The sequence below is a fragment of the Mustela nigripes genome, chromosome 12, assembly GCF_022355385.1.
Source record: "Mustela nigripes isolate SB6536 chromosome 12, MUSNIG.SB6536, whole genome shotgun sequence".
Taxonomy (NCBI): Eukaryota; Metazoa; Chordata; class Mammalia; order Carnivora; family Mustelidae; genus Mustela; species Mustela nigripes.
The window spans coordinates 43,401,526-43,545,704 of record NC_081568.1 but is presented as its reverse complement, the minus strand read 5'-3'; positions in this window follow the sequence as shown (position 1 = coordinate 43,545,704).

Here is a 144,179-nt window from a genome sequence, read left to right as displayed (position 1 = left end):
CTCTCTGCCTGCCTCTCTGTCTACTTGTAATCTCTCTCTCTGTCAAATAAATAAATAAAATCTTTAAAAAAATTTTTTAAATAAATGTGCCAAAGAAATAAAAGTAGTTCTGAAGTTTCTCAGTCAATTCCATTAATTAGTCACCTACCAATAGGGCTTTTCAAGATCAGATTATGTGGTTGAAACATTTAAAGCAATTCTAATGACAGAAGGGTCCTATGGAGGCCTTTTAGCAGTTTCTCCTTAGGAAATAAATTTTGAGTATTATTTTTAGTAACCTTAAGCACCTTCTAACAAGTACTTTCTCTTTTTCTCTCTCCCTGAAAGAAAGTAAAGATATTCTCAGATGAAAGAAAACTAAGAAAAACTATTACTTTAAAACAGTTGCTAATGCAAGATTTCAGGCAGAAGGAAAATTACACAAAAAGAAAACTTAGAATATTAAGAATAAATAAAGAGCAACAAAAATAGTAAATTAATATGTGATAAATATCTAATACCATGTCTCTATTCTTTAAATATATATTTGACTGTTAAAAATTAAAAATTGGGGGCACCTGGGTAGCTCAGTGGGTTAAAGTCTCTGTCTTTGGCTCAGGTCATGATGCCAGGGTCCTGGGATGGAGCTCTGCATTGGGCTCTCTGCTCAGCGGGGAGCCTGTTTCCCCCTCTCTTTTTCTGCCTGCCTCTCTGCCTACTTGTGATGTGTCTGTCAAATAAATAAATAAAATATTTTTTAAAAAAGTTAAAAATTTAACATTGGCTAGAGGGGTTTTCAAGATATATCTATGTGTAAGAAAACTGTGACATAAAGAGGGTGGGAAGAGAATTCTACATGGGTGGAAAGGTATCAACATTTTGCTTATGTAATGTAAAATATTGATTCTACAGAAAAGTTGATTATTTGTATTGTAATCCCCAAAGAAACCACTACCAAAATATAGGATGAGATAAAGTTAAAAAACATGGTAAATAATTTAAAATAGTAACCATCTTTACTCTGGTTTAAATAACACTGGGGGTTGGGGGGGAGGGACAGAGAAGACAGAAGAGAGAAACCAGAATACAGAAGAGAGAAAGAACAGAAAACAAACAGTGAAATCTTAAACCTAAATCTAAAAATGTCAATATTATAGTAAATTTAAATGGTCTAAGCACAACAGCTGAAAGTCAAAGATTGTCAGAATGTATATAAAAGAATCAGTTTTCTCTATGAGAAACTTATTTCAAATATAATGAAGGAGATAGGTTAAAAATCAAAAGAATAAAAAGAAAGATGCCATATAAAAATTAACTAAAAGCAGATTAGAATAGCTACATTAATATAAGACTAAAATAAAATAAAGATTAATAGAGAAAACAAAATTAATAGAGAAAAGGGGCATTACACAGTAACAGCATCAAATCATCAAAAAGAAATAACAATCCTATGGTCAACAGGCACATGAAATGATGTACAACATCACTGATCCTCAGGGAAATGCAAATCAAAACTACAATAAGATATCACCTCATACCTGTCAGAATGGCTAAAATAAAAAACACAAGAAATGACAAGTTGGCAAGGATGTAGATAAAGAGAAACAGTACCGCACTGTTGGTGGAAATGCAAACTGGTGCAGCCACTCTTAAAAACAGTATGGAGGTTCCTCAAAGAGTTAAAAATAAAACTATCCTATGATCCAGCAATTGCACAACTAGATATTTACTCAAAGAATATAAAAATACCAATTCAGAGGGATACATGAACCTCAATGCTTATAGCAGCATTATCTATAATAGCCAAACTATAAATATAGCATGTGTGTCCACTGACTGATAAATGGATAGAGATGTGGTATATATGTATATACATACACACACACACACACACACACAAACACACACACACACACACTGGAATATTATTCAATCATAAGAAAAAGAATGCAATCTTGCCATTTGCAATGATATGGATGGAGGTAGAAGGTATTATGGTAAGTGAAATAGATCAGAGAAAGACAAATATCATATGGCTTCACTCTTATGTGGAATTTAAGAAACAACAACAACAAAACTCAAGTTAAAAAAAGAGAGAAAAGAGAGACAAGTCAAGAAACAGACTCTTAACCACAGAGAATGAACTGATGGTTACCAGAAGGTATTTGGGTAGGGGAATGGTTTAAATAGGTGATAGGGACTAAGGAGTGCACTTGCTGGGATGAGCATTAGGTGTTGTATGGAATTATTGAATCACTATATTGTACATCTGAAACTAATATTACACTGTATGTTAACTAACTGGAATTTAAATAAAAACTTTTGAAAAATAATCCTAATTATGTATACACCTAATAAATAGAACTTCAAAAAAAAAATGAAGCAAAAACTAACAGAACTAGAGGGATAAACAAATCTACAATTACAGCTAGAGACTTCAATACTCCCACTCCCCTTTGAGTAATAAACAAAACCAACAAACAATAAATCAGTTAGGATATAGAAGAACTAAGCTACACATCATCAACCAATTAACTCTAATTGACATTTTTACACTTGACCCAACAACAGAACATATACCCTTTTCAAGCACACAAGAATGCTCACCAAGATAGACCATATCTCAGGTTATTATAGAACAAACTTTAGCATTTTTAAAGAACTGAAATTGTACAAAGCATTTTCTGTGACTTTAATGGAAGTAAACGAGAACTGAATTACAGAAGGATAGTAATAAAATCTCCACAAATACCTAAAAATTAAACAATACACTTCTAATAATCCATGGATCAAATAGTTAGACTCCAAGGAAATTAAAAAATACCATGAGCAAAACAAAAATGAAAATACAATATTCCAAAGTGTGTAGTACTCAACCAAAGCAGGGCTGATTTAAATCAACAGTATTAAATGCTTACACTTAAAAAAGAAAAAAGGCCCCAAATCAATAAACCCAACTTTCATTTTTAAAAATTTTTTAAATTTATTTTCAGCGTAACAGTATTCATTGTTTTTGCACCACACCCAGTGCTCCATGCAATCCGTGGCCTCTCCAATACCCACCACCTGGTACCCCAACCTCCCACCCCCCCGCCCCTTCAAAACCCTCAGATTGTCTTTCAGAGTCCATAGTCTCTCATGATTCACCTCCCCTTCCAATTTCCCTCAACTCCCTCCTCCTCTCTAACTCCCCTTGTCCTCCATGCTATTTGTTATACTCCACAAATAAGTGAAAACATATGATAATTGACTCTCTCTGCTTGACTTATTTCACTCAGCATAATCTCTTCCAGTCCCGTCCATGTTGCTACAGAAGTTGGGTATTCATCCTTTCTGATGGAGGCATAATGCTCCATAGTGTATCTGGACCACATCTTCCTTATCCATTCGTCCATCCATCTGTACCCCAATGTTTATAGCAGCAATGGCCACGGTCGCCAAACTGTGGAAAGAACCAAGATGCCCTTCAATGGACGAATAGATAAGGAAGAAAGGAAGATGTGGTCCAACTTTCATTTTAAGAAAAATGGGGCACCTGGGTGACTCAGGAAGTTGAACATCTGATTCTTGGTTTCACTGAGGTCATGATCTCATAGGTCTTGTGATGGAGCCCCCAACCTCCGCACTCAGCAGAGTCAGCCTGAGAATTCTCTGTCTGCCCCTTCCCCCATTCATGTGTATGTGTATTCACTTTCACGCTCTAAAATAAATAAATCTTTTAAGAAAAAAAAAAAAACTAGAAAAATAAGAGTAAGCATAAGGAGGAAAATAACAAAGATAAGAGAAGTTCATTGAATATAAAAGTAAACTAATAAAGAAAACCAATGACACTAATAGCTAGTTCTTTGGAAAGATATTTAAAACAGATAAACCTCTGACAAAACAGAAAAAGGAGAGAGAGAAAGAGAGACAAAGCATATTAAAAAAAAAATCAGCATTCACTCATAACTGTCTAAGTAGGAATATATGGAACAACCTAATAGAGGGTAAGGGAGAGTCTTTACATATGTGTATGTAGGCTTACAGCTAATATCATATTTTGTGTTTTTTTAAATTTAATTTATTTATTTAACAGAGAGAGAGAGAGATTACAAGTAGGCAGAGCAGCAGGCAGAGAGAGGAGGAAACAGGCTCCCTGCCGAGCAGAGAGCCCAACGCGGGGCTCGATCCCAGGACCCTGAGATCATGACCTGAGCCGAAGGCAAAGGCTTAACCCACTGAGCCACCCAGGTGCCCCCAGCTAATATCATATTTAATACTAAATTGCCATAGCAAGAATGAAGGAGGACATTCTAGTACAAATTCTGTAGGTGTTAAAATAAGGCAACATGCTATGTATATCGATTTAACAACTGGAAAAAACTAGCTAATTCCTCAAAAAACAGTACCAAACAGATGCAACAGGTAAACTGAATAGATTTAGACAATTAAAGGAATTTAATTCCTATTTAAAAGTCTTCAGAAAGAGAAATTACCAAGCCTAATGGTTTCTTTGGTGAATTCTACTAAATATTTAAAGAACAGGTAATATCAATTCTACAGAATATAGAAATACAGAAATATACAGAAAATTGTTCCCTCCAGAAAACTGAAGGAAACAACTTTCTCCTTATTATATAAGATCTGCATTATCCTTATATCAAAACTAGGCAATGACACTGATCACCTCCCGCCATCAACTCTATAACATTCAGGGTCTATACCATTCAAAACAATAGAGATCATATTTTATGCCTAATTTATATTAATAAATTTATTAATAAACACGGTCATTTTAAAAACTGGTTGTCACAGTGCAAGAAAACTACAAACTAATATCCATCATAAATAGAAACATAAAAATCCTTTACCAAATATTAGCAAATCTAATTCAACACTATATAAAAAGAATAATACACCACAATTAAGTGGAGTTTATGACAAGAATGCACTGTTGTTTCAATATTTGAAAATCAATCAATGTAATCCACCATGTTAACAGTCTAAAGAATGAATGCTACAGGATGATATAAATTCACATAGACGAAGCATATTTTAAAAATCAACATCATTAATGGTAACTCTCTCAGAAAAGTAGGAATACAAAAGAACTTAATCTAATAGAGAGTGTGTGTGTGTGTGTTCCTACAGCTAATATCACATTTAATAGTACATGATAGAACGCTTTTTCTCTACAATAGGGAATATGGCATGGATATCAATTCTCACCACTCCTAGTCAACATAATAGAACAGTGAAATGAACTTAGAACCAGAAATAAAAGTCATAAAGATCTGAAAGGAAGATGATTGTAAATAATCCCAAGAGTCCACAGAAACTTAGAAATAAGCATTGATTTTAGGTCATAGGATACAACATCAATACACAAAAGTCAATTGTATTTCCACAGATTAACTTTGAACAATTGGAAATAGATTTAATTGTACAAGAGTTCCAAAATAATGAAATACTTAAGCATAAATCTAGCAAAACATATACATTATCTGTATGATGAACACAACATAATGTTGGTAAAATTTAAAAACCTAACTAAATGGGGAGATATAGGATGTTCATGGAGTGAAACATTTATCTTATAAAGATGTCAATTCACCCCAAATTGATCTATAAATTTAACACAATTCCGAACAAAATCCCACCAGAATTTTCTACAGATATGGACAACTTTATTCTAACTTTACATGAAGAGGCATTAAGAATAGCCAAAAGAGGGGTGCCTGGGTATCTCAGTGGGTTAAGCCTCTGCCTTCAGCTCAGGTCATGATCTCAGAGTCTGGGGATCAAGCCCTGCATTGGCCTCTCTGCTCAGCAGGGAGCCCACTTCCTCTACTCTCTCTGCCTGCCTCTCTGCCTACTTGTGAACTCTGTCTGTCAAACAAATAAAGTCTTAAAAAAAAAAAATAACCAAAAGAAATGTGAATCAGAAAAATAAAGTTGGAGAAATAACAATACTAAATTTTAAGCTTACTATTGAGCTACAGTAATCAAGAGAGTGTGGAACTGACAATAGTATAAACCAATAGAAAAGAGTCCAGAAATGCACCAGCACAGATGTGGCTAAGAGATTCTTGACAAAAGTGCAGGGGCAAATCAATGCAGGAAGGATAGTGTTTTCAACAAATGGTGCTACAACAACTAGACAGCCATCTAGTAACAACATAAAAATTACCTCAACTTAAATCTCACATTTTATATAGAAATTAACCCAAAATATGTTATAGATCTAAAAGTATAATAGAAAACTATGCATTTTTCAGAAGAAAACCTAAGATAGAATCCTCATGACCTAGGCAAAGAATTACTTTTAAAATAGTGTTATTTGAACCAATTTAATGAATCAATTTATTTTAATTAATCGAATCAAGTATAGCTTATTACTGGTATGATTATTATAAATTAATGTAATTGATATAGTGTTTTTGAGATATATGATAAGACATAAATTTATAATGTATAATTTACCTAACATAAAATTCACCCTAAGTATACAAATGCAATGGCTTTTAGTATATTCACCGAGTTGTGAGATAACCTAATTTTAGGACTTACTCATCACTCTAAAAAGAAATCTTGTACCTATTCATAGTCTCTCCCCATTCCTACCCATTTCCTAGCCTTAAGCATTCACCAGTCATTCTTAGAATTCTCACACAACTCTGAAAACACAGCCCATGACAGAAAACACGGACAAACTGGACTTCCTCAAAATTAAAAACTGATGCTTTACATAGGACAGATCCTATGCAAAAGATGAAAAGATTGGGAGAAAACAGTTGTAAATTATAGTTCTAAAAACGATCTTGAATACAGAATACACAGAGACTCTTCTACATTCAACAGTAACAACCCAATTTAAAAAATGGGCAAAAGATTTGAACAGATACTTCATCAAAGATGTATAGTGGCAAATACTCAAAAGGCTTGTTAGCCATCACAGAAACACAAATCCAGCTTGCAGCTTATTAAATTAATCATATACTTACCATATGCCCCAGAAATCCAAGTTCTGAATATGTACCTTAAAGACATGAAAATTGGCACTCATATAAAAACTTATACACTGATGTTTGTAGGAAATCTATTCACAATCACAGAATGTCCTTCGGTAATTGAATAGAGGGCTACTACTATTTAACCCAAAAGAAATGGATATACTTAGCAATGTGGGTGAATTTCAAAGGCATTATGCTGAATAAAAGAGGCCAGTCTCAAAAATTTACATTCCACCTGATTCCATTTGTGTATCATTCTCATAATGGCAAAACTATAATGACAGAGACCAGATCAATGGTTGCTAGGGATTAAGGGTGTGTGAAAAGTATGAATACCAAAGAATAATATGAGGGAGTTTTATGAGGTAATATAATTTTTCTATACCCCAATTTTGGCAGTGGCTACATGAATCTATACATCGATTTATAGAACTACTTACAGAAAAAAGTCAATTTTACTGTAAATTAATTTAAAAATTAAACTGAAACACAAAGAATAGAAAACAAAAGACAAGCAAAAGCATATCAAATATGGAAACCTCCCACTAGCTTCTCCCACTTACCTGATTTCCTCCCTACACATTCTTTCCTTCACAGTGCTGGGCTTTTGTTCATTTATGTTTGTGTATGTCCGTTTATGATTGTGTGAACACTCATGTAAGACTTGCAGTGTGAAGAGGAAAGAGCATTCATTCTGGCTGGAGAAAAGCTAGAAAGAACGTGTAAAGTTCTATCGAAAAGGTGACCTCCTCACTAAATACTGAGAAATAGAATTTTAGTAAGAAGAGATGAAGGTCAAAAAATTTGACATATCCTTGTTTGAAGGCAGAAGATTACCTGCCTCATTGAGGAGGTTTCAATGTGTTTGGAACTCGGAATAAAGTTAATTTAGAGATTACCTAGAGAGTTAATCTAGCAAAGTTAGACTGAGGACGGTCATGAAAAACTCGATGGCCAGACAAAGGACTTTGTATTTAATTTATATCCTTTCTACCTGGTAATAAAAAGCATCTATATCCTACTCCTTGACCTTATTATATGGATCTTATTTAAAACAAATTTTACACCATTAAGGCCAATAGTTAATGTTAGAACATGGATTCCAATATTCACTTTATCACTGATATATTGTGTGGTATTTGGTGGCAAATTAACTTCAGCATCATACCATACCATACATAACATATACAAATTATGCTAGCCTTTCTTATTTTGCCAAGTTTATCTGACAAGTAATCTGATAATAATGAAAAAGGAATTTTTTAAAGTGTAATGTAAAGCACTTTCTCAAAGTATGGTCCTTGGGTCAGCAACATTAGCAAAACCTGGGAACTTATTAGAAATGCAAATTCTCACACCCTACACCAGACTTACTGAATCAGAAAGGTTGAGGCTGATGGCCAGCAGTGTGCATTAACAAACCCTCTTTGTTATTTTTATGCATGCTAAAGCTTGAGAATTGTTGACATAAAATATTATACTAATATACTCAAGTGCTATTAAAGTCAAACTGCAAGCCTCAGTCCACTCTCAACATTACAATCTCATAGGAAAGGACAATGTCTTATTGGTAGCCAGAAAATCAGATATTCTTCATTGGCATTTTGGTTTGGGGTTTTGTTGTTGTTGTTGTTGTTTGTTTTGGTTTTGTTTGGGGGGGGGGCAACTCATGAAGTTATCAAAAGCTGATCTTCCTAGAAGAATAACTACTTTCAGAAATATTCAGCATTCTATATGAGAAGGATCAGGAATGATCTCTTCCAGAGAAAAAAAAAATAGGGAATTTTTCTTCACTGATTTGTATTTTGATGAAGCAATTTTGCTTTCGAGAATTGATGTCAGCACACCGACCTACCGTCACAATAAATTTGTGTCAGTTTACTCAATGAATCATCTCTAATGTCAACATTTTCCCCTATACCCAAATGCTCTTCAGCATTTTAAATTCCTGCTGTGAGAAGGATAAACAATGAAGACATTGCTAGCCAGAGGACAAAGCGCAATCGACAAGGAGGTGGTGAGAACGCTTTTCTCCCTCAGTACAAAATAATGCACAAAGATAATGCACAAAAATTACACAAAAGTGTAATATATTTCAACATGAGATACCATCCAAATAAATAATTGAAATAGATTTCCCAGTCCTTGTCATCATCTTAATCAGTCTTCTTTCACGGATTCAGAACGTATTTTTCTGAAATACTGTTTGCTTGGTTCAAGTTATCACCATCATCGTCACCAAGAAATACCAGCTCTGTCCCTGAATCTGAAACTTCCTGTACACCAATGTTGTCAGGATTAATTCTAGGAAACATTTAAATTTAGAAGGCACTTGTCTTTGAACTCTGCTTCTATCAGGATATAAGAAACAACAGATCGAGAGTCTATTGATCAAGCACCAAGTTTAGCTATGAGTTGACTATATGACTATAATTAGACATAGGTCTCAGTTTTCTCTCTATAAAATAAAGGAGGAGCTAAGAACTTCTATAGAAAGGGGATTTACAATTTTTTCTGCAACCATGTGCTTTCTTTTAATGCTCCCTCCCTGTTTTCCACAAAGCATTCAATTTCCCCATTCTGCCTATATCAACCATATCTCCAGAAAAAATAAGTTGAATAAACTCATTACTATTTAGGCTAGAAGTCACAAATTCAAATGTCTGCAGGTTAAAAAAAGTCATCAAAGTGCTTGCTGGGTATACAAAATTGTGTACTAAGCAGCTTGTCCTGCAACCAAGCAAAACACTATTTAGTTACATTATCTTTAAAAACTTATATAAGGGTATATGTAATAAAATGCTCAGATAAAAATACTTGTACTAATTGTAAAACATTGAAGCCATCAGTTTACATTCCTTGGTTAATTATTTTTTTTTATTTTAATTTATTTTTTTAATTTCTTTTCAGTGTTCCAGAATTCATTGTTTATGCACCACACCCAGTGCTCCATGCAATATGTGCCCTCCACAATACCCACCACCAGACTCACGCAACCTCCCATCCCTCTCCCCTCCAAAACCCTCAGTTTGTTTCTCAGAGTCCAGTCTCTCATGATTCGTCTCCCCCCATCCAATTTCCCCCAACTCCCTTCTCCTTTCCATTTCCCCATGTCCTCCATGTTATTCCTTATGCTCCACAAATAAGCAAAACCATATGATAATTGACTCTCTTTGCTTGACTTATTTCACTCCGCATAATATCTTGCAGTCCCTTGGTTTAATTCTTGAGTATTTTATATCATAGTCAAGTTAAGCCCCTATCTTCTCTTTCATAATTAAAATAGAAGATTAATACATAAGTTAAGTGATGCTTCAACATGATTCATTACGATATTTAAGTATTGTCTACTGCCAAAGATCCTCTCAAACTGCCATTTTCTTACATTTAATCTTGTTTTTCTTATCAAAATACAAAATCTCTCTCTTTGGTTTATATTCCTATTGCATTTCTTTACCTCTGAGTAAAAGGATTAACTTATTCCACCTGTACTAAAGATGTATTAGGTAATATGGCACTTGTTAAATTTATAATTATTTTATAATCTGACACCAGGGATTGTGGATTTTTGCTCTTTAACATAATTTAGAACTGTGTCTGAAATATCTCTAAATCAACCCCAAAGAAGAGACTGCTAAAATGGACTTTTTTATTTATTGAAATAAAATAACCATGCATAAGTGACTATCTATTCTTACCAATATAAGCACTAACCACATTCTCCATCACTATTACAGATTCCCACTCACGCGTTTCCATGAGGTAAACATCTCTGTGTCTTACAGATTTTACTATTCTTTATCCATAAGATTTTACTATGAAGAAAAGGCGGATGTTGGATAGAAAAAAAGACTGCCTGCACTGGAAGATTAAGGAGGAATCAAGACACAGAACTTTTGAAACACCATAGAAAACCAATTCATTTCTAAAATGTTTTTCCTTTCTTAAGTCCTTATTTACTAAGAGCTGTTGTCAGCCTGTGATTAAACACATTGATCACTAACTCCTCCCTGTTAACAAGACTAGCAATCAGTTCTCTTAAAGGAAGTCTGATTGCCCCCATTGTGAAGGCCTAAATATTCCAGATGGCTTTACAGAGATTTTGGGTTTTGTCCAGTCCCGCGGACAGCTCCACTTATTCATCTGCAATGGCCTGTGTACAAGTCCTTCCCACAAGTGTCATTATGCATTCTTTGTCTAGTGTTTTTTTCACAATACCAAGTACGTGTTTTTCTCTTTTACTAAGAGATACAGTGACATTTTCAGATGCTGCGTCCACATTTCATGGGCATGAGACTTCTCTCTGAGTGATCACCGAGCTCTTACAGCAAGTTCTCCGATGAAGCATGTTAATCAATGACAAAAAAAATCCTTTCTGACAAATCAAGAAGATCTCAGACCTGGCATCTTTTTTTGTCTAATGTTTTTATGAGTCATTATAACTGTCTTTTTTATTTATTTTTTTTTAAAGAAGCATCATCATTATCATTAGGGTGTCTTCTGACAGAGGCAAAGAAAAAGAAAAAAAAAATAGACCTCAAAACTACCCTTGGCAAGCCTTAAGATTTTAGATGAGAAAGGAACTGCTGTTAAGATTTTAGTGAAAATAAGTGTTCTGCTGATGACTGACTTGAGGAGAAAAACAATCCCAGAAACCATAGTTACAGATACAAAGTTGGCATCTCATTGTCAGATCACAAAAGCTTAGGTTCTAAGTCACTCCCAAGAAAGTAGGACCCAACAGGTCAATGAGACTCTGTCCCCCTCTAGTGTCTCTAGTTTAAGAAGAGAATCAATCTTCCTTCAGGCCCTGAATGAATATATATATTCTGGGCATTTTCTTCTGCTATAAATCATCTTCTACACCATCCTACATTTTGTGTATGTCCATTATATGCGTGTCCCACTTTTTGGTGGGCACCCTCACCAACGTGCTTTAAGATAACTACTATGTTTATAGCTAGTTATTTCCTCAGGTTCAATCCCAAGAAATGGAATTTCTGTGTGAAAACATATTTTTAAGGCAAAGACGCGATTTTAAAGTAACCATGGTAGCACACTGTTCTACGCAAACTGATCCAATGTTGGAATATCCTGGGAGAAATGCTGAAGCTTTATAAAACTGATGACTGTCATCACAAAACTAACTAACTAAATATATATGCATATATATATATATATATATATATATATATATATAAAGATATAAATACTGTGTGTGTATATGTATATATATCCTTTCAAAGTGATCCATTTGTAGTGTACTTCTCATTCAAAGTGTTCATGAAGAATCTCTGTAAATCCTCAAAGATCTTCCTTTAATTCAATCTATAATTCCCCACAGTGGGAATAGCAGCATGGATTTCTTCCACTAACTGACCTACCATTATATTTGCATATAATCAAGAAGTTAAGGTAGTCTTGAAGTTCTACTAGCCATTCTAAAATTGTGCACATAATTTAATATCGCCCAATATATAACTATAACTATAACTATAACATGAACAAAGTGATACCTGGTCACTTTGTTCATGAATGTGATTAGAAGAGAATATTCTTTATTATTATCTTCAGTTTATTTTTAGCCTGGATGCTATTATTAGATCAATATATAACACTGAATAAATGGTGTCTTCTCCCTGCAAAAATCTTCTCCTTAAAATGACAGGTTTCAACAAATGTACACCATGAATTTCAGAATTGTACAAAATAGCACACAGTTCTTTGATCAAGTCATTTTAAGCCTCTAAACCCCAGTTTCCTTTTTTATGAAGATAATACGTTTTCTCAACCTCACATATGTAAGGCAGATTATTAACATAAAATTCCAGAATGATTTCAGCTAAAGAACTCCATTATATTTTCTTTTGTCAGAGTTACATGTCATCAAAAACCAGTATTTCATTGCCAAGAACTATAGTAGCTCTGGAGTTAGACTGTCTAAGTTCCAAATTCAGCTCCATTACTTATAAAGCTGTTACTTCAAGCAGGTTACTTATAACCTCTATTACTATAAATTTACTCATTTGTAAAATGATGCTGATAATGATGATTATGACAGTCATAATAATAGGAGAAAAAGAAGAACAAGGAAAGTGTTAATTAATAAGATCATCTGCATGGTAAGCGTAATAATAATAATCTTAATATAATCTTAATAATAAGATCATCTGCATGGTAAGTGTAAAGGTAAGAAATCAGGCAACAGTAACCAAAACAGTAATACCAACAACTACTTCAGCTGTACTGAGCATTTGCCACACACTGCATGGAGATTGTGCTAAGTGTTTTGTATGTAGCATGTCCTCCATATCTTTGCCTGTGCTCCCTCTCCTCCATTTTTTTCCACTTATAATCATCTTGCAAAGAGATCATGTCGGAATTTTTTTGTGAAAAAATATGATTAGAGAATACTTTCTGTGCCTTTTTATTTGATTCCAGAAACGACCTAGGGGTTAATTATTGAAGTTATTATTCCCATTTTGCGGAGGTAGATCTATTCTAAGAGGTTGCAAAGTTCATAAATATGAGACCAGATCTCCCGATTGTTAAGCTGGTATTCTCATTGTCTTACTTCACTGCCTCCCATTGCAAAGACCCACCAGGTGAGAAAATGGCACAGGGCTAATTACTGATGGGCACTGAAATGGAATGGTTTCCCACCGAGGAAATCTTAGTACAGGGACAGCTGGATATCTTTTGAGTCCTCCCTCTGCCAAAAGTAGATCCTGGCCAAGGAGTTATTTTATTCATCAAATGCCAGAGGGTTGAATTTTTATGTAAGCTCAAGACTGAGTTGGCTGGCCAAAAGAAGGCAAATAAAAATTGCATGAAGTTTGGAGTAGGCTGGGGGTGGGTAGCAAGTCTCCCTGCTGACTTGGCCTTTACTGCATGAAAGAGAAAGCTGAACCTCAGCAAGCCTTGGGTGCATCCTAGAGAAATGCATTTGACAAAAAATAAACCTTCTGTATGAAGGGAAATTCATGAGGCTGTAAAGGCCAGAGGAGCTGACCATCTATTTTTTTTTTTTAGAAGGAAATGTGGAAAATAGAAACTCTCTTTTTTCCCTTTGTTCATTCAAGATATATTTAATGCCCACTTTGTATTCAGACATGATAGGCACTGGAAATCACATATAAGAAACAGATCATATTCTTATGTTCAAAGACATACATCAAGTACCCAGGCTGGGCTCTGAAGAACAGAAAAAGATGGTCCCAGCCTCAAGCAGCTCATATCTAATAGGAAAGAAAACACTTATAACAAACTATGATGCCATAGTACTATACTACTACTACTATCCGAGGCAGACCCTGATTGTGCTATCACAGAAATGGTTAAGTACTATAAAAGGAAAGAGGAAGGAGAGAGAAATTCTGACTGGGTAGTCATGGAAGCCTTCACAAAGGAAGAAATTATTTTAGGTAGGCCAGTGATAGTAGTTGAGTACCAGGACTGCAGAAAAAAATAAGACTCCTAATCCCATCTTGTTTCATTTATTCTTCTCCTACCCACTTAAGCCCCCATGTTGCATCACCACTTCCTCATATCAGGGAGATCATATGATAGTTGTCTTTCTCTGCTTGACTTATTTCACTAAGCATGATACGCTCTAGTTCCATCTATGTTGTCGCAAATGGCAAGATTTCATTTCTTTTGATGGCTGCATAGTATTCCATTGTGTATATATACCACATCTTCTTGATCCATTCATCTGTTGATGGGCATCTAGGTTCTTTCCATAGTTGGTGAATGCTGAGAAGTGTGTAAACCTGGTGATTCACAGACCTGTACCCCTGGGGATAAAAATATATGTCTATAAAAAATAAAAAATTAAAAAAAAAATAAGACTCCTGAGGCATTCAAGGAAGGCTGAATAGTGGAGGCAGTTCTCCCACTCTAGAAATGTCAAGAATTAATTTTATAAGATAACATCTTAATGGAAACAGTAAAACGGGAAGAAAGTGATTATTGCTAATGTGATATAGCAAAAGCAGAAAAGTGAAGCTTTTAAGAGCTGGCAATTGAAGTCAGGCGTTACCAGCTTCAAATCTCAGCATCATCAGTTTTGAGATTTGTGAGCTCAATTTAATTCAGTTAAGGTCTCTAAAACTTCAGTTTTCTCAGTTGTGAAAGGGGTAATACAACCAACTTAGGGTTAATGGGAACATATTAGTAAGCTTGTTAGTAATATCTGAAGTGTGAAAGTACATAGTATTTAAATTAAGAGAAAGAGGGCAGAGTCCTAAATGATGTCCAGGAATTGTGCCAAAAAATAGTGGATTAGGGTTATGGGAGTAAAAAGTCTACAAGAAAGAGGGAAATAACTCATTCTGAGTTGAATTATTTTACTTGATATTCAACCTTTTCGGGAAATGTCTCTCCCTGTGGGCACAGGTTGTAGATCATCACAGCTAAAGACCAAGTAGAGAACAATGGTCAAAAGGGAGTATTTATACTCTGCTTATTTTGAGCTCTTCACTTGATTATTTTCTCAGTGCAACAAAAGTGATCAGTTACTGTCCAAAGTTGTATGCATTTCCATAAGAAGTTTTGAATTTTAAGTGGTCTTTGACACCTAGGCAAGTAAATTATGTCAGGGTGCCTGATGGAAGAAGTCCCTCGTGTAGGAAAAGTATGAAAGACTTAGCAAAGATGAAAATTCTCAGTAAATTAGTATTTTATTACTCTGGATGCTCTTCCCCTTCCTGAAATCCTTGACGCTTTATTTTCTCCTATCCTACATCCCCTTCACCAGAAAGTACCATCAGCTCCACTTTAAAAATGTGTCTAGAATCTGATCACTTTTTTCTTTTTTTAAATTCCAATGCTCTCACTTCAGTCCAAGCCACTGTAATCTCTCATTGGGCTATGACAATGGTCTGACTTTGTCTCCCCTTTTCACCCCTACAGTCTCTTTTCCACACAATAACTAGACAGATGGTTCAAAATGTATCAGGTCATGTCGCTCCTCTACTCAGATCCCCCAAAATCTTCCCACTTGCTCAGTTTTTTTTTTTTTAAGCTTATTTAAAGTTTTTTTTTTTAAGCCCATTACATAAACCCTCTTCTTGCTCAGTCTTTTCTAGGTATCCTGGGTTCTTTGCTTTTCCACAAACATACGAAGAACCCTCCTCAAGACCTTTCCATCGCTCTCTTCTGCTGAACCACTCTTCTTCCAGGTAATATCATGGCTTACTAACTTCCCTTATTCAGGCATAGTAAGAGTCCCTCCCAGATTAATACCTCTGAAAGAGTAACAAGTCCTTATTTTAATTTTTTCTTCCCAACCTGCTTTTTATTTCATAGCATTTATTACCATCTGATAGAATAAACACATTGTTTTCAATTATCTGTTTCCACCTATCAGACTAAATCTTCATAAGGACTAACACTTCACTTTGTTGTCTGCTGGAATCCAGTGCCCATTATATATGTTGAATAAATACCACCAGAGTAAGCCATAGGAATTAAAATGTAGTAACTACTTCCCTTCACTGTTTAACTTCAACCTCAGAATCTTAAAGACCTACCAACCGTGTAATATAAAAATCCATTTTAAGATATTGCTGTTCATTGACTTAACACTAAAATGAAATGCTGAAAACTCGAAATGTTTATTAACGTACAAATCAATATTGAATGAAAGCCATAATATTAAATACTTCCTAGGTTATTGGATCTTACAGACCCTATATTGCATTTTACTAAAGGTAGAAGAGGAATTACAAACCCCAAGTTGAAGATGAAAAAAGTAAGTAGAATCAAGAGCTCATAGTTTAAGTAGCTACTTCATAAATATATAATTTATTTTTACCTCTTTAAAAATAATGGTCAATATTTATTGTGGAATTACTGCTGGAGCCATTATACTCACTCATCTGCTATTTTCACTAATTTTACAAATGCGTTGGTCTTATGAGGATTGTGGAAGGGTAAAGCTGTATATAGCCTAAATATCATGATTGTTTCATATTTAGTTAATGATATGATTGGGGGGAATGTGGCTTGAACTCATGTTCATGAGTTCATGGCTTTGACAGCCATGTAGATACTTGAGATTTTTTTTAAAAGTAAGTAAAAAAAAATACTAAGTAATTAACAGTAGAGGTGTTACTTAGGTGTAGCCAAAATTATGAAGGTTGTGAGTTACTCAAGTTGGAAAAATGCTGACATACATTATTTCATTTTACCTTTGAAAAAATCTTGTTAGGGCACTATTAATCCTATTTCTTCTTTCAGAGAAAAAAAATTGATAGATGGAAGTGGACTACTCAAGATCTCATAGCTAATGTTCTAGAGAACTGAAGTTAAAACCATGTCCCCTGAATATAGTTTGTATCCTCCTTTCGACTCCTCTAACATAATCGAGTGACTCCTTCACCTTAAAACCTACAATGGCTGTCAAAGATTAGACCAGGATTGCAGGCTGGCAACCCATTATCTGAATCTGGCCCATGGATGGATTTTGACTGCACCACAATGTACATTTATGTGTATAAATTTATACGTAAATTTGTAAATTTGAACTTGTAGCCAGTATTTTTTAAAACCCAGGAAATTTCACATTAAAAATATATTTTTCTGGCTTCCTTTGAAAATTCCAAATAGACAGCAATCCTATAAGCCAAAAGTTAGCTGGAGATGAGTACCACACATGCATATATGTTCTCTAGAGAGTGACAGCATCCCCAGATGGCCAGCTACAGTTCTGGTACCTGACTGTTAGTACAGGCATTTTGAGCTTTGAGACCACCGGATTATGAAAGAGTTATGTTTTAGTCAATGGGGTTCTGGTTCTTTTCCTTAAAGCTGAATAGAGAAACACTGGATAAAATTCAATCAAATTAAATTACAGGCCCACAGATGCTTAGCTCAACACCTGAGGCTGAATTGGTACTACATAATTACTAGTGTCTTCTGTTCAGTTTCCTATTTCCATTCCCCTGTCTTATTGAAAGGGATGTTCTGGAAAAGACAGTATTTTCCAAAAAGTGGTTCATTGATTCCTTGCACTGGAATGATCAGGAAAGCTTGTAATAATGAACATTTTTCCAGGCCCCAGTTTGAGATGCACGTGGCTAGGTCTTACAAGGTAACACCTGAACAAGGGCCTCATCTTTGGACCATCTCTGGAGTCCGGCTCCCTCTACTTGGAGCTGCGCTTCAAGGGACAGCATTTACATTGAAGCCCATGTGAAGGCTATTCCTGGAATTGTACAATCTGACAATCCTAACTGACTCCCATATATTTTGGTTCAGGACACCAGAACAAGACTGGAACAAAAGTAAAAATATTTATAGGAAAATAAGAAAAAAAATCAGAAACACACAAAGATTTCTTTGGGCTCAAGCAGCCAAAGAAAGCAATTTGTCACAAGCAGCAGCACCTGTAAGCAAAGTCTTGGCCCACCAGGCCTAATGATCTCATTCCAAGTTTAATACTGAGCATCACTGTAAAATCCTTCCTGTGAGAGTAAATTCCCCCAAACACCTTGGTCACAGTAGTGAAAATTTTTTTTTCCTAAAATAAATTGGAAGTAACTGCAGGGTGACTGCATGTAAATTCTACACCCTTTCCCAGCAAGGAAGGAGGCTCTTCAATCTGTTACGACTCAAAAGCCATGAGGTAAGTCATGGAAGGGCACAGAACCTACCGCTAAACTTTCTGAGAACCGCTGGTAGAAGAGCTGCCACAGGGCCAGGACAGCGCACACTACTGTTCCTTCATACCCTGCTATTCTACCCTTCTGTTTTGCATTTGAAAAACAATGAAAATTGTGTGCTACTGGTGTGTTAGCCATAGACTAAGCTTCTGAGCCAGCTTCTCATGTGCAGACGGGTTTCATCCCAGTTAAAACTAAAAGTTGTAACATTGGTAAGACATGTCATTTACCACCTTCCTACCCCCAGGGTATTAGGTCTGTGTCAGCCCTACAAAAGCACCGAACCTGCTTACCCTTGCTATTTAAATATTAAACAACAACAACACAATTTGTTTGAGGTGCTACGAGTTAGAAAGCTATCTTGTCTCATATTTGTAAACACCATGAAGACATCACCAAGGAATAAAAGCCCACCAAAACGGTCAGAGAGAATTGTTCAAAACGAATTCAGCTTCCTGCTTGAGTGAACATGCACTGCCCCCTCGTGGTCACAAGAAGCTGGCTGGAATACACAGCAGGAGCAATGCTCAGGGAGCCTTAAGAAATGGGGTCCAAAACAAGCCATTGGGCATGACTGATGGTGCCGATTTATAAAGCTGCTTTTGTCCCTGCTCATGTGGCAACTGCAGTAACTTGCAGCAATAAGCTTCACAAAGAGACAATCTTAAAAGTGTGTATGGCTCATTTTAGACATAGACAATCTCCCATGTTACTAAATCTTCCACTGGTTCATTATAGATTTTTTCAACAAATATTGATTGATTGCCTATGAAGAGCAAAGAATTTTTTTCTGGTTATTAGGTATATCTATGAGGAAACAGATATAATCTTTGCTCTTCTAGTGCCCGTTATTTTTTGAGTGCTAGGGATATATACATTAACAACGATCATGGCCTAATTGTATTGAATGCAAAGAGAAGTGCCAGGTTCATATTGAATCGTCCCTCCAGATGTAGAAAAGAAGGCAGAAGGCATCGTCTTACCACTACATCATCCTGCCATTCTGAAACAGATGGTCTTAGTTGGAAGGATTCCAAAAGACCATAAAGTAAACTCCTGCATTTGAGGTTGTGGCACAACAGAGTTGTGATCAAGAGCACGGACTTTGGGTTCTAAGGTCGGTATCCACCTTTCAGAATCTCCATACCTCCCTGTTTTTATAGAGATGACAAAATTAAGTTGTAGCATTGTAGTAAAATTATAAGAATGAAAATGTCAAGTGTCCAGTCAAGCAAAGGGAAGGGGTATTTCAGGTAGGTGCGGGGAGAGGGCTGGCAATCATTCGGAGGGGGTAATGGAGAGTTGTTCCATAAACTACTGCTCCTTATACTTGTGTTTTCCATTTTTTGTTTAGAGAAAAAAATCTGATTTTCACACTTTTGCAGAACAAACAGAACCATGACTTTTGTTTCACATTGTACTTTCGTGTTCTTTCAGAAGGTTTGGCGCATTCCAAATGATCACCTTTTTCTACTCCTTTCCCACATCATGGAAGCATGTTACACCCGGTCATTAGGGAAGAGCACTCAAGGATGCCTGCCGTTTCGGTGCTGATGCTGTTCTTAAGGTGACTCATAATTGGATACAATAAATGTTCAAAAAAATCATGCCTTAAGAATATTATAGACCATAATTGTCATTAATAATTAATGATACTAATAGTTAGTACTATGTTGCTACTACTTTGAGTAGATCTGCCTAAAATGCCCCTTGGGCAAGAAACAGTAGCCCCATACAAAGCATCATAAGAGCATCATACAAAGCATGTCATGTCCAGATCATTTTGAACACTGCCTCCTGAGAAACCGATGCCGTGTGGAAGATGCAAAAGAAGTAAAACCTGCCAGGTCACAATGAATAGCAGAATCAGAGCCACCGCAGGTGTGCAGTTGTCTCATACTTCTTCTTGGCCTTTAGGATGGGAACTTTTCTGGTGATGAAGAGGCAAGTCACCAAACCATAGAACCAGAGTTGAAAGGAGCTTGAGGTCACCTAGTCCAAGGGCCATTCTTTTAGGGGTCAAGCACAGGGCACACATAAGCAAACTGGCGTGGTGGTGAGGACCTTGATCAAGGAAAAATGAATGTTCTGTCTTGACAGCCCAGCCGCAACTCAGAAGCAGCCAAGTGTTTTAACGAAAGACTGTGGGCCACTCTTGTCAGATCTGCAGATATTCCAAGCAAAGGCAGAACTTGAGAGTTTATATATCGTTTCCCAGTTTTTCAAAACAAAGTAGGACAAAGTAGGTTGAAAAGGAGTGTGTAGCCCACAGACCTCCCATTTGCCACTCCGACTTTTTAAAGAGAACATTTTAAAGATTTTTTTAATTTATTATTTATTTGACAGAGATCACAGGTAGACAGAGAGGCAGGCAGAGAGAGAGAGGAGGAAGCAGACTCCCTGCTGAGCAGAGAGCCCGATGTGGGACTCTATCCCAGGACCCTGGGATCATGACCTGAGCCGAAGGCAGAGGCTTTAACCCACTGAGCCACCCAGGTGCCCTAAAGAGAACATTTTAAAGTGAGAAACCTGAAGTCTAGAATGGGGAAGGGATTCTTCGAAGGCCACATGGTTAGTTAACAGTCAAGAAGAGACACACAACAGCATAATCTGTATAAATCTCAAATTGTAAGGGTACTGATGATTTATGTTCATGCATTATCTTTCTCTCATACACATCTTGCTACATCTGGCATTTGGCTAAAGTCTCAACTACAATGGCACAAGCAGAGGACTTCTTATCCATGATTGGACCTAGAAAACAAACATAAAAACGAAAAACAGCATGCTGGTTTGGGTAAGAAATGTAGCCCAGATGGATTGAAAGTACTTGGAGGAAAAAAAGGATGTATTTAAGCTGAATTATTATTATTTTTGTGCTTCTACAAGCAGTTTACATCTGGAATGAGTTATCCAGTTAACGTAATGAGATTTGGGGCCATAATCATCCTTAAATAGGAGAAAGGAATTATGGAGGAACTTAATTACCAATCTAAAATTCCTACTGGGACTTACAAAGTTTTTGTTACAGCCCCATTTTGAGATATAAGTACCCAGTGACTTGGAAAAGTCATTTTACCTCTACAGCTCCCCTGGGGTGATTAATCTCCCTCAATTCCAGAACTGCTCAGCTTTTTTTTTTTAAATGATCAAAACAAATATCTAGAAATCTGGCACCTTGGACAAACAAGAGAGAGATCAGTGCCACCCTGGAGGGATTAATGAAGGAGGTAACACTGGGCCTGTCGCCCTTGACCTTGGGTATTGCAAGTTCTCTCTTCACTGCCCTCAAGAACCTAGACCTGAGGCTGAAGCTGAGCCTACCATTGCTATAGGGAGATGTGAAACCAAGGGGACAATTTGCCAAGAGAGAACATTGTATACAACTTAACTCCTGACTTAAATATATTTATATAAATATTTATATTAAAAAGTCTGAATCCTCTAGATTTCTGGGTCCCAGCTCTTCAAGTCTGGTTCATGGCTTTACTGAAAGGAAGATCTTTTTCAGGTATTGCAGACTGAATTATGTTCCCCCGAAATTCATATATTGAAGTCTTAACCCCAAGTGTGGTTGTATTTGGAAATAAAGCTTTCAGGAAGTAATTAAGGTTAAATGAGATTATAACAGTGGGGTCCTAATCCATTAGAGAGGTTTCATAGCCTTCTATGAAGGGAGAGAAATCTGTCTCTTCCCTATCATATGTATACCCAGAGAAAAGGCCATGTGTAGTCATAGGGAGAAAGTAGCTGACACCTTGATCTTAGACTTCCCAGCCTTTGGAACGGAGATAAATACATGTTTATTGCTTTAGCTCCCCATCTGTGGCATTTTTTAGTGGCAGCAAGCTGCCAAAGACCTCACATCTCCATCTCATATACTGGAGGGAGGCTGTTACTATTAGATGCATATTTGCTTTCATTTTATGCTCTTTTACATACTGAGAAATAGAGAAGTTGGGAGTTCTTGACATCCTGGTATGGAGACATACACAGAGATATCAAGTGGCTTGCTCAAATCATGGGCGGCAGGGCAGAGACAGCCACAAACCTTGGGGCCACATCCACACCCAGCCCTTCTTCCTTGCTCCAGAAGCAGATGCTCCCATGTTGGAGATCAGCCTCCTCCAACTGTAAACTTTGCTATCAAAGGGACTTTGGTGACACTGTCCTTGCTTCCCACTGGTCACCTTTCACCCTACAGCATGTTTCTAATTAGTATGAGAGGGAAGGGGGGGTAACACTTTGAAGCTGGGGCAGAGGAAGGAGGAGTGAGCAAAGGATTAATTGCCTCCCAGCTGTCAGGATAGTAATTAAATTCAGGTTGTTGACTCCAGCCTTGTTTTGATTATGTGAAAGGAATCTCCAAATGCAGCCACAATTTCTGCTGTCTTCTGCTTTTTTGCAGAAGGCAGAGTGACCCAAACATGCAAACATAGAGAATGACATATCCTTGGCCAGGATCCAGCTCAACCAAACTCTTGGTGCTGAGCAGATTTAGGGACTCTCTAACTTTCAGTGTTCTTTATAAAACAAAACCATTCACCTTGTGTGCACACTCAGGATGACCTCTGGAGAAAATGATACCTAAGTATTAGGAAGTTGTTTTAAAAGATGAGGCCAGCATGGTATTCACAGGCTCAGGGAATTTCAATCATTCCCAAGAGAAGTTGGGGTCTTTAAGCAGTGATGTTGAATTGCAGGTCCAGAATCCCTGATTCCTGGGCTAGGAATTCTGGATCCTAGGGAACCTTCTACATTCAGTCTTTGTGATTTTGAGCACAGTGTGTTTTAGTCTGAACCTCACATTAAATTCCCACCCCATCTCTTCTGAGAGAATGAGAAGATTAAAACAAAGTGGTTCCCTTCCAGCACTAATAATCCTTGACTGTGACATTTCCACTTTCCATGAAAATCTATGCATGTCTAAATATTTCAGGCTTCTTCCCTAAAAAAATTGTAGCTACTGAGTGGCCAGAATTTTCCTGTGGCCTCCAGCTACCTTAGAAAAGGAACATCAGTCTTTGGAGGTAGAACATATTAGCTGCTTCCATGTTGTGAAATTTAATGATGCTGAAGTCTCCTTGTACTGCTCCTTGATGACCAGAATTTATTTTGGTGAGAAAAGCCCTAATGTCCTTCAGACTCAACCTTAAAAGATAAACCCCCCAAGGAAGGGATCATCCTCCAAAGTGCAGATGACCAATGTTGGAGTCTTTCCTTTAGCATGTGAAAATGCTAAGAAATGCTGTGTAATTATTTGACACCTAGAGGTAGGGTAGGACATGCACTTTTTTGTCCAAGACCAGTTCTGCCTAGCAAGAATTTCTACCAAGATAAAATTGTAATTTTTGCTTGCAGAACAAAGAGAATTCACACAGAGACACTAGCACAGAGCTTGGGTCTTGTTCTTCTCATTAGAAGGCTAAGAAAAACAATCATTCCTACACAGAACTACTGAAAAGATCCAAAGAGATAAGCATGCAAAATACTTTCTTCAATACTTTCTTCAGTGGAAAGATAAGGTTGAGCCATTGTAGGATTGAATTTAAAAAATGAAAAACTTTTACAGAAGACTGAATACAAACCAGGTAATCTGATTAAGTCCTTTCCTTGCATTACCTCATTTAACCCTCATATTCACCTTGTGATGCAAATACTATCCCTCTCTCCCACATTCAGCATTTTCAGCCTGAGGTTTATAGCTGTTAAGTCACTTTCTCAAGTAAGCACTTGATAAATTATAAATCCAGGATTCAGGTAAGCCTTTCTAATTTCAGAAACTGCATTTTTAACTAACAAAATCCTATAATAGAAGAATGAGTTGGGCACCTGGGTGGCTCAGTGAGTTGAGTCTCTGCCTTTGGCTCAGGTCATGGTCCCCGGGTCCTGGGATCAAGCCCCACATAGGGCTCTCTGCTCGGCAGGGAGTCTGCTTCCTCCACCTCCACCTTGTCTCTCTGCCTGCATTTCTGCCTACTTGTGATCTCTTTCACAGTCCAATAAAAAAAAAAAAAAATTTTTTTTTTTTTTAAAGAATGAGTTTCCTTTCCCTGGACATGTCCAAGCAGAGGCTGGAAAAATGAGTGTCATGAACAATCAGTGTGAAATTTTTATATGTTGTTGGAGCCAGACTATGGAGACTTCTAAGGCTCATTCTTTGAGAATGTAGATTCTACAGACACAGTCAGGGGTTTAATGCCAGCTCAACCTTAGTTCTGGGTATTCCTTTAATGGCTGAGCAAAGCAGCAGGCAGAGTTGAGTTGGGTTCTAAAATATGAAGACAGTCTTTCTTCCTTGGAGAATTTACTTTCTGTCTCCTTTACTGGGAATTGCTCAGTTACCCGTTGATTTTTCAGAATATGCATTTTGTTCCTCTTCTTCCTATTACTCTATCTAATCCTCTTTATGTGCTCCACCATGGGCTATGGTGCTCAATCCCCATGCCCTCTCATTAACCCAATTTTCTTTCCCATGATCTGCAACAAAACCATGACTAATATCTCTTTCCTGGCCCTATGCTATGGGCCTTGCATATTTGCCACAAGTTAATGGGAACAAAAAGATAATTAATCCACCTAGGTACCATTACAACTGTGGAAAATCTATTGTTCATATTTTTAGAAGCTGTAAGGAATCTTTATTCAATAAGAAATTTGCCTTTGGATAGAACAGTAACATCCACATCCCTCTAGGCTCTGCTTGTGGTCTGATTTTAATCTCAGCAATATTTACCAAGTACCGACTATATGTGCTGGACTGGGTTTGAATAATTAACTTTAAAAATTACAGAGAAGACTCTTTTTTTCCTGATGTAGATAGAAAATAAGAGTATTATCCATAAGTAAATTTCACTTAATTAAAATTTATCTTTTTTAAGTCCTAAAACTTAGAGTAGTTCTTTTCACTATAAAATTTCTATAATAAATTAAATATTTCCTCATTTGCTTGAACAGAATATACATGTATATGTATATATACATACACATATGTATATATGTGTGTATATAAGTGTGTATATATGTATGTGTATGTATATGTATATGTATATCTATATAACTCAGAACAGGTACATCAATGACTATGCAATGCCATGACACATTAATTTTCTTGGGGATCCCCCAGGTTTTTTGCTTTCACTTTAAATATACCACTAAGTGCTATAATTTGGGAAATCTTGAAGCTTTTGTATATTTACATGTTTTCCACTACCACCACCCACCTACACACATTCTCAAATCAACACATACACCAATTGGGCAAAATCTCTGCAACTTTTTGAGTATCTGCCTTTAGCCCCACATTCTGAATTGTACTTATATATCATCTAAGTTCTGAGAAAACGGTATGGCAGTTTATCTACATCTATGGCTATATACAATTCCTCCCATCAATAAGCATATCTATTGTACCTGAGTCAGCCTATGACTTGCTTGAATTCTCCAGAGGTTATGTTGTGTTAGTTCTGGATCTAAATCTTAGCAGGCCTGACAGCTTCATTTTTGTCCTAGGAAGACAGCCTCCATGCTCTAAAGAAACTGAGAACAGACTGTGGAATAATGAGAGCCTACAAGGAGAGAGAGACCCTGCAGGTCTCTCTGGGTACTCCAGTCACCTTCCAGATCCCAAGAGAAAGTGATCTCCTTTGAAATTTCCTTTGGCTTTGAAAGTGAGGGGGTAGAATTTCCAGAGCTTTTACAATCAGTGGGACTAAAAGCCTGGAATCTTAAAACTCAGAAGACTTACTTCTGGGAGAGCCCTGAGGGCAACAGGAAGCTGAATGCCTTCTCTTAAAGAGCACAACAAACAACCTGTGGAGTTACACCATAGAAACAACAGCTTGAAAAACACCAGGGGCATATAGGAAGTAGAGTAGTTTCCTAATTTTGGTGTGTCCTGGTTGAGTACATTCACAGGGAGAGTTGTCTAGGAACAAAGAAGTTGGCAGATGCCACCTCCTTCTTCCACCCTCCAGACACCTGCAGGAACCAGCATAATGCCAGCATTCACTACTTTACTTGCTTATACTGTACCCTGCCCCCTCTCCCACATTTCAGTGACCCAGACCTTCCCAGTCATGTTTGCCTCAGTCCCAGCACTGCAAGTCCCCTCCTCTGGAAGACCAGGACAAACCTTGAACACTGGGTCTCCCCACCGTGGAGGTTTGTGGGGCCTCAATCACAGGGGCAGTGACAGCAGCTCTCATTTTGCAAGCCAACCTGCACAAACTTCACTAAAACTGCATGCCTCACCACTATCAGAGACCAAACACTGCCTATAACAGACTAAGAGAGCCTTGGGAGACAGCTGGACTAAAGGTAAAAGCAGCATGACACAATAGCAGGGCAAATGCAATACACATAGAGGAGACACTTCCTTAAGTGCAAGGTTCTGGTGAACAGAGGACACCTCACTGCAGGGAACTACAGGACCTCGCCATTGTAAGGCCACTATTTTTAAGTAGGAGACATAGTTAAATGTCCTAACACAGAAATAGACACAGAGAGTTAGACAAAATGAGGAGAAAGAAGAATATGTCCAAAGAAAAGAAAAGGACAAAACTGCAGTAGGAGATCTAAGCAAAATGTTTATAAGTAATATACTTGAAAGAGAATTTAAATTAATGAATGAAGATATTCACTGGACTTGAAAAAGCATGGAGGACAAGAATAAAACCCTTAACAAAGAGATAAGAATGAACCAATAAGAAATGAAGAACACAATAAATGAAAGTAAAGATGCACTAGATGGAATAAATAGCAGGCTAGAAGTAGGGAAGCAAATTGGTGACCTGGAAGAGAGTAATGGAAAGTAATCAAGTTGAGCAAGTGAGAGGGGGGAAAAAAATGATGCAAAATAAGGACAGACTTAAGGAATTCAGTGACACCACCAGGTGTAATAACATTCACATTGCAATGATACAAGAAAAATGAGAGAGAGAAAAGAGGGCAGAAAGTTTATATGAAAAATAGTTGAAAACTTCCAAAATCTGAGGAAGGAAACAGATATCCAGATCTGGAAGGCACAGAAATCTTTCAACAAAATCAACCCAAGGAGATCTACACCAAGACACATAGTAACAAAGATGGTTAAAGGTAGGGATAAAGAGAGAATTTTAAAGATAAAAAAAGCAGTTACACACAAGGGAAACCCCATAAGTCTACCAGATAATCTTTCCAGCAAAAACTTCGCAGGCCAGAAGGGAGTGACAGGATTCATTCAAACCACTGAAAGAAAACAACAACAGCAAAATTCACCCAAGAATACTCTATCCAGCAAGGATATCATTCAGGATAAAAGAAAAAGAAAGTCTTTCTCAGAAGAATGAAAACTAAAAGATTTCATGACCACTGAACTAGCCCTACAAGAAACATTAACAGGAACTATTTGAATGGGAAAAGAAAGACCGTAAGTAGGAAAAGTAGGATATACAAAAGCAGTAAAAGTATGTATATCTGTAAAAATCAGTCAAGGGATTCACAAAATACAAGGATGTAAAATAGGATACTTTATTCCTAAAATGTAGGGTACAGAGAAGTAAAGAATGAATTAAAACTTAAATAACCATCAACTTAATATAGACAACTATATCCAGATATTATATACAAGCATAATGGTAACCACTAACCAAAGACCAGTCATAGTAATAAATATTCAATGAATAAAGAAAAAAGAATCCAAGTATATCAGTAAAGGAAGTCAGCAAATTATGAGAGAGCAAGAGAAGAAAGAATCAGAGAACTACAAAAACAACCACAAAATAAGCAGCAAAGTGACAATAAATACAAATATCCAATAATTATTCTGAAAAAAATAATTACTTTGAGTGTAAATGGACTAAAGGCTCCAATAAAAAGAAATAAGGGACAAAATGGATTAAAAACAAACAAATAAACAGGACCCATCTACATGCTGCCTAAGAGATTTATTTCAGACCTAAAGACTCATACAGATTCAAAGTGAGGGAATGGAGAAACATTCATCGTGCAAGTAGATGTCAAAAGAAAGCTGGGATAGCAATACTTACTTTAGAAAAAATAGACTTTGAAACAAGGACTGTAACAGGACACAAAAAAGGCACTAGATGATAATAAAGGGAGAAACCCAACAAGAAGATATAACCAGTATAAATATTTAAAAATTTATATAACTCCCAACATGGGAGCTCCCAATGTGGGAGCACTCAAATACATAAAACAGTTAATAACAAACAAAGGAACTAATTGATAGTAATATACCAATAGCAGGAAACTTTAACCCCCACTTACATCAATGGATAAATCATCCAAGCTTAAAAATCAACAAGGAAACAATGACTTTGAGTGACATATTCAACTAAATGGATTTAACAGATATATTCAGAACATTCCATCCTAAAACAGAATACACATTATTTTCAAGTGTACACAGAAAATGCTGCAGAACAGATCACATACAAGACCACAAAGCAAGTCTCAACAAATTCAAAAAGATTAAAGTCATACCATGCATCTTTTCTGACCATAATACCATGAAACTAGAAGTCAACCACAAGAAAAAAAAAATCTAGAAAGAGCACAGATACACATAAGGTAAATAATATGTTACTAAACAATGAATGAATCAATCCAGAAATCAAAGATTAAACAAAAATTACACAGAGAGAAATGAAACAGAAAGCACAATGATCCAAAATTTGGGGGGTACAGCAAAAAGTGGTTCTAAGGGAAAATTTATAGTAATACAAGCCTACCTCGAGAAGGAAAATCTCAAGTAAATAACCTTACACCTAAAGTAGCTAGAAGAAGAAGAACAAATCAAACCCAAACCAACAGAGGGAAGGAAATAATAAGGATTAGAGCAGAAATAAATGATAAAGAAACCCCCCCAAAAAAGAGAGAAAAATAAAACCAGAGGATGGTTCTCTGAAAAGATCCACAAAATTGATAAACCTCTAGCTAGACTTATCAAAAAATAAGCAAAGAGGACTTAAACAACATCACAAATGAAAGAGGAAAAATAACAACTAACACCACACGTAACAAATGATTTTAAGAAAATATTATGAAAAATTACATGCCAACAAGCTGGACGACCTAGAAGAAATGAATAAATTTTTAGAAATAGAAAATTTGAAGACCAATTACCAGCAATGATATTGAATCAGTAATCAAAAATTTCCCAACAAACAGAAGTCCAGGACCAGATGGCTTCACAGGGGAATTCTCTGAAACATTTAAAGAAGAATTTGATACCTATTCTTAAACTTTTCCAAAAAAACAGAGGAGGAAGGAAAACTCCCAAGTGGATTCTATCAGGCCAGCATTACCCTGATACCAAAACTGGATAAAGATACCACAAGAGAAAGAGAGAACACACTTTGTCAAATGAACATAGATGCAAAAACCCTCAACAAAATACTAGCAAACTGAATCCAACAATACATTTAAAAAGTTATTAACCATGACTTTCTGGCCTGGGGATAAAAATATAGGTTTATAAAAAATTAAAAATTAAAAAAAATTATTAACCATGATTAAGTCGAATTTATTCCTAGAATGCCATAATGGTTCAATATTTTCAAATCTATAAACATGATACATAACATCAGTAAGAGAAAGGATAAAAACCATATGATCATTTCAATAGATGCAGAAAAAAGCATTTGACAAAATACATCCATTCATGGTATAAACACTCAACAAAGTAAGTTTAGAGATAATATATCTCAACATACTAAAAGGCTTATATAAAAAGCTCAGAGCTAACATCATAGTCAATGGAGAAATACTGAGAGCTTTTCCTCTATAGTCAGAAATAAGACAGGGATGTCTACTGTCACCACTTTTATTTAACATAGTACTGCAAGTCCTAGCCATAGCAAATAGACAACCTAAAGAAATAAAAGCATTCATATTGGTAAGAAAGAAGTAAAACTTTCATTATTTGCAGATGACATGATGCTATTTGCAGAAAGCCCTAAAGACTCCATTAAAAAAAAACTACTAGAACTGATAAATGAATTCAGTAAAGTCACAGGATACAAAATGAAAGAAATCCATTGCATTTCTATATACAAATAATGAAGCATAAAGAGAAATTAAGAAAACAATCTCATTTGCAATTGCACCAAAAAATAATAAAATACCTAGAAATAAGCTTAACTAAAGAGATGAAAGACCTATACTCTGAAAACGATAAACACTGATGAAGGAAATTCAAGATAACACAAAGAAATGGAGAGATGTTCCATGTCCTCCATGGATTCCATGGATTGGAAAAACAAATATTGTTAAAATGTCTATATTGCCCAAAGCAATATACAGATCTAATGAAATTCCTACCAAATAACAAAAGCATTTTTCACAGAACTAGAACAATCTTAAAATTTGCATGAAACCACAGAAAACCCTGAATAGCGAAAGCAAACTTGAAAAAGAAAAACAGGGACACCTGGGTGGCTCAGTCGGTTAAGCCGCTGCCTTCAGCTCGGGTCATGATCCCGGAGTCCTGGGATCCAGTCCCGTATCAGGACAAGGATGTCCAGCAGGGAGCCTGCTTCTCTCTCTGCCTCTGCCTGCCACTCTGCCTGCTTGTGATCTCTCTCTGACAAATATATAAATAAAATCTTAAAAAAACAAACAAACCAAAAACTTAAAAATAAATAAAGAAAAAAGAAAAAAAGAAAAACAAAAGAGAAGGCATCAGAACTCTAGATTTCAGGTTACTTTACAAAGCTATAGTAATCAAAACAGTATGTCTATTTTTGTGATAATACCAAACAGATTAACAGAACAGAATAGAAAGCCCAGAAACAAACCCACAATTATATGGTCAGTTAATCTTCAACAAAGGAGACAAGAATGTATAACGGGAAGAAGACAGCCTCTTCAACAAATAGCATTGGGAAAACTGGACAGCTACATGGAAAAGAATAAAACTGGATCACTTTCTTACACCTTAGACAAAAATAACTTAAATGGATTAAAGACCTAAATGTGTAACCTGAAATCATATATATCCTAGACGAGAGCACAGGCAGTAATTTCTTTGACACTGACTTTAGCGACGTATTTCTAGAAAGGTCTCTGAAGGTAAGGAAAATAGAAGTAAAAAAAAACAACAAAAAACTATTGGGACTATATCAAAATACAAACCTTCTGCACAGCAAAGGAAAAAATCAATAGGACTATTAAGACAACCTACTGAATGAGAGAAGATATTTGCGAATGATATATCCCATAAGAGGTTAATATCCAAAATACATAAAGAAATTACACAATTCAACATCCTAAAAAAATCCAATTAAAAAATGAGAAGATATGAACAGACATTTCTTCAAAGAAGACATATACAGATGGCCGACACATATATGAAAAGATGCTCAACGTCACTCATCATCAGGGAAATTCAAATCAAAACTGTAATAAGATAGTACCTCAAACTTGTCAGAATGGCTAAAACCAAAAACTCAAAAAACAACCAATGTTATCAAGAATGTGGAGATAAAGGAACCCTCATCCACTATTGATAGGAATGCCAACTGGGGCAATCACTGGGGAAAACAGTACAGAGTTTACTCAAAAAGTTAAAAATAGAACTACCCTACAGTTCAGTAATCACGCTACGGGGTATTTACCAAAAAAAAAAAAAAAAAAAAAAAAAAAAAAAACCATGAAAACACTGTGTTTATTACAGCATTATGTACCATAGCCAAATTATGCAAGCAGCCTGTGTCCATAAACAGATGACCAGATAAATAAGATACTATATATTTATACAATGGAACATTACTCAGTCATAAACAAGAATGGAATCTTGCTATTTGCAACAACATGGTTGGATCCAGAGAGTATAAAGCTAGGCAAAATAAGTCAGTCAGAGAATACCATATGATTTCATTCTTATTTGGAATTTAAGAAACAAAACAAGTGAAGAAAGGAGGAAAAAAAGAGACAAAACCAAAAACAAACAAACAAAAAAAACAGACTCAACTATACAGAACAGATGGTTACTATAAGGGAAGTGAATGAGGATGGGTGAAAAAAGTGAAGGGGATTAAGAAAAAAAATATATTCATATCATACCTAGTAATATACTGTGATATCTAGTTAGAATGTCAGAAAATTAGTTTTCTCATCTTTCTACTTATGGCTATGTTCCAAAGTCGATGTTGCTAGGTAAATAGAGAACTATGAGAAACCAGAGAGACGTCTATTCTTAAATGTGTCTAAGGAAAACTGCAAGGGCAGGCCTGAACATGATGTAGGGCTAGATAGGAACATGAGACTGGTCAATGAAATTAAAAAAATAAAAGTTTACATTGGGAACCAAGAATATAAAGGGGAGATGGAATGGGTAGTAGGATGGCAAATAAAGATTCACAAGAAGATTTACTAGGTAGCTGAGACCTTTCTCTGAGATGTTTTTGAAACAATAGAATGTCAATTGTAAACATGAATTAATACAGCAATAGCTGTGGCAACCTCAGCTGTAACTAAGGGTAAATTGACAGTTTGGTTTAAAAGGTTTTATAGTCACAAAGTTATAGTCACAAAGTATAAACTTGGCTATAATATTCAGTTAATTTTTTCAACAAATACATTTTGAGTACCTGTACTTGATGATAGATAAACATCTGAGAAAAACGTAGCCAAACAACACTGCCTTCTTTTTTTTTTTTTTCCAAAGATTTTATTTATTTATTTGACAGAGAGAGATCACCAGTAGGCAGAGAGGCAAGCAGAGAGAGAGGAAGAAGCAGGCTCTCCACGGAGCAGAAAGCCGATGCGGGGCTCAATCCCAGGACCCTGGGATCATGACCCAAGCCGAAGGCAGAGGCTTTAACCCACTGAGCCACCCAGGCGCCCCCAACCCTGCCTTCCTGCAAATTATATTCTCTTGGGGGGAGAGACATAACAAGCCTAATAAGTATTAATTATTAAGATTATAATAAGTAATAATTAATAAAATTAATAAAGAGTTCTGAGAAAACAAACCAAAGTTAAGATATTAGATCAGAGAGGCATTATGAGTAGTACTTTAAATAGGGTGATGAAGGTTGGTGCCACTGAGAAAGGGTCACCTGAGCACGGACCTGAAGGGGAAGAAGGAGTGAACGATGTGGAAATTGGGGGAGAGAAGGTATTGTGGCCGGCTGAGGCAGAGCCGCTGAAAAGTAGGAGCAGACCTGGCATGTGTGAGGAACACAGAGGACAATGTGGCTGGAGTGGAACTGGTGAGAGGCTCACAGTAGCAAGAAAGGTGTGGACAGTCACAGGTGACAGATCCTGGAGTCCTTGACACCATTTGTAAGGAAGCTTTAGGAGGTGTGAACAGAAGAGTGATAGGATTTATTTTTAAAGTATCGTTCCAGGTACTATGTTGAGAATCAACTACAGAAGAACAAAGGTTAACGTAGCAAATATATTTAGGAGATTATTTACTTGATCCAGTAGAGAATTAACAGTGACTTACACCTGGACAACTCATGCACATATGCACACAAATGACTGGAATTAAAAAAAACAAAAATAAAAACAAAACTTTTGAAGAAGAACCAGTCACAGGATCATAAAGAGGACCTCAAAGTTTCTTTCTAAGCCTGAGGCTCTCGGACCTTGGGTGGACACTTACAAGGGGAGATTCTGCTCACTTCAACATTCGAGTCGTGCTGAAGAGGCTCCTTTAAATTTTACTACTAGAAAGTAGTTTTTTGTTTTTTTGTTTTTTTTTAAGAATTCAGTTCTGATTTAGGTATGAGTTACTCCTGGGACCCAGAATCTACAAATAACTGTCACTTACATATCTCTGAATGAAGAAACTAAGAAAACTAAGTGTTGTCATAGATAAAGATGGGGTGGAGAGTTGGGCATGCTCTACACATGTCCCAAGAAAATCACTTTCTTTTTAGGTGGAAGCTAAGGAAAAATTGATTATAAAAAAAAAAAAAAAAAAAGATGTGAGGAATTTGAGAGGCAGGGCAGAGGTTCATGGGAGGAAGGGAGGGAAAAGTGAAACAAGATGGGACTGGGGAGGGAGACAAACCATAAGAGACTCTTCATCTCAGGAAACAAACTGAGGGATGCTGTGGGGAGGGGGGAGGTAGAGGGTGGCTGGGTGACGAACATTGGGGAGGGTATATGCTATGGTGAGTGCTGTGAATTGTGTAAGACTGACGATTCACAGACCTGTACCCCTGAAACAAAGAATACATTATATGTTAATAAAAAATAATTATATATATATATATTTTATATATATTTTATATATATATATATATAAAACCATTGGCAATGGATGCCAATAGCAAATAACAGAGATAGCTATGCCAACAGAGAGCTGGGGAAAATGTTGCCAGAGAATGAGTAGACCATAACTCCAAATCAAGGGAGTAGGGATAGGAAGGAGAAGAATGTTCCAAGGAAGGGCAATACCATATGCCAAGGTCTTGTGGTGAAAAAGAAAAAGAGTTGGCTCTAAGAAATAAGCAAGGTCACTGTGCTGTCACGGAGGACAGGCGTGGGACTGGGCAAGAAAAATAGTGGAGGGAACCTCATTAGAGAATTAAAGTTGAAGCAAAGACACTTGTGGGAGCCATGGAGAAGTTTTACATAGGGGACTGCTAGGATGACCTTCATATTTTAGACAATGTCCTCTGTCTGCCATGAGCAGAGAATCTACTTAAGATATTATACACTAGTCTAAGAGAAAGAGGACAGTGGCCTAGATAGTGGAGATCAAAAGGTAAAAATATTCTGAAGCACTGAATGGATAAAATAAGTAGATTTACTGATTGGCCATAGATGGTAGAAAAGTGGGAAGGAAGATATATATATATGGCCAACTTTCTTTTCAAAACAAATGCATATCCTTTACTCAATTCGTATTTTACAAAGAGCACTTCATATTTTAGAAGCTAAGTAGTATAGTAGAAACAATATAATATTACCAGGTAGAACATTTGGATTCTAGGCTCATTTTTGCCATTGGCAACGTAACCTTCCCTGGCTAAAGGAGTTAAGAGGCTTTACTCCATATGGGGTAGGAAATCCACTGATCTCTAAAAAACAGGAGGCTTCAGCTTGCTGGTGAGAGCCATGCTGGTGCTGCAAACAAGAGGAACATCTCTCTCTCTCTGACTTTCTGGCAGGGGGCCACATAATACACTGATTTCATTTGGCAGCAGCAAAGTAGTTAATGAAAACTCCTCTTTCAAGATGTGACATGTTCCGCGTGAGCTGTCAGAAGGAAAGTTTACATAATGAAGAGTACTGGCATGGATCAAAGCCATCTGGAATAGCCCAATTCCCCTCTGGGCATCTTGTGACTGGGGACTCCTTATGAGAGCAAGGCAGAGAGATGTATTCTGGTTCCATGAGCAGTTAGCCAAAGGGATTGGCTCTTGATACTGAGAAAGTTGAGATCAGAGGTTTGATTTTTAGAGAATCAGTGCACGTAATGTTTGGATAAAAGACCACCCCAAATATGTTCACCATAATTCTAACAATGAACAGTCCCCTATTTCAAGTTGTCCCCTTCTCCACTCACTCCATGGTTTAAGTGGCTCAGACACATGGGTGGATCTCCACTGCTCAAGGCCCAACACGTGAGTCTAGGGTGGGCGCATGAAATATGTGAGTCTGAATAGAGAAAATCTCTTTTCTGGAAATGCAGGGGCCAAGGAACTCTCCCTCCCAGCTGCACGCCCTAGGAAAATCCCCTGCACACACAAACACCCACCACACACACACACCATACTCTTGATTTCTACTACAAAGATGTAGTTAGCTTGCACTTCTCTCACCACTCTGATAGGGGAAGTTCACACAGACAGTGGTAGAATTGAGACTAGAGTCCAGATTTCCTGACTGCCACACGTATGCCCTTTTCTGCTGTGTGCTTCTTAATCTTTAAAACGTGGAACGCTCTTTCGAAAACATGAGTTGAGTGACTAAGTGAAGAGATGGCTTATCTGACAATGGAAACAATCCAGAGAACAAGGAGATGAGTGATGGGTCATTATTTCATTGTTTAAGTCCTGAAGCCAGCCCTGTCTCTGGACTTCTAAGTTATGAGAGTCTATACATCCCCTTGATTTTTAAGCCATGAGGAGTTACATTTTGGTTATTTATAGCACAAAGATTCCTAATTGATATACAGACTTTTCTTTCTCCAAATCCAAAGTATTGTCACACCTAATTCATGGTTTTGCCAGCATAGGACATTAAATATTGAAGAAGGTATAGAGGAGAATCTGTACTCTTCTTCCCTCCATCAGGAAGGAGGAAGGGGGAGAAAGAAGTGGGGGGAGGGGAAGAAGAAGAGGAAAAAGAAGGCAGCAAATGGCCTGTCTTCTCACTTCAAGTTCTGTCCATATTTCATTCAATCTCCCAGGACGTGACAGAGGGTCCCACAGGGCCCATGTAAGAAGAGGTGGATTATGCCTTGTGCCCGACCTTCATTCTAATAAGGCTGTTTAGAGTCTGAAATGACAAGATTCATGTGAAAGAATTGTGGCAAGTCTACAGCCAGATAGCTCCGGTACAATGATTAGCTCAAAATATATGCTTTTATTTATAGGCTCAATTTAGTATCACATTCTTTTATGAAAACAACCTGTCAATGCACAATACATGTACATGCTTGGCATTGGACCAGGAAAGATGAGAACTTTAAATAGTCATTCAAGTCAGTATTAGTCATTAGAGATTAATAATTAGCACATCTGAAATACATACTGCTCTTTAGATGAAAGGTCTGTTTCTAGAGAACAAAGCACATAATGACATTTTACATTTTTTCTCCCAGTTAAGGGGAATTTCCTGGGCTCTAGAACCCAAACTATTGTACCATGGTTCTACAGAGAAAGTATATAAATATTTCCCCAGAATTTACGTTCTAATATTCAAGGTCTCGACAATTTTTAAATTCAGTGACACCCATGAAAGTGACAGCTGGAAAACATAGCTATATGTCAGCACCCCTACCCCCTAAGCATTTCATCCACATTTTTACTATTTCCAGGCATAGATCACTAATCTCCACAGTCTGAATATCTACACATTTAGAGAAGAAACTCCAAATCAAGGATTGACAGCTTTCAAAGTTAACTTATCTTCAGTCAACTTTCTATTCTTTACCTCCCCTGTGTTTTCTCTCAAAGGCTTTCGGGAAATCAGTGTTCTCAGACCTCATAAGCTACCTTCCTTCCAGCAATGTTAAAAAAAATAAAATAAAAGGGAAAAAATAGTTCTTTTACTTTTAGTCACTTATAATTGATTATGCTTATTAAAACAACATTTTTAAATTAGGATTTTGTCTGCTTTGCTTCTTGAAAACATGGACATTTCTAATTTAAGTTTTTGTTTCATGGCAGATGATGTCATTTTCATAGTGAATCACATAGCAGAGCAGGCAGTTGGTCGAATGTGATAGGTAGATGCTGCAAGAGCTCTAGCACATGGGCCATATGGAAAATCATCAGTTAGGAGGGGGCCAGAGCACTCAGGAGATAACATGGTACCCTTTATCAGCATACACACTGCGCAGTTTTTTCCATGATGTGGCTCCTGCCTCCCTTCCAAATTTTTCTTAAAGACACTACTTCTTAGCATCCTCCAGCCATTCTTTTCAGTTCCTCAAACATGCAAAGCTATTTCCCTATTAGTGGGTTCTTCCTGTGTTCCTTGAGAATCTTTCTCTAACTCCTTCTGTGATGATAGACAATAAAACTATGCTGTGCAATTCAGCTACCAGTTAGTCCATGTGGCTAAATAGACCATGTGGCTATTCGTATTTAAATTAAAATTACAGTTGGCCCTTGAATCAGGGGGCTAGAGGCTCTAACTCCCTATAATTAAAAATCTGTGTATTACTTCTGATTCCTCCCAAATTTAATTACTAATAGATTGCTGTTGACTGGGAGCTTTCCAGATAAGATAAGTAGTTGATGAACACTTATTTTGTATGTTTTGTGTATTATATATAGTATTCTTAAAATAAAGTAAGCTAGAGAAAAGAAAGTATCAAAAAAATCATAAGGAAGAGAAAACCCATTTATAGTGCCATACTGTAAAAAATCAACATATAAGTGGACTGGTATCATTTGAATCTGTGTTGTTCAAGGATCAACTGTACATAAAATTATAAATTCAGTTTCTTGGTCACATTAGCTATCCTTCGATGCTCACACTAGCTAGTGGGTACCATACTGGACAGTGCAAATATAGATCACCTCCACCAAGGCAGAGGTTCTATTAGGTAACATTGTTCTAGAAAATAAATTTCTTTAGGGCAGGACTCACTGTCCATCTTGTTCCCTGCTGTATTCTAAGTGCCCATCACGAAGCCTGGACTGTCGTAGGTGCTCAAATATTTGCTGAATCAATGTATAAATGAATGGACTAAATGATAAAAGGATTGCTGAATAACTACTAATAAGGAAAATCTTAAATTAAGACTAAGAACTAGAATGGATAGTTGGGGTAGGTTATTTGGAAAGGATTCAAACTCCAGCCCTGAGGCAGAAGTTGCCATCAAACACACTCCATATGGAATTGCTGATTGTTCCCTCATCCCTTCCCTCTCACCCCTCACTAAAATATAGGCTCCGAGAGGCACTTCTCTTGTTCGTTGCTATATCCTCAACACCCAGAATGAAGCCTACCTTTGGTGAAGAAACAAACCAATTGGTCCCTTGGTGCATCCTAGTTTTCATCTATGAAAAAGAAATGACAATTTTACTTTTAGGAAAGGGTACATCCATTTCCCAAGTATCTCACTTGTATCATTATTGCCCTTCTATTGACTTCCCAGTTTTGTCTTTTTTAAAAAAATGTTTTAATGTATAGGTCTCTCCTTGTCCTTAGTGACTGTCCAACACAGGATGTGCTCTCCAACTCCCATCGTCCTTTCGACACTCCTCAGCCAGGAGCCGTGCTTGGCATTTCTTCTTTCAGTCCACATCTGTATTGGGGTGTCTACTTTTCTCACTCTGACAATTAGCTGTCACCCACCCCTAAGCTAAGGATCTAATGGCTGCACATGGGTTAAATTGTTCCTTCTCCGGGAGAAGAGGAGTCCTCAGCAAGATTTCCTGGAAGCGTCTTAATTCTGAATCTTAGTCACCTCTGCAGGACTCAGCTTCAACCTCTCCTCCTTCGTGAAGCCTTTCCTTTCTCCTGGAATTAAATGTGAACATGCTTTTGACTTGAGCCTAAGAGCATGTGAAGTAAGTCATTTACTCGTAGATGCCCAAGCACAGCACCCCTGAGTCCGTCTAGACCACAGTAACTTCTTTATCCTCTTACCTCACAGCAACTCATCTATTCCTCGCCCATGACACATATTACCATCTGTCTTGCACTGTAATGATTTATGCCTGGGTCTTATCTCTATAAGACAGCAATTCATCTTTATATACCACCCAGACTTACACAGAATAAGCATTCAATAAGTGATTTTCACATGAATGAGATGGAGTGCCTTGCATTGGGCCCCTGCTTTGGATTTCAGATTCTTAGCTGACAATAGCTATGTGAAACCTTTGCAAGATGGGGAGAGAAAGTCTTTTAGCCTTGTGAATTGAAAATATCAACAAATGAACTTTCTGTGGAATACATAGGACTCAATAGAGTAGGATTTCAAAGTGATCAGAAGTTCCTCCCCAGTCTAAATTTTCCCTCATGTTAAACTAACATTGTGAAGACAATGGCTAGGGAGGTAGCAGAGCCCGTGTTCTAAAAAAGTGGCTCATTTTTATTATTTAAATACTAAGTTAGAATGAAGATCTTAGTAAGTATGGGGTGAAGCGGCCATTCATGAAATGATGCCAAAACACAGGAGGGTGGCCAGACAGATAGAAAGGTAGTCGAGGCATACAGGGGCTTTTTAAACCAATTACTCCCTCAAGTGATGGCACAGAACCTGTCCTTACTTCAGTGTTTGTTCTTGAAGTTATGGTCTCCCTACTTACTTCTGGTAATAGTTCCTAAAATTCCAGCATTTGAAATACACACCTTTGAGTTATAGCTTTTTATTTCTAAAGATACTTTCATCATTGTAAAATCCTTTTAAAGGCTTAATATGCCAAGGGTAAGACATGAATATTTTAGCATAGTCCAGTAAAAAAAAATAAAAAGCTGTCCACTAGGAAACACAGAACTGGCTCTGTCACATTTGTTAGTGGGACTCCTATGACTTCTCTTGGTCTCAGTTACTACCTTATATGCAAAGTGAGCAATATATGCACACATGACATATGCATATACATATATATTTTGAGATAGGTATGTTTAATAGAAAATATTTAATAGGTCCTAGAAAAGGATACAAAGTATAGCTCCTTTTTACAGAAAATTAAAATAATTAGGCAGCTTATAAGATCGAATGATTTATGTTTTCTATTTTACATGCAGGGAACTGTAGCCTAAAGCCATGATGTCATCTTCTAGAAAATGATCATTCCTTTCTTTTTCTTCTGGTGTATCTTTTCTATGGGGAACCAATCACTTCACTAATTCCAGATTATGAGGTTCAAGAGAAAGCACACCCATTCTCAACTCTAATAATGAGCCTGTAATCCAAGAACAGGGAAAATATATAAAATATTTAACATCTAAAACAGCATAAAATAGATAACAGCCACAGACAACAACAACAACAGTAAAGGTAAGTACAAGGCCTTAACTTCTCTGCCTGGAAGTAAGCAAATTCGGTTGTTCCATGCCCACTGGGTATAGTGACTGCTTCAGAAATGGGCCCAAGGGACAAGTCAAACCAAAAGGGGGGATTTGACTTGGAAAATATACTGGGGAAAGACATTTTCTCCCTTTTTGGAGGTTCATTGAATTATCAGAGTGAAGTAAACCCAAAGTGATTGAGGGTTACCACATAGAATCTAAGAACAGAAGAAAGAGGAGCCAAAGTGAGGGAGAAATATATGGCCCTTATGATATTGTTTAGAGTTGCAATTCAGCTCTACCGGAAGCCAGCCAGAATCAACCCAGAATATTTTAAGCATGTCAGCTAGAAACTTCTTGTCAAAAGCCGTTTGACTTGGGCTTCTGTCATTTACAACCAAAGAAGATCTGAGGAATAACCAAGTTTCCTTAGGAAAAGGGGTAGGACCAAGAATCAAATCTAACAATGACTCTCCACTTAAAACTTAGGTGATTTTTTCACTACATCAGTTCTTTTTTTTTTTTTAATACTTTTTTTTTTTAAGATTTTATTTATTTATTTGACAGAGAGACCCATAAGTAGGCATAGAGGTAGGCAGAGAGAGAGGGAGAGGGAAGCAGGCTCCCCACTGAGCAGAGAGTTTGATGCGGGGTTCGATCTCAGGACCCTTAGATCAGGACCTGAGCTTAAGGCAGAGGCCTACCCACTTAGCCACCCAGGGTCCCTACACCAGAAGTTCTTATTTGGGGTGGGGAAGGGGGTGAGATTTCAGAATCACTTGGAAGAACTTTTCTAATAGAGACATTTACCCTCAACAATCCCCTGACCCCACAGAAATGATAATAAATGAAAACTGGGAATTGGGAGGTAAAAAGGGAAATAGAGGTGAAGATATAAGCAAATATACTTTGAGAAAACGAAGTGACTGATATATCTTTAACTGCGAAGCAATTCTATGCTCTTATATTGCTTTGTTACACAGAGTGTCATGGGCTCAATTATGGTACGGAAGTGAGGCTCCGGTTTAAAGCACTGTCTTACACCTTATGAATCAAAGAACTGGTTTCTGAACTAGTAGCAATGAATGATGCATTGGAGAGATCTTCCTAAAGGAAAGGATTAACTTCTCTGGGACTCTGGAAAAAAATTAAACTCAGGAAACTGCAGGAGGTAAGTGTACAACAATAATGTTTTTGAAGAGGGAAATTCACCAATGACTACTGGAAGGCCACTTGGTCTTCCCACCAAACAGAAATGACAATATCCTCAAAGATGTAGAACAAAGTACCAGTTGACAGTTCCTGTACAGATTTCTTGTTCTTTGGAATGTTTACCTAATTTTGCACAGATTGGAATAATGCAGGCTATCCTGTTCATAGATCTCAGCCATATAAAGGGAATGAAAAGCTATTTTTGGATATTACTTAGAAAAGACAACAAGGTTTTACCTATGGCTCTGGACCAAAAAGCTAAGGCAAACGGTTGGGCAATTCTGTGCCTAAAGCACAAATGGAAAATAAGCCAATTCTGAACAATTAACAGTGCCTGCCAGGAATACCAAATTGAGAACCGTGAAGTATCCGATGGATCAGTGGGAAAGGATATTATGATCAATTATTGATGTCTAGCACGGTCATGGAAATGGAAGTGGTAGCTGGAGTGCGACCTACTTATCCTCTCTGGCCTAAACTATCCAGCCTGAATAAAAGCCTGCTGTTTTATTTTTCAAGTTGTACAGCTTTGTATAAATACTCTCAAATATATTATTGTACTAGCACTGGGCCATTATTTTAGAGCTAAATTGCAACAAATAGGCTTATTGTGAGAAACAACCCTTCAGCATCCACAGCTACACCCTTACTGAACTTTCCAGGGAAACTTCTCTCCCATGATTTTCTTCCAGTTCATACACTGAACAGGATGGATAGAAATTGATAACTTTCGCTTTCAGGGAAAGATACTGTATTATCCTGGGAAATGCTAAGTTTCATAATTTAAAATTTTTTATGCCAGGGGTGCCTGGGTGGCTCAGTGGGTTAAAGCCTCTGCCTTCAGCTCAGGTCATGATCCCAGGGTTCTGAGATTGAGCCCTGCATCAGGCTCCCTGCTCAGGGGGAACCTTCTTCTCTCTCTCTCTCTCTCTGCCTGCATCTCTGTCTGTGATCTCCGTCTGTCAGGTAAATAAATAAAATCTTTTAAAAAAATTTTTTTATGCCAATCTTCCTTCTTCCAAGTATCAGCTGTGTATCCTTATGCTAATCATCCAGCTTCTCTGAGACCTATTAGCTTTGGGAATGCCCCACTGTAATAATGCATGTAAATGTCCTTTGGATATTGAGAAGTGTTACATAAGTATGACTTTTTAGTCCAAAGAAATCACTATATAACATTCAGAGATCTTTTGTTAATTGTAGGCCCCTAAAGTTCTATCTGTTTCACTTAGGATTAAGGGAACTCAAATTCACCATTCGGGGGGACAGGTCTGGTGAGAAGTATTATACTGACTCACCTGAGGCCTTTAGCCTTGTTACCCTGATGAGCATTATTCCAACCTCCTTCCAGGCCAATAGAGCTCTCATAATGAGTCCCCACTCTGATCTGTCTTGATCCCCTACTAGGGTAGAACATGTTCATGTTGCCATTTTCAATCCTATAAAGCTGACGTTCCCCTTAATCCTACCCAGACAACACTGCTGACTCTATCCTGGGCCTAAACACACAGGTTCCCAACTTCTCAAACCTCTAGCTTTGTTCATTGTCTATTGAATTATCTGAGCAAGGCTGGTGGGCTCTCTCTTTGCATTGAAACCAGTACTTGGGAAGTTGTCTTTTTATGATATTCACTTATCTCTCCTTAAACCCTTCTTCTGTTCTAATTTTATAGTCCTTTTCTCACTCATAGCTTTCCTTATAAAAAAAAAAAAAAAAGCAAAACAAAACAAAAACCTACGAAACGAATAGCTACTTTAGGATTTTAGGTAAGAAAATGAATGTCCTTTTGTCCATAAAGGCTAATGACAGTATCCAAATTCACAGAGACTGTGTATAATGGGATATATATAAATATATTTATATCCCATTATATATTTTATATATACATACACACACACACACACACACACACACAACACACACACACACATATATAATGTATATAATGGGAATAGAATTTAAACTCACGCATGACTCAAAACTGCACGGTCCTTCCGGGATACCATGCTGCTTTTCAAATCTTCATCAGTCTTCCAGCTATGCTCATTCTGTACTTCACATCATAACTCTGCCAAGAAAGTCAGACAAAATCTGTTCATCATTTGAGAATAGATATACCATTATTTCAATCACAATTCAAATACTAGGCATTATTGCTGAACTTGATGATCTCTCTGTATCTTTCATGAATATCTAGGGACTTTGAACAAGAACAATAGAGGAAGAACTATAGGTCAGTATTACTGGTCATTCATTTAGGACAGAATAAGAATTTTAAACATCTCCATTTTGCTAGTTGGAAATGAATACGCAGGTCAAATCATTATGGTTCTCATAGGTTATATCAGGGGTTTAGAACAGAAGTACTCAAATTCATGCCAAAACTCGGGGCTTGGGAAAATCACCAGGTTTAAAATGAGAGGACACAGAGTTTATTTTCCAAGTCAATAATTCGAGAGTAAGTGAAATTAAGATCAAGGGGGTCATGGGATTTATCTACATTCGCCCCAGAGACTCTAAGTGTCAGATTTATAATTGACTGTGAAATCACACATATGGGTTCTTTATTTGACCCAACAGTGCTTGGTGACGTAGTTGACTGATATTCAGTATGAGCCCCTTATGTAGTACAGTCAGTCTAGTAGGAAGTGACTTGGGAAACTGCTGTCCAGGCCTGGGTCATAGCTCAAACAGTACTGACTGCAGCTAGATAGCTTTTCCGCATATCCAAACCTATGCTCTTTTGATGAAACTACATTTTCCAGTGTTCCTTAGAGCAGTATTCCTGCAAGAGTTTAGGTAGTAGGTGCCCTCCACTTTCAGGAAGTTTGGAAAATATGGTTCAAGCATATTTAATTTGTTCTGTTTTGTACTTCTGAATTTCTTGGTGCCTTTGTTGTGTGAATGAGCTCCCTGACACTAAGAAATGACTGCAGATGGGATACCTGAATAGCTCAGTCTGTTAAGTGTCTGCCTTTGGCTCAAGTCGTGATGTCAGAGTCCTGGGATCAAGTCCCACATTGGTCTTCTGCTCAGCAAGGAGTCTGCTTCTCCCTCTACCTGCCACTCCTTCTGCTTGTGTGCTCTCTCTCTCTCTCTCTCTAATAAATAAATAAATAAATAAATAAATAAATAAATCTTTATTTAAAAAAAAAAAAAGAAATGACTATATATTACTCTCAAACCTCAGTGCAAAGTTACTCGCATAACTGAACAAGTAACCCAAGGAATACAGTTGGGGAACCTGTGACCGCTCCCCATCCCACATTTTGGATTAAATAACTACACTCCCCAGGCAGGTTTCTGCTCTACCTTTTGCTCCTGTTCTTTAAAAAAAGCACTAAAAAAACAGCTATCTCTGTAATATAACCAGAGTTTACACAAACCCAGGAGCAAAATAAAAATGCCAACAAGAAAAACAGACAAATAAAACAATGACAAACAACCTTAGGTCGATATTTTAGTCCTTTCATGTAGCAAAGGATTGCTTCTCGGGGAGTGCATGGAGAGTCTCTCCACAACAAACACTTTGGTAGGAACAGATATGAACCAGAAGATCCTGTCACAAGCCTCATAGGGCTGTCAATGGCAGCTACAGAATGTCTATACATAAGAAATCAGGGCCAATTAGGGTGACAGGATGAATGGGGATTTGGAGAGAGTTCAGTGATGTACCTTAATTTTGAGTGTGCATAACAAAATCACTGCTAGATTGAATAATTTGTTGGAGGGCAAAATTTGGCAGGGTTAAAAGAAATTGTGGAAGGATGACATCCCTGATCCTCCCCTTGATTCTGCCATTAGCAACAGGCCTTGTAACTGGGGAGACACATGACAAAACAGATTATCATACAAAGAGGAGTGCTCTAAACAAGGAATAGCTTATTGTGCTCAGGGAGACCAGGACTGCAAATTGACTCTAGGCACAGTTTAATCTACATCTGTAACAGAAAAAAATATTTCAAGTTGCGGTTAGATGGCCATCTTGCAAAAAGAAAACACAGTATTCTCATCTGTGTCCTACAGAAGGAGATGTTGTGTAACAATCTCTCTGAATAAAAATAAAAATCATGTCCTGGATTGATGCTTTGTCTAGGTACTTTCAAAACCTCTTATTATCGGAACTGAACTGAGAAAAGAAAATGTCAGTTCTTATACTGTCAGTCCTCAACCAAATGATTTTAAACAAATCTCTTAATATTTAGGGGACTCCGTTTCCTCATCCATACATTGGGAGAGTTGAATTACAGGGTCAGGAAAGTCCATCTTGGCCCTAAAATGGCATGATTTGGGGGTGCCTGGGTGGCTCAGCCATTAAGCAGCTGCCTTTGGCTCATGATCATGATCCCAGGGTTCTGGGGTCGACTGCTTCAGGCTCCCTGCTCGGCGGGGAGCCTGTTTCTCTCTCTCCCACTTCCCTTGCTCATGTTACTTCTCTCACTGTGTCTCTCTCTGCCAAATAAATAAATAAAATCTTTAAATAAAATAAAATATAACATAAAATAAAATAGCATGATTTGATAATATCCTTCAATGCCTCTTAGGTATTCAGAGTAGCAGTTAAATGATCAGGCTCTGGGCTTAAATCCCAGGTTTGACATTTACTGTTTCTGGACCTTGAACATTAATTATTACATCTTGGTCTTATTTCTAATAATACCTGCTTCATAAATTTGGGGGAAGATTAAACCAAGAAATGCACGTCGAGTACTTAAGTTAGTTGCTAGCACCTAGTTACAGCTCAATACATAGAACTTATTATCAATACTATCACAGCTTGAAGTTTTAAGCAGAGCCCATCCCAATGACTGGTATGCAGTGATCAATGAACAGGTGCCGAACTGGGCACATCCCAGGCCTGTGTTCAATTACTAACTTTATTTTCACTTTTTTCACTTAGTTCTATGCAGAACCCTATTTACGTAATGTGTATTTTGTGTAGCGTGTATCACATGCTGGATACTTTTTCAACACTTGAAAAATACTCAGTCATCTAATCTTTCCATGATCTTATGAGTGAGGCATTCTGTTACCTCCTCACTTTATAAACAAGGAAATTGAGGCACAGTATGGGTAAATAGCATGGCCTAAAGTGCTACCAGCAACTAGTGCATGCCAGAGCAAGGATATGGACCCAGGCAGCCTGGCTCTGGAGCCTGGGCTCCTGAACACCGGCGACCCTACGAGCCTTGTATCCCCCTCTCCTCCCACTTACCCCTCCCGGGTGGCTCACTGTTTTCTCAGTCCTCCCCACAGGCCAAGCCACCTGGCTCCTTCACACGACTATGCTTTTAAGCCCACCTTCCCTCCCAGGACTTCATAACTCACCAGGTGGCCTCTCCCAGGTCCTATACTTTATTGACCTTAATCAAAGATATCCTTCGAGACTTGTAACTCTCTCCCCTACCAAGCTGTCAGTTTGTCCTTCACTTACTCTGTCTTCTCCTGTAGGGGTCAACATCATTTGCACACAGACGGGTCAGGGTAACAGATCTTTATTTCTCGCGTGTCTGACTCTGCTTACCCCACTAAACTCTAGGAGAATACAATCCAATAGAATCCTTCTGCATAGGAGTCTCGTGATTGGCTCTAAGTCTTCAGATAACCCTAGAAAATTCTTTCTGACTTGCAACATTAGGATGCATGCCATTTATTTGATCTCGTTTTTTCCCCTTAAGCAAATTTGAGAACAATGGGTAACAGTAGTCTCATATGACAAAAGATAGTCTAGAGTGACATCTGGTGGCTATTCTTTTTTTAAAGGTTCACAAATATTTACTGCTCCTTACAGGCCAGGTTCATTCCTTAATGGAAAATTGCATTATCCATCAAAGTATCTGTCACAACTGGGCTACCTACCGAGACAACAGGAAGAATCAGGTGAGACCAGATGAGCAGAAATCCTTCCATATTCATTAAGTCATAAATATGTGGAGCACCCTCCCCCAGGAGGAGAGACCGCTGCTACCAAGGCCCAAGTTCAGAGAGGGAAGTTGAAATCTCATATCCCAGTCCTTGCTGTTAGCTCTTAGGGACTAGGCAAGCCCCATCCCCTGCTTTGATCCTCAGTTACTATATGTGTTTTTACATATTTTTATATGTATATTTTGATACTGGGATTAAATTCAAGCTATACTTTTCTTTCTATAAAAAGAGAATCATCTGCAATATATAAAATTTCCCCCAAATTTTAAGTGCCAAGTTGGTAGTTACAATCTACCATTCAAATACCACCTCTTTTACACAATATGAAACAAAAATGAGTCCACATTAAAAGGTTAAAATATTCTCCTAAAAAGTGGCAACAGTAGTACCACCCATACTTGCAAGGGCAGTAATCATAGCTAACATATGACATGCCAAGTATTTTTGTACATGCATTGCCTCATCCTGCTGGATGCAGAAGCTGAGAAGGCATCAGCATCAGAGAGTCACAAACCGTTCGTTCTGTCCCAGGATGCCACATGGAAAGAAGTGGGGACACACGAAAAGCCCCCCATTGGATCATCCACCATAGCTGAGGACATCGACACTGGACTAGGAGCCTTGCCTGCCCTGACTTTATGTCTTTTTCCAACTGCTCTGTCTGTGGTCAGATGGGAGCCTAAGCAATAACTAGGAGGATGAATTGTGAAATCCAATTAAGTAACAGGCCAAGCCAACCTGCCATTCCCGACTTTACCACTGGGGGCATCCTAGACCAAGTCAGGCTCAAACTGGGGTGGGGGAAGGGAGTGGTGTGTGTTAAGTCTAAAACTGGAAGGGATATTGAGGCTGTGATATTAGACGGAACAGATATTTTTGTGCCTGTTTATTGTTAGGAATGAGACTATTATTATTTAACGTGAGGCGCTTTTATTATTATTAAATGACTTTATTATTATTGAGACTGTTTTTTATTATTATTAAACTTGATAGCTAAAGCTAAGAAACCCAAAGTCCTGTCAGGGCTATAGAAAAGAGGTTCAATGTTGTACAGAGTGACAGAGACAGTCAGAAAGAATCAAATTGCTTCTGTTTAAGCCTTACCCCATTCAGTTCATTTGATAAACTGAATTTACGGTCTTGGACTTGAACAGAATTTTCTCTTTGGAAAGAGGAGTAAGCAAAGAAACAGCCCAGCACAAAACCTCTGAAAACAATGGGAGGGACATGGGACACAAGAGATAGTGAAGAAAATAGCCTATTACAGTTGTTTTTCCCCGTCACAAAAATTAAACAAAACATGAATGCTGTAAAACAGGAAATAAATCTGTAAACACACAACAGAAAGGCAACTAGTGGAGCAAAGGAATGCTAGCTTTATGAACTCTACAAAGGAAAAAGCACAATAATAGGTCAGTGGCTTGAGGGTTAGGCTTGAGGGGAAAAAAAAATCACAATGCTTAAGTTAAAAAAAAAATTGACTGAGATGAAAACAGTTAAAGTATAGTAAGTACCTGGAGAGAGACCATAGAGGACCACTGTATTAATCACTGCTGTCCTGAAGAGAAAACAATAATTGCAATAGAAAAAAAGATTATTCAAATACACACCAAAAGTAAGTAATTCAGAAATGAAGCAGGAGTTTATCTGAAGGTCCATTGAGTTTCTAGTTTTCTGGGAAGATTTAATAAATATAGTCATATGTCTATTTGGAGTTATTATATTTCAAAATGATAGCATCTCTTTTCTAGCCAGCACCGAGTGATGGGTGTCTGCCATGACAACTGGCACAAGTGCCAGCCCCTGCCTGAGAAGAGGGACTAGGGGCTGGGGTGTCCCACTGCCAACACTGAATTAGCCCCTGTCACATACACACTGTCCATGTCGGTGTGGGATGGTGGGCAATGAGAAGGAGCAGAACTTGAGGCTGGACACAGAAATTTTATCCAGGGGCTCCAAGTGTTGTACGCACAAAATAAGTATTAGTAATGTGGTCTACAGCACATCCAATCCCAACCGGTCCCACCCAGATCCTGGTAGAGAATGGAGTCATTCTCAGTAACAGCACACTGTCCCAACAGTGGTTTGAGTCCCACTATGCACTGTCCTTGGGCTGCAAGAAGGGGGCCAAATTCACTCCTGAAGATGAAGAGATTTTCAACGCAAAAGTGATTCAAGACAATTAATAAGAAATAGGATAAAAAAGACAAAGAATGCCATATTCAGCATCTTCTGGAGGAGGAGTTTCAGCCGAGTGGGCTTCTTGCATGCATAGCTTCAAGGCCAGACAAGCGTGGTCGAGCTCTGTGCCAGAGGGCAGAGAGCAGGAGTTCTAGCTGAGGACAATCAGGCCAGGAAAGGCAAATAAATCCTCCTTCCTCCTATTGTCCCTCCTATAATAAAACAAGTACCAAAAAAAACCAAAACAACCCACAAAAAATAGAATACAGAAGTGGTTACTGGAAGAAAGATGAACTATATTAAGCCCAGACTTCTCAGTTTGCACAAACAGTTGGCAGAGCTCTGCTGTATTGTTTGGACAGGGAACTGTGTATTTGTAGAGGATTGTCCCCGACATGTAGAGAATACACGTTTGTACATTTACCCTGCCCTTCTCCCTTCAACTCCAAACTCGTTCAAGTGCTTGCTTTACATCTCCATGGGATTATCTAACAGACCACTCGAAAGTAGAATTTCCAAAGCCAAACTGCCATCTTCTTCTAAAAACTAGATCCCAGTTTCTCCACCTAAGTTAATGAAACTGTATTTCCTAATTACTTGGGCAAAAAACACAGTAGAGCTATCTTTGACTCCATTCCCCGATCCCCTACCGCCCTCTCTACCATGCGCCACATCTGACTATCTGGAAATCCACTGGCTCTGTTCACTACTTTCTACTGTCATCACTTCCATCCTTGCTCCCCAGTAGTCTGCTGTAAGGGTGATCCTGCGTTTCATCATCTATCAGGACATTTTGAATGGGAAAGGCACCAGGACAATAGGCATAAACTAAGACTGTCTTGCACAAGCCAGGTCGTATGGTCACCCTATTTATCCTCAACACAACAGCCAAGCCATCTCTTTAAAACCTAAGTCAGAGCCTGCACTCCTCTTTCTCAGCTTACTTGATTCAGAAGCCAAGGTCCTTCTGATGTCAAGCAAAGCTTTCCATGCTCTGCCCTACCCCACACTGAGGCCACTGACCTATCTCCTCTTCTTTTCCTCTATTTGTTCACCCCCAAGTTTCTACTGGGATTCGTTTTGTTTTGTTTTTTGTTTCCTGCCATGATACTCTTGCCTCAGAGCCTTTGCTTTGAAATTCCTTCTGCCTGGAAGGCTTTCTCCTTGGCATTACACCTATATGATTTACTCCTTCAGTATCTTCTAGTCTTTGCCCAAATGTTACCTTCTCAATAGAGCCTTCCCTGACTCCATTTGAAATTGCAAATTCTGCCCCCAAACCCTGATGTCCCTTCCTCTGCACTATAACCTTTACATATTCTATATAACTTAAACCATGTTTTACTGTGTCTTCCCATTGCTGTCCCACTAGAACACAAGTTCCAGGAAGCAGCATTTTTTCTTTTTCTTTGATCTCGTACTCCTCGTATAACAGTAAATAGAAATACAGAAGACCAGCCAAATGAGAACAAGCAAAGGCTATCTATTCTGAGCTTGCTATAACAAGGGAGTCAGCCACCATTGCTGCATTTTCACAGAGACTGAAAGGCAGACAGAGCTGTGGAAAAGCTTTATAATGGAAAAAGGAAAGATTTCAGGTGTGTCCTAAATGGACACTCTTGTCAATGGGGAGCTAAAGGTGGGTTTATGAGAATTACAGCATGTACGTGATTGGTCAGGAGAGCATTTTGGGCTTTCTCTAGTTGGTTCTGAGTTGAAAGAGGAGATGTATATTAGGGGAGATGGTCAGTTATTAATCAAGTCCTGGCCATTCTGGACTAATGGTATAGTAGATGGAAGTCTGATTTCCTCCAAGTCTGACGCAGAGGAGGTTGGCTGCCTGGATGTTTAATGTAGACAAGATGACTGATTTTCTGGGCAGACAGCTATAGGTTGTGCATCAGAATTCTGTATTTATATATGGTCTAGCCATTGTCCACTTGTATACTCAGTCTCTTAAGTACCTGGCATAGAGAAGATATTTAATACTTGTTGAACAAGTGAATATCATTCAATTTCTATATGATCCCAAAATGTGTAAAACTAAATGTATTGCCTAAAGGTAAAAACCTACATAATGGAAATTATTTTAGAAAAAAATATATGGTCATTATAAGCTATAACATTTAAATAAAGTCTGAAGTTAAAAAGCTAAACCAAAATACAGCAAACATTTGAGATTAAAGTGGTGAACATGCTATTTACATCATTCAAGTGTAGTATAGATTACAATGTACAAAAAATGTTCTCAGGACGCCTGGGTGGCTCAGTTGGTTAAGCAGCTGCCTTTGGCTCAGGTCATGATCCCAGCATCCTGGGATCGAGTCCCACATCGGGCTCCTTGCTCAGCAGGGAGCCTGCTTCTCCCTCTGCCTCTGCTGCCACTCTGTCTGCCTGTGCTCGCTCTCTCTCCCCCTCTCTCTGATAAATAAATAAAATCTTTAAAAAAAAAAAAAAGGTGGTTCTCAGTCAACCTTTTAGCAGTGAAAAATAAAACACTTACACACATAGAGTAACATCTGAAGACAAGAAAGAGAAATTTATAAAAAGTGGTAAGAGAGTAACAATCTCTTACAAAAGCTGACATTTCAGCTGGGTAAAAATAATTGTTATTGTTATTTAGGGGACCTTAACAGTAAATATTGCAGAGAGAACACACTCCATTCAATTTAACTTAAAAAAAAAAAAACTGCCTAATATGGCACAAAGAAAAATTTTTTAAATAAGTATAAAGCAGGAAGAATATGGATTTACTTTCTCATCTTTGCAATAAAATTAGCAATAAATAACAATCAAAAGCCAAACAGGAAAAACAGCAGCAGTAGTAATACTGACAACTAAAATGTAATTGAACGGCAGAGAAATTCAAGTTTTTCTCCTAACAGTATTTATACTATAAAACTTCAAGTACAGGATATCTCAGAGATGCTTCAGGTTTGTTTCCACACCCCTGCCAGGAAGTGAGCATCACAATAAAGTGAGTTAAGTGAACTGTTTGGTTTCCCCGTGCATTAAAGAGTTACATTTACACTACAGTCTATTAAGTGTGCAATAGCATTATATCTGAAAAAGAATGTGTATATCTTAAATACTTTTTGCTAGAATTGCTAACCATCACCTGAACTTTCAGTGAGTCTTAACTTTTTGCTGGTAGAGGGCTTGCCTCGACATGGTGGCTGCTGACTGATGAGGGGATGGATTGCTAAGGACTGGGGTGGCTGTGCCAATGTGTTAAAATAAGACAATCATGAAGTTTGCCACATGAATCAAGTCTTCCTTTCATGAATCACTTCTCCATAGTGTGTGAGGTTTTTGAGAGCATTTTACTCACAGAACTTCTTTCAAAATTGGAGTCAATCCCTGCGGCTGCTTTATCAACTCCATTTAGGTGAAATTCCAAAGCCTTTGTGGTCATTTCAACAATATTCATGGCATCTTTACCAAGAGTAGATTCCATCTCAAGAAAAAACTTTTACTCACCCATTAGAAGAAATTCCTCATCCATTCAAGTTTTATCATGAGCTTGCAACAATTCCATCACACCCCCAAGGCTCCACTTCTCATTCTGGTTTTCTTAATACTTCCACCACTTTTCCACCACCTTTCTCCACTGAACTCTTCAACCCCTCAAAATCATCCATGAGGGTTGGACTCAACCAACCAAGGAGTTCCAAACTCTTGTTTGATGTAGATATTGTTACTCTTCCCATGTATCAAGAATGTTCAATTGACTTGGCCCAGATCCATCAGAGGCATCACTATCTACAGTAGCTATTGCCTTATGAAAAGTATTTTTTAAATAATAATACTTGAAAATCAAAATGACTCCTTTATCCATGGGCTGCAGAATGGATGTTGTGTTAGCAGGCATGAAAAAAAGAAACATTCATCTTGTTGTACATCTGCATCAGAGCTCTTGGGTGACCAGGTGCATTGTCGGTGAGCAGTAATATTTTGAATCTTTTTTCTGAACATAGGTCTCAACAGTGGGCTTAAAATAGTCTGTAAGGCATGTTGTAAACAGATGTGCTGTTATCAGGTTTTGTTTCATTTATGGAGCACAGGCAGAGGAGATTTAGCATAACTCTTAAGGGTTCCAGGATTTTCAGAGTGTGACTGAGTGTAATGCCTTCAACTTAAAGTCACCAGCTGCATAAGCCCCTGACAAGAGAGTCAGCTCAACCTTTGAAATTCTGAGACCAGACATTGATTTCTTTTATGAAAATCCTAGATGGCATCTTTGTCCGATACGAGGCTGTTTCAGCTACATTGACGATCTGGTGTTGAGTGTCACCACCTCTGTTCATGATCTTGGCTAGATCTTCTGGAGGACTTGCTGCTTCACCTTGCACTTGGATGCAATGGAGACAGCTTCTTCCCTTAAACCTCATGAACTAACGTCTGCTGGCTTCGAACTCTACTGCTGCAACTTCTTCACCTTTGTCAGTCTTCACAGAATTAAAGAGATTCAGGGCCTTTCTCTGGGATGAGGCTATGGCTTCAGGAAATGCTGTAACTGGTTTGATCTACATAGACCACCCAAACTTTTTCCTTATCAGCAATAAGTCTGTCTTGTTTTCTTATAATCGGTGTGCTCACTGGAGAAAGGGGAAGTGGGAAACTCTAGGCCCTTGTAAAGTACTAGGGAGCTGATCTCGAGCTCCCACATTAAACCAGGAATCTCGAGGATGGACTACATGCTGGAGAACTCTACCCACTAGTGAAGAGAACTTTCCAGAAATCCTGGCTACAAATGTCTCCACATATAGTATTCCTTGAGAAGTTTAAATCTAAGCGTGCTCTCACCTGCTTCTAGAGTTGAAACCGATCACACCTGTCTGGTCAGAGAAAACTTAATAAGGGAATCTGCTTGGCAGCCCCCCTTGGGGTCCAGCAGAATTAAACACAAGCACAGTATGGTGCAAAGCATCCCTAACTGGGGTCCTGCAGGATTTCAAGATCAAATTTAATCCTAAATGAGATCATTAAAGGAGAACAAACAAAAACAGAAATAAACACAAGAGGAAGCAGAAAGCCACAGATGAGAGTCAGCAGATATTGACCCCAAAGGACTTCAAATAATGGAATTATCAATAGCAAGAAAAAGTAAATCCTAATAGACTTACTTTTCAAAGTCAGAGTAAAATAAAAATGAGCAAGGAAACCCAAGTTTAGGAGGAAGTTTCTCTGAACAGAGTGTGAAGAAGATGCCAAGGGATCCCACACAGAAAGATGAGCTCAAAGGAAATTGTTCCATTTCTTAGGTTGGAGGTAAGATCACAGATGTTTAGTTATTATTATGCACCATAATGCCCATTAAAAATTACATTAAATAAAATCCTAATTCTACATAAAATACGATTGAAATGTTAAGAAAAAAAATTAGAAACTTCTGTGAACAAAGACATTTCATTTTGTTTTCTCCTGAAGCCTTGTTAAGATGATATTTACAATATATTTAACGGAGAGAATCAGTCAGAAAAACAAAGTGGATGGGGGATCACAAAAACACAGTTGAGGGTGGGGAGGAGGCTTCCTGGGGATTTCCAGGGTCTCCTCAGGGAGGGGTGCGGCTCCCAGCCCCTTTTCAGCTTCCACTGTGAGAAATACGTCCCACAGCCTCTCAGTGCTGGGCTTCCTTGTGCTGCCAGGCTATCCTCTTGGGCAGCATCCTTTTTAAAAGGACTCCAAACTTAAATGTCTACTAAGGGCTTTGAATTTACACCCAAGTATCCATGCTTTTGTAAACGGTTATCAAAGGGGACTTTGGTTATACCTGGACCTTGTTACTTCTCTCGGGCAGGATGCAAGCCCCAGTGCTTGCTTCCTGCGGCCGCTAAATCCCTTTCCTTATTCCACAGATTCAGGCAAGTGTTCATCCCCTCCTCCTATTATGACAGAGAATTAAAGGCTTATTCTCTCAAAGAGTAAACAGAAGTTTCATAAACACCAGGCACAGTGAAATGCAGCGCTACCACAATGCGAACGGAAAGATGAAGCACCCCCCAAAGAAGAAATAGAGATGGCCAACAGACACAGGGAAAGGTGTTCAGTGTAGCTAACCACCAGGGAAATGTAACTCAAAACCACAGTGAGGTATCCCCTCAGACCTCTAAAAGTGGCCAGTATAAAAAGACAAAAGATAGCAAGTGTTGATGAGGATGTGAAGAGAAGGGCCTCTTTGAGCACTGTGGTTGGGAACGCAAATGTGAGCAGCCACCATGGAAAGCATGGAGCTTCTTCACAAAATTAAAAATAGAACTACCATATGACCCAGCAATTCCATTTCTGGGTATCTACCCAAAGGAGTGGAAAATGCTAAGTCAAAAATATATACACACTACCATATCCGTTGCAGCATTATCTATAAGAGCCAAAATATGAAAGCAACCTAAGTGTATCTATCAATGGAAGAATGGATAAAAAAAAAAAAGGTGACATACACACATAGAGACAAGTGTTATTTGGCCACAAAAAAGAAGGAAATCTTTCTATTTTCAACAAGGATGGACATTGATGGCATTATGTTAAGTGAAATATATCACACAGGAAAAAAAAAAAACAATACCATACAATTGTTCTTAAATGCAGAATTTAAAACAAAACTGCACTTATAGATACAGCAAACTGATTGGTGGTTGCCAGAGGCAGGGGGTTAGAGGATGTGTGAAATAAGTGAAGGGGGCCAAAGGTACAAACTTCCAGTTATAAATAAGTCATGAGGATGTGGAGAAAGGGGAACCCTCCTACATTGTTGGTGGGAATGCAAGCTGATGCAGCCAGTCTGGAAAACAATATGGAGGTTCCTCAAGAAGTTGAAAATAAAGCTACCCTATGACCCAGGAATCGCACTACTGAGTATTTACCCCAAAGATACAAAAGTAGTGATCTGAAAGAGCATGTGTACCCCAATGTTTATAGCAGCAATGTCCACAATAGCCAAACTATGCAAAGAGCCCAGATATCCATCAACAGATGAATGGATAAAGAAGATGTGGTATAGTTTTTCTCCATTGAGAATGATATTTGCGGTGGGTTTTTCATAGATGGCTTTTTTTCATAGATATTGATGATGGCTTTGATGATATTTAAGATGGCTTAAATGATATTGAGGTATGTGCCCTCTATCCCTACACTTTGAAGAGTTTTGATCAGGAAGGGATGCTGTACTTTGTCAAATGCTTTTTCAGCATCTATTGAGAGTATCATATGGTTCTTGTTCTTTCTTTTATTGATGTGTTGTATCACATTGACTGATTTGCGGATGTTAAACCAACCTTGCAGCCCTGGAATAAATCCCACTTGGTCGTGGTGAATAATCTTTTTAATGTACTGTTGAATCCTATTGGCTAGTATTTTGTTGAGTATTTTCGCATCTGTGTTCATCAAGGATATTGGTCTATAGCTCTCTTTTTTGGTGGGATCCTTGTCTGGTTTGGGGATCAAGGTGATGCTGGCCTCATAAAATGAGTTTGGAAGTTTTCCTTCCATTTCTATTTTTTGGAACAGTTTCAGGAGAATAGGAATTAGTTCTTCTTTAAATGTTTGGTAGAATTCCCCCGGGAAGCTGTCTGGCCCTGGGCTTTTGTTTGTTTGGAGATTTTTAATGACTGTTTCAATCTCCTTACTGGTTATGGGTCTGTTCAGGCTTTCTATTTCTTCCTGGTTCAGTTGTGGTAGTTTATATGTTTCTAGGAATGCATCCATTTCTTCCAGATTGTCAAATTTATTGGCGTAGAGTTGCTCATAGTATGTTCTTATAATAGTTTGTATTTCTTTGGTGTTAGTTGTGATCTCTCCTCTTTCATTCATGATTTTATTTATTTGGGTCCTTTCTCTTTTCTTTTTGATAAGTCGGGCCAGGGGTTTATCAATTTTATTAATTCTTTCAAAGAACCAGCTCCTACTTTCGTTGATTTGTTCTATTGTTTTTTTGGTTTCTATTTCATTGATTTCTGCTCTGATCTTTATGATTTCTCTTCTCCTGCTAGGCTTAGGGTTTCTTTCTTGTTCTTTCTCCAGCTCCTTTAGGTATAGGGTTAGATTGTGTACCTGAGACCTTTCTTGTTTCTTGAGAAAGGCTTGTACCGCTATATATTTTCCTCTCAGGACTGCCTTTGTTGTGTCCCACAGATTTTGAACCGTTGTATTTTCATTATCATTTGTTTCCATGATTTTTTTCAATTCTTCTTTAATTTCCCGGTTGACCCATTCATTCTTTAGAAGGATGCTGTTTAGTCTCCATGTATTTTGGTTCTTTTCAAACCTCCTTTTGTGGTTGAGTTCTAGCTTTAGAGCATTGTGGTCTGAAAATATGCAGGGAATGATCCCAATCTTTTGATACCGGTTGAGTCCTGATTTAGGACTGAGGATGTGATCTATTCTGGAGAATGTTCCATGAGCACTAGAGAAGAATGTGTATTCTGTTGCTTTGGGATGAAATGTTCTGAATATATCTGTGATGTCCATCTGGCCCAGTGTGTCGTTTAAGGCCTTTATTTCCTTGCTGATCTTTTGCTTGGATGATCTGTCCATTTCAGTGAGGAGAGTGTTAAAGTCCCCTACTATTATTGTATTATTGTTGATGTGTTTCTTTGATTTTGTTATTAATTGGTTTATATAGTTGGCTGCTCCCACGTTGGGGGCATAGATATTTAAAATTGTTAAATCTTCTTGTTGGACAGACCCTTTGAGTAAGATATAGTGTCCTTCCTCATCTCTTATTATAGCTTTTCCGCTAAGGTCAGGAACACGGCAGGGATGTCCATTATCACCACTGCTATTCAACATAGTACTAGAGGTCCTAGCCTCAGCAATCAGACAACAAAAGGAAATTAAAGGCATCCAAATTGGCAAAGAAGAAGTCAAATTATCACTCTTCGCAGATGATATGATACTATATGTGGAAAACCCAAAAGACTCCACTCCAAAACTGCTAGAACTTATACAGGAATTCAGTAAAGTGTCAGGATATAAAATCAATGCACAGAAATCAGTTGCATTTCTTTACACCAACAGCAAGACAGAAGAAAGGGAAATTAAGGAGTCAATCCCATTTACAATTGCACCCAAAACCATAAGATACCTAGGAATAAACCTAACCAAAGAGACACAGAATCTATACTCAGAAAACTATAAAGTACTCATGAAAGAAATTGAGGAAGACACAAAGAAATGGAAAAATGTTCCATGCTCCTGGATTGGAAGAATAAATATTGTGAAAATGTCTATGCTACCTAAAGCAATCTACACATTTAATGCAATTCCTATCAAAGTACCATCCATCTTTTTCAAAGAGATGGAACAAATAATTCTAAAATTTATATGGAACCAGAAAAGACCTCGAATAGCTAAAGGGATATTGAAAAAGAAAGCCAACGTTGGTGGCATCACAATCCCGGACTTCAAGCTCTATTACAAAGCTGTCATCATCAAGACAGCATGGTACTGGCACAAAAACAGACCCATAGATCAATGGAACAGAATAGAGAGCCCAGAAATAGACTCTCAACTCTATGGTCAACTAATCTTCGACAAAGCAGGAAAGAATGTCCAATGGAAAAAAGACAGCCTCTTCAATAAATGGTGCTGGGAAAATTGGACAGCCACATGCAGAAAAATGAAATTGGACCATTTCCTTATACCACACACGAAAATAGACTCAAAATGGATGAAGGACCTCAATGTGCGAAAGGAATCCATCAAAATCCTTGAGGAGAACACAGGCAGCAACCTCTTCGACCTCAGCCGCAGCAACATCTTCCTAGGAACAACGCCAAAGGCAAGGGAAGCAAGGGCAAAAATGAACTATTGGGATTTCATCAAGATCAAAAGCTTTTGCACAGCAAAGGAAACAGTTAACAAAATCAAAAGACAACTGACAGAATGGGAGAAGATATTTGCAAACGACATATCAGATAAAGGACTAGTGTCCAGAATCTATAAAGAACTTAGCAAACTCAACACCCAAAGAACAAATAATCCAATCAAGAAATGGGCAGAGGACATGAACAGACATTTCTGCAAAGAAGACATCCAGATGGCCAACAGACACATGAAAAAGTGCTCCATATCACTCGGCATCAGGGAAATACAAATCAAAACCACAATGAGATATCACCTCACACCAGTCAGAATGGCTAAAATCAACAAGTCAGGAAATGACAGATGCTGGCGAGGATGCGGAGAAAGGGGAACCCTCCTACACTGTTGGTGGGAATGCAAGCTGGTGCAACCTCTCTGGAAAACAGCATGGAGGTTCCTCAAAATGTTGAAAATAGAACTGCCCTATGACCCAGCAATTGCACTATTGGGTATTTACCCTAAAGATACAAACGTAGTGATCCAAAGGGGCACGTGCACCCGAATGTTTATAGCAGCAATGTCCACAATAGCCAAACTATGGAAAGAACCTAGATGTCCATCAACAGATGAATGGATCAAGAAGATGTGGTATATATACACAATGGAATACTATGCAGCCATCAAAAGAAATGAAATCTTGCCATTTGCGACAACATGGATGGAACTAGAGCGTATCATGCTTAGCGAAATAAGTCAAGCGGAGAAAGACAACTATCATATGATCTCCCTGATATGAGGAAGTGGTGATGCAACATGGGGGCTTAAGTGGGTACGAGAAGAATAAATGAAAGAAGATGGGATTGGGAGGGAGACAAACCATAAGTGACTCTTAATCTCACAAAACAAACTGAGGGTTGCTGGGGGGAGGGGGTTTGGGAGAAGGGGGTGGTATTATGGACATTGGGGAGGGTATGTGTTTTGGTGAGTGCTGTGAAGTGTGTAAACCTGGTGATTCACAGACCTGTACCCCTGGGGATAAAAATATATGTTTATAAAAAATAAAAAATTGTATTAAAAAAAAAAGAAGAAGATGTGGTATATACATACAATGGAATATAAGGCAGCCATCACAAAAAATTGAAATTGAAATTTTGTGTGAAAACACAAAAAAATGTTGTTGCCAATTGCAACAACCTAGATGGAACTAGAGGGTACTATTGACTTATTTCTTAAGAGAAATAAGTCAATCAGAGAAAGACAATTATCATATGATCTCTCTGATATGAGGAATTTGAGAGGCAGGGCAGAGGTGGGGGGAAGGGAGGGAAAAATGAAACAAGATGGAACTGGGGAGGGAGACAAACCATAAGAAACTCTTAATCTCAGGAAACAAACTGAGAATTGCTGGGGCGTTGTGGGGGTAAGGATAGGGTGGCTGGGTGATGGACATTGGGGAGGGTATGTGCTATATGGTGAGTGCTGTGAATTGTGTAAGACTCATGATTCACAGACCTGTACCCTTGGGGCAAATAATACATTATATGTTAATTTAAAAAATAAAGATAAATAAGCCAGTCAGTCAGTCAGTCACGGGATGTAACGTATAGCACAGTGACTACAGTTAATGACACTGTTGCATATCTGAAAGTTGCTAATAGACATCTTAAAAGTCCTCATCACAAGAAAAAGATCATAACTACGTGTGGTGACAGATGTTGAACAGACTTATCAGGGTGATCATTTTGCAATATATACAAATAGTGAGTCATTAGATCATACACCAGAAATTAATATAATGTCATATGTCAATTGTATCTTGAAACCAGGAAGATTACACACTAGTGTATTTTGGCTATGAAAGACAACAAGAAATGCACACCTAGCCATATGGTAGTATAACTGTGAAACAGTAAATCAAGGAGAAGGATTTAAAGGCAGCCTGAGAGAAGAGACAGACTCCTGGTGGTGAGTAGTGAACTGAAAGCAGGGTTCTTGATAGCAGAAATCAAAGTCAGAGAGTGAATGTTAATCTCAAAATATCAAATACCCAATAAAACTACTTAAACATGTTTCATGTTCCAAATACTTTTTAAGAGCTTGCCACCAGCAAAACCTTAAAAAAGAAATTTTTAAAGGATTTCGTGATTATGTAAAATTGCAAGATGACCTAGAAAGAAGCTCTGAGATTTAAAAAGAAAAAAAAATGGCAAGAATTTGGCAAATGTAAAATTAATACCAAATCCTAGGCTTTAAAAGTTGAGTATAGGCATACCTCAGAGATATTCAGGCTCAGTTCCAGACTACTGCAATAAAGTGAGTCAAATGAATTTTTTGGTTTCCCAATGCATATAAAACTTATGCTAATACTGTATTGTAGTCTATTCAGTGTGCAATGGCATTGTGTCTTAAGAAATGTACAGACCATAATGTAAAACACATTAAAAAATTTTAACTGTCTGCATTTTCAGCGAACTGTAATCACTGCTCACAGATTGCCATAACAAATATAATAATGACAAAGTTTGAAATATTCCAAGAATTACAGTATGTAACCCAGAGACATGAAGTGAGCAAATGCTCATTCACATGAAGTGAAAAAATGGTACCTAGAGATTTCCCAACACAGGGTTGCCACAAACCTTCCCACAGTATCTGGGAAGCACAATAAAATGAAGAACACCTATAAATACTACCCAAAAATTACATGTGAATTGGAAGGGCATCAGAGACAGAATACTCTAAGGTCCTTGTAATTTTAATAGAGACATTTAATATGCTGATTAACCTTAGATTGGTCATCAGATATGTAATTACTATATATTGAAGTCAGGGGGAAACCATGAAGAGTTATCACAAAAGATGCAATTTCCTCTTTTATCCTGCTTAACTGGGACCCTTCTCTGTCCCTTAATGAAAATTCTTATAGACTCCAAGACTATTCCTGTCACCTTTAGGTAAAGTATCAGTCAATCTTTAAGACACAAGACTTTGTCTCAACTCCATAGCAAGCAATTTCAACTCCATAGCAAGCAATTTTAATCCTTATGGCAAAGTGAGTTTTAGTTCCCTTTCTGGAACCAAATTAGATCTAGTTGTCAGCAGACCAACTGTGAATGGTGAATTGGCTGTGAATGAGGGGCACTAGGTTCTTTTTCTCCCTCCTTTTCAGATGTTTCTTCTTCTCTAGATTGTGAAGTTACTACTGACTGTTGAGCCACGGCTTCCCCTACCCCTTCTTTGGCGCTCAGAAAACTGGCAGTCAGTGCCCTCCCTGAAATGGCAGGGAATCTGAATCTCTGAGTCTCCTCTGAGGAATATCATTAGAGGAAAGACCTAAAGATACTCACATTTCAGGGAATCCTCCTACCCCAGAAAAAGGGTTCTTTCAGATTACCCCCAGGTAAAGCTCACTGTTGACGAGCACCAACGTCATGCTGAATGCGTTTACTGGATTTCAAGTGCCTCAATCTTTTTTTTTTTTTTTTAAGATTTTATTTATTTATTTGACAGAGATCACAAGTAGGCAGAGAGGCAGGCAGGTGGGGGGGAGAAGCAGGCCCCCCACTGAGCAGAGAGCCTGATGTGGGGCTCCATCCCAGGACCCTGAGATCACAACCTGAGCCACCCAGGCTCCCCAAGTGCCTCAATCTTAAATAAGAGGAAACAAAGCTCCCAAACATCTGAGAAAATCATTTTTGAAAATACCAAGCCCCAGGTGTAAAATATAGCTGACAGCTAAGTTTAAATAACATCTTAATGATATCCCAACATAACTTCAGAAACTACAGCAAATATTTCAAAATATTTTATCAACAAAGCATATATAGGATGCAAAAAGGGGTATATTTCTGAAAAGCCAAACAGAGCTCTTACATATTAAAAATGTACCAGTGGGTACCTGGCTGGCTCAGTCAGTAGAGCATGCAACTCTTGATCTCACGGTCATGAGTTTGAGGCCCACATTGGGTGTGAGGCCTACTTAAGAGAGAAAAAAAAAAAAAAAAGTTGAGCAGATATTTAAGTCTCACAAAAGGGTTAGAAAATAAAGTTGGGAAACTAGAAAGTAGAGCAAAAAGACAAAGATAGATAGATTTAAAATTAGATCAACAGTCCGTGCATTCCATCATCCAAATAATAGAAATTCTAGAAAGAACAAACATGGTACATATAGAGAAGTAAGACATTAAAATTTTTCAAAGAAAGTCTTGGACTCAAGGGGCATGTTGCTACCCATCAAGGGCACCCATCAAATTCCCAGAACAAAAAATGAAAATGGACTCATTCCAAGGCATAACATGATGACATCTTAGGACACTGCTGGTATAAAGTAGATCCTACAAGATTCCAAAAACAGGGAAGGGGGAAAAAAATCACTATTCATTTTCTAAGGTTACTACATCAATAATTGAGCTTTTCATTTACTTCCCCTTCAATCCACAAATCTGTTCCTCCCCCATCCTATGCATCTTTATAAATGGCCTGGCATCCACCTAGTTGCTCAAATACTTATTTTTGATTCCTTATTTTCCCACTTCTAACCCATCAGGGAGTATATTCACACTCTACCTGCAACACGCATTTGCTTTCATTCCCTTCTCTCCATTTCCACTACCGCTACCCTAATTCTATCCCCCTCTTTTCTCACCTAGATTAAAACAACAGCATCTTCACTGGTGTTGTTCCCTTCTTAGCCCTCTCCAACTGTTGAATCTTCTGCAATGTTAGCTCATGTCACCCCTGTCTACTTCCCATCACCCTTAAGATAAAACCCAACATCATTCAAATGATGGTCAAGCGTTCAAGGGATTTCGCAGCTGATCAAGGAAAGAGATGGCCACGAGACGGCAGTAGCACACAAGGCTGAATAAGGCTTTGACAAGACTGCATGGAAAGGGGCAGGGATGGGAGTGGGGAGGAGTCCCTCAAAGCAGGACACCCTCCAGGGGCTACCACACAGGTGACCACAGACCAGAGGGAATGGCAGCAAGGAAACTTCAGAGTCGGGGGGACAGAAGGGGCTCATGCGTCTAGGAGAGTCTCTGGGTCAGAGAGCTCAGTAGAACAGCAAAGACAGAGGCCTTTTACACCTCTGGGGTTTCTCTCACCTAAGACTGGCACACAAAAGCATGGTATACATGGTACACAAAAGCAGGCAGGCTCTACATGGGAGTTAGGTTATGTGATCTTCAGTCCCCTTTAACCCTGGCCTTCAGGAAATCTCCTAAGTATTTAAATGTTGATTTTTCAGTGTGTTTTTCATTCGTGTATTCATTCATTCACCAGGCATTTGCTCTTTTAATATAAGCACTGCACTCAAATGGGAAATAGGAGCATGAGCAGGCAGATAGGATTCTTGCCTTCATGGTCCTTACAGTCCTATAAGCAATAAAGGTGACAGCATCATGATACAGTAAGTCCCAGGTTAACATACTACAGAATGTCAAGACAGCCTATACCGTAAGGACAAAAGTCAAGGGTGCTTTTCAATGACAGTGAAGTCTAAGCTTTAAAAAGTCAAGATAGGGAGCAATGTGGCCTAGGGGCTGGACAGTATGCAGTATCTTATTAAACAGGAAATACCTCCTAAACCATGGGAATGAAGTGAGAATTCTGGGAAGACATCCCAAGTACACAGAAAAGCTACTGGATGGGTGTCAGCAGACTTCCATGAGAAGGCTGACCCAACCCACAGTGTGAAAAATGGATTGGAAGGAGGCCATACCGGAGGCAGGGAGACTTGTAACCTAGTCATTATAGTAGTTTTCAGGAACAAGGATGAGGTCCTGGGTTAGGATAACAGTGGCAGGAATGAGTGCTCTGAAAAGATTCAAAGCAACTTTGTGTAAATTCAGTGGAGCTTCAGACAGACTGCAGAGAGATTTCGAAGTTCTATTAATAGGACTTAACAGATGTTAGTTGGGGGTGCCGGGGTTGAGTCAAGGATGACTAGCCTGCCGCTGCTTCTTTTCCCACTGAGCTAATTCTCCTACAGTATTTTAATCCAGAGTAGGTTTTATTTCCCTCATGCTGACAATAGTAATAGAGTTGTCCACATAGGACAATCTTAACACCTACCTTACAGAATAGGCTATTTATTGGGGGGGGGGGGGGTTGAAAAAGAGGGGAGGAGAAGGAGAAAGAGAATCTTAAGCAGGCTCCACACCCAGTGCAGAGCCCAGAGGTTTAACCAACTGAGCCACCCAGGCACTCCCAGAATAGGCCCTTTAAGTCAGAAAAGAAGTGTGGCTAGAAAAAGAAAAACAACACCGAGACCAGAAGAAAAATAGAAATGATGAAGATTGGAGCAGAAACACATGATATGGAAACTAAAAAAACATACAAAATAAAAACAATATAATAGATCAATGAAACAAGGTGCTGTTTCTTTGAAAAAGAAAGAAAGAAAGAAAGAAAGAAAGAAAGAAAGAAAGAAAGAAAGACACCATAAAATTGATAAGCCTCTAGCCAGACTCATCAAGAAAAAAAGAAAAAAAAAAACTCAAAATCACGAATGAGGGAGGAGAGATAACACCCAACACTACAGAAAAAAGTGTGATCAATTAGGAGTATATCACATTGCCCTTGTATTTTAACATAAACTCTCAGCAGAATTCTGTAACTTCAGATGTTTTAGTATTATTCAATCACCAGAACAAAGTATTGAGCACCCTAAATATAACCAAGATATTTTAGAACCCAGAGATACTGTAGAGGTAATATGATGTGACAGTCTCACTGAGCAGGTGAAAAAACTTATGCCCAGGAACAGAATGGGATTTACCCAAGGTACGTCAAGGAGAGAACAGGTCCATAATTCAGGTTCCTCAATCTGTTTATGCCATTTGTTTCACTCAATCTAGCAGAATTCAAGAGAGCACATGCAGGCTCTGAAATCTTACTTCTGGGCTTGAATCCAGGCTCCTTCACTTTCTAGCTCTGTAATTTAGTCAAAGTTATAAAAATATGTTTTTGAGGTCTGAGTTTCCTCAAATTAAAACAAGGATGATTGTAATACCTAGATCTCATCAGATTCTTATGAAGTCTGAACGAGATAATATATGCAGAAGTAATTAGGACAGTGACTCCACATGAGACATCAGCAAGGGTTAGCTCTTCCAACCATCAATTTTAGTGCGAGCGTTACCCTTTATTATCTCCATTACTCTTCATTAGAGTCTCCTAGAGATAGTTCAATTATATCACTTACCCCCTGCCTCCTCTCTAAGTCCCAATGAATTAGAATAAATATAGATAATCTATGTGGATCTCTGTAATTCAAAACTTTTTTTCTATTGCCTGAATTTATCTTTTTTTTCATGATGCTCCCGTTACTGAGCCACACCTTCTTGTATATCAAGACTTGTGACCATGCAAAGTTTTTCAGTCACATTTACAGTGAGCAGTCTGCCCTCTGGGTTTCCCTTTCCTCTCATGTGCAATTCACAGTTTAATAGTGAATCATAACTGGCACGTTTCTAACTATTCCTATCCTACAAAAAGATTAGGAGACCTACAGACAATGACCATTTTTTTATCCTTTAATTCTGTCCTCCATTTCAACTCCCTCTCTCCAAAAGCTCTGTATATGTATGAAGATCTGAAGTCAATTTAGTGAATAAATTTGGAAATTCAGGGTATTAACTGGCTGCCTAATTCTGCTAATTTCCTACCGTGCTTCTCCAAATTTAGGACTCCATTGTAGTCCAAACACTTGGTCCAGGTCCAAAACATTGAAATGTTTTTATAAAGAAGGGATTTTGTGATTGATCTATTTTACATGTAATTTTTTTGTGGTGGTGGTTGTTCTATGAAAACAGATTTTCTCTATGTCCACCAGATGGCACCCATATCGTTGTACTGATCTTGGAGAAATGGGTGGGAAAATTTGTAAGGCAATACAAAGACATAGAAGTTAACAATAGCACCCAAACTATTAGCTGTGGTACCATATACAGGACACAGAGGAGGCAATTGTGAGGATATATGTATGTAATTTATTAAATGCTCTACCGTTTTTATTAAAATTAAACGTACTCATACCATAAAATTCAGCAACCATCCCACTTGGTTCTCACACAAATGAGTTGAAAATTTATATGTACACAAAAAACTGTACATGAATGTTTATAGCAGCTTGAAAGCCACCAAGATGTCCTTTGGTAAGTGATAAACTGTGATAACAATACAGCATGGAATATAATTTGGTACTAACAAGAAATAATCAAGCCATGAAAAAACATGGAGGAAGCTTAAATGCATATTATTGAAAGAAGTCAATCTGAAAAGGCTACATACTGGATGATTGCCAATATAGGGCATTCCCCCCAAAAAAACCAAAATTACAGAGATTAAAAAATATGGTCGTGGTTGCCAGGGATTAAGGAAGAAGGAAGGATGACCGGGCAGAGCACAGATTTTTAGGGCCATGAAACTATTCTGTATACTACAGTGGTAAATACATGTCATATACTTGTCAAAGCCCACAGAATGTGTAACACCATGAGTGAACTGTTGGGTGAACAAATGTGTCAATCATAACGTGTTACAATGTAACAAATGTACCACTAAGGGGGCAGATGTTGCAAGCAGGCATGGGGAGGCTGTCTGTGTTTCATGTTTGTGCTGAAGGGTATCTGGGAACTCTCAGATATCCCTTTCAGACAAGATATACTTTGAATATTTGTACATGTGCTGAGTGTTAAGAAAGTTTAGTGCTCCAGAGGCAGATATGTTAGGGGAAAATGATCCTAATCCTGAGGGACCTCAAACTTTATGTTTTTCTCAGAAATTATGAGAAGTTAAAGTTGAAGGAGGATTTACCCAGGCAGAAGGGTCATTTGACAAAATATGCAAAGTCAGCTGCATTTTTCTCTAATCTTATTTTTACTCTACCACCAGGATTTTAAAAATATTTGTATAGTGCTTCATCTAGTATTCAGATCTCTGTTTCTAAGTATCATTCTTCATTCCTTTAAGTGCTGATTCCTAATTCTGGGATGGGCTAGGAAAAGTACAAGAGGAACCTCCAACAGCTTGTGCCAGAAAGGAAACAGTCAAACACATGAAATAACAGAGAATCTGGCCCCAACAAACTATCATACAACAAATTTGCAACAACTTAAACTTTAAGGAAAATGATGGCAACAGAGTTAAAAAAAAAAAATGGATCTATAATAGCACCTGAGAGAAAGAAGAGGGCGAAAAAAAGAAAGTTCTTTTTCAAAGACTGCCAAATTATCACTGTAGCAAAAAAATAGGAGGAAAATTACCATTTTTCAACTTTCAATCTAGTAACATTTCAGCTACAGTTCCTTAATGGATGCATAAAACTTTTGTGTCAAAATTTATTTGGGGAAAGAATGTTCATATAGCCCCAAAGAATTATCCTCCAAATACTTCCTAAAATCAGAAAAATATACCTTTAGAGCAGAGATACCTAGCAGTTACCATCTTAATCAAGTGATCACAGTTGGTATCACTAAGAGTTATAATCTGCTTCCTAAGATCTTCAAAAAAGTCAACATCTTGACAAAACATTTAGTTTTAGGGATAAGGTTTCAGAGGACAAGAAACTAAAGTAACAATCAAAAGTAACCTTGGCTGGATCCTGGATTGAAAATAATGTAAAACCATGCATAGGACAATTAAAGAAATTTGAGTGTAAAGCATATTAGACAACACCACAGAATTATTAACTTCCTTAGTGGCGTTCACGGTAGTGCAGTTATACTAGAAAATGTTGTTTTTAGGTGATGCATTTGGAAGAGTTGAGGAGCGGAGGACATAATGGATACAACTTTCAAATATTAACAACTGGTTGAAATTAACAGCTGGTTAAGTAGACCAGAAGGGTGTTTGGATATCCAGTGAACTAGTCTTTCAGGATTTCTGCAGGTTTGGTTTGGAGTTTGAGAAGAAAAGGCTAGGAAAACTGAATAAAAATATGACAACTTTCCCCAGAGGAAGGAGGAAGGAGAGAGAGGGAGAAGGAGGTGGAAATCCCTATGGAGTATCTTATTACGGTTCTTCTCTCTTAGATCTCACAAGGACCCCAAGCTGAGGGGTGTCCATTATCACAATCTCTACTCCAGAGAAGAACAAAGAAAAACTCCAGATAACACAGGCTAGACAGAGCATTGCCATGACTCAGAATAGGAGTTATTCCCTCCTTGCTCTGAAACATCTCAACTGACATTTACGAGCAGTAAAACTCTTGGTACTTCCTTTACCCTTAATTTCTATGGGAAACATGGGCACAAAAGTCAAAAGTTGATAGCTGAATAGAGACAGAATTAAAGTCTACAGGGTTTTATCATAGCATGGTCCCCTAACCTACTCTTCAGTTACGTGTATTTAACAAATCCCTAAATCATGGACACAGAGAAATGCTTTTAAACCGGGAGTAAAATACTGTTATTTTCCATCACTGTGACGTAAGTAGGGCTTCCATGGTATGCAGAGACGTTTCCAAAAAGAGTTCAAACAATTTCCTGCTTATAACACCCGTCTTCTTTTGTTAATATGAATCTATAATGGCTAGCTTGATTTATTCAATTTGGGATAAATTCATGTTTTGTTTATATTATGAAGGACAGTGCCCTGCTCTATACACAGTATTAAAGTCCAAGCCCAACACATGGATTTACCAAGCCTTAAGTACACGTCCTCGTGTCATATGACCTTAAGCAAGTTACTGACCTCCCTTGGGCTGCAAAAAGAAGAGGTTGAGGGGGCGCCTGGATGGCTCAGTGGGTTAAGCCTCTGCCTTTGGCTCAGGTTATGATCTCAGGGTCCTGGAATCAAGCCCTGCATTGGACTCTCTGCTCAGCAGGGAGCCTGCTTACCCCTCTCCCTCTGCCTGCCACTCCCTCTGCTTGTGCTTTCTCTGTCAAATAAATAAATAAATAAAATCTTTAATAAAAAAAAGAAGAAGAGGTTGAAGATGTTAACCTTAGGTTCTCTTTAGCGTTAATAACCTATGCATCTGAACATCTAAAATGCATTTTGGGCTTCTATTGATCCACTCAGAATTCAGCTTGAATATTAGCCTGATTCAGTTTACATTTCTCCATTACATATTTAATCCAAGTACCCATTCATGTTACTTATTTTAGATCAGTCTCACTAAACACAGCTTTTTTTTTTTTTTTAGCTGAAGTTAGCTCAGAGTCCACTAGATGGCAATCTTGCCCATTTTTCTTCCAAGATGTGCAAGGCCCGGTCTTCAACATTTCCAGAACCAGGGCTATAGGTCCAACCCAACACAGAGGGCTCCGCTCCTGCCTTTGAAGATTCACTGTGTGTAACTCCTCTGAGAACCCAGTGCCATCCACTTTTTTTTTTTTTTTCCAATCAATGATCAGCATTTAAAAATTCTTTTATATCCCAGGAGGAAAATCTAAGTGCCTCCAGTTCTTATCCCATCTGTACTTCTTTAATTTCCACTCATAGGGACTTGCTGATGAACTCTGAAAGAAAGAATCACACATTTTTCTCCTTTTAAAACCCTTATAGAGCTAGAGAACAGAGAGGCAAACAGCACCAAGGGGCAGGTGAAAAGGACATTCAACTTGGGAGAGAAATTAGGTTGAAATCCTCCAGCAGCTCTGAAGTGCCTGCCTGGCTCAGTCAGCATGAGACTCTCGATCTTGGGGTTGGGAGTTTGAGCCCCACATGGGGTGTGAAAATAACTTGGGAAAAAAAAAAAGTCCTCAGACACTGGATGGAGTGCATAGCTCTGCTACTTACAGATTACAAGACTGAACCATAGTATTCTTCTCCATAAAAACAGGTATAATTAGATAACTAACTGCTATTTCTCACAAAAATCCTCTATGTTCTTAGAATACTGCCTGGCCAAAACCCCAGTGCTCAATCAACAACAGTTATTACTGCTATTCCTGCTACTATTACTACCTTTTTCCCCCCAAAAAATATGTTTTATCATCATTGTTACTGCTAATGATAGTACTGTTTCTCATTAGGATTGGACTAGTAATGATTGAAGTAGTTCTATGATAACAATTACCTTTTCCAGACTGGCTACCTCATCTATGCCTAACAACCCCGTGAGATAAATATACTATTAATTATACCTAAGGATAAACTAAAGCTCAGGCAAATTTAGTAACTTGGCCGAGTCACACAACTTTAGGAGGCTGAACTGTAATTCTAATATAAACTCTCTGACCATAGAGTCAGAACTTCACCCTCTGGACCACAACTGACGGATAGGTTGTAACCCTATTGTGTAGAGAAGACAAAGAATGTGACCTCCATCCTCTACAACTGCAGAGTTTCAGTGGCTTGTCAAGGTAACCAAAATGTTAAGTGCACGCGTAATACTAGTAGCATTTAACCAATAGCTTTTATCTTAAACCAGCAGTACTGGAAGTCTGCAAACTGATTTGACTGTGAAACTCTTTTGCCAAACAGTATCTTGCATGCTCCCTGTTCCTCGGAACACACTTGTATGATTCCTTATGCCAATGCTTTTCTCAATACTGAACTTTGTCAGCATAACTGGTACCTCGACCACCGCAGAATCCTGGGGGTGATTATTGCTGGCACTGCAAAACCCTGCTGAACATCTACATGAATAGAAATAGGATGGTGATTTCATTCCACCTAGCCTCTTTGAATGCAGCCTCAGAAATAAGACAGAAAGCAACGTAAGGAATATTGATAGCAAACAAATCTCAAGAGGGCAAAGCCAGTGGAAAGAGTGTGTTGGGGCAAGCATTCAGAATTGATGTTGACTATTTTAAAATTTGTTTCAGAGGTACTGAATCATTAAATCACAAATGCTCAGACCAGGAAATCGGTTCAATGTATTCTTCTCCCACAAAAGAAGTGTTCTCTCCGTAAGCCAGAAAGATGCCACAGTCAACATTTTCTTAACAATGCCAGGAATCAGATTTGTCAAGTTAGGTGAATATCAAAAAAAATTTCCTAGTACACTTGTACAACCAAGAAGTGCATTGCAATTTAAATTTTCTGGCTTAGAATTTTGAGCCTTTGTTGGAAACAGGGAACATTTCCCTTCCTTTCCTATGTACTTACTTCTGTGTATAGATCACCCCACTCAGCCTTCCCAGCTCTTCCCTCCTTTTCATCCTTCCTAAGGCTGCATGTCATCCAGTCCTTGATCTGTGTCATAAGCAGCAGACAGGAGTCAGAGGCTTACGAGTGATCGCCATCTTTACAGGTTTTACTTCGATAACATCATACAAGAAGCTCCAATTTGCATTCTATGGAAATCTTCTCTCCTTCCTCACACACTGTTTTTCCTATACCCATACTTGCTCCAAAGCCTCTTTTGTGCCCCAATTCACTCTCAACCCCATTCAAACTCTCGCCAAATTAAGCTCCTTCCCGGGCATATTTTTCTGCCCCCAACCTTGCATATCCAACAAATTCGTTTCTTCTATCCCTGGTTAGGTTTCTCTCCCCGATTCATTCTTTATTATGCTCAGTGTGCTTCTCTTGCCACATCTACCTCCTCTCCCTAAACAGATTACTGGGATCTGAGGAAAAGCTCAGCCACGGAGCAGCCAAAGACAAAACTCTGTTTCTGGCAAAGAGCTTCTAAACAACAATTACCATATGATCTCACTCATATGTGGAATTCAAGAAACAAAAACAGAGGATCATAGGGGAAGCAAGGAAAAAATAAAATGAGATAAAATCAGAGAGGGAGACAAACAATAAGAGACTCTTAATCATAGGAAACAAACAGGGCTGTTGGAGGGGAGCGGATTGGGGGATGGGGAAACTGGGTGATGGACATTAAGGAGGACACATGATGTAATGAGCACAGGGTGGTATAAAGACTGATAAATCACTGATCTGAACCTCTGAAACCAACAATACATTATATGTTAACTGAATTTGAATTTTTTTAATTGAGAAAAAAAATAAAACCTTGCAATTTCCTGTGATAGGAAAGATAAAGGTGTTATTTTTTCTGTTAAGGAAGGACTTGGAAAGCCCTAAGATAACTAAGGTAGGAGCTGGCTGCCAGGAGAACTGACCCTGTGATCACAGAGCCGGAAATTTTCATATCCACCCCAATTTCCCAGAGGGGGGCAAGGATAGAGGGTGAATCAATCACCAACAGTCAATGGTTTAATCGATTATGATTATGTAATGAAGTCTCCATAAAAAATACAAAAGCACAGGGAGAGCCTCTGGGTTGGTGACTGGGGTGGTGGTGTGCCTAGAAAGAGTGTGGAAGCTCAGAGCCCTTTCTTCATGCCCTGCCTTATCCCTCTCTTTCCTCTTGCTGTTTCAGAGGGATCGCCTTTTATAACCAACTGGGGATCTTGTAACTAAAATGTCTGAGTTCTGTGAGTAGCTGTAGCAAATTAATTGAACCTGAGAAAGGGGTCTTGGAAACCTCATTTATAGTCAGTTGGACATACAGGTAACAACCACAACTTCTGATTGGCAGCTGAAGTCCAAGGAGGAGATCATGGGAACCTCTAATGTGTAGCAGGTTAGTCAGAAGCACAGGAAACAGCCTGGGCTGGCAATCAGCATCTGAGGGTTTGGCGGGGGCTTGGGGGGAGTGTGTGTGGGAGGTTGGTAGGGGGCATCTTGTGGGATTGATTCTTCAACCTGTGAAATCTGATGCTCTCTGTGTAGTGTTAGAATTGAGTTGAATTGGACGACAGGCTGGTAGTGTCCCAAAAACTGCTTGTTGGTATAGGGAACCTTACCCTACACACACGCATACACATTGGAATCAACACCAAAACCTATTTAGGAATAGATTAATACATTCTATTCTATTGCTACCATAACAAAGAAAGGGATAGAGATGCCAATGGACTTGGCTTAGCTGCCCTTCTGTGTCTTTGAACCAAAAGAGTAACAGCATTTTGGAAATGCTTCCTCTATCATTCCCTCTCCAAACCAAGTGTTCTTCTCCATCAACTTTTCTTACCCTTTCTCATTCTCTTCTCTCCGGCCTCCACGATTCCATGGCTTTGGAACCCCATTCCCTCCACCGACCTCCTGATAGTCTTCCTCTGTTCTGTCTGCCTGTTCCACAGGCTTGCTTACAGTTCCCAAAGGCATCGCTAAGGATGCTCAGGGTCCCAAGAAATAGGCTGATGGTTCATCCTCTAAATGTGAAAGAAAGAAAAACACATGAAGGAAGGACAGAAGACAGGATGGATCTCTTGGTCGAAGAGCTAATGCAGCCTTAAACATGCAAAAACGTGCCTTAATTTTTCATTGTTTTCAGAGTACAGAAAATTCTTTGAACAAAAGAATGTTCTCTCAATACTCTGCTCTTTTTGCTAAGAAACGCATCCCTTGAGATTTGAAGCAAATGGGCTTACAAAACACAGACTGAGTATCAATATCTGTTCCATCCCGTGCTGCACAGTTGCCTAGTAACCTCTAAGTGAGTATCGCCAGCTGTACTGTAAATCCAATCGGTCTGACCCAGCTCCACCGTGTTGTAACTCTTCTCCTAGGAGATTCAGACCTCGGGCCAGCAGCACTTCTGATCCAGTGGTTAAATGCCTTCTTTCAAGGGAAAAGGGTTTTTAAAAAATACCCAACACAGTATAAAGAAAGCCAGCCATGATCAGCTCAGGGAGAGCAGAGTGGGTGGAAGCGGTACCACCAAACTATCATTTAAACTGAGTTGGCAGCTTTATCCCAAGCAACTACCCTTTGAGGATTTGTAGAAAAACAACTTTACCCAAAATTGCTGGATAAAACAAAGTGAGGTTAATGACCTGTGATTCTGACCTTAACATTTGTACTGATGAGGACACGGAGGTTCCAGTAGGAAAAGTGGTGTGTCCAAGCGCACACAATGTGAAGTCTGTATGCCAACAGAGCACAATGTCTCTCTTCCCCTGCATCAGCTGACTCAAAACCGCGCCCCTCACCCTACTAGTGAGTGTTCTGGGAGGAAGGCAGAAAAGGAAACAAATCCTTTTTGCCAACAAATCCTTTTGATGAAAGCATTTTAGGAAGTGTGGGAAAGACGGAGTTAAGTGCCTTTACTGCTAGACCTCTCAGAATAAGTTAATGTGCGCTGTGATTCTCTAAGAGGGAATCTGCTGGGTCTGTTCCCCACATTTGTGTGGCCACAGAATAATCCATTCTGCATCTTTTTTTTTTTTTTTTTTTTAAGATTTTATTTATGGGATGTCTGGGTGGCTCCGTTGGTTAAGCAACTGCCTTAGGCTCAGGTCATGATCCCAGCATCCTGAGATTGAGTCCCACATGGGGCTTCTTGCTCAGCAGGAAGCCTGCTTCTCCCTCTGCCTCTGTCTGCCTGTGCTCGCTCTCTCGCTCTCTCTCTCTCTCTCTCTCTGACAAATGAATAAATAAAATCTTTTTTAAGAAAAAAATGATTTTATTTATTTGGGTACCTGGGTGTCTCAGTGGGTTAAGCCTCTGCCTTTAGCTCAGGTCATGATCTCAGGGTCCTGGGATCAAAGACCATATCGGACTCTCTGCTCAGCAGGGATCTTGCTTCCCCTCCTCTCTCTGCCTGCCTTTCTGCCTACTTGTGACCTCTCTCTCTGTCACATAAATAAATAAAAAGATCTTTAAAAAAAATTTTTTTAGGGGGCGCCTGGGTGGCTCAGTGGTTCAAGGCCTCTGCCTTCAGCTCGGGTCATGATCCCGGGGTCCTGGGATTGAGCCCCACATCGGGCTCTCTGCTCAGTGGGGAGCCTGCTTCCTCCTCTCTCTTTGCCTGCCTCTCTGCCTACTTGTGATCTCTGTCAAATAAATAAATAAAATATTTTTTTTAAAAATTTACTTATTTATTTGACAGTCAGAGATCACAAGTAGGCAGAGGGGTGGGGGAAGCAGGCTCCCTGCTGAACAGAAAGCCTGATGCGGAGCTTGATCCCAGGACCCTGAGATCATGACCTGAGCTGAAGGCAGAGGCTTAACCCACTGAGCCACCCAGGTGCCCCTGCATCTTTTTTTTAAAAAATAGTATCATCTTGAACCAGTGATCCGTGAAGTGTGCCTTCAAACCATCTGCAACCATGTATCCTCTTTTGATGGAATTGACCAAACCTATCCAGTATGTCGGAGTTGTACATATCCAGAGAGTTTACGAGATCTGTTTGCTTAAGCAGTGGTTAGTGTGGTACCCATACCACACGATGGGATCCCTCCCCTCTGTCTCCACGGAAACCTCCTTTCTCCAAGCCACTATCTTCTCTGGAATTTTTCCCCCTATAATCTGACTGGTTCTACTTCTGCTCCTCTGAAACACATTCTCTACTCATTAACCATTGTGAGATTTTCAAAATCTCATCCAGAGCTCTGACTCCCCACTTAAAACCACTTCCCTCTATGGTTGCCCAAGATCTTCCCCGGGACTATGAGTTTTGGTGATCAAACTCCTGCTCCTTTTCTGACCATCATCCTCTACCAACCTTCCTTTTGTTTGCAATGCCACAATCAGCTTATCCTTTCTTTTCTTCCTGGATCATGATAAGCCTAGTCCATCCTAAAACCTCTGTTCTTGTAAGTCTGCAGCCCTCCATCCCCATATCATCAAACGGTTGACTGGTTCTTCTCATTCAAGGGTCTGTTCAGCCATCACCTTCTCAGAATTTTTTTTTTTCCTGATCCCATCTCTACTGCATGTCTGTTTTGTTTCCCTCAAAGCACATACTGCTACCTGAAATTATTTTTGTTATCATCACTTTGTCGTCCATGTCCTCTACAAGGGCCTTCACTGTGTTGTCACTGGACTCTCGTTGTCCAGGATAATTTCTTGCACATACTGGAATTCAATTAGTATTTATTTAAGTAACTGAATACATACAATGACAACTCTGACCCTTCAGGGTTCACAGAACATGGGCACCCTGTCAAAACTGCACATAGTTCATCATGTTTATATGTAGTAAAAAAATGCATATTAATATGCAGGAATATTTTAAGAATCACTTACTGGGAATGAAACGATTATGTAGGAGAAGCTGAGCTAGGTTTTGCTAAAACCCAAACTGTTTTTCTTCAAGAATAACAACTGTTGTTTATTTAAGAACATTTCAGTTCCAAAGTTATCAGAAAACGTTCGCTTGTCAACAAGACCAAGAAAGGCAGAATATTGTACTGCTGCTGAGGAGGCAGAATCCTACCTTGGCACGGCCACTCACTTCACAGACCTTAGGCAACTCCGTTTTTGCTCTCAGCCTCATTTCCCTTATTTGCAAAATACAAGACTGGCCTAAATGTTACTCAAGACTCCCTGAAGACTTCATATTCTGATCCCTGAAGGCAGAGGTTCAGGACATGCATGAGCTTGATTAGAATATCCAGTGTTCTCTAATTCTCAGAGATCCATCCTTTTTTGAGCTCTGAGGATTAGAGTTCCACTTGATCACATTCACAGTATAGAAGAAATTCCTCAGCTAAAATGGAAAATTAACCAATAGTTATACAAGAGATCTCCTTTCACTAATGCAAGTTATTCTTGAGCACCTAGAACTAGGCACTGTTCTGTCTGGACAGAGCTTTCGTTACCCTGGCTGATGAGACAGACAGTAAGGTACGTAAAATATAACACATCATAAAGAGATCATGTTAGGTGCTAAACGTGTAACATAGAAACATGGCAAAATAGTAATGTGTCCTGGGCAGGATTAAAGTTTTAAATAGGATGGCCGAGGCAGGCTTCTCTGGGATGATGATGGTTAGGCGAAGACCTGGAAGGACTGAGAGAGTGGGCCAGGCACATGTGTGGGGAAAAACACTCCAGACGGAGGAAGCAGCAGGTGTCAATATCCTGAGGCAGTTCAACCAACAGAAAGCTCATCACTGTAGCTAAAGCAGGATGCGGAAGGGAAAGAGTAGGAGGGGTGAGCTAGGGGGGTATCAGAGCGACCTTGTAGTCATGATAAAGAGGCTTTTACTGTGAAGTTGATGCATAGGTACTAGAGGATTTCTAGAAGAGACTGAATTTTTCAGTCCATTAGTGTATTGTAATGCAAACAGAACGTATGCATGCATGTTTAATAGGTGACAAGGGCTGGAGAGGGTCCAGTTACAGGTTATTATGGTAATTCAAAAGAAACAATGGAGGTGTGGTCCACAGTGGTTACAAGGCTGGGGGAGGGGGAGAAAGGTGGAAAATCATCCAATTCTGGGAGTAATTTAAAGGTAGAGCTTTGAAGATTTGCTGAGAAATCTGACATGGGCTAAAAAGAGTTAGATTTTCCTATAGGGACCCCTGACTCATTTCCAGAAAGCAAGGGCGAAGATGTTAATATTTGACCTATGTTATGATCAACTAGCCCCTTCCATTCTAAATAAGCACATTACTTAATCAGAGTTTTGAGATTCTGAAGCCAGAATCATACAAGATGGTATGGACACATTTGTGGAAATTCTACAGAAGTGACAACTTTTCTGGAAATCCCAAGGATTCCCATTCTATGTTTCCAATACGCTATGAACTTCAGCTTCTTTACCTCTGGGTTATATCATGTTCCCAAGTCATCCTTGCCTGCCTTAGGTTTATGATGACTAATTCCCCACACTTAAGTGTTACAGCTCCAATTAGAGGGCAAAGGCAATAATACTTTTTCCAATTCAGAAGAAAGATACACATCTTTACACACAAGAGTATGAAATAACCAAAGTGCTGGGCTAAAAAACATATATATCTAATTCTTTCCTGACCACAAATGTGTTTCCTAGAAAAAAAATATTCGAATACTACTAAAAAAGCAAACTTACACACTATCCAGAATAATAGCTCCCAAATCTGGTGAGTTATGAGAATTATCAAGGTATCATGCTTAAAAAGTAAATCTGTAACCCCTGACCTGGCAAATTACAATCTCTGGCAACAGGGCCCAAAATATGCATTCATGATCTATTTTCTTGGTGATTCTGAGGTTTCTCCCAATTCAGGAACCACTAGCTGAGCAGCTCTGTGGGTCACTGCTAAAACTGTTGCTCCAAAGAGAGCAATGACCTAGATTACCCATTTCCTGGCAGGTTTGGTCAAAAAGGTACTCCGGGGAGGCAGGGGCTGGGTGCACCTGGGTGACTCAGTCTTAGCATCTGCCTTCAGTTTGGGTCAGGATCCATCCCCGCTCACTACTCAGCAGGAAGCCTGCGTCTCCCTCTCCCACTCCCCCTGCTTGTGTTTCCTCTCTCACCAGATCTCCCTCTCTCTGTCAAATAAATAAATGAAATCTTAAAAAAAAAAAATAGAAAAAAAAAGGTATTCCAGTACTTTCCCTATTCATAGACCCCTTTACTGCTCCATTCACCCCAATCTGGTTCTGGAACCACATTTAATTGGAAGAACATTTGTTCTCCAGAGTGTTAGAGAAAAGACCACAATAGGCACAGAACATTTTAAAGAGAACTTCTCTTTTCATTAACAGTCAGTAGACATGTGGGATCTTATTGGGGTGATGATGTTCTAAAATTGATTTATGATTATGTGAATTTACTAGTCAGTAAATTTACTTAAAAAATCATTACATTGTGTAAATGTGAATTAAAATGAGTGAATTATAGGCTATGCAAACCATGCCTTAATAACATTATATATCAGAAAAGAGTCCCATACCCTGTAGCAAAAGAGTACACAAAACTGAATTATTAGGTGCAGGAATTGATGTAAAAATGGCAGAATTTCAGAAAAAAAATGGAATTCTTATCATCAGTTCCCTGTTAAAGAAAGATACCCTTCCCACTTAGGATATGAATATCTACATAGACATCCTCCAACATTTTCAACCCCCAGATAACCCTGTATTTTCTGGGCTCATAGAAATGGCAAGTATTCCCTTGCTAGGTGACTTTGAAGAAACTCTTAATGGGGCAGGTGCTTTAGAAGACAACGTTGGTCTTTCCCAGAATCTGTTCTCACCCACTTTCTAGGCACTAGACCAAGAGCAAAAGTCACATGTTATTGTGATTCAACTGACAGAGCTACAGATGTTCTAAAAGAGAAGAGGGATTCTAAGTCCATGAAGCTATAAAGGGGGTTTACATATCCTGCAGGTATCTAGAAACTCTGTTTGGGAATGGATCAACTGCTGGATCAAGGTAGGTAAGGGTGGAATATATGGTCGGGTAAGGGAGAATTTCTGGGTATGGGGCAATATTCTCTAACGAGATTTAACAATGATTTATCACTCACTGCTCACTGATGATTGGCTTCTGTAGGCTGACACAGTAGGAAATACTGCAACAGAACTGGGCTTTCTAGTAGCAAAGGGAGATGGCAGAACACCAGCTCTCAAGGCTAGGTGGCAGCACTGGAACATCAAAAGCGGAGTGGGCATTAAGGACTGTAATCAACAGCAAGCTAAAACTGGCAGCCACGGAGGTGGGACATGGCCTCACCTGCCAGGTTTGATGGAGATAGCTAATAGAACATGGCACTCCTGGGTTAATTGGGAACCCCAATGGAAAGTCATGACCCTGCCCAGTTCCCAGACCCATGTCTTCTCAGGCCCAGGACCCACAAAGAAAAGGCCAGATCCTCAGGAGCAACAGACCATGAAGCACCATGGCAAGTGGATATACTGATTTCAACCAGTCCTTCCCCAGAAAGACCTCTAGCCATTTTCCTGAGTAATATACTGGAGAAGACAGATTATTCAGTTCTTTCAAGGTCTATTAGATATAGGGCCAAAGTAAATTAATGATGCTATTCAAGAACAAAAGCACCATTATGGCCCTATGGAGTTCTAGCCCAGTCTCTTTCATAGGACCTCCCCTGCAGACCAGCTGGAGGCCATTTCCCCAGATCCCCAACATATTATCAGAATGAACATAACGAGCAGTTGGTAGAAGCTTTACATTGATTCCTTTACCTTCAGGATAAGAACAATGCTAGTAGGAAGACCAAGTAGCAGCCCCAAGATTTACTCTCCATGCCGAACTAAGATGGTATGTTAAAAGCAGTGTTGCACCTAGGTAGAATGGTTTGAGATGAGGGCCACCCTCAAAGACATAAAGGATGCAGGAATAAAACTCCTTATCATAATCTCATATAATTAATCAGTCTGGCACCTGAAAAGAAATGGGTGGACCATGAAAAAACAGCAGTAGATAAAACAGCAATAGTAACTAAGAAGAAGCCCCAACTGGAACTTTTGTTCTGAATGCACTAATATAGATAAGCACAGCTTTGTATATGTGCTAGGCAGCGAATGAATTCCTCCCTGTGTTTGGTAGGAGGGCCATGCAGCTTATAGCCTTGGGCTCCTTGAATCCTACCATATACTTCCAGAAGCTGCCATCTCAAAAGAATGATGAAATGACTTATTAAACACACAACTAACCGTGCCATTTAGAAATGCCACCCTGTGAAGATGGAGGGCCATCCTTCAGGATTCATCCTACTCTTAAACCAAAAGGCATTCTATGTAGACTTCTTCCAAACTGATCACTTAAGGAATAACAACATTAGCTAAATTAACATTAGAACACCATTCTGTTCAACAGGTGAAAATTACTTTTATAGCTACAACATTATTCTGAATCACAGTATTTCTATGGGGGAAAAAAAAAAAGGAATCCAATGACTATTCTAGAAACCAAGGAGTGAAAGAAGGAATGAGACTTCTCACCATCATTCTCAATTACCAGCTGGACAGTGTGTGCTTCCTATATCCACAAATTTAGGCTCTGTGGTTCTAGGGGATGCTGGTTCCCAGAGGGGAACACGTGTGGCAGCAGACACAGTAAAGAACCATTAAATTAAAGCTGAAGTGTTACTGTTTACTGTTAGTACCTCAACAACCACAGAACAGAGTTTTCCTACTATCATTAACCCTGACCATTATGAGAGGTAGGACTTCTGGCACTTAAGGGGAGCAGAAAGGCATAGGTTTGACACCCAGATTATCTGCCAGGTCATCTCTGTTACTTCCAAGCCACTTTAACTCTAAATGGAGAAGTAGAGCACTCACAGCCTGGTAAGGGAATGATAACCAGGGAGCTCATACCTCTTAGGGTCTGAATCATCCTAAGGCAACCCACCTATACCTTGGAAGTCCTGTTGGAGAGTGAAAATCATCTCAAATGAGGTGGTAGAGAAGGGGAATGAAGAGTATCTGTCACAGCCTCAGCATCAACTGTAGTAGCACTGGAGTTCATTCCACTAATCCTCCTCTTAAATATTTCCCCAGGAATCTTGAATCCAGAATCCTGGAGAATCTGTCTGGGTAAAATCAATTTAATGTCTACAGTGGATGTGAGCAATGCAAGAGGTGGGCTGTTGAAAGACACTGCAGTGCCCTGCCTTGCTCATTTTACTGGGCTGGCACACCCCAACCCCAGACCATAAAGCATCGGTTGATTGCTCTCTCTGTCACTTCTCTCTGGAGAACTGTTCTCAGTTGACAAAAGCAGTTTCACCCAGAATATTATGTCCATACCCCTGTCTGGGGGTAGCCCACAGCCAATGCCTGCCTTAATGTGATCTAAGAGGCTAGCCCTTTTGCTTGATGTGGGACAACTCTGCAGAGCAGCTTGTGTTCCAGAGATCCCCCAGGTTCCCATAGATGGGAACATGATTAGACTCTGCCCAAGACCACATTCTTGCTCTCCGACTTCCCCTTTCCTTGACATGCATGGTCTCTCCTTCATGTTTATGTCTGAATCCCTACCTGAGGCTATGTTTCTATACAACACATGTAAAGGCACTCTAAAAACAAGGTGTAGATCTTACTTGACCCTCATTTAGAAGAAATCTGGGACTAGGCAGTCTCAGACTGCAAGTATGGTAGGTGCGAATCGTCAGAGACCCGGGCTGCTTCTGCCCCTCTCACCCTTCTTTCTTGGGTCATGGCTGCTGCCACTACGTTGCCATCACATCCATATTTCAGGATGAAGGAAGGAGGGAGGGAGACAAGCTCAAGAGTACACCTCACTCTGCTTAATCATGCTAAACAGCTTTCAGGGAGGCACTCACTAGCCGAGGACTTTTCTTCCAGTGGAGTGCCACCCTTCACCTGACCTGTGAAAGACACGGGAGAATGTAGACTGATTTCCACATATTGGTAGTTCTAATAAGTATGTTAGAAAGGAAGAAGGAAAGATGGTTTCTAACAGTCTCCTTAATAGATCGCAACTGTGATAATGGAGCTCGGAAAGGGGATCCAAGCCTTCTCAAAGGGTACTTCCTTATAGATCACCTCGCCAGAGGCAAATGATCCAGAAGCATGGGGTTAAGAGTACTTATGCCTAGCAGAAGTGAGGCAGTAATAAGTGCGAATGCAGGCAGGGACAATCTAGGACCTTTTCATGCATTCACATAGCCTTATCTCTAGGAAAGTCTGGCAGATGGAAAGTGGGTGCATTTTTTAAGTCACATTTTGTCCCCCTCTAACCATGTGCTCTAGGCTGTGAGTAGAAGTCACAATATTAAGCTTTAACAAAAATGCCCAGGGCTCCACAGAGCTTATGGTTTATTTATTATTCAACTTCTAAATGCTGAGAATTATCAGTACAACCAGTGATTGTATTAATGAAATCTCTGTTGAAGAATTAGCAGAACCAGCTTATATCTTCCAAAAATGTCAGTGAGGACAGGGGGAAATAATCACATCAAATTTCTGCTGGACAATATAAAACAAAAATGTAAACCCTAAACTGCCCCCCCCAAAGTTACATAACACCTCAAGGACAGGAACTGAAGAGACTTAACATATAGAAATGTTTCTCATAGGGTTCCTGGGTGACTCAGTGGGTTAAAGCCTCTGCCTTCAATTCAGGTCATGATCTCAGGGTCCTGGGATTGAGCCCTGCATCAGGCTCTCTACTGAGCAAGGAGCATGCTTCCCCCTCTCTCTCTGCCTGCCTCTTTGCCTCCTTGTGATCTCTCTTTCTCTGGCAAATAAACAAATAAAATCTTTAAAAAGAAAAAAAGAACAAACAAAGAAAGAAAGAAAATGTTTCTCTCAGTAATTTCACAAACATTTCTTGAATTGGAGAATCTTCGGTCTTCTATAATTCTACCTCTTTGGGCCTGAATAATCAGTTCCTTCCAAACATATCACTTAAGGAATAATCACATTGGCTATAATTCCATTATAAAGTCATTTAATTCAACATGTAAAATCACTTTTACAATGGTAGTGCAATAGCTTTGTGAGATAGAAAACAAAAAGAATGCAATTCATGTTATTTTTAGAACTAAAAGTAAAGTTATAAGTGACTGGCTAGAGGACAGATAAATGGGATAATAAAACCTCCTGGTGCCTAGTTCCATGCTCAGGTCAACAGATACATTCCCTTGCCCTTTCCTTTTTCTTACAGCTTACTTGAGGTGGCAGAATCTACAATTGCCTCCAGCATTCATTTTCTCTTTTAGGAGTAGAATCTCTTGAGTTTTCATTAGGAATATGGCAGCCCAGGTTGAGGCACTCTCTCCCATCTCCCTTACAGCTAGATGCGATTACCCAAACAAGTCTGGATGCAAAGCAACACCTCCAATCACCTCCTTAAAGATGGAGCTCCGTGGGATGCCTGGGTGGCTCAGTGGGTTAAGCCTCTGCCTTCCGCTCAGGTCATGATCTCGGGGTCCTGGAATCGAGCCCTGCATCAGGCTCTCTGCTTGGCAGGGAGCCTGCTTACCCCTCTCTCTGCATACTTGTGATCTCTCTCCGTTAAATAAATATATAAAATCTTAAAAAAAAAAAAAAAAAAAAAGATGGAGCGCCTTTCTTTACATGTTCTTTGTCCTCCATACCGCTGGCTGGGAAATGAAGATTTCTGAAACTCTGGAAGCCTGAGTTGAGGATCATTGAGCAACATTACTAACCTCAGACCACTCACTCTGAACTTTATGTGCAACAGAAAACAAAACAAAACAGAACTTCCATATAAGATCATCTCTTTCCCCCTAGTTAATGCCACCTGGCCCCAGATTTTAATCAATCAGGAGGTCTGTTCTAAGGCTCATTTAAATTAAAAGGAGTTCAGAGATGAAGAGCTGGAAAGGAAGGTGACTGGAAATTATGTGCCAGGAGGGGCCATTTAAATGACATGGGGATACCTAACTGTAAGAAGAAAAGAAACAGGTACCAGAGGGAGTGCACTTCATATTATTTAAGAATCATCATATATGAGGGGCACTTGGGTGGCTCAGTCAGTTAAGCATCCAACTCTTGACTGGCTCAGGTCAGGATCTCAGGGTCATGAGATCAAGCCCCACTTCAGGCCATGCTCAGGGAGAAGTCAGCTTGAGATTCTCTCTCTCCCTCTTGCTCTGCCCCTCGCCCTCTAAAAAAAAAAAAAAAAACATCATACATAAGAAGATAATTGCACTTGTGCCCTGCCATATCAAAAGAAATAAAGTAAGATTAACTGGCAAAAGCCCAACAGAACACATTTCAGCCTCATAAGCCTTGTCACAATCACAACCACCCAAAGATATGCAGAAATGCCCCAGGTACCAATGAGTCCCCTGTCACTGAAGGTAGGCAAGCAAATTTTGACGTGACAATGTAGAATACAAGTTCAGGATTCTGACTGAGCTAAGTCCTAATTCTTGCTCTGACAGTTACAAATTGTTGTTTCTTAATATTTTTTTTGAGCCATCGTTTGTAAAATGGTGTTAGTTTTATTATTTATCTAATGAAGTTGTACATAACAAAAGAGAAAATACACATATAAGACTTTCCAGTGGAGATGCTAGGTGACCCTATTTTCTGGGGATATTAAAGCAGGGTTTAATCATTAGGTGGTGAAAGAGGAAAAGATGGTCATGATAAACAGTCTATGATTCTGCGATTACAAAGTATTTATTTCTCTTATAGCATGGATAAGCATAATGCTTAATGGAAAAGCCTGGCTAACAAACCAAGTAAGTAAATTATTCCTCCCTTTGTGAATACAGCATGTTTTAGCAATAATTGAGTGACCCTCACTCACTCCTACTTCCCCGCCCACACCCAGAGGAATGCTCCAAAAACTTCAGCATCTTTGTGGTATGGAAGAATTAGAACTCCTAGAACACTCCAGAAATTCTTCCAAGATTATTTTCCAGTTTAGACTCCAAATTTCAGAGAAAGGGATTCTAACAGGCAAAAGTTATCTGTAATACATAGGAAACAATACCTGGACAACAATATAATGGTGTTTGGGTCTAATGACTAACACTAACTTTCAGATCTTGAACAAGTCGCCCCTCTTAGAATTGGTATTCAAGTCTAAAATACAAGGGGACCAGAAAATATCATCTGTGTCTTTTTAGGTTCAGAGACCTATTGTTTGAATTCAAAAAAGTAAAATGACTTGCTTCTTGAAAGCCTGGATCCCTCCTAAAAGGTCAGAAGTTCCTAAAGCCCAGGGTATAGGATCTGTTAACAACAACTTGGGGAATTACACTGTTGGGTCATGTAATGAACTGTTGTGAGCAGAGAGAAATAATCCATTTTCACAAGAGCAGCACAATCATGAGTAAGGATATTGGGGTCTTCTAAATTTCAAGAGTTACATCCTAGGTGGGGCCAAGAGGATGCTCACAAAGAACCAAAAGACACCAGAGCAGAGATGATCTCTTTTGGGGACTATGGATGGTGGTTATGAATATGGCACATGGAGCGATCAAACCTGAGTTTAAATCCATAGCCCTACCACATGCATATTTGTTGATCTTGAAGTGATTTTCCAGGCCTCCTTTTCTTTCCCTAAAAAGAGCCACCCAGTTGTTTCTGTTTTGTTTTTAATGACAAATGAGGTACTGATTTTAAAATTCTTAGCACTTTGCCTACAAATTTATCCACTGGATTCTTACCTATTTGAGAGTAGGCACTAGGAGTATCCTATTCAACAGTATTCCCCAAAGATAGTCCTTACATGGTACATAACAAGTACTCAAGAAACCTTTTTGTCTTTAATATTTTATTAGAGAGAGAGACAGAAAGAGCACATGAACAGTGGAGAGGGGCAGAGGGCAAGGGAGAAGTAGACTCCCTGCTGAGCAGGGAGCCTGATCAGGGCTTGATCCAAGGACCTTGAGATCCTGACCGGAGCTAAAGACAGACTGAGCCACCCAGGTGCCCCAAGAAATTTCAAATAAATGATTCCATGTGCCCCAAGGTCAACCGAGCTGCCCACAGTGAGGAAGGCTTCTTCTCTAACTTCTCTAACTGCCTGGTCCCCCTTTGACCAGGAGATTTAAAAAAAGAAAAAAAAAAAGAAAAAGAGAGAGAGAGATAATATCACTTTTCTTACCATGCTCCTTTTCTTCTACATCTGCTTTTATGTAGTTTAAACATGTTTATTGCATATGCATGACCACTGGGTCCTGATGCAGAAGGTGCAAGCTGACCTCACTGTTCTTGGTCATATTCAAAGTTTCCTGCCTTATGATCCTGAAATTTTAGGACTTTGATCTGAGAGAGGTTAAGTAGATTCTTGTTTTATTTGGATGTTGATGGAATTCAGCACAGGCAGAATCAACCAGCTATGGTAGTAAAACCTATAAGCAATTTGATGAGTCATCATAGTTATAACAGGCTCTCACTGCCCTACCACTCCCAGATAGGGCACTAACAATACTCAGTTTCTACATACATTTTTTACCAAGTCGATCATCATTGATGAGATTTTTATACTTGTTTACACAGCTGGAATTTTACATAAGCTAATTTAGACATACTTCTGCCTTGGGAATCAAGGCAATTATAACAATAATACCAAAAGACTACTTTTTAAATAATCAACATCATTATTATAATTATTTAGCCAACAAAAAGGAACACTTTAAAAGTAGCAGGTTTTTATAGCCAGGATATATTAAATAGGAATCCCGAAAGGATACATTCATAGGAGAATGAACAATGTGTTCTATTAAAAAATAGTAATTTGTTGACAATCTCTGCACATAAATGATGTGCTTTATGCAAACCAATTTGGATTTCCTGTTACCAAATTCTTTTTGCAAAAAGTTTAGGAATTTGTCTTTTCCTACCTCTGTAAATATTGAAAGGCAAAACCTATTTTTAAAAATTTTTCCAAAATAGAGTTAATTGTATATGAATTACTTGAAGTTCCTATAAAATTGTACTTATTCCTTATAAGGCCACTTCCCTTAGTGAAAATGCAGAAATCCTTTACTATTAGCTAGAGCTCTATATATTGCCCAGTATGGTAGTCAATGGCCCCATGTTACCCACTAGGCACTTCAATTCATGTGGCTAGTGATACAGAGGAAATTGATTTTTAGTGTTACTTTATTTTTAATTATTTAAATTTACAAACCAAAACAATGTGAGACACTTTTCCATTAAGCATAACTTCATGATTTCCGTAATATCATTCTTCTTTCACTGTTGAAAATTTAGCAACCAAATAGAGCTATACAGTATAATACACACATCAGAGTCCAAAGAGTAAACAAAAATGGAAAATAGTTTACTAATAATTTTATGTTAATTATTTGTTGAATTGATATTTTTTAAACATGTTGTATTAAAATGTATCACTACAATAACTTTTTTTACTTTAATGTAGATACTAGAAATTTTGTATTATGCACGTAGTCTTTGTTTCCACTAAACAGTACTGTTCAATTAATCTAGAACTAGCCATTTATTCTAGTTCTGCTTCCTGTAATGCACTGAAGCTTATATTTATAAACACTGGAAAAAAATAGAAAAAGAAACAACAAAAAAAGAACCTTGTTTTTTTCTTTTTTCTTTCTTTCTTTTTTTTTTTAATAGAAAGCAATCAAAAAGCAGGAAGGAACTGGGGGAACTTGGCCTTTGAAAGAAGGGAACTGCCTTGGAAAAGATTCACATTTACTGAACTTTGCACCTATGGGCCTTCCCCAATCTTCAGGGAATTGGGTAGGGAGAATTCATGCAAGAGGTACTAGTCATAATGAATTGAAAAGTCAGAGGATGGAGTTTAGAACTGCCAGAGCAACTAGAAAATGAAGGGAAAAATCCAGGAAAGGGGTGGAGGGAAAGCCTCTGAATCTGCATATGAATTCCACTCAAATCCTTGGCTCCCCTGTAAATGCTTGTGAAATGCCAAGTTTTACAGTCTAAAACAATAGCCATAAAACTAGAAGGAACTTAACAGACAGCTCAACTGTGACCCACTGCAAGGGAAACAGTTTGATACTAAAGTGGACTGTCTGTCTACTACAATAAAAATGAACAGTCTTTCGAAGAAAACAGAATCAGAGTCTCTGGGATGTTTCATGCAGAGTATGCAATATAATTAGTAGGCTCCAAAGAGACAGGAAAATGGAATCCATACTCAAGAGAAAAAGAAGTCAATAGCTCCCAAACCTAAAATGTTCAAGACGTTGGAATTAGCAGACAAGGTCTGCAAGGATCTATTAAATCTAGGTTTTCAAATGTAAAGTAAAATATGTTGTAATAAAGAGATAGGCAAACTAGGCTGAAAAGTTAAGTTTAATGTGAGAATAAAATGAAACTGAAAATTGAAATATCTGAAATGATCTTTCCTTGGAAAGTCTTAAAGAGCAAACTGGAGAGAGCAGAAAAAATGGCTGAGTGAAACCAAAGGCAGATTATGGTCAGAAGATAACCTATCTGCAGATAAATAACCTGTCAATATAAATTATCCACTCTGAAGATTAAAGACAAGATTAAAACAACAACAACATAACCTCAGAGGCTCCTGGGACAACATCCAAAGATAAAATATACATGAGGGCATCCATCCAATGCCTGCAAATAATGTGAACATTCCTAAAACCCACTGGACCTTCTGTAAGAAGTGTGCCAAGTACCAATCCCACAAAATGGCACATATAAGCAGGGCAAGGATTCTCTGGATGCCTAAGAAATGTGACATTATGACACCAAGTACAGTGGTTACAGTGGGCAGGGTGGATTTTCTGGAAAAAGACTTAAACTACAAAGAAGATTGTGCTGAGGCCTGAGGGTGTCTGAACTCAGTGTAGATCTAAGAGCAGGCTGTTTATTAAAAGACTCAAACATTTGAGCTGGAAGGAGAAAAGAAGAGTAAGGTCCAAATGAAAAGAAAGATCTAAGCTTCATCTTTTATTATAAAAACAATAAAATTTTTAGTTTATTTCTATATAGACACATATAGAAATAAATAAATATATATGTAATTTAGTTTACCATATAAAAATAGGGAGGAGTGTTCCAGAGTCAGGAAGAGAAAACAGGGCAGAAAAACATGGTCGGGGGAGGAGGAAGTAGTCAAATATTCCCCCAAACTGGGAAATAAAACAAACTTGCAGATCCAAGAAACTCCTCAAATCCCATTCAGGAGAATTACAAAGAAAACTGTACCTAAGCATATTGTAATCCAACTTATGGAAACCAAAGATAAACAGATACCCTGAAAGTAGCCAGAAAGAAAAGATACATGACATGTAGGGGACATCATTATCCCTATCAATAAGAAGGATGGCTGTAAAGGTTTTCAGATAAATTGGAACTCTAGGAATTTATTACAACAGATCTGCACTTCTAAGAACAGTAGATCATGTTGTTCAAATTTAGGGAAAATGATGACAGATTAAAATTTAGGATTATAGGAAATATGTGCATAAATATTAGAAGTATATATTTTCTCTTAATTTATTTAAAAGACATGGGACCATTTACATGAACAATATTAACACTTTAACACTACATATAGTGCTGTATCACACGTGTATCATACAGCATATGATGGGGGTACTATATATATTAATATCCTCAAGGATGAATGGTCAAACAGACCAATGATGTTTCAAGTTTTACATGGATTTCTAAGAGCTAATTCTAATAGGCTGTGATAGACAAAAGCTGCATACTGCAATCTCTAGGACAACTATCAAAAACATATAACCAAACTGCACAGCTAAAAGCTAATAAACTGGACTACTAAAACTACCTGATTAGCCTAAAAATACGAAAGTAGGCATAGGGAAACCATAAACAAATATGTAAGCCAGCTAGTCTGAACTAATGAAAACAGAAATGATACACTTAAATCTACCTTATCAATAATTGCATTAAACAAAAATAGATTGAATACTCCAGGTAACAGTGAAAAATGATTGACTGTATATAAAAAGCAAAAACCATATGCTGTCTACAAGTAATATCATTTAAATTAAAAATAGACCATTTAAAGTAAAGGAATGAAAAAATGATCTACCATGCAAATAAACATAATAAAGCTGGAGTGACTATATTAATAGCAGATAAAATGAGATTCAAGGCAAGGAGTACTATAAGAGATAATGAAGACTATTTCATAATAATAAAACTGGTAGTTTTCTAGGAAGACAACCATCATAAATTTATGTGCTTATTAAAAGATCTTCAAAAAACATCAAGCAAAATTTAAAGACCTAAAGGGAAAAAAAGACAAATCCTCAATACTCATTAGCAACTTTAACATTCCTCTCTGTGTAACTTACAGAGCAATAAAACCAAAATCAGGAAGAACATAGGAAAATCTGAGCATTATTAATCACATTGACCTAGATAACATTACATGGCACTACATTCAATAATTGCAATCTACACATTCAGGTGCACATAGAATGTTCAAAAAAGTATATGTTGGGCTATAAAAGAAACTTCTCAACAAGTTTTATGAGATTGATGTGTTTAGAAGTATTCTCTGGACACAGAATTAAGTTAGAAATCAGTAAGAGTAAGATATCTAGGGGCACCTGGGTGGCTCAGTGGGTTAAAGCCTCTGCCTTCAGCTTAGGTCATGATCCCAGGGTCCTGGGATCGAGCCCCACATCGGGCTCTCTGCTCAGTGGGGAGCCTGCTTCCCCCTCTCTGCCTACTTGTGACATCTGTCTGTCAAATAAATAAAATCTTTTAAAAAATTTTAAAATAGGAGCACCTGATTGGCTCAGTGGGTTAAAGCCCCTGCCTTCAGCTCAGGTCATGATCCCAGGGTCCTGGGATCGAGCCCCACATCGGGCTCTCTGCTCAGCGGGGAGCCTGCTTCCCTTCCTCTCTCTCTGCCTGCTTCTCTGCCTACTTGTGATCTGTCAAATAAATAAATAAAATCTTTAAAAAAAATTTTAAAATAAATTAAATCTAATAATATTATAAGATACATCAGTATTCTCTCTATACTATACTTCATACCCCATTTGGCTCCTTAGAATCAAGCCTCAACTTTGAGAAATCAAACAGCAAAAGGCAGTTATAGTGTTGGCCACCATCTCATCATTCATTAATTAGTGTCCTATTCTCTCTTCTAAGTATTTCCAGTAATTGTCTCACCTGCCAGTCTCTGTGACCATTGCTGACACTGTACACTTGAGACCATCCTGACTGAATTATTTAATTCCTAATTGCCTCTCATCCAGCTTCTCTGTCAAACCACTCTTCACACAACCAAAGAAATTATCATTTATTCTATTAAATTTCATGTCTCCATGGATGAAAATCTAACAATAACTCAACATTACCTACAGGATCTCTGCTTCCAATCATTCTGAACAAGAACTCTTCTGGTTAAACCCTCTTAACCCAAGTCTACCCACCCTAATGGCAAAATCCTAAGATGACCCAGAGTAACCCATACCTTGTATAGCCTTCTCCCCTTAGCTGTAGGCAGGAACTTTCTTCTAACCCCAGAATATGGCAGAAGTGAGAAGACATAACTCCTATGATTATGTTACATTACATGGTAAAGCTGAAGAGAATTTGCAGTTGAAAGTAAACTCCCAAATGGTCGATTATGAGTTCTTCAAGAGAGAGAGAGACCATTCTGGGTGGACCTACTCATCTGGTAGAGCCCTTTCAAAAGGGCTGGGAATTCGAAGCAGAGTGAGCCTTCTGCTCCCTAGAAGAATCGAACAGTGATGATGGAAACTGCCTAGGGACAAAGCCATGTGGCAAAGAACTGTGGGGACCTCTAGGAGTTGAGAAGAGCTCTTGGCTAACCATCAGCAAGAAAGGGGGAACCACAGTCTTAGAATCACATGCAACTGAATTCTGCCAGCAACCACATGAGCTTGGAAGAGGACTCAAGCTTCAGGGGTTGTGTAGAGGCTGAACGATCTGGAATTCAGGCTTGGGAAAGCCTGGGCCAAGAAGGCAGGTAAGCCATGTCTTCACTTCTAACCTACCCAAACTGTGATATAACCAGATGTTATGTAAGCCAAGAGGTTTGTGGTAACTTGGCACACCACATTAGAAAACTCACACACCTGAAGCACCTGGGTGGCTCAGTTGGTTAAGTATCTGTCTTTGGCTCAGGTTATGATCCTAGGGTCCTGGGATCTAGTCCCAGGTCAGGGTCTCTGCTCCTCAGGGAGCAGAAGTCTTCTCTTTCTGCTCCTCTGTCTTACTTATGTGTTTGTTCCTTCTCCCTCTTCTTATCTCCCTCCCCCAAATAAATATTAAAAAAAAAATAAAGAAAGAAAACTTACATACCTGCCAAAGACTGTCTGACCATCTGTGCCTTTTTCTCTGCTATCCTATACAAAACATCCTCACGTCTCAAAATATTTTAATACTCTTGAAAAGATATCTTTTCATTCTGCCACCTCTAAGTTGGATGCAGTTATACCCCTGCCTTTGCTACCCATTTTTATCCATATTATTATATACTATAATATTGGTTGAAACATTTATCTTTCCTACTACACTAGCTCATTGATGGCAGAGACAGGGTTTCATCTTGGTATTTCCCTAGTGATTGGCTTATAGGAGACTTTCAATACCTCTTACCTGAAATGGCTCTGATGTGGGGGGAAAAAATAACTATAAGCATTTTCATTTTTGTCAGGCTTATTTCCTACAGAATAAAGAAGCAGATATGGGATTTTAAAAATTCTTTTATACCATAGGAAAGAAACACATTAAGAAACATGTTTAAATTCACATAGAAGTTTCTAAATTCAATATGGTAATCAATAACCTTGATTCCTGGCCCATAGCTACAAATGCCACTACAGTTACTGTAACACTAATTTTTTTTCTCCAAAACGAACAATGAAGGCTGCCAGCAAATTTACTAATCATAAGGCGAGGCCAAAGAGACAGTCTGTGACTCTGACATTTCACAAAAGCCTTATTAGTATGCTTGAGTACTAGCAAAGCAGCTGAATAAATGAGATGCATTTTTAAGGAGAACCAGGGATCCAGCACACTTTTTAAAGAGATCCTCAAAAGAATGGGAATAGATTTAAGAAGCAGAAACTTGACACTGAGAAGGACCGATGTAATAGGAAGAATGGGATGGATGTCACCAAACGCATCAGTTCTCAGCTATCCTGCATCCTGGGTTACACAGAGCAAGGCTTCTCCCATGGTCCCCCATCACCTGTACAGACCATGTTCCCAGCAAGAAATACTGGCACTAAGGACTCAATTAGATACCATGATTATGCTCGCCCTATGTGAGTGATTACAAATGTGTGAAAGAGAAACCAATGTAAGTTGGTAAGTTGGGTAAAGAAACCACTATGTTTTTTAGTGACAATTAGACGTTTTAGCCATTTTTCTAAAATATAATTCTTTCACAATTGGTAGGATAATAGAGCAGAATGACATTCATGGAGAAGCAGTTGGGCAGGATTAAGAAAAAGGCACTGAAAATCCTTTTGACTCTGCTATTTCAGTCCTAGGAACCCATTCTTTTGGAAGACCAACAAAATGTTTGTGATCCATAAATTCCATCATCGTGCTGCCTTTACACTGCCTACGTATAATCAGATTACACACGAAGGGCTTGATCCTGCCGCCCTAGCTCACCAACCATGCTCTTCCATAGTCTAAAGACTTAAAAATCACACACACAAGATTAACCTGCCAAATTCCAATGTTGATGACGTCATTGTTTCCAATGACGTCATCATCATTTTTAATTCTCATCTCAGGAGCCGATGGGCCTGTTCTTTCCCTGAGACACTTTGTTAGCTCAGCTGTGTTCTTCCTTTATTATCTGTGTGTACTTTCTAACACCACAGTACAAAGAATTCATTCTGGGGGCTTTTCTGTAGTTCATCTGTACAGAAATATTCTAGGCTGCAGTGACTAGATCATAGCAAACCTTAGGAGAACGTACACAATCTTTAGGGAGATCATCCAAAGAACATACACATTCTCTTGTGAGTCTAGTAAAAAACAGTTCTCAAACACTACTGTATATTGCCCCCACACACACGTTTATTTCAGATCTAGACTTGTCACATTGCAGTCCCTCCTATGTCCCCCTCCCACCAGTCTTTCCTAAGTCCTACTCTTTCACATAGTGGACCACTATTTTTCTATCTCTCCTTCATTGCTCATTTCTCTTTGCTGAAGATTTCTGCTTTCCCTTGACACTAACAGAAAGATTTGTAATATATCATAAGAACAGGTTACAGCTAACACAGAGTCTAGAAAGAAAACTACTAGTTGTATAATCTTAGGCATATTACTTCAATTTCTTGGGTCTATTGAATGGTAAAATGGAGACACCAAGATATCAACTTCATCAGCTAATCAGGATTAAGTGAAGTCGTGCACATGTGACCAGACCTCAAAAAGGATTCTGCTTTTACTATCATTTTTCATATTACATTTAGAACCCCACTTAGAAAAGGTGCTCTTCTGGGATGTCTGGGTGGCTCAGTCATTTAGCATCTGCCTTCAGCTCATGTCATGGGGTCCTGGGATCGAACCCTATGTTGGGGCTTCCTGCTCAGTGGGGAGCCTGCTTCTCCCTCTCCCTCTGCTCCTCCCCCTCTCAAATAAATAAATAAAATCTTTAGAAAAAGAAAAAAGAAAAGCACTCTTCTGCAACTACCTTCTGGTATATCTAACCAATAGAATTCCTAGAGGAAACAAGATTGAAAACAACTCCCTATTTCTGTTCCCATCTTCCTTCCTCCCCCCATTTCCATAATTTCTAGAATATGGCATTTAAAATGTATTTCAGAAGAAGTCATGGAAGGGAGATTCCATCCTAAGTAAGGTCCACATCACCTGTGGGGTATGCAAAGAAGGAGTTAAGGGCTAGCCCATGGCCATATTCATTTCCAAAGTCTCAGGATAGGTTTCCTCTCTAGATGGTAACCTGTTCTCTTAAACTGCCTGCCACTCAACTAAGCAGGTACAAGCCTGAGAGCCACCAGACCCTACTTTAAGAACCCTATACCCTACACATCTGACTACTTGAAGACTTGTTCCTTCTTTATGCAAACTGCTAACAAAAATGTCCACAGGTCCTACTCTATTCATAAAGTTTCATCAGCATGACATTAATACTTTTCAGTATGTCCCAAATATTTGGAAATATTTTATGTGTGAAATGTATAATCTTCCATGCACACTTTCCTCAACAGAATTCAATGGTCCAATATAGACACTGTATTTTTTCATATTCATAGAATAGATTGTATCTATGGCACTAAATATATGGCGTCCTGTCATTTCTTCAAGTTATTGCTACCATTGAGGCAATCCTCTCTTTATCTCAGTTTTCTCCTTCCTGACTTTCAATTAAATCCCCATTTGTTCAGAAATTTTGGCTTGTAGATTTATGAACCAATAACCATTTAAACAGCCAGTCCAATGGTCTCTCACACACTCTTTTTATGAATGGGAAACTGAATCTAAGGGAGGGGTCCTGAGTAGGAGGTAGTTGGAGAATCAGGATTTTGGAGCTGGAGGTGGACATCTTACTTCCATTTTTTGGCAGGTTTCTCAGCTTGTAACCAAGTGGATACAAGTGGATAATACTTGCACCAACATTGTCAGGTTGTTTTGGGGACTGAACAAGGTAACAAATGTCAATCATTTAACTAAATGCCTGATTTAATGTGAGGATTCAATTCATTGTCATCTTCAGCAACTACAGAGGGTCATGGACATAGCCCAAAGTAAGATTTAGGAGCTACTTATTCTCACTCGGATAGATCATTAACCACCTCTTTGGGGTTGAGTCATTTTCATTTTCTGCACTTCAATTTCCTCATCCATATATATGAGCGGACAGACCAATTTTTCTGAGTTATCTTTCAGTTCTAGAATTCCCTTAGTTCAATTGAAATCTTATTAATTCAGAGTCAATATGGTGAACATCAGTGAAGAGTCATTTCTTCTTTTGACACTTTTATTGTAATAAAACACTACCAGAGACTAGGAAAATCACATCGAAAAGAATGCCACGGACTTGCCAGTAATGTAGTGAAGGCAACTGCAAAGAACCACAAGGTGATGATACAATGACAAATGCTATAAGGGAACTCAGGTGTGGATGTGGAAGGGGGTGGAAAGAGTTCAGGGATGGCCCCTAGCAGAATACCTACAATGAAAATGAGCTGATATACAGGAGTTATTCTTAAAACCCAGGGATAAGCACTATATGGATGAGTTTGCCCCTACTTTAGATGACCCAAATTAATGTTCTTATGTCTGCTCTACCCCCTCCTTTCCTTGTCCTTCATTCAACAGCTGTCTCTTGTGAGCAGGACACTGTCTGACCCTTGTCACAATTTGTTACACATAATTTGCTGTGGGTAATGAAATTAAATGACTAATGTTCTTAAAATTGTATAATTCTAGAAAAAAAAGGAGTGGTAAGGAGAAACCAATTTTTTGGCTATTTGACAACTTTTGTTTGACTTCCTTTAAAAAGTTTGTGTTTTCACTATACTTCAGGTCACTGACCCCCAAGTAAGTAAGGGGTTACATTTTTTTTCTTTTTTTTTTTTTTAAAGAATATATGTATTTATTTATCTGTGAGAAAGTGAGCATGAGTGGAGGGAGGGGCAGAGGGAGAAACAGACTCCAACCTAGGAACCTGGGATTATGACCTGAGCCAAAGGCAGATGCTCAACCAACTGAGCCGCCCAGACACCCCTCCTTTTTTTTTTTTTAGAATAGGTGGAGAGACTGAGGAAAGCAATTAGACACCATTATTAAAGGGCAATTCTTAAGTCAGAAAAAAATTGTGTGACACACTTTTTTATTATATTCAGTTATAGAAGAAAAAAATATTCCTTACACATAATTCCTGGTATAATGTTCTACACTCATGCCTACTGGAAATATTATGAACTTAGTTAATATGTGAATTAATACAAATAAGGGGGAAAAAGCCTAAGACTCATCACAGAAGATAGAATTTTGCTTTTAAAGAGAAACATCTACATGACCAGTCATGGTGGTAATTTTCACCAAGAATGGGATAAAAAAGAATGGAAATACAGCAAAAGGGAATGAATATGAATAGAAAAAAGCCTGCCTTGACTACAACATTTCCAAACAACATACCAATCATTTGGGTTTGGAAAACAGTCACTATGGGGACATTTTTTATTGCTGTTTCTGACTTCAATTCAATTCAATTAATATAGGATTTATATTTCCTATATCTTCTACTACATGAATTACTGGGTTATAAGTTTGATATAATTGTCCAGCATTTCTTCAGTCACTGAAAAGAAAATGAAAATCTAATTTATTCAATTCTACACCTTGATAAGAAAATAAAATACAATAAAATTAGTGAGGTAGCAAGCACTTTAAGTATTTGTTTCATGTCTACAATATTTAGAAAATACTCATAGGACAAATAAAGAGAACACAAAATAAAAAGAAATCAATCCAAATTAATTATGTTGAAGTCTTATACAACTCTAGCTTTTTTTATTAAAGATTTTATTTATTTATTTATTTGACAGAGAGAGAGATCACAAGTAGGCACAGAGGCAGGCAGAGAGAAAGAAGGGGGGGAGCAGGCTCCCTGCAGAGGAGAGAGCCCGACGCGATGCAGGACTCCATCCCTGTACCCTGAAATCAGGACCCGGACGGAAGACAGAGGCTTAACCCACTGAGCCACCCAAGCCAGCTCTAGCTTTTTAATACATCTTTAAAGAAACAGATTACAAGATCCACTAGTTTGTTTTGTTTTTTTTAGTTGGGATCAAAACTCTTCTAGGACTTCCTTTCAGAATGGGGCCGGGAGAGTTCTAGGTAAATAGGACATGCATAATGAACATTTTTCTTTTTCTATAGCATTAGAACAGCTTTCATACCAACACCTTAGATTTCTGGTTGAAACTTAAGCTACACAAGTAATTCTGAAACTCCCAACTCAAACAACCAGTGTACAGGGTTGCAGACTGCTACACTGCGGGTTCTTAGAGGTCTCCAGAAGCCATTGTAAACACACAAATGAGAAAAACAGAGCGCCCTCCACTGGCTGAGGTTCTACTAGATAAAATAGTAATGAAACAAAAAGGTAGTAAGAAAAAGCGTAAAACACACAAGGAAACCCTACACCATTACTGATAGATCATAGACATAACAGGATGGCTAAAGCCCCAAGAACCTCAGAAAATAGGGAACCAAAAATAATTTAAAATAACTCTAATTTTAAAAACCAACCATTAGGAAACAGAAAACAAGTAAAGGAGAGAACTAGATTTTTAATGAGTGACTAAAAGGATACCTACAGATAAATAATATAATTACTGAAATTGAAATTCAATAGATTTAACCCCCTGTGCTAGCCAAAATTAGAAAAGCTGTCAACACTTCTGGTAAGGACACAGGCCATGTGAACTCCTGTACTCCTGGCTACGAGGGGGGATTGGTAAAACCATCTGAAAACAAATATCAGCACTACCTGGTAAATATAAGATGCTCACACCCTTCTATCCCTAAGCATTTCTGAAATTCTGCTCAGAAGAAAGCCCCTCAGAGAAACTCTGGACCTTGCACAACAATATCTGCTCGAGAATTTTTACTGTAGTGTAATCAATAGGACAACTGAAAAACTGTGGGGTATTTACACAATGCAATACTATACATCAGAGAAAAAGGAATAAGCAGGTATCAACAAGAATAGATATCAGGAAAAGACACCTTAGAGGAAAAAAGCAAGTTGCAAAACAATCCAGTATGGGTACGTTTCTACAAAAGCCAAAGATTTGTAGAACTGCCTAGTGTATTACTTAGTCATAATTATGCAAGGATATTTAGAAAAGGTTAAATTCATCAACACATGAAATTTTACATGACGCCGAAATCAAAAGTAAAAACTTACATTTCAATAAAAATTTTGTTAAGTATATTAAGTATACTTCTAGGTTTCATTTTCATCTTCCTTTTATCTGTTCCCATTGTCTCCTGTAGGTGATATTTAATATCATCTTTAGGGGGAAGTTTCTAGTTTATCCTTGTGGTATTTTATGTTATAAACAAAATGCAGCATACTCCACCAATCTATTTTTCTACTGTGTCAGTAAGGTTCTTGAGAGAAAGAGAGCCAGTAAGATATATACAATTGGCAACCTGGAAATTCAGGCCATAATTGATGTAATAGTTTGAATCTGAAATCTGTAGGGTGGGTCAGCAGGCTGGAAACTCAGGAAGTAAGTCTATGTGACAGTCTAGAGACATAATTCCTTCTCCAGGAAGCCTTTCTTTGCTTTGATGACCTCCAACTGGTTGAAGGAGGCTCACTCACATTGGAGAGACAATCTGCTTTGCTTAAAGCCAACTAATTGTAAGTGTTGCCACACCTACAAAATGGTTTCACAGCAGTATCTAGAGTAGTGTTTGACCAAACAACTGGCCATCATAGCCTAGCCAAAGGGACACAGAAGATTAACTATCCCCTTTACCTACTAACTACTTACTTAACAATATAGCTTGGGGACGACTCCCTGTTTTCTGTTTTTGTTTTTTAAAGATTATATTTGAGAGAGAGCCTGAGTAATAGGAAGAGCAAAAACTGGGATAGGGGGCAGATGGAGAAGCAGACTCCCCACTGAGCAGGAAGCTCAGCTCAGGCCTTGATCCGAGGTTCATTACATAAGCCGAAGGTGGAAGCTTAACCAACTGAGCCACCCATGCACCCCAGGACTCCCTTTTTGTGTACAAATATTTTTCTCCCTTTATTTTTTGGATGGCCATTATAAATATATCACTAACCAATCAGATCTCTATTAATGGATGGTTCTATTATTTTTGTTTTATAAATATGGTAATAAAAAATCTTGTATATATGTTCATATTTTTCTTCTATATTTTAGGGATAGATTCCTAGGATTGGGATTAAGAAGATATGTAATTTTCCAGTATATAGAGAAGAAGAAGTTACCCCAAAACACAGCAGCTGGAAAGTTTGAACTCAGAGTTGAATTTAATTTGATACAGAGAAATGAATTGATGTGATTTATACTGAGATATGTGGAACAAAATTCATACTTGTCACGCATAAAGGAGTTTCAAGTATACATTAGGGAATAATTCAATAACAAAACTACAAATTCCCAACTTTCTTCAAACCTTCTTTCTACAAGAATTTTATTTGAACAATTAAATACATATTTGATTTCAACAGAGAGGTTTTCAGCAGAAATGAGAGCAATTTGTCTCATATATGTCATGACACTTTGGTTAGGAAGACATATTAATCAAAATAACCCTACTAATGAATGCACAAAAGAACTGGGGTGAGTGCCCTTAAAAGTAAAGTTGGGTTGTATTTGAGTATGTAAGAAAAGAAACTGAGCTAATAGTGGATGTGAGCAAAGCTTTCTGAAGTACAGTTGAGGTAAGATAAAAATGGTAAGTAGGTCAATTCTCTCTTCCCATTTAACCATCCCAACCACCGGATGGGGTAGCACTGTTATTCCCTATTTTGGTGTTAGGAAGATAGAGGTTTAGAGGTTAAGGAATTCCCAGGGCTGAGAAGCAGATGGACTCCAACTAAGGACCCTCCAACAGCATAGCTCACTCGCAGTACCCCTGGCCTGGGACAGGCAACAGCAGTCTCACCTGGGAACTTGTTAGAGATGCAAGTTCCCCATTCCCACCAGTCCTACTGAATTAGAAACTCTGGGAGTGGTGCCTAGCCACCTATGTTAAAAAGCCCTCCAGAAGATTCTGATGCCTGCATAGGTTTGAGACCCATTGCGCTGCAGTATTGCAAGGGAACAAGGGTTTTAAGGGCCAAAATACAAAAAACAAACAAACAAACAAAGTCTCATAAAAGGTTGACTCAATCTTTGCCTGACTTCAGTCCACTTTATATTAATGAGCCAATCATTTTCTCCTGAACCATTCTGCCCCTCATCGCCATACTTTTATTATCTGAAAGTAAACCTCTTTTTTAACCATGCTGTCTCCCTATAGAATGTCCCTTGTAGATATAAATTAAAAAAAAAAAAAAAAAACTAAAGCCGCAGTTACATTAAAGAAGTCTTCTGGAATACTAGAACACTATCAACAAACCACCAGAGGGAGGAAAAGTATTTGTAGATTAAACCATGGCCACATAGAACATTCCTAGTTCTATAACCAATCCCTGTATTAACTAGCAGTCATTAACCAAGACTTGTAAATACAATGGTTTAACTACTTCAGGCTGGAATTTAAAAAATTATTTACTTGACTCATACAGTGTTAGAGGAAATTGAATTTGCTGACTTTAGCTGCATACGAACCCAAATGCCTGGTGATAGTTCACCTGCTACTCTAAAATTCACCCAATGTGTGTGAATGTAACACACCACACCACACCCCAAGCGGGTTCCCTTCTTAGGCAGAGAAGGCGCTTCCGACTCCCCCCTACAGTTCTGGAAAGGTCCGGAAGCTGCCAATGGTAGATCTCGGTAGACTCACTCACCCTAATGCAAAGCCTCATTTCTGGCAAGCACACTTTCTTCCCCTGTTTCACCTTCATGTGTAGCTTCAGGGTCTGATTCACTCTGCCAAATGTTCTTCATCCTGGGCATGGTGGTTATCTTCTCAAGGTGTATTTTCCCTTCTTGTGCTTCCCTTCCTTTAAGATACCCGAACCTCTTCTCACCATCTACAGGCTCTGGAAACAGCCTATCCCACTTTTCCTTTAAGGGGAGGCAAGTGACTCTGACATAAATCAGCATACTCCCACCTCTGACCAATCAACTCCAGATCCATGAGAAGTAAGCCATGTTTTGCTGGAACTTTGAGGGAGGAAGCTTCCTTGTTCTTCTAGAGAAGGCTCCTTAAAGAGACCCTTTCCCTCACTGGATCTGGATGAAGAAGGCTGCTGCCCCAGATATTGTTGGCAGCTGTATTTTCACCACAGAAAAAAAACTGGTATGGCAGAGAGCTAAGGGGAGTGACTAAGTGATGTAGACAGGTACTTGATGGGATCTTTGAAATGCTGAATCAAACTAGCCTTGAAATTCACTTAGTCTCTAGTTTTGCCAGTTATTTGAACCAATAGATCTCCTTTATTGTTTAAGTTAATTTGAACTAACTTTTTTCTTATATGTAGCCCTAATGCATCCTAAATGCTATTGATCCTTCCATTAAGCAGGACAATTTGACAATGTTCAAAAGCCTTAAATATATATGTACCCTCTGAGCCAGCAGTCCCTCTTCTAGGAATTTATCCTAAGGAAACAGTTGAACAACTATGAAGATTTTTAAGCACAAGCCTCACAATAATTTTTTTAGAATAGAATACCTCAAATGAATTTCTAGTGTGCAGCTCATCAAGTATATTGGAGTATAATAATGCAGCTGAAGACCACATGACCCTGGAAACTGATTAGGAAGGTAGCTATCTATATTGGACAGTGAAAGTCACATCTCATGAACAAAATCAAAAATTTTTAGAAAGCTGCAGGTGATAGTGTTTTCTTAATCCATTTTACTCAAAACAATAGGATAATAATGCTAATGCCTTTGAGCTTGAAGTATAAAGAACTTGGTACAGGTTTTGCAGAGCTTTTTAGTCCTAGCTCCATCAGAATCACCTAGAAAACACGCCCACACAGGCACGCTCGAAACCAGCCAGGGCAGCACAGTCCAGTCCAGCTCTCTAAGGAGATAGGCCACATGCAGAATTTTTAAAAGATCTTAGGTGATTTTAATGCACAGTGGAGACTGAAAATCCTAGTATTAGCTATTATCCCCAGGACAATGCTGTATTTGTATCCCCTTTGTCATACAGTTGAATACATCCTAGAAAGGTTAATTATCTTGCCTCCTATAACCTAAGAGATTCCAGCTTCTACCAGGGGCTGTTTAAATACCAGCATCTTGACAATGCTATCAGATTGCCTTTCAGTGACCAAGAGTGAAAATGGGAGGAATTTGGGTGCAGAGAATGAAGGCCAGAAGACTCCCAAAAGCATGGTGGTGAGAGTATCATTAATTTAGATGCTTTCTTACAAATTTAGATGTTCCTTTTCATACCCAGTATTCCTTTACATTGTAAGGCATGTACATATTTGTACATATGTCTATATATATATACCCAGGACATATCAGGGTTACTGCTGTCACCATTTCATTACTTTTCAAAATCTCTGCTCAATCTGTGACTAGCACATTCATAGTATTGTTGTCCAGAATATCACCCCATCTTTCCTGGGGAGAGTCCTGTTGCTTCTAAATATCAAAGTACTTCCTATCCCTCATTCACCTTCAAGTGACAGCTTGTAGTTCCAAAGTAACGTTTACCATCTACAGGAAATAACCAACAAAAGGTAAGCAGAGTAAGAATACCAAGGTTTAGGCACAGAAGTTGCTAAACACCCACTCCCATGTGAATCTGAGGCTAGCTCCTCAAGATGGTCAAATCCTTTTGGCATCATTCAGAACAACTGAATGTTCCTTCACTGAACTTTTAAGAACTTGAGTAGCAAAATCACATGAGTCTGCACAATCCCTTTGGCCATGTAAGGTCATAGTCTCAGGTTCTGGGAATTAGGATATGGACGTCTCTCAGAGCCATTATCCTGTGCACCAGTGCGATCAGTTTTCTCAGCCCTAGTACAACTGGCAGACACAACATACTCATTAATGCCCACTTGCCAAGGCAGTGATTCCCAGGCATAGAAGTGTACACCCCCTACCAAACTCCATTAGGATGCGGGTAGAAATAAGAGAGGAAAACCATTCGCAAAGGTTGTCATATGCCCTCTGTTTTAGGCATAGTATAGATTCAACATGGCCTGTATCTTCATTCTTCTGCATATTCTCTTATGGTTTATAAGTTATATGCAAGGGACACATTTTACTGGTATGGGATATAACAAAAAAGAGGGCTTAGGACTATTTTCCTAGAGGAAAAAAACCCAAACACATGGGTTTTTTATGTAAGGGCTCAGCAAAGTAGAATTTTCAGGTTGTGTGCTATCAATTAATTTTTTTCCGACCAGTCTCAGGCAAAATGTGAATTTTATTGCCAAGAAATGGTTTAGTAACAAGACATTTTTTTTTTTTTTAATTTTGAAACAAATTGGTAACTCAAGCTCCTGAGGGCAAACCTGTCAAGTCTTAGTCCAAATAGCCCTTTTCCATTAGCAAATGGCTCTGGGCAGTGTCACAGCCCTGGAACAAGGGATCTGGTAATTCCTAACAGGAGGTGAAAATCCTCCATGAAGCTCTGGTATCTTTGCTCTTCCTGTGTCCTCAATACACAGAACCTTGGCTGTGCTGACGCCATCGCCCAAGGGGACATTTACCCTCTAAGCCCTCCTTCTTGTTCTTTCAAATATCTGGTTCTTGCATTCTCTCCAAATTCAAGGTTTACACAGTATCTTCCAGCACAGAAAATTCTATCATTCCCACTACTCAGTTAAACACAAGATTTGCAGTATGTGAGATTATGCTTCAAAACCCAATACTACACACTCATGACATTTCCGGAGAACCAAAGAGGACATTCATTTAGCAAGTATCTTTTGAGAACCTGTTGTTTGTCAAAATTCCCCAAGGCAATAGGTCTTAATCTCAGTTACAACTGGAAATCACCATGGAAAAAAAAATTAATATATATTGATACTTGTGATGCTTCTCTGAAGATTCTGATCTAAAATTATGACCTAAATAACTCATTAAAAATGCAAATCCTATGGCTCCTATATATTCCCTTTTTCTCCTTAGGAAATTGTTTCCTGGAGGGGAGGTGGGAGCCCCAGAAAAAAGTGTATTAATCAATACCTCAGATTAGGTAATGGTTCTCAAAATATACTTAAGAGTATCAAAGTAATGGGTGACTGAGAATTTTAGGGTAGCAAAGAGGTGAGTGAAAAAGTTTGCTCATTTGAAACATAGAATCTTTGTTTGATTCCTACATGGTGAAAACAAAGACACACCATAGAGCCTATACAAAAAGTAATGTTTTCCCCAGAACAACCATGACTGAAAGGCAAAAGTAGAAACCAGAGATTCAGTGGTTCTGATTCCACTTTGTTCCCCAACACCCTCCACTGTCTGTTTTATTTATAAGTAGATTAAAAAAAAAAAAACCTTGAAATGGGAACATTTCATGAAAGCAGCCTTACAGTCAACATTTAAGTCCCGCACCCTGCTTAGAAGACATTAATTTTGACATGACAAATACCTTCACTCTTGGCCATCATGCAATATAGATCATTTGATAAGCCATAGTCCTTCCAGGCTGGGTTGTTCCTTATAGATCCTGTACCTGCAAGTGGAGTTCTCATTAGTAGCCAGTGAATGTGCAAGCTTCACATCCTATCCCTGTTCATGCATTGATACAAGAAGAAAATAGAAAAAGCCCCAACTAGGTAACTTTTGCCAAGAGTTTTGATTTAAAATTCTGTGTGTTATTTTAAGGCATTTTAATCCAATTCCCATGTGCATAGTTTAAGCAGGACAGAAATTGCTACTTGAAGCTGATTTTAAGGAACGAAAAGAGTCAAACTTGACACCAGTCTTTCAACTTCATTCAATCTCTGCTTAACCCTTAAATATATTCCCCAGGCTAAATAGAACCATCCTAATTTTAACGCCAGAGCCTGAAGTCTTTAATATTGTGCACTACCTCTAGCTCTAGTTTTATACCTGGGCACCATTTCTGAGAGGCAAACTGCTTGTTTGTTTCTGGTGCACCATGAGGATAGAGAAGATCACGACCTTTGCTATCCTCTGAGTCACCTGTGAAGCATTAAGCATTAAGCATTAAGCATTAAGCTAAATTGGTCGTTTGCTCTATCCAGCACACTTGTAAAGGGGTTTAGTTGCAAAAGAAAGCTGCTCTTGTTTTGCATCTTGATATTTGTAAATGACCTTTAAGTCTTGTATTATTTCCTCCTTTCCTGAGGGGAAGAAATTTTTTAAAAAGGAAGCCACTTCACTTCACTGACTGAGGGGTGTATATCCAATGACCCCGCACAGATGCCATACTTACCACCAGCTTCTCCCAGCCCATAACCTTGCCCAGAGGAACACTCAGGCAGGTCCATTCCTGGAAGATATACCTTCTCTGATTGTTGACTCGGCTGAAGACTCTCATTGGCTGTGCCAAAACTTTATGAGACTAGTACAGATTTTTCCTACACACACTGTTTACTTCCTTCTTTCCTTCACAGTCAGAAAGCGATTGTGGTCTGATGATTCTACCATACTCTCCCAGCCTCTCCCAGCTCCCTTTCCATTTTCCTTTATAGATACGTTCTCCAGTAAATCTCTTGATGCCTCTTTCTCAGAGGCCCAGAATTTGCATACCCATGTGATTCTCTCTCTGCTCAAAGGAGTAGGAGCCATATGAGAAAAGGGCCCAGTCTGTCTTACGGAAGTCGCTGTTGCTACTCTCATACCTAGCACAGTGCCTAGCACATAGTAGCCACCTAGTAAAAATTTGTCAAGTGAATGTCATTAAATGAGGGTTTGTATCCAGTATGTTTTTTAATCTGACTCCAGAGCCCATTTTCTTTTCAACTCTTTAGGTTTCCTCTCTACTACCTCTGCTTTACACACACAGACACACACACACACACACGCACGCGGGCGCATGCACAAAAACATAGTGATACTCTATGCTAGGCATGTTATGATAATCAGATGTGTCAAGAACCTTGGTCCTTACTCTCAAAAAAAAAAAAAAAAACATTAATTGTATAGAAGCACTGGATGTGATTTACAACAAGCCTTTTTGACGTATGGGGGAGGAAACAGGAATAAGAAAAAAATAACCAGATATTTGATAATCATATACCCAGCCATCAAACTTTGTTCTGTTTACTGCTGTATCCCTACTGCCTTTAACAGTGCATGACACATAGTAGGCAGTCAATAAATTTTTGCAAAATGCATGGATGAATGAATTCAACCATTTAGTTTTATGGATTTTTCCCATTGTCTCCATGCATTTTGATGCCTTTGACACAACTGGAACTAACACAACACAAATATAATAAGGAGTCTAAATTTGACCTTTATTTTCAATTTTGTTGATAACATTTCATTCTGAAGTAAACATAGCACTTGACAAAATGTCTCTTAAGTCTTTGAAGTGTTTGGAGAATTGGAATTTGATTCTTGAGATTCTAGGAGAAGTACCTAAGGAGTTTCCAGGTAAGAAATTAGAAAGTAAAGCATTGCCAACTTGTCCTTGAGAAAATAAGAAATCTTGCCAAGCATCCCCAGTCAAAATAATACAACTAAAACACCATCATCACATACAATGTCCAAGGTCCGTGCTATACACAGTGAGCACTGAAAAAAGGAACGAGACATGGCCTGTCATTTATGACTTTACTGTCACTGGAGAAGAGGAAATGCATACAAACACCTGATGCCCACTTGTTCTCACACATGCTCCAAGTCTTACCCATCTTTGAAGATGTGACTCAGTTGTCATCACCTCCATAAACTCTCTCCCCAGATCCCAAACTTTGGAACTAATCTCACTTTCTTATTTCTCTCTTGGTTTTGTTTCATCATGGTTTATATTGATTTAGAGCTAATTGGACACATGCACATCTGTCGATTCCCATTATTCATTTGAAAGACATTTTTTAGTATATTCTTTGTGACAGGCATGGGAATAACACCTTATAATTTTATAACACATTGTGGTTTTTAAAAGAGTAATTCCAGCACTTAATTTTATTCTTTTCTCAGCCCTGACTAAACTCCCTGAGTCAGGAAGGACTGATACATCAATATTCACTCTGCAGATGAGGACCCAGAGACTTGAACAGGTTGGAATTAGAGAGCCCTAGATTTGAATTCCATCTCTTCTGTGAACTGTGTGGCCTTGAGTGCTCCTTTGTTTGCTCTCAGCCTCAGTTCCTATAAAATGGGTAACAATGTTAAGCTTTGCTTCTTAGAGTTGTGAAGATTAAGTGTATTTTGTGAAGATCTTATCGTAGAGTGACTGATACATATAAATAATTTGTTAATAAGCAGTACAAATAAATGAATAGATAAGGTGTGTTACATGGCTGATTAAAAGGAATATTTTGGCCCCACATTGGGCTCTCTTCTCAGTGGGGAGCCTGCTTCTATCTCTCTCTCTCTCTGCCTGCCGCTCTGCCTACTTGTGATCTCTGACTGCCAAATAAATAAATAAAATCTTTAAAAAAAATAAAAGGAATATTTTGAACCCATAACTCAACTCCAAATCCAGAGCTCTTTTGAAGATACCCTGCATCAAACTCTCTTATATCATAAGCTTCCTTATGGCAGAAGGTACTTCTAAGTCAACTTTCTATCTAAAGAAAGGCTTAGCAGAGTACTTTTGAATTAATAAGGGCTCAGTTATTAATTAAATAGAAATAATTATTTTACTGAATTTCCAGTCATCTTTAAATACTCCTCTGATGTCCTAGAGTACCTCCTATACGCTATTGCACTACGTATTAGTTAGGATTGTGTTTGTGAGCGACAGAAAACATGATAACAGTAGTGTCCATATAAGGGATTATTCATCTCATGCATGAAAAGAATGGGAATAAGTTGCAACTTCCCAGGGCTTGTATAACTGCACAACAATGCCATAAGTCATATCTCCATCTTTTGTTTTCATTGTCTTTTTTTTTTTTTAAAGATTTTATTTATTTGACAGAGAGAAATCACAAGTAGATGGAGAGGCAGGCAGAGAGAGAGAGGGAAGCAGGCTCTCTGCTGAGCAGAGAGCCGGATGCGGGACTCGATCCCAGGACTCTGAGATCATGACCTGAGCCAAAGGCAGCGGCTTAACCGACTGAGCCACCCAGGCGCCCCATTGTTTTCATTGTCTTAAAATAACTATTGAACTTTAAGCCAGTGTCCACAATAACATGTCCATATTCCAGGCAGAAAGAAAAGTGAAGAGAGATGTATAAATAACCAAAGGGTAAGAGCTTATTACTGGCCACCAGTAGCTGCAAGTCCATCTATTCATGGATTATGAATAGACATATACACAGATATAGATATATAGATATAGACATATAGACATATGGATATATAGATATAGATATAATAAGGTACCTAACCTCTGTTGTTATGGTGGGAATGCAAGCTTGTATAGCCACTTTGGAAAACAGTGTGGAGGTTCCTCAAAAAGTTAAAAACAGAGCTACCCTATGACCCAGCAATTGCACTACTGGGTATTTACCCCAAAGATACAGATGAAGTGAAAAGAAGGGTGACAAAGGCACCCCAGCGTTCATAGCAGCAATGTCCACAATAGCCAAACTGTGGAAGGAGCCGAGATGCCCTTCAACAGATGAATGGTCCATAGATACAATGGAATATTACTCAGCCATCAGAAAGGATGAATACCCACCATTTGCATCAACATGGATGGAACTGGAGGGGATTATGCCAAGTGAAATATGTCAAGCAGAGAAAGACAATTATCATATAGTCTCACTTTTATGTGGAACATAAGAAATAGCATGGAGAACATTAGGAGAAGGAAGAGAAAAATGAGGCGGGCGGATCAGAGAGGGAGATGAACCATGAGAGACTATGGACTCTGAGAAACAAACTGATAGTTTCAGAGGGGAAGGGGTCAGGGGGCTGGGTTAGCCCAGTGATGGGTATTAAGGAGGGCATGTACTGCATGGAGCACTGGGTATTATACTTAAACAATGAATCTTGGAACATTACAACAAAAACTAATGATATACTGTATGGTGACTAATAAGTAAATAAATAAATAAGGAATTCAGATATGAATGATAGGTATGGAGTGAGCCAACATATAGTCTCTGCCTCAGAAACATCTGATGAACTTGTTCTATGTTAAGTTGCATAAAATATTAAATTATCATACGATTTAATCTTTTGTCAAGATTATTTTAGATATGACTTAAAACTCTCACTTGTGAGAGTCATGAAAAATCAGCCACATTTTTAGAGTCCCTCCTTAGAGTCATTATATTTATTGAAGTGTTGGGTAGGGAAAGAGATAGATGTATATAATATTAAAAAAGAGAAGACAGATCTATCTATTACGGCTACCATCCATTATGGCTGCCATTAAATTGCTCAATGATTCATTCAACGACATGGATGAATCTTGAAGGCATTTGCTAAGTGGAAAAAAAAAGCCAGAGCCCAAAAACTGAATATTATATAATTCTAATTCATATGACATTTCAGAAAAGTCAAGACTACATGGATGGAAAACAGATTAAAGGAAGCTGGGAATGGTCTAGATAGGAGAGATTGTATACAAAGAGGAATTGGGGATATGGAGTGATTAGATAGGTATAAAGTAAGCCAACATACAGTTATCTGTCTCAGGAAGACTTAATAACTTTTCTCTATATTAAGTTACATACAATATTAAATTACTGTATTCTATAGAGGACATTTTAGGGAATTATTCTATTATTATACAGGAGTGGTGAACATGTGACTCCATGCATTTGTCAAAACTCATAAAATTTTACAATCACAAAGAGTAGACATTGATGTATGCAAACAATAAAATAAAAGACAATCAACCAGAATGTTGAGGGATCCCAAGATGAAATGCAGACTGTGACAAAATGAGTCTAACTATATTACAATTGTCTGACATAACTGCAGTATAGGAGGTAGTGGGGGGGAAAGGAGATGACCTAAGTAATTTTGGTTCAGATTAGATAAATTTGTGTTCAGATTAGAAACTGTAAGGGCAAATAAAACAGAAACTATAGGTAAACACCATGGTTGTTAAAATTATTTATCATGGGGACATGGATTAACAATTCTGAAATTGTTTTATGTATATAATGGTGTTGAACAAAGAAGTGAATGGATGGGTGTTGGTAGGTGCCAAAAAGTTACATATTAACAAGACTAGAAGGCTACAATAACTTTGTGGTACTGGATTAGAGAGATCAGAATGAATTCATGTTTCATTTAATGTGCATTTACAGATGGGCAGATACAGAAACAACCCTAGGTAAGGGTGACCACAAGGTTTTTATGTGTACACATATTACCAGGCTCTGCCAGCTGGAAGCAATGTCACCCCAGTAGCAGCCATCATGCCCCGTACCCAAACCTTGGTTTCCAAATGCCATCCTCCAATGAAATAAAGCAAGCCTCCTTGGAAAAATGGCTGACTCTAGGACTGTGACAGGGAAAATAAAAGTTAAGTGTGGCATATGTAGTAGTACCAGCAAGTTGGTAGTGCACATAAAACAAGGGGGGACATCTCAAAGGGACATGTGAGCTAAACTAATGGAAGTCCCAATGATCAAAGCTGGAACAATTTACACAATAAAATCAATAACAGGGTACTGATTCATAACAAAATATAAGCTAAATATGCATGATGCTTTAACCTGTTTGGCATGTTACCACAAAATACCATAGACTGGGTAGCTTATAAACAACAGAAACTTATTTCTCAGGCTTGGGGAGCCTAGAAGACTAAGATTAAGACAACAGCATAGTCAAGTTCTTAGGAGGACTCCCATTCTAGTTCATAACCAGCAGCGTCTTGCTGTACCTTCCCCTGGTAGAAGGGACTGTCAGTGATGCTGACTAAATCAGGATAGCAGAGGCAAAGGTCCTTCTGGTAGAGATGGTCATCGTCCTCATGCCCAGCACAATGCAAATATTCTTTCCAAGATGTATTTATTGATGACTACATGAGGCTTACTCTGCTGACTCATGCCAAGAGGTCTCTCAGGAAACCTCAGAGAGTCAACTTGAAGTTGCCTGAAGAAAGTTATGCCGCATCTTACAAAAATCATCAGTCCTGGGGCTGAGGTTTTTCATGAGGCTAAGGGTGGAGTATAAACAAAACTTCGCTAGAGCCTGCTAATCTCTCTGCAGCCAGCAGCTAAGATTTTCAAAATTGAACACCCAGTTTAATGTAATTTCATGTATTTGCTCAGTGTGCCATTTTACCCCTGGGTTAACATGGAAAAATGAAGAAAGAGCTAATTGCACTATTATCACTTCAACATAATGGGCCAGTGCCCCAGAGCAGCGGCTGTTCTTATTACATGGTGTCACCAGGGGGAAATACTATTTGCTCTCTCCCAAGGTTCGACTTCTTTTGTTCTGTAACTATGTTTACAGGACACACTTGTCTGGCTCGCCACTCTGTGTCTGGCAACATAGTTATACCTGTCTATAGCTTTCTTTCTCCCAAACTCTTGATATCAAGTTTGTATCTCTAAATTAACAACTTTGATTTGGAAGGTAATGCATCTCTGGAAATCATTTAGAAGGGAGGGAAAAAAGAATACTTCCACAGGTTCTGAGTCCTACTCCTGCCAATCACTAAGTAAAGGTCCCCAGTAAGTTACAGAATTCTCCCTGATCCTGTTTCTTTGCCTGTAAAATGAGGATGACAGTAGATGCAACTCTGAGGGTTGTAAAGAGCAAAAGCAACAAGCGAGTTGCTTAGCCCTGGGGAACAGGGGGAACATGCCATTGCTACATATAATTATAATCATTAATTTTAAATGCATTTTACATACCATGCAAAATGATTGAAAACAATAGCAAAAGGTGTTAAAGGAAAATTACAAAACATAAAGAAGGTGTGCCTTAGCAGCATTCTTTAAGTAAAACAATAAAATGAGAAGTAGCAAAGAATATGGGTGATCTCTTTATTTCCCTTTTCATTTGTATTATAGCAGATTACATTTTTATAATCTTTGGTCTATCTGTGGGGTGAGTGTAGCAACAAAGAAAAGACCATCAGGAAAACCAAGAAGCTCTGGTGTAATAAAAGAACTAACATTTGGATGGTATAACGGAGTTTTCAATTATTTCCTCAAGTAATTCACCGAGAGTTAGATAATGCATAAAGTATGAATAAAGGAACACAAGATTTGGGGTTGGAAGACACGTCTTCAAGGCTCAGCCATGCCCTTTTTGAACTTCAAGAACTGAGACAAGAAATTAATCTTTTTTTAGTCTTTCCCAACATGATACACAGGTATGATGTGACTTTATTTATCCTCAAATGTTTTGAAAAGGAAAATGAAAGAATTAATGTAGAAATGCTCCCAAATCTACAGTGCCACACAAACACCTGCATGTGAGGGTTTACAGTGGCTTCATTCATCATCTCAAAATACTGGAATCAACCAACATGTCCTTTAATAAGTGAGTGGATTAAAAGCACTGGTATAGATCTTGTTTTCTAATACCATTCTTCAATCAAAAGAAGAAGGGCTCCCTGAAGAAATGCCAAATTCTAGGACTGAGAAAGGAAATATACTAGGTAAGTGTGGAGCATGTTGTACTACTGGAAAGTAAGATGTTTAAAGAAAGGGAGACATAAACAGACAAGTCCACAATGATTGGGAGATGCCAAAGGAACATAATAGCCAACCAAAGACTGAAGCTGAGATAATTTGAGTATCAAAATAAAATAGTATTTTGGGAGGGGTGGTGTGCCTGGGTGACCTAGTGGGTTAAAGCCTCTGCCTTCGGCTCAGGTCATGATCCAGAGTCCTGGAATCGACTCTCCAAGTTGAGCTCTCTACTTGGCGGGAGCCTGCTCCCCTCCCCTGCCTGCCTCTCTGCCTACTTGTGATCTCTGCCTGTCAAATAAATAAAATATTTAAAAAAAAAATAAAATAATGGGCTCCTGGGTGGCTCAGTGCATTAAAGCCTCTGCCTTCAGCTCAGGTCATGATCCCAGGGTCCTGGAATTGAGCCCCGCATCGGGCTCTCTGCTCAGTGGCAAGCCTGCTTCCTCCTCTCTCTCTCTCTCGCTCTCTGCCTGCCTCTCTGCCTACTTGTGATTTCTGTCTGTGAAATAAATAAATAAAATCTTTTAAAAAATAAAATAAAATAGTATTGGATTATCACTCAAAATATAAAATAAATATCCATGAGACCATACAGACATAAATAAATGATTGAATAAATAAGTAAATAGGGAGAAGAGACAAACCTCCCATGCAGAAATATTTCAAATGCTTTATGTAAATATTCTGTCTGCAAGGAGGCAGAACACAATTTCCCAACTCTGAGCATGGCCTGAGTATGATGACTTTCTTCCCATGAATACAGTAGGAAAAAAGAAGGTGTGTGTGTTGGGGGGAGCTAGTATCTTTATAGTGGAGAAACCTGACAAACACACCTCTCCCAGGTGTTCAGGAGCAAAACCAATCGTCATAAGTCATATTGCTGGTATATAGCCTGAATATGACATGAGAAAAAGACCATTTTATGTGTGTGACCTTCCTCCAAAAATCCCATAACCATCGCCTAATCGTGAGAAAAGGAACAGACAAATTCTGGTAGACAGGCATCCTATCACACATCCCGGCAGTCTCCTTCAAAATGTTCAAGGTGATAAAAAAACGTGGGAAGCCTGAGAAATGTTCACAGCCAAGAGGAGCCTGTGAACACATGACAACTAAATGTCATGTGACATCCTACATGGAATTCTGGGGCAGAAAAAAGACTTTAGGTAAAACTGAAGAAAATATGAATAAATATGAATTTTAGTTAATAATAATAATAATCCACTATTACCAGTTCATGAATTATAACAAATATACTATACTATAAAACAAATGAACAAACAAACTAAAAACAGACCCTTAGGGACACCTGGGTGGCTCAGTCAGTTAAGCATCCAACTCTTGGTTCCAGCTTAGATCATGATCTCAGGGTCCTGAGATGGAGCCCGGAGTTGGCTCCATGGTCAGCACAGAGTGTGCCTGAGATTCTCTCTCCCTCTACCCTTCCTGTTCATGCTTGCTCTTTCTCTCTCTCTCAAATAAATATTTTTTTTAAAGTAAAGAAAGAAAAACAGACTCTTAAATACAGAGAACAGACTAGCGGTTGCCGGAGAGGAGGTGGGTGGGAGAGAGGTGAAACAGGTGGAGGGATTAAGCGTGCATGTATCATGATGAGCACTGATTGTTGCACCAACTGTTGAAACTAATGTAACACTGTATGTTCACTCTATTTCAATGTATATAAATAGAGTCTCTAAGTAAAGTCATTGTGGTAGTTTTTCTCAACTCTCTTAGTCCTCCAGGTGAAAACTTGCTTTCTTCTATCTCCTTCTCAGACAGAAGAAGGAAGAGGGAGAAGAGGTTGTACCAGCGAGGCCACTGGCAGATACAGGATCTGCCTGAGAAAATGTCACCATGGGTACGCACTGCTTCACTGTAGGTACCCATTGCTTTCTACATCAAAAGGACTACATGTTCGTGGAGATACAGTTGTAGAAGTACCTTCTCTCTCACACCATCTCATTTGCCAGTTTAAAATGCTCCTGTACCTCCCTATCATACTAACAAAACCCCACTTCATCAGCACGGCCTCTATGATCTTACAAGATTTGGTCCCTGTGTCCCTCTCTGAATATCTTCCTTAACACTCCTTAGCTCACTCACCCCATTCCCGCTAAGTGTCCTCCTCCCTGTTTCTTGAGTATGCCAACGATATTCCTGACTTTATAACCTTTGCACTTGGCATTCTCTCTACCTGAAATGCTCTTCCTCTAGATCTCAGCTCAGCTCTCTCCTCCTTTAACCAGCATTGTCTGGCACAAACTGAAATGACCAACTCCTCCCCTGTGTTAGCTTCTAGGTCCTCCAAGAAAAAAGCCTCAGAAGATATGAGCTATGCACGGGAAGTACTGGGAGGCACATCTGTAGGGTGCCGTGCGGGGGTCACTGTCATATTGTGATATTAAGTCTGACCCCTGTAAAGGGAAAGAAAAGAGGGTTGGCTAAGAATCATCTCCAACTGTGGTACAGTTCTGATAATGTTTTGGCAAGGCTGATGCCAAGTACTCAAGCCAGAGTCACCCCTGGAGGAATCCTGCATCCTACGGCAATGAGCTGGCCTTAGCAGCCCCACCAGGCTGAGTCACTGGCTGGGAACTGCCCTTGCTAAAGGTGATCTCAGCATGAGCATGGCAATACAGTCAGGGTCCAAGAGCTGAGGGCATCAGTCAACGATTTCCCACAGTAGGAGAGGTTCATGGCCACCAAGCCTCCCTCCCCCATTACAGCCACACTCCATCACATCCTTTTGTTTCTTCATAGCTCTTATCAATATTTGATACATCCTATTAATGTGTTTATTGTCTCCTCCCCTCCTACAACACCACTGACAAGAGTACAGTTTCAGCTGTCTCATTCATCCTAGTACCCAGAACCTAGTACCCAGAACATTTTCTGGCATGTAGTAGGTACTCAAAAAAGGTATGAAATGAATCTCTAGGTCTTTGGCAAGGGAAAAAGGAAAGAAGGTCTATTCCATATTTCTATTCTTTACTGGTACATTCTAACAGATGAAACTCTTATAAAACCAATCACCTTCATATGCATTAAAAAAGAAACCACCTGAACTATAGGTTTTTTCCTTTCCTGACTGGTACTTAACTAGGTCATCCATTATAACCATACTTTTCCCTGATCTTGTCTACATTTTCCTAGGAGGACATATTCTGTTTAATCCACATTCAAAGTGTATTTTTTTTTAATTTTTTTTAAGATTTTATTTATTTATTTGACAGAGAGAGATCACAAGTAGGCAGAGAGGCAGGCAGAGAGAGAGAGAGGAGGAAGCAGGTTCCCTGCTGAGCAGAGAGCCCGATGCGGGACTCGATCCCAGGACCCTGAGATCATGACCTGAGCCGAAGGCAGTGGCTTAACCCACTGAGCCACCCAGGCGCCCTTAATCCACATTCAAACGAGAAAAGTTATAATAATAAAGCATAGCTGTATGTTAGATTCTTAGTTTATGAAGCACACCCGTATTCCTCATCTCTTTAAATTCTCTTGACAGTCCTACATGGTACTTGTTAATATCCTCATATTCTAGAGGGAAAAACTGAACATAACACAAAGGAAACCAAAAGGAGCAAAGTGGACAGGTTAGGATGTCTACATAAATTCTCTCACTAGAAGGAAGCGGTAATACTTCTGGGCCAGGTGGAACTGTTTGATTATTCCTCCAGAGGTCCAGTCTGAGTCAATGTAGCAATTCTCGGTAAGATCAGAAAATGCGTGTGAAAACAAAATCTGTTGATTGAGCCATTTCCTTTGAAGGATTTTTGCTTTCCTGACTCTAGTTGTTTTGTTTTGTTTTGTTTTTAACTGATGCACAATTCTAACTTTCTGGGCATCCACACTTCTGTGCTAAGAGATTCCTGCCCTGATCTCTAAATAGTATGTTCACTAACACTCAGAATCTTGATATCAGCATTTCTTGATGAGACTCCACAAAGTACTCATTTCTGTCTCTCTGTAAGAGAGGAATGTGGATTTTTCTCTTTTACAGACTATAGTATATGTTTTATATGTGTATATATATGTGTATGTTTATATAAATACACACACACAGATAATTTATTTCCTATGGTATAGCTAGTGATTCATCTACCAGTTGGTCCAATTATTATTTATTGATGAACTACCATGTGTGTATTTCCATACAAGATGCCATGGGCCCTATTAAGGAAAGCTAACTCTGGTCTTGAAGAGATTCATGGAAAGGCTGAGATATGAACTAGATCATGAAATACAGAGATAAAGAAAAATATTTCAAATATAAGAAAGAGGAGACAAGAAAGAATAAGAAAAGGATGAAGATTTGAGCCAGGTGTTAAATTCTATCATGTTTCTCAAAGATACCAAGTTCAGCTAGGCTCTTCTTCAGTTTTGGCCTGAGGACTTTCCAAGTGCTCCAAAGACACACACAACAAACAAAATATTGTAAGCTCTGTATCCAGCCCCACGGGTGTACATGTACCCTCTCAAACAGATGGGTGTCATGTTCAGGTCAGGCTGTGTATGGGCCACATGTGCTATGGCCTAGCTGCATGCCAGGCATAGCTAAGAGATCCCAGCTCTTACAGTTAGACCCTTAGCTTTCTTCACATTGGACAGCCTCTACAATGGACTGGAATCAGTCCTACAGATGAAACCAGCCTTCCAGTCCAAGCCTGGCCCTGCTCAGGACAAAAAGATTCTTAAGTAAATGTTGTCATTTTCCTCTTGTTACATTGATTCAACCCCAAATGACCATTCCAATAATATTTCAGAGTAAAAGTTAAAGTGACTTAAAGTCACATTTATTTGCAATCTCCCTGTACATAACTACCAAAATAATGTCACTAAGATAGCTCACAAGTATACAAACCTCATTTGACTTTTATGAGAGCCACAAGACGTTCCCAGAGTAGATGGCATATGAAAAAATTGAGACCAGAAATGAGTCAAAATGACTCTTAAAAGGTTACACAGTGATTTTCTGGAAACCTAGGTCTCCTTGTTCCTACCATTTCTTACTTTGGTCCCTTGATTAGCTACCAAATAACAAGCTTTTGAATATGTGTGTTCTATGATTTGGGAGATTACAGATTTTCTAAATATTAATCCTGGAATGATTCATGCATGCAATTAGTTTTAGGCATTTTATTTGTGTTCTGGGAAACACTGCTTTGGAAACACTAATCTCATTCAACCTCCTCTCATTTTATTGATGAGAAAGCTGAGACCCAAGAGGTTATGACTTCTTTCTGATGAAATATACAGAAAGGCAGAATCCGAACTAAAAGTCAGGTCTCTTCATAACTATTCTTCTTTTACGCTTCACTTTTAGGCCTGCTAATAGTGTCTTAAAAAGCTGCATGGGGGTCTAGTAAGACATCTGATATGGGACTGAACAAAGGGTTAATAATGTAGCCCCTGGGTAAAGCGATTAGAAAATTGGATTCTCAATCTAAAAAAGGCTTTATCACATATATGTATTAATTTGTTTATAAGCATGGCAGACTCTAGGTTTCCAAAGCCTTCTTCAGAAACTGCAGTATCATTCTGCATCCCATTTTTACAGGTGTGCAGTATAAATTGAAAATAAATTTCAAAGAAGCTCTAAGGGAAAGACTGCAGTAATTTCATCCTAGATGAGTTGAAAAAAAAAAAAAAAAAAAAAACAACCACCCACCTCTGAGCCATAAATCCCGACTATTTTATAGCTCCCCCTGTTCTATTCTTACGCTTGCTCAAAAAAAAAAAAAAAAAAAAAAAAAATTCAATTTCCTTCATGAAACTGTATTAAAAAAAAAAAAGTACAGACTGCAAAGTAGATCTTCAAGTCAGAACTTCTATCAAGACAATGCTCTCTATATGGATAAAAACCCATATGGAGGTTTCTTGAGCTTTTAGATAACCTGCCTGGGAGTATCCCAGGTTGTCATGCAGCATAAAACTCAAGCGAACCTTGAGGTCAGAATTTGCCTAAAGAAAGGCAGTGCTGGATCAGGGAATGGTGGCCTCGGCCCAGGTATTTTGCTCACCGCCATCACATAACGCATACCTCACATCAACCAAGCCTCTTAGAGTGGATAAGGGAATTATTCAACTAGGGTTCTGATCCACCACTCTGAGGTACAAAGAGATACAAAAGGTCATCCCACTAACAGTAACTGGGGGATTATAGAAATCTAGTCAAGAGATGATAAAAGCATAGATTTAATATTCACTTTCTGTGTATGAGCAAACTCGATGTTTTAAATCTTATAGTACAGGTCTTGCATTTATATGAAACACTGGGCTCGACTTCATTTTGCTTTTTTCCAGTTGCAGAGACTTTTTCCTTTGTTCAGCCATGCATCTAAATCTTCCTGCCTGAATCCCCATCCGGTTATTACCCACACTCAACATCACAGAATTTTCATAAAAGGCCGATGAGTCAAGCCTAAAGCAGGCTGCAAAACTTTCAGTCAGGTGGCCATTGGCCTTCATCCATGTGTCCTTAGACCATTTAGATGCTGCCAAGGACCCTTGTGGAGGTGGTTTTCTGGAGATTTTTGAGCAAATAGAGGCAAAAACCACGACAGTTTGGGTGCAAAATATGTTTTCTTAAAATTGTTTTTATATAATGTCTCATGATATATAAAGCATATTATTTAGCGATTCTCTAGCCAAATTATTTACCAAATTATTTAGCGATTCTCAAGCCTAGATGCACCTTAGAAGCACTTGAAAACACGCCAACTCTGATATCCCACTGCCAGAAGATCTGAATAGAAAGATCTAGATAGAGCAGGGTCCAGGAAGCTGCATTTCTATCAGACACCTGCAGGGGAGCCTGATGAGGTCGATAGACCAGGCTTAGAGAACTCTGATTTACAAAAGCTTGACTATGGCTGGGTCAGCTAATTATTACATTTTGATCATTTTAGAGATTCTAAAGATAAAGAGACTAATCATCAGAGAGATGTAGATATTTGCCTAAGACCTTACATATTATGTGAGAGCTAGATTTCAAAGATCACACGTTTGATCCCAAATCCAAAGTTCATTGTGCATGAATTAAAACATGACTATAAAAGAAAACACTGCTGTATCAGAGATAGCAACTGGTATGGGTGAAATCAAAAGAATAAAGAAATCATTTGTGAGAATGAAGGATGAAAAGGAAGGTTTCTATCCTTATCATCACAATTTCTAGCAGTCCCTCCACAGACTTTTCCCAAGGGGTCACAGTCTCTGTCCCTGCCCTCCTGGCTGTGACCTGGCCAGTCTAGAAATACTGGGTCCTCAGTGCCATCAGAATATAGACTGATTCTGGGGCACCTGGGTGGCTCAGTGGGTTAAGCCTCTGCTTTCAGCTCAGGTTATGATCTCAGGGTCCTGGGATTGAGCCCCTCTCTGCTCAGCAGGGAGCCTGCTTCCCCCTTCTCTCTCTCTGCCTGCCTCTCTGCCTACTTGTGATCTCTGTGTGTCAAATAAATAAATAAAATCTTAAAAAAAATAAGAATATAGACTGATCCTGGGTGAAGAGCAAATGTGGATATTTACTCCATTTTTAACTCTATACCTTCTCTTTCCATTGCTTTCTTCCCAAACTCCTGGCTCCTCTCTTTATTTCACTATAGGATTCCAATTACAAGCAAGAGAGAAAAAAAAAATCTTTATTCACTAATCTTTTGAATCATTCATAAACTGGAGTCAGACAGAATGATAATATTAAATCTAAACTCTACTACTAATTTAGTGCGTAATCTTGGGCCAGGTGTTTAACATATCTGGGCCTTGAAGAATAAAGTGGTCCACCAAGATTTCCTCTAAGGGATTTTAGACTTTGAAATGCTGAGATACAAACTCTGTATAGTGAGCACTGACTATGTGTAAGGCTTTGTGTTGGACTCGGGGTAATAATCAGTTATGGGCCTTCAGCATAGAACTCACCACTTAACCAGGCATGAGGAAACAGGTAGGGAATTTAACGAATTATAGGAATAAATATTAAGATGACAAGGGATTCATGAGAGAAAGAGTAAATATGAAGCTGAGGGACAGAGTATTTCTATCATCTCTTGCCTGTTAGCATAAAATCACCTACTCTTGTCCCTTCCAATTTTCCTGTACGCCGCAGTCTGAGTGATCTCAAAGTGCAAATCTGATCACCATCCCAACATCAAACCCTTGAAAGTCCTTCCCTTTAACCTACAATCCAAAGTCCTCCATGCGACCTCAAAGGCAGGGCTCATGCTTGTTTTCTTTGGTCTTGTATCTGCTCCCAGGGCCTACCATAGAGTAGGTAATACTTATTGAAGAAATAAATGAGAGTGAATGAAATGAGTGAAAAATATGACTTGGAACTTGACTGGCTTTTAAGAGAAAACACCTTAGGCTAGAACAGACTGGTAAGGGAGAGGGACAATGTTACCAGATGAAGCAGAGAAGCAGGGTGAGGATTCATCCTTCCTGCAAGACAGGGAAACAGCAGACCAGGTCTGAATGCAGAGAAAATCTTCCCTATTCAACTCTGAAAAGACAACTGAGATGCAGAATTAGAACCTGGAAACATGGGGGTATATCTGTCCTCTTTTTGAGGGGATTAAAATTCTTGGAGCTCTGAGTATGGTTGGCACCAAGAAGGCACCGACTAGTTTAGTCACTGACCCTGATGGACAATGCTGCATTGCGTGGGACTTGCGTGGAAGACCTAGGAATCAATTCTGTTATTGTGTAGACAGTTTTCACATCAGATGCACACTTCCCCCATTAGATTCCATGCCTTGCTCCTTCTTTTATGTATTTATTCCCTTTACTTTGTCCGTCTGACCACTTAGAGCTGGCATAAGTCTGGGTTTAGGGCTCATTTGAGCAAGAAAATGGAGAAGCAGTACTTCATGTTCACAATGCTTCTCTTATGTGCTGAGATCTCCTAGGAAAAGTGGGGCACGTCAATTCAGGGTTGTCACGAGCCAGTATTAGCCAACTAGACCCACTGTGTACAGCACACCATGCTGGGTGCTCTGCATGCATTATCCACAGGCAATCACAGGCAGGTTGCTGAGAGTGTAGGCGACACATTCAGATGCTGAGGTTTCTCTCCTGGGTCCACCTACCAGCTCAGTGACACTGGGCATGTACATTAACCTCTATGTGCCTCTTTTACTCTGTTTGCAAAATAGAAATAATACCAGTATCTACCTCATAGGCTGGATTACATGAGTTTATATATGCAAAGTCCTTAGAACAGCTCTTGGTTATGATAATAAATAATCACATCATTGTTAGATGTTGCTGCTGCTCTATTTCTCATTTGGTCCTCTTTTTATAAAAAAAAGTGAAACATTTTATTTGTTATGGTCCACAATTAAGTGAAACCATATAATACTTGACTCCCTCTGCTTGACTTATTTCACTCAGCATCATCTCTTCCAGTCCCGTCCATGTTGCTACAAAAGTTGGGTATTCATCCTTTCTGATGCAGGCATAATACTCCATAGTGTATATGGACCACATCTTCCTTATCCATTCATCCGTTGAAGGGCATCTTGGTTCTTTCCACAGTTTGGTGACCATGGCCATTGCTGCTATAAACGTTGGGGTACAGATGGCCCTTCTTTTTTTTTAATTTTTAATTTTTATATACATATAATATATTTTTATCCCCAGGGGTACAGGTCTGTGAATCGCCAGGTTTACACACTTCATAGCACTCACCATAGCACATACCCTCCCCAATGTCCATAACCCCACCCCCCTTCTCCCACTCCCCTCCCCCCAGCAACCCTCAGTTTGTTTTGTGAGATTAAGAGTCACTTATGGTTTGTCTCCCTCCCAATCCCATCTTGTTTCATTTATTCTTCTACCCCCTTAACCACCCATGTTGCATCACCACTTCCTCATATCAGGGAGATCATATGATAGTTGTCTTTCTCCACTTGACTTATTTTGCTAAGCATGATACGCTCTAGTTCCATCCACGTTGTCACAAATGGCAAGATTTCATTTCTTTTGATGGCTGCATAGTATTCCATTGTGTATATATACCACATCTTCTTGATCCATTCATCTGTTGATGGACATCTAGGTTCTTTCCATAGTTTGGCTATTGTGGACATTGCTGCTGTAAACATTTGGGTGCACGTGCCCCTTCGGATCACTACGTTTGTATCTTTAGGGTAAATACCCAGTAGTGCAATTGCTGGGTCAAAGGGTAGCTCTATTTTCAACATTTTGAGGAACCTCCATGCTGTTTTCCAGAGTGGTTGCACCAGCTTACATTCCCACCGACAGTGTAGGAGGGTTCCCCTTTCTCCGCATCCTTGCCAGCATCTGTCATTTCCTGACTTGTTGATTTTAGCCATTCTGACTGGTGTGAGGTGATATCTCACTGTGGTTTTGATTTGTATTTCCCTGATGCCGAGTGATATGGAGCACTTTTTCATGTGTCTGTTGCAGATGGCCCTTCTTTTTACTACATCTGTATCTTTGGGGTAAATACCCAGTGGTGCAATTGCAGTGTCATAGCGAAGCTCTATTTTAAATTTCTTGAGGAATCTCCACACTGTTCTCCAAAGTGGCTGCACCAACTTGCATTCCCACCAATAGTGTAAGAGGGTTCCCCTTTCTCCACGTCCTCTCCAACACACGTAGTTTCCTGTCATGCTAATTGTGGCATTCTAACTGGTATAAGGTGGTGGAGGACATAGGGAGATGGAGAGAAGAAGGGAGTTGAGGGAAATTGGAAGGGGAGGTGAACCATGAGAGACTATGGACTCTGAAAAACAATCCGAGGCTTTTGAAGGGGCAGGGGTGGGAGGTTGGGGGAGCCAGGTATTAAGGGGGTATTAAGGAGGGCACATATTGCGTGGAGCACTCGGTGTGGTGCTAAAACAATGAATGCTGTTACACTGAAAAGAACTTAAAAAAAAAAACCCACAAATATCATGGAGGACAAGGGGTGTTAGAGAGGAGAAGGGAGTTGGGGGAAATTGGAAGGGGAGGTGAACCATGAGAGACTATGGACTCTGAAAAACAATCTGAGGGGTTTGAAGTGGCGAGGGTGGGAGGTTGGGGTACCAGGTGGTGGGTATTATAGAGGGCATGGATTGCATGGAGCACTGGGTGTGGTGAAAAAATAATGAATACTGTTTTTTCTGAAAATAAATAAATTAATTTTAAAAAAACACAATAAAGTAAAATCTCTCTGAAAAACAAAAAACAAAAATCAAAAACAAAAAGTTAGCCAAGGTAGCACAAATTGTTATAAAGTTTTTTAAAAGTGCATTGCAATAAAAAGATACAAATTTGTTTTTCCTAGAATTCTCAGATTCCAGATAGATAATAAACTGTGTACATCAGGGGGAAAAAAAAGTGAAACATGAATTGGTATTTCTCAGAAAATTAGAGAGTTTAACTGACAAGCCGCAGGCTGCACAGCTTGTAAGTGGCAGAGTGCTTCAGAGCCCAAGGCAGGCCTAGAACCCCAGGCCTACGCTATGGCCAATTTTCTCATGAACCCAAATGTTGAGATGAGTGGAATCAAAATTGTAAAGGAAAACAGGTGCTAAAAGGACGGGTGAGTGAACGAATGAATGAATGACGTCACTGAGGTTGTCCAACTATGTGCAGGTATCAGTTGTACTGCCTCGCCACAGTTTTTAATCTGCAAAACAAGGGCAAGCGCAGTTCATAAACCAAATCAAGGCAGTGAACAAACGTCTGAACCACCACTCTGAACCAATTGATACTTAGAGAAAATATTGTATAGAGGAACCACACAGCAAAATTCTTTTATTGCCAAATGCTAGAAGGGGTAAAAGGTGAGGGAAAAAAAAAAAAAAAGAATGAGAAATTCTACTAGACTAAGTTCCATGAAGTGAAGGGTTAAATCCTTTGTTCACAAGTACAATGGTTGGTACCCAGAAGGTAATCCATAAAAGCTTTGAATGGAATGAATTAGCACAGTGCCTGGGATACAGATACGAACATTACCAACGAGTTCTAGATTTTATATCTTGTCCAATTGGAGCATTCAATATATTAGATAATTGAAGGTATATGCTGTGCTACACAGGAGAATTTAGGGTGCTTGTGGATGCATAAAACAGAGGGGACCTGGCCTTGTCTGGGCATGAGGGAAGGTCTTTTCAGGAAAGAGATGTGTGACCTAAAACCTAAAAAATAGGTGGGAGTAACCAGGTTAATGGATGGCAGCAAGACTGAGAAGCAGAGTCTGTGATTTGTAATGGTTGCTTCCAAAAGGTTACACAGTAATAGCATGGGAAAATGAGAACATTTTTTCTTGGCTGATTAAAGAAAAGAACAAAACAAGGAAAAGTTGAGTTGGGGTAAGGAAAAGGCGTTGAAACTCAGAGCTGACCTGAAGGATGTCTGTTGTGATGTCATGTTCAACAAGGTGTTAGAACAAAGGGGGAGAAAGCCCAGTGGCTCTTGTTACAGAGAGGGTGCCTTCATCAGCCTTCATCAAACAAGGATTGAAGGCTACACTCCAGATTCTTTCCAGCCCCGAGCCCCTGTAATTCTAATTAGAATTAGGGTTGCCTTGTTTCCCAGCAGCAATCCCAGCATGAGCTCAAAACCAAACCAGAAAAGGCAAATTAATCTCCATAACCAGCCCTCCTCAGGCTAGGAAAGTTGGTATTTCAAGGCATTTCTCTCCTTTTTAATTGGCCACACCTCCCACGTGGCTGTGTCCCTCACACTGTTCTGATTGCTCCTCTGGTGGGGAGAATGAGGAGAGAAACAAATGAACTCAAATTTATCTAATAATGACTCTATTCTTATTCTTCCAGACTTATCTGATGGGGACAGAAGGGCAGAATGGTTAAGAGCGTAATTCTAGAATCAGAGAGATGTGGATTGAATCCCAGTCCCATCAGGAATAAGTCGTGTGATCTTGACCATCGCTCTGAGACTCACTTTCCTATTTGTAATGTGGGAATAATTGTACATATGCTCTGTGGACATACCCCATATGCTTGTCATGAGGGGTAAGTGAGATGATGAGCAGAAAGTGCCGTGTATTTTGCCCTGAAGAGCACAATCCCTCAATCCTAATGCTTAGTACTGCGATGATTTCTAGTCCAAAATTTGTTATTAATGCACAGATAGTCTGAAATCAAGGCACAGAGGCAGTAAGTAATTTGCCCAAAGGCATTCACTTAGAATGTAATGGAGCTTTAATTTGAACACAGGCAATTCTGACATCAGAGTTCAGGCACTTAGGCAATTTCTATTAGTTCCAGCCACACCAGCTGTAAAACAAACCCACTAGCCTCAAAAAAGGCAATATCGTACCGCAGCTGTGTGCGGGGTCAGACCTCCTGGTTCAGATTCCATGTCTTGCACCTACTAGCTCTCTGAGCCATCCTCTACAGTGTATTTAGCCTTATTTAGCCCTGGTTTCCTCATCTGTAAAATGGGAGACATAACAACTGTTCTTGCCTGTTTCATTTTCATGAGAATGAAATCACGTTCTTAGTGGAAGACCTAGCCCATAATAACTGATAATTTTTAAAGTCTAATAAACTTTGAGAGCTAGGAGTGCCCCCCCACCAAAAAAAATCTCTAATTTCTGATTTTTTTTAAATAAGATAAATCTAGAGATGAAGAAGTAAAGAGACTTGCTCAAAGTCACTAAATCATTAGGAGTTGAGTTAACTCCCACAGAGCTCCTGAGGGGCAGGAAATGACTAACTCATCTTGCCAACTCTCAGGTGCCTAGTGCTTTAGGGGTGCAGGAGGGAATGAAGGAAAGGATGAAGAGAGGGTGTAAAGGAGGGAGAGAAGCTACCCCAGAGGATTCCACGGTCTACTTTGAGCAACTGAGATCACACTGAAGGTCAAGATCTTGCTCTAACCTCAGCATTAATGATTTTCTCTGATAGCTCATGCTGCTTTCCCACTCTTTTCTACTGTCTGCTGCTATCCAGTCTCCAGCCTCCCAGCAGGAGTTTGGAGATGGGGAGAATCTGATGTAGGCAGCTTTAGTTGGGATCTAGCAAACAAGGAAAGTCTACAATTGCAGTCAAAACTACTGCATAGAATACTCTACCTCCTTCACTTCACTGCCCCATTCAGCCTTTTCTCACCACAAGAGCTCTGCACACAGATGCCCTGGGTGCCATCAAGTGTGCAGGGATAACACTGCTAATCAGTCCACGTGCCAAGAGGATAATTTGCATGGTGACACGAAGTCTGCTCTGGCTCTGTGCTCATTCAGAGGAACAGTGATTTTCCATTATCCTTCAATTTCTTAAGCACGGACTGTTGTACGTGATGGCTTTAAAAACATCACCATTGCACTATGGGTAATGTCTCTGACTCTAAGCCTTTTACAGATTTCATTTTCTTTAAATGATCAACCAAGTTAATGCTTCCAGAGAATGAATAATACTGTTCCACTCACTTTTTCTGTATCCAAATTTCTATCAGATCCTAAATTTTAAGATAAGAATGAGCTAACAGAGAATGAAAAAGATGAATATACACAGTTGCCCTTCTGTGTGTTTCAACCTGTCATACATCAGAGCTCTCATGGCCTTCTCTGCCATGGCAGTCATGTCCCACTACCCACCAGAGACTCACAATATTCACTTCTACCTGGTCAAGAGCTAACTATGGCAGGGGCCAACACGTCTCAATTCAATTGACATTTTAGCATTCAGATTGATGTTACTCATGGTCCAGCTTTTCTGTCTGCATGATTATGACTCAAATGAGCATGGTTAATTGTGCTGAAGCAGAATCTCTTTAAGCCTGCTTTACTCGCCTGTGGTCTGGGTGAGTTTTGACTATCTAAATTACTGATTTTCTCCCTATTTTGGGGTTCCAAACTTATCTGCTTCGTCCCCTGAACTTCCGTCTCTTTTGGTGTGTGAAAGAGAGTCTCTTTTGACTCTCTCTGCTTGACTTATGTGGTAATTTCATCTATGCAAGAACGTTCTTCTTTGGTGATCTAAGGATCCTCCAATGCTCTGGATCAGTGCTGCTTTTCGGTGAAGATGAGTTGATTATGTTTGGCTAGAGTGGTTTTATATCTCTATCAAACCAACTTAGTAAGCCAGAATCAGGGCAATGGCTAACATTTACCGAGCATCTTTATAGGCTAAGCACTGTGCAGAGCATTTCACTTGGATTATCCCATAGAAACTTAGAACAAACACAGAAACAACAACCATATGGGGCAGACACTATTATTTTGCCCAGAAAGCTAAAACTGAGAGAGGACGAGTAGATCAGCAAGCGATATAGCTGGATGTTTAAGACATGAGGATAAAAGCCTCATGATTGAGACTAGTGCCCTTAGAAAAGAGACCCCACAGAGCTCCCTAGCCAGCAGTATGAACTTGGAAGACAGCCTTCACCAGAAACAAACCATACCATGATTTTGGACTTCTAGTCTTCAGAACTGTGAGAAATAAATTTCTGTTGTTTACAAGTCACCCAGTCTGTGGTACTTTATTATAACAGCCTGAACAGACTTAGTAGCTATCTAGAGAAAACCTAGAGAACAAAGATCTAAAAATGGACAAGAGCCAAAATGCCACCCCCCCCCCACCACACACACACACACACACACACACAACAGGCATGGTCTCTTTGGGAGACTGACACCGTCAAAAGCCCCACTGTGTACTTGCCAAATTGTACTTGTGCTTCTGCTTTACTGTTTCAAAATTTCTGAGTAGCAATGAAGGGCATTAACCTAGCAATCCTAAATCATATGCCTGTACTTAGGGAATAGGGAGCAATCCCAACACCTTTAGAAAGGAATGGGTCCTGCTTCTCACCAACAGCCCCCAGTGGGGAATTCTCCCATAACATGAAGAGTATTCAAAGGCTGAGTAGCATAAATGCATGCATAACTACATCAGTTGAGTGTTTGTGTCTTTGAGTGGATTGTGAGACTCATGAGATCATGAAGTCAGGCTATCTTGGTCCCTGAAGGGACCTAACTTCTAGCCTGAAGTTTGTTGCACAACAGGTACCCTATAAATGCATGTTTAATGAACAAATGAAAGAAATGTACACCTAGAAAGAGGTATAATTATCAGGACAGGATAGGGGAAGGCCTTCTGCATAGGGAGAATACTATGAACAGAGAAACAGGGAGGCAGGAACCATCTGACCTTACGAGAGAGAGGATGAAGAAAATGGTCTCAGTGGAGAAGGTTCAGTAATAGATGAGACTAGACAATAAGATGGGGAAAAATTATGAAATGCCTTTTAGGCTTAAAAGCATAGGGAAGGCAATGAAGGTGGGAGCCACCATGTTCTTTTTTTTTTTTTTTTTTTTTAACAGCTTATTTGTGGTACAACTGACCTATAGTAAACTCCACAGTTTAAAGTTTGATAAGATTGACACCTATGTATACCTGTAAGTATACACCTATAAAACCATTACTATGATCAACACAATCAAGATAATGAACTTATACATTCCCCTGGAAATTTCCCATTGCCCCTTTGTAATTCCTCTTTTCTGTCTTTCCCCACTGTCTTCCCACCCATCCCCAGGCAACCACTGATCTGTCTCTGGTCATTATAGTTCATATTGTATCAATTTTTATATAAATGGAATATACAGTAAGTGCTTCTTTGGTCTGGTTTGTTCATTCAGCATGATTATGTTGGGATACATTGTTGTTTTGTATAACTATAATTACATTGTTTCTGTTGCCAGTAATATTTCGTGGTGTGAATATACCATAATTTGTCCACTTAACTATTGATAGAAATTTGTTTTTTTTCCAGTGTTTGGTTGTTATAAAGGAACATATTAACATCTTTATAGAGAGCACTATATGGACATATGCTTTGTTCCTCTTGGGTAAACACCTAGGAAAAGCATGGTTTGGTTATGGGGTGGTATGGTATGTTTAGATTTCTAAAAAACTCACGTGGTAATGGTATATTTAGCTTTTTAAGAAACTGTCAAATTCTTTTCTAAAGTGGTTTTACAACTTTCCAATGCCACCCCCAGTGTACTGGGAACTCTACTTGCTCCACATTCTCACCAACACATGCTAAGGTCATTAGTATTGGTGTGGGTTTTATAATTTCAGACATTCTGATAGATGTAGAGTGAGATCTCATTGTGGTTTTGATATGCATTTTCCTAGTAATAATAATGCTGAACATCTTTCACATGCTTGTTTTTCATCAGCATATCTTACTTTATAAAGTGTGTGTTCTAATCCTTTGCCCATTTAATTGGGTTGTTTGATTTTATTACAGTTAAATTTAGAGTTCCGGATTCTGGATTCAAGCCCTTTATCCAGATGTTTATAACATAGTAATAACAACAGCAACAAGGTCTAGCACTTATTTGAGGCTAATAGTGTGCTGCTTACTTCACACACCCTGTCTCAATACTTAAAGCAATCCTATGAACAAAATTCTATAATTATCCCAGTCCTGCAGATAAGAAACCTTACAGGTAAGGCCTACAGAGATTAAGTAGTTTGATTAAGATCTCACTGCTGATAAGAGGTGGAGCTAGAACTTGAACTGCAAAATCCATTCTTTTTTTATGCCTCTATAGAGACGTAGGAAATCAGTCCTCACTAAATAAAGCAAACTGTCCAAAATTTTTTTTTAAATAGAACTATTTTTAGTGTCAGAGAATAAACTATCTTTGTAAAAATATCTTACCATATAGGCACTCACGTAAGAAGTCTTTGAAGAAGTTTTGACTTGAGCTGCATTACACATTTTGGAACAGTGAGTTCTGTCCCAGAACAAAATAAATGGGTAAGGTTAATCATAGCCTAGCCCTGTGTAAGGCTCTCCTCTTGGCTGAGTGGACCAGCTTGAATCCGTCATCAATCAACTGCAATGTGAAAGATATAATCTCAAAAGGAAGTCAGGGTAAGGAATCGTGCTGAGGGCACTTTAACATTTGTTAAGGGAACAAGAATGGATACCTTAACGTTTCCTAGTAAAAGTGACAGAACCTCATCAGAAGGAATTCATTCCACAGACTTTGGAAATAACTTTTACTTTTCACTCACTGTGCTGGGCAGATGTTCAGATATTCTACCCACCTCATTATATCAAACCTTTAACTCAACACCTATTTCATGTCCCGTTTTCAACTAGCTTGGTATAAAGGCATAGAATAAATACTAATAAAACATAATATTCAGTGTTTATATTAAAAATATTTAACCAGCAGCATGGCATGGGCACCAATCAATCAGAATGCCAGAATGTCATACTGGTATATACCAGAGAAATGTCAGCCCTGTAATAGGTATTAACATACCATTGTATTGTTTTATAGTTTATCAGACATTTTTATAACAAGCATCTCATTTGAATTTCATAGCATTGGCGGCTAGGCATGATTATCCCCACTTCACATATAAAAATGATCAGAAACGTAAATTATTTTTTCCATTGCTTTCAATACCCAGTTAATCGTAGAAATGGGAATTAAAATTAGGTGTTATGACTCATGATCCAATAATGTTCCACCATTCCCCACAGTCTCTGGCTCCAGCGAGCAAATGATCTTGCTGGAATAATGCATGCACATCTATGAAACAAAGATGAGACGCTTAGTGGAAATAGATATTAGACACAGTCGCTTCACATTCAGAAAAGGAACAAGGTCTAATAAAAACAGATCTTCCAAAAATGGTGGCAACGATTAAATATTCCTGGAACAAGGGGGGCTCCAGAGTTCCAAATGTTCTGCATCAAATGCGTATTCGGCACCCTGTCTCCAGCCTCCACTATGATGCTAGTCCAAGCCTACAGAGCCTTACCCCTCAAAGTGTCATCTTTAAATCTGCCCTATCGGCATCACCTTGGAACATCTAGAAATGCAGAACCTTGGGGTGCCCAGGTTGTTCAGTTGGTTAAGGATCCAACTCTTGATGTCTGCTCAGGTCAGGATCTCAGGGCCCTGAGATCAAGCTCCACATTGGGCTCCACGCTCAGCGGGAAGTCTGCTTGAGGACAGTCTCCCCACCGCCCCATCCCCCAACTTGCTTGCTCACTCTCTATCTCTCTCTTTAAAATAAATACATCTTTAAAAATTTTTTTAATTAAAAAAAAAAATGCAGGGGCACTTGCGTGGCTCAGTGGGGTAAGCCTCTGCCTTCGGCTCAGGTCATGATCAGGGTCCTGGAATTGAGCCCCGCATTGGGCTCTCTGCTCAGCGGGGAGCCTGCTTCCCCCTCCCTCTCTCTGCCTGCCTCTCTGCCTACTTGTAATTTCTGTCAAATAAAATTTTTTAAAAAAGAAATAAAAAGAAATGCAGAACCTCAGCCCTATACCCCCTCCTTCCCACAAGGCCTACTGAACCTGAATATTGACAAGATCCCATGGAGACTTATATATATATTAAAGTCTGAGAAGCTACTCCAGATCACCTATCATGGCGCAGATGAGCTTTGTGCATCCTCTAATATGATTTCATAGCTATTATTAACCACCACCACCCATCTCAGCTCTTCTGCTGGATACTCTAGAACCCATGGTCTATACCAGAAAAGTCCTCTATATCTTCAAACTTGGTTTTAGCTCCTCTACCACGTGATGAGTTGTGTGTCGATTATGAAACTTGCTTCCTTTGCAGGCCTTTCAAGTGAAGATTGTTTTTACCTTCCACACCCCACATGGCAAAGAACATGTGGATGTAAAGCCAAATGCTCTCCTTGATCCTTGTTATCACATGTAGTCAACCATTTCCTTCTTCTTCCTTCCAAAATCCTGCTGTTTTTGAAGCACGGACCATCAAGCTCTACCACCCTGTTGCTGTTCCCTGCTATTCTCCTTAGTTTCCTTAGTCACTGATGACTTAATTTCAAAATCACTGTCATACTCTTCACCCCTTCTACACTACCATCTCTTGTCCTCCTCTATTCCACAACTATGTGGGCATTCCTGACCACTTCCACACCAATGCCATGGTCACCATCCAACCCTGTGCTTCTCAGCCCTTTACTACCTCAATTTTCTATGCCACCTCACTTCAGCCATCCACCTCCATGGCCATACACTAGACCTTATCATTGCTAATAACTGCATTGCTTGTGAAATATGTTGTGAAACATCTATCTTATTTTTGCCGCTAAGTTAACTTTATAATCTCCCATATATTCCTGTACAATTTCTCTAACTACCATTAGGACGTCCAACACACCAGGCCCATCACTTTTCATTGCCTATTACCTGTCCTGTGCCTTCTGTTCCTCCCTTATGCTTCTTAGATGCCATGGTCAACCTCTATAACCACTCCTTTCACTTATCCCCCTCCCCGCAAACCCTGGATCTTCTTTCCTCCTTCAGTCCAGTTTGGCAAAACCCCAACTATACTTTAACTCAGTCCTCTGCACCTACTGTGCAATGACACTCAAGCACCTGGAAGGGGATGGAGGAAAACTCACTCTAGGGCTACCTTGTGTCTCTTTAACTGTGTGAGCACCCTACTCAAGAGGGCCTCTAGTACTACCCAGTAATCTCACTCCATTCCCCCCAAAATTCACTCTTCCATTTCCTGAGGTGAATGTTCACACACCTTCATCTCCTCTAAAACCCTCAACACTCTCTCCTTTCTCTTCACTCTCAGCTCTTAACTTACTTTTTATTTCACTGAGAAAATGACTTGGCTCTTATGACCAGAATCTCTTTCTCCTCTTTTATCACTTTCTCCCTAAATATTGGACCAACCCTAACAGCATACAAATACAGTACAACTTCATCTATATTTTTAAAAGATCTCTCCAGTGGCCTCATGTCTCTTTCCAGCTGTTTCGTTTATCTACTCACTTTCAGAAAAAAAGATTATTGGAAATATGAAGATTTTTTTAGTCTCTCATATTGTGTTCTCTTTTTAACCCACTTTGGGCAGGTTTTTCTCCCACCACCATGTGGAAGCCACTGTTAAGCAGAGTCACTAGCAAACCCCATCCTGCCCAATCAGGGTTAGCTCTCTACTACAATCTGTACTCTGTGCTTCTTCCTTCCTTTTCTGGCCCCTCTTGTGCCCCAGACATGTTGCTGGGTGCTGTTCTGACTAAGAAACTCTTCTCAATTAATCCAGGAAGTATTAACTACTTCCCATTTAACATGCTGCTTATCCTAGAGAGATGTAAACTTAGTAACAGGCTCTTATTAAGAAACAAAAAGAAATAATCAAAAAGCAGCAAGACTCCGAGGAATACAATCCTATAATGGGATTTTAGGTATTATGACAGAAAGCTTCCCCATTTATGAGCTGTGGAGTCATAAAGCAAGTCATGTCATCCCTCAGGGCCTCCATCTCTCATCTGTAAAATGGAGAGCTTAGAGTCAGAAAAAGTCCAAGATAGTTTAATTAGAAATGAGAGAGAAACTGTAAGCATCCCTAGAATGCGATGTATTATTGGTCAGTGGCTGAAGGCAGAACCAGGACTGCGTGAAGACTGAAGAATTAATTCTATCATCGCTGCGAGAGGAGGCACCGTAATTCTCTGATCTGTCAAATATGAGAAAATAGCAACCACCAATGTGGCACTGAATCAGGGCCCAGGGAAAGCATGGTCCAATCTCAGAACTCGGTTGAAATGTGCCTCCTCCCTGCTTCTCAGAGCATGAAATTATTTAATAGGAGGAAACAAGAGCTTTCATTTCACAGTCGGAGATAAGACATATAACTCAGGGATTCAGGAGAGTAGGGGGATGGGAAAGGAGAGCAGAAGAAAAGAGTTAGGATGTCAGGAGAGACATTTCAGGAAAGATGAAGACTGGGGAGATTTGGATCTCCTAAAAATGTCCCCTACTGCCCAGTTTGACCGTGCACCCACTCTCTGGCTTGTAGGTTCTGACACACTCATAGCTATTTGTATATAATATGTGGTGATTAATACACAAGAGTTCTTAGATGATTTAGATAAACTAAAATGTTACTGTTTATCCTCCCATAATACCAAATTTGCATTCTTCCTATACACTTTAGTATTTCAGAGCAGGAAGGGATTTTAACAACCGTAGTCCAAATATCAACTTTTCAGAGGATAACACAAAAGATCGACATACCGGACATAAGGAAAACAAAGAGCGCCTCCCAATCTAGGTTGGAATTCTCCAGTTTTGTACTCAAGTAATAAAAGAAAGTAAAACAGCAGGGAAAGCATACTGACTGCTTTCCAAGAGCCAGGGATATGCTAAGTATTTTACATGATTATTTCATTTAACCGTGTCAGCAACTTATGACTTTGCTTCTGTTATCATGCTTCTCGAATAGACAAGGAGACTCATCTTAGAATGATTCAGTGATTATTGCAAGTCATCTCAAACTCAAGTCTAGGCTTCTGGTTCCATAGCTTGATCTCTTAATCAGAAGACTATATTCCTGTTTTGTTGCTGGACATAGGGCAATGAATACTAAATATTGAATATATGTCAAACATTTCCAAAATTGGCTCTAAGTATGTATATTCCTCAGATGTGTGTAATCTGGAATAAAATGGGAAATTTGAAGGAGTCGTGCTGGGGAAATTCTGGCAGACCTGTGAAATAAGGCAGATGGAGAACAACATGAGGACATAACACTGTTCCCTCCTGTTTTGCCAGCACTCTTGGCTCCCAGTACACTGCAGCCCGCATGCATTGAGGGCATAGAATATTTTGTTCACTGGCAAGATGTTTTGAGACTTGGTTTCTCCTCAGGGATTGTAAATTTTATAGCATAAATATAAATTAATTAATGGACTTCTATTTTTAACCAATATACCCAAACATGAATCCAGATGACCACTGTTGTTTTAAAAGCAATTGCCTTATGAGGCTGCCCAGCTTAACCGATAGAAGGGAAAGAGACAATCTAAGTTAGATAATAGTCCAGATGGAAAAGATCTCTTTGGCTCATCTGTTGCAACCTCCTCATTGTAAACATAGAAGAAATTGAAGTCCAAACACAGGCATCTAAACAGTCCAAGAACATACTGTGAGTAGAATCATTTCTAAGTCTAGAACTCAGATCTGACTTCCAATCCAGTGTTCTCACCACCCTAACTTTTAGGTTAGTAAATTCTACATCTAGCTCAAGCGAGCGGGGGAAAAAAAAAAATGTAAAGAAGAGGGAAAAAAAAGGAGGAAAAAAATGTCTAACACAGACCAGGAAATGATTACCCCAAAAGGAAAGAGTCACATATCCTTTCATATTTGTAGTTTAGAGAATATGTAAAATAGATACTGCTATAGCATATTTTCATTTATTATAAACCAGAAACTCAGAAAGTGACATACCTATTCATACATTTGTTCATGTAGCTAATGTTACCAAGTACCTGCCAGGTGCTGGAAACACAGCCATAAGTAAGTCAAATAGATATGGTCCTCACTTTCATGAAGCTTACATTCCAGAAACGTAGACAAACCATATGAGATAGATGAAGTAATCACAAAAGAACAGTAATTATTCATCAAGAAAATATTACAAATTGAGATTGCTGTGAAGGTAAAAAACTAAAGACTATAATAAAACATAATAGAGTATACTTGCTTAAGGTAGGGTGTTCAGGAAAATTCTCTGAGCATGTGACATTTAAGCTGTGAGAAAGAAGCAGTTTTGCCAAGTCCTAGGAGAAGGAACATTACAGGCTGAAGTAGCTGTGTATGCAAAGGAGGAAAGGAGGGTAAGTCTAGGAACTCAATGAAAGCTTCTGTTGCTGAAATGCAGTGGGTAAGAGTCCGAATGGAAAAGGGTGAAGCGGAAGTGAGGACTGGTCAAATGGTGTGGGACCTTGCAGAACAGAGTGAAGATGTTGAAATTTATTTGAACAGAAGAGGGAAGCTAATGGAGGATTTCAAGTTGGGAAACAACATGATCTTCTTTGCATTTTATGAAGATCACTTCTTCAAGATCAGATGGGCTCCATTAAAACTCAACAAGGACTAAAACTCAGGAATCCCCACCCTGTGGATGGTTATCTTGAGTCTCTCATGTGTACCTCACCTCATCGGTGGGGATATCAAGGAAGTTGGTGAGTATAAAAATCCCTCTGGGGGCACCTGGGTGGCTCAGTTGTTTAAGCATCTGCCTTCAGCTCAGGTCATGGTTTCAGGGTCCTGGGATGGAGCCCAGAGTCTGACTCCCTGCCCAACAGAGAGCCCGTTTCTCCCTCTCCTTCCTGAGTCATTGTATCTCTCACTATCTCTGTTGCCATCTCTGTCTCTCTCTCTCTCAAATAAATAAAATCTTAAAAATATAAAATAAATAAAACAAAACACCTCTGTAGTAGCAAGCAGAGTCAAACTAACCCCAAGACTAAGAAATGTCCTGGCACACACAGGTACTCAGTAAAGGCTGGAGTAGGTAACAGCTCTCACCAGTTCTCTGACATTTTCTCTCCTCTTGCTCACAACAATGCCAACAGGATATATAATTCTCAACCAGATTTATATACAGAAGAACTGAAGCTAAGAGGGGTTAAAATAGTCCTTTTAACTTCTCCATCAATAAGAAGTCAGAATCTGTTTCTAAGACTCTAGGTGTCAAGCCCAGATCTCAATTAATTCTACTTCTTAATAAGTCTCTTCCTCAACAAGAAGCTCTTAAGACCTTCAGCCTTTGACAGTGGATAAAACAGCAGCATAGAAATTTAAGAAAATTTCTACTAAGAAAATTTATAGACATTTCTGCCAAGATTCACCACTATCTCCAAGGAACCCACATGACTTAGTTTAATTTAAAACAAACTCAGTGTCACAATAATCCTCTGATACCATCCTATGATATGATAAGACCCACTGTACATAGTACTTGAGCTCTAGGAAGGACAGACAGAAATATATCAAATGATGCCTCATACTAATGGGTTTGGAGACCAAGAAAGCAAAGACAGTGTAAGATAAGAGGTGGTGCTGATAGCTAGACAGGACATGCGCTAAGAAGTCAGCTCTGAGCACTGATACTGTTTATCTCCTCAAGGCTTTAGGTCCATTCATAATACCCTCCAAAAGTGAGCCAGGCTTTATTAGGAGGTTCAGGTCAGCGGCTTTAAAAGACTAAATAAAGTTTAATATTTGGGGTAGAAAATCTTCTGGATTTATTTTCATTTCCATCAATTTCCTTCTGCTGAGGAAGATAAAGTTTTTGTTTTCTGAAAGCCTTTGGGAGCAGAATATAGCGGAAGAATGTATCAAATGGTTAGGAAAAAAGATGCTTCTCATTCCAGCTCAATCTACTTACCTCTTGCTTACTGAGTCCCCAACAGGGGCTCTCCCATCTCTAGGTCCTGTTTCCTCATCTCTAAGTGGAAAAGTCAGCTTAGATAATTTCTAAGGGTTCTTTCACTTTCATAATCCATAATTTTATATACAAACACCCAAATTAACTATTCTTAATAGGTCACGAGTCTGAGCTTGTCTAGAGACAATAGAGGGTGTGTAGGAAGACAGACATATAATTCCCAGTTGTACCCACTAGCAGCGGAGCATATCTGTACATGTGTGTATACTGTACAGCCTATGACCATACAGAGAAAAAAGCAGACAAGACGGTCAGTTCTTCAACTTGGCTATGTCTTTGCCAAACCTGGGAAGCTTTGTGAATATGTTTATGAGAAACAATATAATTATAATCAAATAAAATATAGCTATGTGAGACCTGCATCCATCCCATTTACTGCTCAGGGCTCATCTCCATGAACTCCAGTATCCCTTCACTGAAGAAACACATACACAGGAAGAAAGGAAATGGGTTTATGACCTGTTACTGCTCCACTGCCTCTAACTTGGGATGAGTTCATGTTAGTCTGTGTTCAGGCCTATATTCTAGCATCACCATAGCAACATTTTCCCATCAGTTAAAAAAATGGCATAGTAATGAAGACAGCTGCTGTATAATGAGCTGGGCCCAAACAAGGGCAGAGCCTTGGAAGGCTAGAGGGGAAGAAACAAGTGTTAGCATACTGGGCCTTATCAAAAGGATTTCCCTGAAAGAAGTAAGCGTATTATACACAGTTCTTTTGTCAAAACTTGGAGTTGAATGTTACAGACATTTTTGAGATAATTTGTGAGATGCTCATCAGGCTTGGTCCCTATGAGCTGCTATAAATAGCATCTAGGCACGGACTCTTTTCATATCAATCTCATCGCCTAAATTCTAACCCTGAGCTCCCACCACCTGGTTAACTCCTGTAACTCCTATACGCCCTCCATTGTCACCACCAACTCAGACTTCTTTACCCTTCCAGACAAGATCAAGTCCCCACACACTGTCTCTAAGCACACACACTGTATTTCTCATTCAGCACAATTACTCCAGTTGTGCTAGTGTTTATTTAATCAACTCAAGTGTTTATTTGATTAAATTACTGTCTTGCCACGAGAGTCCACATTCTATGGGGACAGAACTGTACCTAGCACACTATCTTATAACTTAAATATTAATTAATGATAAATAAATTAATAAAGTATTCAATAAATGGTGGTAGAGGTAATAATATTAAGAGCAGAGCCATAACTCTTTCTCTGTAGACAAGCAAATCTATGGAAAGAGAGTACTTTGAACCCAAGCCCAGCCATGTTCTTTTATGTAGCTAATCATGATTCCATTTTTCTGAGTCCTAAATACATCTATGGCCTTCTCTGGCAAATCAAAGAGAACCACTGAGATAAGGATACAAAGATGTTACCTTCAATTCAGGTAGTGGACCTCTGTTGTTATTACCTGTCTGGTTTCCTCCTCCCTTCTTCTAGTTGGGAGTGGACCTCCTCTGTAAATCACAGCATTAGGCAAGAAATTTAAGCTAAGCCAATCACATTCTTTCTTTAAGGAATTTGACTTTTTTTTTTCCAGTGTGGGTGGGGGAGAGAGGAAAGAGAGAGGGAGTAGGGGTAGAGGGAGAGGGAAAGTCTAAAGCAGACTCAACATCCAGCACAGAGCCTGACATGGGGCTTGGTCTCACAACCCTGAGATCATGACCTGAGTGGAAATCAAGAGTTGCACGTTGAAATGACTGAGGCAGTCAAGTGCCCCCAAGGAACCTGAGTCTTAAAGAGAGATCCAAAAGTAGGGAATGTAGTAGGAATTAAGCATTAGAGGCTGCTCGTGAGTATTCCGTTTGGCTCTCCAGAGCTAATACAGTTCCTGTCCTGCTTGAGGCCAGCTGTTTATCTCATCCTTTAATTTTTTTAATTATCCAATTTACTACAACTAAACAAGTTGTGTTTACTTATTTGTTTGATTCTACAGTTTTATTAATGTTCTTCATCAAAGAAACTTAACTGATATAGTCTGTAAGATGAAATTAACAGATATAGGTAAGACTACATCCGGCATCAAAAATGTATCTTCTTTTCCAGTTTTCATATAACATTTATAAAAATTAACCATAGATCAGAATAAAAAAAATCTCAATATAATCAACACTTTAAGTCAAATGATTAAAAAACCTAAAATTTAATGATGTAAAAGATTAATCCTGAATTTATAGATCACTGTCAACCAAAATGTGATTGAAGACAAAAATCACTCTCACATTTATGGATTCTACTTTACATCATTTATTGAATGCCCACCATGTGCCACCACACCAGCCATTGATTAAAGCTTTTTATTAGATCAACCTCCTTAAATTCCTAGTGAAAGAAAAAAGCATTTATTAAATGCTTGCTGTATGCCAAACACTGTGCCAAACTCTACACCCATTTTTCCATGTAATCCTCACAACAATCCCAATGAGTTAGAACACACTAATCCCACTTTACTGATAAAACTGGTACTTAGGTAAGTCACTTGCCAACTCCATACCATTTCAACCTGCAAAATTAAAGTCAGGTCTGCGTGACCATGACCTCAGAAACTTAGTTCTTCTCACTACACCATTAACTGGATCCGTGCCATCACTAAAACGCAAAATCTGTGAAAGAAACATCAGCCCTGGTGACCAGAAAGAGACTGCGGGACACCTGATTCTCACAAACAAGACTAATGTCACATAAGCAACAAACGTGCTGCCTTTCTATTTTTCTCCCCTTCTCCTTCTTTCCTGCACATATACATACCTACTCATTTGCACAACTCAATTAAGTACTCTTTATGCTTTGTATGCAACAGCACTGTGCTAGCCACACAAGTGGAAGAGTGAATAAGGAAAATAACATCCTGCCTGCCACAATTAATCTGGACATCTTTATTGGGAAGAGTGAGGATCTCAACAAGAAACCACAAACATCTCTTGGAAAATACAAAGTATTATTTGGAACTCAAAATACCCGGTAAGTGAAAAGTGAAACAGGAATAATCCATATTTTTATGCCTAAGACTACTGAAGTATAGACGTATGAAATACCTTGCTCAAGGACCCATTAAACCAAACAGAGTCCTCTTGGATGGTAGAACTGGGCTTTACATATATGTC